The sequence below is a fragment of the Cynocephalus volans genome, chromosome 11 (assembly GCF_027409185.1).
Source record: "Cynocephalus volans isolate mCynVol1 chromosome 11, mCynVol1.pri, whole genome shotgun sequence".
Taxonomy (NCBI): Eukaryota; Metazoa; Chordata; class Mammalia; order Dermoptera; family Cynocephalidae; genus Cynocephalus; species Cynocephalus volans.
In genome coordinates, this window is record NC_084470.1 from 113,280,983 (window position 1) to 113,425,161 (window position 144,179).

Consider the following 144,179-nt stretch of genomic DNA (forward strand, 5'->3'; position numbering starts at 1 on the left):
CTCCTCCTCCCTAGGGGACTCTCCACTTCAATGCCTTCTGAAAAACCTCACCAACCTTTCCCTCAGGCCGGATATTGAGCCCAAACTCCTCACCAAATTCTGTACACAAGATTGGCCTTATTATCCTTTTGATAATCAAAACACATGGCCCCCTGAGGGCACACTAGATCCTAACATTCTATGAGACCTCTTTAACTACTGCCAGTGCCTAAAAAAATGGAAGGAGATCCCCTACATCGAGGCTTTTCGTCTCTTGGCTCAGAACTCTGCCCTCTGCTCCTCCTGTGCTCCCTCTCAAGTCCTTTTAGCCTGTAAACCCTCTTCACAGTCACCCCTCGATTCTTCCACCTTCAACCCTGCTGATGAACCCCCACCCTACCGACCTCCTCCTCCCCCAGTGCCTCCGGCGTCCGCTCCTCCTCCCCCGTCATCCGCGTCACCTTCTGCACCTCCAGCACCATCCACTCCCCTGTCTTTACCCTCACCTACTCCTGACCCACTAAGCCCCCTTTTCACCCGTTCCCAAGGACCTCCCCCCGCCCCTTTAACAATCGCCCCACTACGTGAGGTAGCTGGGGCTGAAGGAGTAGTTAGAGTCCATGTTCCCTTTTCCCTAGCTGACCTTACAGAATTAGAAAAAAGACTAGGCTCTTTCTCTACCGACCCTACCACCTACATTAAAGAATTCCAGTGGATCCTGCAGGCCTACAGCCTCACACATCATGACATCTTCATGCTCCTAGCCACTACCCTCCTCCCCGAGGAACGCTGCAGGGTCTGGGATACAGCCCAAACCCATGCCACTGATACCCATCGTACCAATCCGAATCACCCGCCAGGCCTCCAAGCAGTCCCAGAACAGGAACCTAATTGGGATTATAACACAGCCCATGGAATCCAGGCTCGAGACCGTTTTGCCTCTTGCTTAATAATTGGCCTCAAAAAATTGGCTCGCAAGGTCGTCAATTTCCAAAAAATTCAAGAAATTGTCCAAAAAAAGGAGGAAACTCCCTCCGAGTTCCTCAATAGATTAACTCAGGCCTTTCAACAATACACTAACTTAGACCCCAACTCAGAAGATGGCTGGCATGTCCTTATGACCTATTTCCTGGTCCAATCCTACCCCTACATTAAAACTAAACTTAAAAAATTAGAGCAGGGTCCTGCAACCCCTCAGACTGAAATCCTATCAGTGGCCTTCAAGGTTTTTCATAATTGGGAGGAGGAAAAAGAACGTCGAAAACAAAAGGCCGACCACGCCAACTTCCAGATGTTGGCCCAGCTTATCAAACCCCCTGGGCGCCCTCCCACAGCCTCCACCTCTAAGCCTCCACCTGGAGCCTGCTTTAAATGTGGAAAGGAAGGGCATTGGGCTTGCCCCACCCCCAGGCCACCCACCACTCCTTGTCCAAAATGCAAAAAGAAGGGACATTGGGGATCTGATTGCCCCCTTGCCTGAAGGGGTGAGGGACCAACTGCCCCACAGTTCCCCGAACCGTGGACACCACCTATGGTGGGCCTCGCTGAGGAGGACTGAAGGAGCCTTGGGCCCTTCCTGACCATCTCTATAACAAAGCAAGAGCCCAGGGTATCCATGGTTGTGGACAGCCACCCAATATCTTTCCTCCTGGACACTGGAGCCACCTTTTCGGTCTTAAGGGAATATAAAGGCCTCACTACCTCCAGCAGCTCTCCTCTAGTTGGGGTAGGAGGTAAACAAATCTTTCCCCCAAAAACCCCTCTTTTAACCTGCTGCCTTCAAGGCACTCAATCCGTTTTCTCCCATTCCTTTCTAGTCATGCCACAATGCCCCATCCCCTTGTTGGGTGGGGACATTCTATCATGGCTTCCTACTAATTCCACCCCTCCAAAGAAGTCCTTACCCATGCTAACGCACCCTGTTAACCCCACAGTTTGGGACACTGCCAGCCCCGCTCTGGCCCAGTGTTCCCCTATACACATAAAACTAAAAAACCCCTCCAAATATATTTGTCAGGCTCGGTATCCATTAACCACAACAGCCCTCCTCGTGTTAAGCCCCATCATTCAGGACCTATTAAAAAAGGGGTATCTCCGTCCCACTCGCTCCCCTTTCAATACTCCCATACTCGCTGTAAAAAAAACCTAATGGCGCCTTTTGTCTCTATAATATGAGTAAGGGTCCTCCTGAAGAACCTTTGCTCTCCTCACCTCAGCGCCCTTTTCTCAAGCTTCGATAGGCCCTTCTAACAGCCCCTGCACTTCATCTCCCTGATCTAACTAAACCCTTTTTCCTCTATGTTCATGAAAATACGGGACAAGCTCTGGGCATTCTAGGACAGAATTATGGCTCCTCCTTTGCCCCCGTAGCATGCCTATCAAAACAATTGGACCCCACTGTACAAGGCTGGGCACCCTGTTTAAGAGCCCTGGCAGCGGGGCAGTTACTGCATAAGAAGGCATCCAAATTAACATTTGGGGCACCTCTCACCATTCTCTACCACTCTTCCATCACTGAGGGGCCCCTGTCTCACGCTGATTTCGCATGGTTCACGGATGGGTCCTCATTCAAGGAAGGAAACACTCATTACGCGGGTTATGCCATAGTCTCCCTTGATTCGGTTATAGAAGCCCAACCTTTACCCAAGGGTACTACCAACCAACAGGCTGAACTTATCGCTGCCACGCGAGCCTGCGTTCTAGCTGAAAGAAAAACTCTTAACTTATACACTGACTTCAAATATGTCTTTCATATACTTCTCTCTCATGCCGCCATATGGAAAGAACGCGGTCTGCTTAACACCAAGGGTAACACAATCACCAACTCAGCTTTAATCTCCACATTAATTACCTTGTGAATTAGGAGTCATTCATTGCAGAGCCCACCAGAGGGACGATTCCCCAATCACTCGTGGGAATTGTAAGGCTGACCTCGCCGCACACACTGCGGCAATGCACCCACAGACACAAAACCAACTTCCCATTCTTCCATACGGCTCCCAAGGTTCACAGACACCCTCTCAGCCTCAACTGCCTAATGATGATAAGTCCCCTCTCTTTCGCTTGCTCCATGACCTGTTTCACTCTAGCCCCCAAGCTTTATCCCAGTTTTCACAAGCCTTCTTCTCAATCACCCCATCTGACAAAGCCCTCTTGCAAAAAATTTCCTCCTCATGCACAATCTGCCAGCGTACCAATCCTAACACCCCTCTCAAACCTGGGCCATACCCCTCCCACCAGGCCAGAGGTCTCACACCCACGGCCGACTGGCAACTCGATTTTACACACATGCCTTCCGTCCGGTGCCTCAAATACCTCTTGGTGTTTGTTGATACCTTTTCAGGATGGGTAGAGGCATTCCCAACATCCAATAAAAAGGCCTCCACCGTAGCCCAGACTCTCCTTTCCCAAATCATCCCACGATTTGGGATGCCCACTTCCATTCAATCTGACAATGGACCTGAATTTACCGCCCAGATAATACAAAAACTCTCCCTGTCACTCTCTCTCCCCTGGCAAGAGAACCAACAGAACCTTAAAGGACATACTAACTAAATTGTCTCTGGAATTACACCTTGATTGGGTCCGTCTTCTACCTCTCGCTCTACTCAAGACCAGAGCTCTCCCAAAAAGGCCCTCCAATCTTTCCCCTTTTGAAGTCATGTATGGTAGACCCCTCCTACCCCTGGGGATCACAGCAACTGAAGGACCCATACCACCCACCATGGCCTTACCCTTGCTCTCCCACCTTCACACCAAATTATGGAAGTACCAGGACTGGCTACTTCCAGATCTGTCACTTTCCAAAAATAACCTTTCATTCAGCCCAGGCCAATTAGTATTCTACACTTCCCCGGAACCCAAAACCCCCCTAACCCCTAAGTGGGAAGGCCCATGTCCTGTCATCCTTGGCCTTCTGTTCTTTTCATTTCACCCAGGGAGCTTTCAGGCCCCTCTGCTAGCTCCCCAGGGTCACCCATTTACACCTGGCAACAGATCTCTCATGCGACCACTCCTGGTGGCCGTCCCTTTAAATGCTTCCCTTCCTCAACCATTTATAACCACACCTTCGCCCCACCAGGCTCTTTCTTCTGGTGCAATGGAACCCTCTCTACCTCCATCCTGTCCAATCTTACTGTCCCATGCCTTCTCGTCACCATCGTCCCTCAACTCACTCTGTACTCCAATTCAGAACTGTTCTATCTTCTTCACCCACCCTCAAGACAAAAAAGGGCCGCCTTCCTCCCAATCATGGTCAGTATTTCCCTAACAACATCAGCGGTCGGAGCCCGCCTGTCGGGAGGAGCCTTAGGATGGGCGGTCAAAGACATCAATGCTAAACTTGAAGGGGCTCTGACTTCCACTGCCAAATCTCTTTCCTCTCTACAGAGACAGATCACCTCTTTAGCTCAGGTCACCCTCCAAAACCGTAGAGCACTAGACCTCCTCACCGCAGATAAAGGAGGTACTTGCATCTTCCTTGGGGAAGAATGCTGTTATTATATCAATGAATCCGGTCTAGTAGAAACAAACATCATCAAACTCACCGACTTAGCTTCCAGTCTCCCTTTTCTTCTTTTATCTTAAACCCTATCCTAACTTGTATTTGGCCCATTTTGGGACCTCTAATCATTATCCTCATAACCTGCCTTTTCTTGCCCTGCATCATTAGGTTTCTTCAAACCCAGGTGGGAAAAATCTCTAATCAGGCCTTTAACCAGCTTTTGCTTAGAAACTACCAGCTTCTAGGTACCGATGAACCCCCCGCCTCATCTCGTGAGCACCTCAGCCGATGCTGAAGAGACACCACCTTACAGAGGGAAGGCATTCCTACACGCCCTCGCCACCGACGCCTGGCTGCTCCCTCCAGTCTCCAACTGTGAACAATGGAACCGGTGCATATTCAACTTGTGGCTTCAAGGAACGTTTATGGACTTTTCCCCTTTTGAAATTACTTGTTCCTCCACCCTCCTTTGGGGTTTCATAATGGGTATTTATGTACCTTCCTCCTTTTGCCCTGCCCACAACGCCCCAGTTCAGCAGGAAGTAGCTCGATGACTTCAACGTCCCCTTTCCTAAAACAAGAAAAAGGGAGGAATGTAGGGACCCAAATGCCCCAAGGGATCACACCAAGGAATGTAAGAACCCAAATGCCCCAAGGGATCACACCCTGATCACATAAGTCCTTCTCGGCCACACCCCATCATGGTGCTGGTTGCCCTTCTCTTCCGTACTCTCCTTCCCGACGGCGCGAATCACACACCAATCAGCTCACCCCAAGCCCCATGCGGTATGCTAAGTAGGGATTGTATTTTAAGCCAATCAGCCTTCCCTAAAAGCCCTATATATATGGGTGTGTGTGTGCCGCCTAATAAACGAGCTCTCTCCGGTGGATCATCAACTGGTGTCGACTCATCCTTTCACTGTGAACTGGTATCCTTCATCAGTTCTGGATATTTCTCAGTCATCTTTCCAAATCTTGTCTCTGCTTCATTATTGTCTTCTGGATTTCCCATTCCTTGTAGGGACAGCTTCTCACTGTGTCCTCCACATATTTAACTTTTTCATAGTTTCCATCTTTTTTGTCCTTCTATGCTGCATTTAGGATAATTAATTCTGTTCTATCTTTCAGTTCTCTACTGCTGAATTCATATCTGCTGCTAAATCCATACACTGTTAAATTTAATAATTTTTTCATTTTTAGAAATTCTTTTTGGTTTCTTGTTTCCTGAGGATAGTTGCAAACTTGTTTTCTTTTTTCTTTAAATGTATTATGCATTGCATGCTTGTTCTATGATTTGTCTGATGTTTCTAATGTATGTAAAATTTTGTGGGTTTGTTTCTGCTGTCCTCACTTTGTGATACTTTATTTCTGCTTGGGCTCAGTTGTTTTCGTTTGCGGTGTGCTATTTGTTACCCTTGAAAAAGTATTATTGGGGCTTTCCAGAGGCCTGTGATGCAGTTTCTCAAGAGAAGGTTTGGTTTTGCTTCTGTCAGGCACTTGGATTTATTTCCAGCCTGGATCCCCTTCCACTAAGTTCTGAGCATGATGTTTCTTGGACTGCTTTTGCTTCTTAGCTTGACATTTCTCCTAATTACTCTGGTTGTGAATTAAGGCTGAAATCCCATGCAAGGGTCAGCTAGTGCTTAGAACTTCTCATGGAGGGATTTCCCCCCAGAGCTGTGCTTCATGTGAAGGCAATACTCTCCTTGCAAGGGGGAATATGGTGTGAGTTTAGTTCTGAGGGGTAATCCTTTGCGTCTCAACTTAATACAGAAAAGGTCTTCTTTACACTTGCCACTGTGCACAGGCCTTTGACTTTGACATTTGTATTCCTGGCCTCAAAAGTGATATAATGGATTCTCTAAACCCCTAGGATCAGAAAATGTCCTTGGGGCAAGCTTGGGCTCTGTCTACCTCTCTGGTTCTTGAATTATCTTAGTTTGGGGCCTGATATTTTTTTATTTTCTAATCACTTCATTACTGACAAATTTTTAAAACAGTTTTCCCCAGCATTTTTAGCAGTTTTCACTGGGAGGTTTGTCTGAATGATCTAGTCCACCACAGTCACTTAAGTGCAAGTTCTGTTCAACCCTCTAAAATGTTAACATGATATTGTTTTTTTAACATTGTTTTTTGAGCATAGCCTGTGTGTAGAAAGGACTATTTATAGTTACTTGAATTTCAAGTAAATACTTTCTAAAACTAAAAAATTAAAAATCTTGCCAACCTTTGATTTCCTTTTTATTAAAAAATTTTTTTTGGCAAATAAACTCAGATAAGTTTTCTAAGAACTTATTATGGTCTAAAATTACATGATTTGGTACAAATTGTCTTGAAATTCCCATTTTTATTAACTTCTTATAAGAAAATACAATAAAAACAGCAGTCATAATTTTCAAGGCCATGCATTTGAAGCTATTAAATATTTCACTTTGGGCTTCTAGTTTACAGTACCACCTGGCTACTGAAGAGATCTGAAGGCTGTAGCTATTATAGCATGAGTAACCACAGGGTAGGAATTCTACTTGAGGTAAAGGAGAATTTTTTTAAAAATTGTTTTTGAGTTTCAAGATGGCGGTGGCTGCAGCGGTTGGCGCGGAGTAGCTGAGGTGGAAAAGGCGGCCACTGGGCCTTAGGCAGCCGGGAAACTTGTGGACCTTCCTCTTGCCGTCTCTTAAGGGAGGACCACTGCTGGTGGCCAGTCCTGGGGACTGACCGCCACTTTGCCCTTGGCAGGAGAGGCTGCCTCATTTACAGGCAACAGCTTTGAAGTATGGAGCAGGAAAAGAACTGTTTCTTAGCTGCAAAAGTGAGTCTCTAAACAGGGACCACGGCGCCAGGGCTGCTGTGGATGCACCCAGGATCCCGGAGGCCAGGGCCGTGCTGAAGGTGGCCAGCTGCCCTATTCATGATTCGAGGTTTCAGGCTGGAATAAAAGAAGATTCCTGGGAGTGCCCGAGCCGCGCCACGGGACCAAGCGAGCAGCCCGAGATGGCGGGAGCCAAGAACGGGAAGGCGACAAACCAGAGGCAGAAAGGGAGCGCCCGACCTGGCACAGCCCTGTGAGTGACCCCTGACCAGGCCCTCCTTGGGGGGCTGACAACCGCCCGGCTTCCACCTGCATCACCAGGCCACTCACCGCCCCCAGGGCTGCTTCCATTTTCTCAGGTGGTGGCAGCTCCGGCCCGGCTCGGCTCCTCACTGAGCCTTCCCACTTGCTTGCCCTGGCGCGGGCTTCCCGGGGCCTGCTGGCTGGCCTTCCCTCTCACTCCCTACATGGTTCTCTGGCAGGGCTGGAGGCGTGGGGCGTCCCCGGCCAGCGTCGGGAGGGCAAGGAATTACGGGCAGGGCCAACTGTCACTCCACCGCACCTTGGGCTCCGGCCCCCGGTAAACTTCCTGTTACTGGGAGGCAGATACCTTCTCTGCGGCCACCAGTTCAGAAAAACGCCTAACCAATTTCTGGTTAGGAATAGTGTGGTTGGAGAGTTCCCAAGTCCGCTTGAACCTGCCGGAGAGCTGACTGCGGGTGGGCACCGGACTCAGTCTGCGCCGGGGGGATACAAAGGTGAACCGTGTGCTGCGGGCTCCTCCCCTGAGGAGCTCACACTCTGGTGTGGGAGATAAGACAAGTACACAAATAACCGCGATACCAGGAAGAAGATGATAAGTCCCGAGAAATATCTACACAGTGCTACAAAGGCACCCAGAGTGACCAGTCGTCTGTGCCTAGCAGAAACCTGGTAGACTTCCTGGGTGAGGCGGTGCTGAGCAGGGTCTTGAAGGCCCAGCTGATAGACGAGGGTTGCAGAAGACACGTCCCAACCCAGCCCAGTGCACACAGAGTGGGGAGATGTCCGGCTAGGGAGGCGGAGACTTGACAGAAACCACACACCCTGTGGGGTCACCACTGCATGATCCAACAGCCCGGGCCAGAGCACACAGAACAGGGAGAGGTCCTGCATGGGAAGTGAAAGCTCAGCAGAGATCACACACCCTGTGGTACGTGATCCAGCAGCCCTGCAGAGTCCAAGCTGACCAAAGAGGTGGCTCCCCGGAGAGGCCCAAGACCCGAGGCAACCATACACACAAGGCACTAGAGGCCAACTGAGCAGTCACGGAGGTAGCCATACCAAATTGGCAGCCACAGCAACATCTTAGTTAGTCAATAGTGTCAAACTGGTGGAATGTGAAACCCCCTGCCACAATGAATAAACATCAAAAAAAAGATACCAGAAATACAAAAAATCAAGAAAGTTCACCAACAAAAGTAAATAAATCTCAATCCCTAGATCCTATAGAACAAGAAGCCCTTGAAATGACTGACAAGGAATTTCGAGTGATAATTCTAAGGAAACTGAATGAGATACAAGAAAACTCAGCTAGACATCATGATGAAATGAGGAAAAATATACAGGACCTGAAAGAGGAAATGTACAAGGAAATCAATGTCCTGAAAAAAAATGTAGCAGAACTTGCTGAACTGAAGAAGCTATTCAGCGAAATAAAAAACACAATGGAGAGTTTAACCAGCAGGCCTGCAGAAGTTAAAGAGAGAACCTCTGAACTTGAAGATGGGCTGTTTGAAATAACACAAGCAGACAAAAAGAAAGAAAAAAGAATCAAAGACATTGAAGAAAATCTGAGAGAGATATCAGACAAACTTAAGCGCTCAAATATCCGAGTCATGGGTATTCCAGACGGGGAGGAAAACGGAGATTGCATTGAAAACATATTCAACAAAATAGTGGCAGAAATCTTCCCAGGTATAGGAAAAATCACAGATCTTCAGATCCAGGAAGCTCAACGATCTCCAAATGTATTCTACCCAAAAAGGCCTTCTCCAAGACATGTTATAGTCAAATTGGCAAAACTCAGAGACAAAGAGAGAATCTTAAAAGCTACAAGAGAGAAGCATCAAATCATCTATAAGGGAGCCTCAATCAGGCTAACATCAGACTTTTCATCACAAACCCTAAAATCTAGAAAGGAATGGTATGATATATTCAAAATACTAAAAGACAAAGATTACCAGCCAAGAATACTCTACCCTGCAAGGCTATCCTTCCAAAATGAAGGGCAAATAGTTTATTTCTGAGACAAACAAAAACTGTGGGAGTTCACTACCACACGACCACCCTTACAAGAAATCCTCAAGGGAGTACTAGGTTTGGTTCCTGAAAAATAACTACCACTGCCATAAAAACCCAAGAACAATCAAAACCCACTAGTATAATAAAAATGGCATTCATGAAGAGAAAACAAACAAACAAAAACGCTATCTACAACCTAAGGAACCAACAAACACAGAAACCAAACAGTAAATCAGAAAGCAAGGAACAAAAGATACCTAAGACAACCAAACAACCAATAAAATGCTAGGAATAAATCAACACCTTTCAATAACAACTCTTAATGTAAAAGGCTTAAATTCCCCAATCAAAAGACACAGACTGGCTGACTGGATCAAAAAGGAGGACCCAACTATATGCTGCCTACAAGAGACCCACCTCACCCATAAAGATTCACATAGACTTAGAGTGAAAGGATGGAAAAAGATTTACCATGCAAACAGAAAAGAAAAACGAGCTGGACTAGCTATTCTTATATCTGACAAAATAGACTTTAAACTAAAAACCATAAAAAGAGACAATGAGGGACACTACTTAATGATAAAAGGACTGATGCATCAAGAAGACATAGCAATCATAAATATGTACACACCCAATGTCGGAGCAGCCAGATTTATAAAACAAACTCTATTAGACCTAAAGAAGGAAATAGACACTAATACCATAATAGCAGGGGACCTGAACACTCCACTGTCAATATTAGACAGATCATCTAGGCAAAGAATCAGTAGAGAAACACAAGATCTAAACAATACTCTAGACCAATTGGAATTGGCAGATATCTACAGAACATTCCATCCAACAACCTCAGAATATTCATTCTTCTCATCAGCACATGGATCATTCTCCAGGATAGATCACATATTAGGTCACATATCAAGTCTCAATAAATTCAAAAAAATTGGAATTATCCCACGTATTTTCTCAGACCACAATGGATTAGAACTAGAAATTAATAACAAACGAAACTCTGGAAACTATACAAACACATGGAAATTAAACAGCATTCTACTTAATGACATATGGGTCCAAGAAGAAATCAAACAGGAAATCAAATAATTTATTGAAACTAATGAAAATAATGATACATCATACCAAAACCTGTGGGATACTGCAAAAACAGTATTAAGGGGGAAATTTATTGCATTAAATGCTCACCTCAGAAGAATGGAAAGATGGCAAGTGAACAACCTAACACTTCACCTTAAAGAACTAGAAAAACAAGAACAATCCAAACCTAAAGTTAGCAGACGGAAAGAAATCATTAAGATCAGAGCAGAACTTAATGAAATTGAAACCCAAAAAACAATACAAAAGATCAATGAATCAAAAAGTTGGTTTTTTGAAAAAATAAATAAAATTGACAAACCATTAGTATGGCTAACAAAAAAAAGAAGAGAGAAGATTCAAATAACAAAAATTAGAAATGAAAAAGGCGATATTACAGCTGATTCATCTGAAATACAAGGAATCATTTGAGACTACTATAAACAACTATACTCCAACTAATTTGAAAATCTGGAGGAAATGGATAAATTTCTGGACACACACAAGCTCCCAAAACTGAACCATGAAGACGTAGAAAATTTGAACAGACCAATAACAATAAAGGAGATTGAAGCTGTTATCAGAAGGCTCCCAACAAAGAAAAGCCCAGGACCAGATGGATTCACAGCAGAATTTTACCAAACATTCAAAGAGGAATTGACACCGATTCTTTACAAACTATTCCAAAAGATTGAAACGGACGCAAATCTCCCAAACTCATTCTATGAAGCAAACATCATCCTGATACCAAAACCAGGTAAAGATATAACCAAAAAAGAAAACTACAGGCCGATATCCTTGATGAATATAGATGCAAAAATCCTCACTAAAATACTAGCAAACAGAATACAGCAACACATATGTAAAATTATTCACCACGATCAAGTGGGATTCATCCCAGGGATGCAAGGTTGGTTCAACATATGCAAATCAATAAATGTGATACACCATATTAATTAAGTCAAACACAAGGACCATGTGATCATCTCTATAGATGCTGAAAAAGCATTTGATAAAATTCAGCACTCATTCATGACAAAGACCCTCTATAAGTTAGGTATAGATGGAAAGTATCTCAACATAATTAAAGCCATATATAACAAACCAACTGCAAATATCATCCTGAATGGGGAAAAGCTGAAAGCTTTTCCTTTAAGAACAGGAAGTAGACAAGGATGCCCACTCTCACCACTCCTATTCAACATAGTGTTGGAAGTACTAGCCAGAGCAATCAGAGAAGAGAAGGAAATAAAGGGCATCTAGATTGGAAAAGATGAAGTCAAACTGTCCCTGTTTGCAGATGACATGATCCTATATATCGAACAGCCTAAAACCTCTACAAAAAAACTCTTGGAATTGATAAATGATTTCAGCACAGTAGCAGGATACAAAATCAACACACAAAAATCAGTAGCATTTCTTTTCTCCAATAGTGAACATGCAGAACGAGAAATCAAGGGAGCCCGCCCATTTACAATAGCCACCAAAAAAATAAAATACTTAGGAATTGAGTTAACCAAGGATGTGAAAAATCTCTATAATGAGAACTACAAACCACTGCTGAGAGAAATTAGAGAGGATAGAAGAAGATGGAAAGACATCCCATGCTCTTGGATTGGAAGAATCAACATAGTGAAAATGTCCATACTACCCAAAGTGATATACAAATTCAATGCAATCCCCATCAAAATTACAAAGACATTTTTCTCAGAAATGGAAAGAACTATCCAGACATTTATATGGAATAATAAAAGACCACGCATAGCCAAAGCAATGCTGAGCAACAAAATAAAGCTGGAGGCATAACACTACCTGACTTTAAGCTATACTACAAAGCTATAATAACCAAAACAGTATGGTACTGGCATAAAAACAGACACACTGATCAATGGAATAGAACAGAGAATCCAGAAATCAACCCACACACTTACTGCCATCTGATCTTTGACAAAGGCACCAAGCCTATTCACTGGGGAAGGGACTGCCTCTTCAGCAAATGGTGCTGGGATAACTGGATATCCATATGTAGGAGAATGAAACTAGACCCATACCTCTCACCATATACTAAAATCAACTCAAAATGGATTAAGGATTTAAATATACACCCTGAAACAATAAAACTTCTTAAAGAAAACATAGGAGAAACACTTCAGGAAACAGGACTGGGCACAGACTTCATGAATACGACCCCAAAAGCACAGGCAATCAAAGGAAAAATAAACAAATGGGATTATATCAAACTAAAAAGCTTCTGCACAGCAAAAGAAACAATTAACAGAGTTCAAAGACAACCAACAGAGTGGGAGAAAATATTTGCAAAATATACATCTGACAAACGATTAATATCCAGAATATATAAGGAACTCAAACAACTTCACAAGAAAAAAACAAGCAACCCAATTAAAAAATGGGCAAAAGAGCTAAGTAGGCATTTCTCTAAGGAAGATATACAAAAGGCCAACACACATATGAAAAAATGCTCAACATCACTCAGCATCCGGGAAATGCAAATCAAAACCACACTGAGATACCATCTAACCCCAGTTAGGATGGCTAAAATCCAAAAGACTCTGAACAATAAATGCTGGCGAGGTTGCAGAGAAAAAGGAACTCTCATCCATTGTTGGTGGGACTGCAAAATGGTGCAGCCTCTATGGAAAATGGTATGGAGGTTTCTCAAACAATTGCAGATAGATCTACCATACGACCCATCTATCCCACTGTTGGGAATATACCCAGAGGAATGGAAATCATCAAGTCGAAGGTATACCTGTTCCCCAATGTTCATCGCAGCACTCTTTACAATAGCCAAGAGTTGGAACCAGCCCAAATGTACATCATCGGATGAGTGGATACGGAAAATGTGGTACATCTACACAATGGAATACTACTCAGCTATAAAAACGAATGAAATACTGCCATTTGCAACAACATGGATGGACCTTGAGAGAATTATATTAAGTGAAACAAGTCAGGCACAGAAAGAGAAATACCACATGTTCTCACTTATTGGTGGGAGCTAAAAATTAATATATAAATTGACACACACACACACACACACACACACACACACACACACACACACACACACACACAAACAAACAAAAAAACCGGGGCGGGGGGGAAGAAGATATAACAACCACAATTACTTGAAGTTGACACGACAAGCAAACAGAGGGGACATCGGAGGGGGGAGGGGGGGGCGGGAGGAGGGAGGTAGGTTTTGGTGATGGGCAACAATAATCAGCCACAATGTATATCGAGAAAATAAAATTTAAAAAAATATATTAAAAAAAATAAAGACTGTTTACCTTTGGGGAAAAAAAAAAAAGAAATATAAACCAAGAAAAATAAAGTTACAAGTTGAGTTTAGTTTTACTTTTACTTGTAATAGAACAAATACCTGTGCCTTTTATTCATTCTCCAGAATTTCTCTATTAGATTTATTATAAACTAAGTGATAATTTATTCCCCATTTTGGATGTTTTGATGGCTTTGCATAATTAAAAAGCATCCCTAGAGAATCCCCCCCCCAAAAATAAATAAATAAATAAATAAATAAATATTTCACTTTGGAATTTCTCCCTAGTGTCAGTTTGAAATTATGTGTCATTGTGCACATTCCTTTAAAAAATTTTAAAAATTTATTATTAGCATATTCATTTTTACAAATCATGATATTTCTTTATGCCCCTTGCCCAACCTATCACTTCCCCACCCCCCTCCCTACATCTCCCCATCTCTAGCATCCTTAGGTTTGTTCTCTCCTTCTGAAAGTTCAACATATTGTTGTAGTCTTTTCTTTCTTTCTTTCCTTCATTCCTTCCTTCTTCCCTCCTTCCCTCTGTTTCTCTCCCTTCCTTTCTTCCTAGCAGCCAGTTATGAGTGAGAACACGTGGTATGTCTGTTTTTTGTCTGGCTTATTTCACTTAACACAGTTGTCTCCAGACTCATCCATGTTACTGCAAATGGCAGAATTTCATTCATTTTAGGGCTGAATATTATTACATTGTGTATATATATCACATTTTATTTATCCAGTCATCCATCGATGGACACTTAGGTTGGTTCCATATCTTGGCTATTGTAAATAGAGCTGCAATGAACATGGGGGTGCAGGTATCCCTTCAACATGATGATTTCCATTGCTTTGGATATATGTCCAGTAGTGGGATTGCTGGATCATATGGAAGATCTCTCTGTAGTTGTTTGAGAAACCTCCATCCTGTTTTCCATAATGGCTGTGCTAGTTTACAGTCTCATCAACAGTGTAGAAGAGGTCCCCTTTCCCCGTATCCTTGCCAGCATTTGTTACTCTCGTCTTTTTAATAAAGGCCAGTCTAACTGGGGTGAGATGATATCTTAGCGTGGTTTTGATTTGCATTTCTCTGATGACCAGTGATTCTGAGCATTTTTTTATGTACCTGTTGGCCATTTGTATGTCTTCCTTTAAAAGTGTCTATTCATCTCTTTTACCTATTTTTTAATTGGATTATTTGGTTTTTTTTACTGTATAGTTGTTTGAATACTTTGTATATTCTGGATACTAATCCCTTGTTGGATGTATAGTTTGAAAATATTTCCTCCCATTCCATAGGTTGTCTTTCTGCTCAGTTGATTGTTTCCTTTGCTGTGCAGAAGCTTTTTAGTTTGATATAATCCCATTTATTTTTTTTTCTTTTGTTGCTTGTGCTTTGGGGGTCTTATTCATAAAGTCTTTGCCCAGTCCTACTACATGGAGTGTTTCCCCTATATTTTCCTTCAGTAATTTTATGATTTCAGGTCTTACATGTAAGTGTTTAATCTATTTTGAGTTGATTTTGGTATACAGTGAAAGGTACAGGTTCAGTTTCATTTTTCTGCACATGGATGTCCAATTTTCCCAGCACCATTTATTGAAGAGGCAGTCTTTTCCCCAATATATATGTTCTTGCTGCCTTTGTCAAAGATCAGTTGTCTGGAAGTATGTGGGTTGATTCCCAGGTTTTCTATTCTATTCCATTGATCTGAGTGTCTGTTTTTATGCTAGAACCATGCTATTTTGGTTACAATAGCTTTGTAATATAATTTGAAGTCAGGTAGTGTTATGCCTCTGGCTTTATTTTATTTATTTATTTTTTTGTGACCAGCACTCAGCCAGTGAGTGCACCGGTCATTCCTATATAGGATCCGAACCCGCGGCGGGAGCGTTGCTGCGCTCCCAGCACTCTCCCGAGTGCGCCACGGGCTCGGCCCGGGCTTTATTTTTTTTGCTTAGGATTGCTTTGGGTAATCAGGGTCTTTTGTTATTCCATATGAACATTTGGATTGTTTTTTCTGTTTCTGTGACAAATGTCATTGGTATTTTGATGGGGATTGCATTGAATCTGTAGATTGCTTTGGGTAGAATGGACATTTTCACAATGTTAATTCTTCCCATCGAGGAGCATGGTATGTCTTTCCACCTTTTTGTGTTCTCTTTAATTTCTTTCAGTAGTGTTTTGTAGTTCTCATTGTAGAGATTTTTTACCTGCTTGGTTAAACTGATACCTAGGTATTTTATTTTTTTGGCAACTGTTGTGAATGGGCTTACTTTTTTGATTTCATTTTCTGCTAGTTTGTTATTGGAGTTTAAAAACAGTATTGACTTTTTGGTGTTGATTTGTGTATCCTGCAGCACTACTGAAATTGTTAATCAGCTGTAATAGTTTTTTGGTAGAGTCTATAGGTTTTTCTATGTATAAGATCATGTCATCAGCAAACAAGGACAGTTTGACTTCATCCTGTCCAATCTGGATGCCCTTTATTTCTTTCTCTTGCCTGATTGCTCAGGCTAGTACTTTCTTTTTTTTTTTGTCTTTTTCGTGACCGTCACTCAGCCAGTAAGTGCACCGGCCATTCCCATATAGGGTCCGAACCCGCGGCGGGAGCGTCACCGTGCTCCCAGCGCTGCACTCTCCTGAGTGCGCCACGGGCTCGGCCCTCTGGCTAGTACTTTCAATAGCATGTTTAAATAGAAGTGGTGAGAGTGGCATCCTTGTCTTGTTTGTGTTCTTAAGGGAAAAGCTTTCAGCTTTTCCCCATTCAGGATGATATTGGCAATTGGTGTGTCATAAATGGCTTTTATTGTATTGAGATAATTTTCCAACATATGATTTTTGTTATTCTATTTATAAAAGAGTTATTTTTGTATAAATTAGGAATGCTCACTCTTTTTTTTTTCTGATTTGCATTCATTTAACTTAAACATCCTTAAGTAATCAGTCCATTTACAAACTTAGCTAATACAAGTCCTTTAAATAATGTAAACTTCTCTTAAAAGTTTAACATATCTAATATTTCAGCACTTCGAATGCCTGAAAAGACTAATTTACAGCCCTGACAAGCAAGGTCTTCCTAAATACTTAACAACCCTTGTACCTTTTAAAATTTATGTTCTACCATAGCCAATTTAATGTCTTTTTCTATACTCAAAGTACAATTGTGAATACTGGCTTCTAAGTCAAGCAGGCAACTGATAGTATTTTTTCATTTGTTTGCAGGATAGCAAGAATCACTTGGTTTGTCAGCATAATGGCATCTGTAAACAGAACCAGTGAAGTAATTAAAAAATGTAAAATAAACAAACAACGTCTCCTGGAAGAGATAAATGAGAAGCGTGAATCCAACTGCTTAGTGGAAAGAAGCAATCAAGTCAGTTTACTGAGAGTTCAAAAGAGGCATTTCAGTAGTGCCTATAAGTCCTTTACTGATGCCAAGATCAAAGAATCTGTTCCTGACAGTGGCAGGGGCTCCTGGGTCAAACCGAGTATCCTTGTTCACATGGAGAAAAGGCACTTTCCACCGAAAAGTAAGATGTTGTGGTAGGATTCCTACCCAATTCATTGGAAGGGGTTATAAGTAAACTTAGGAAGAATTTCTGGGGTTGAAAGAGGTTCATGAGTATTGCCCTGGGATAGTTGAAATGCAATGTAGGCCAGTTGGTATAAGATATGCTATAGGCAAGAGACTGATTTTTCTGTGGATACAGAATTCCAGGCCCCATCTGGCTGGCTCATTCAGCAGGCTCTAGTTTTTTCCCTGGAATATGCATTCTCAATGGACTAAGGTGATTCAGGTGCTGATGGCCTGAGAACCACATTTTGAGAAAAGTTATTAGAGATGATTACAATAGGCCACAAAAACTTCAGGGACCTCCTATCTCAACTATTTCTGTTGCCTTTGCAATATTTCATGTGCATAATTGAGGTAAAATAGAAATGATTTTGATGATATACATCACACGAAAAGCCCTGACAAGCAGTAATAAAATGAGTAGGAAGTTTGGGGATGGGCAGTGGTGGTGACATGGTGGTGGTGGCATTATTTTGTAAGAAGAGGCAGAGGAACTGGTGGATGCCTTGATTGTGAATACTTGTTTCTTAGTCAAGGCTGACAGCTGACAGTATTTTTTCATTTATTTGAAAAAAATGAAAGGGTGTGTAATTATATTCAGTACAATGAACAAATGATTAATTTAGGTCAGAAACAAAAGAATCACAGCCCTGGAGATTTAACTGCTTTGATGTGGCTGTGACTTTACATTTATCTGCCCAATGCTCTTTGTAAGTGGTGTGGAGAGGGTGATGCAGTGTGGTGCAGAAGGCTGAGATCCTCCACTGTGTTTTAATCTGTAACAGTCATGTGTTTATTTTACTCCAGTTCTATTTCTAAGAAAATCTGCACAGTCTCTTATTCTGGTTGAATTACTTAGAACTAGGTGAGTTAAGTCACAGCTAGTATGTTAGCTCTCACAAATTTGATGATGGAGAGAAAAATCCACCTCCTTGGACAAACACAGTATACAAAATTACATGAAAATACATATACATGAGTCTAACAAATGTAATTTCCAAAACCAACTTTCATGGCATCAAGGTTATAAGCCAACACTTTTAGAACATTAAAACAGAACTTTCAATATTGTAGAAAAACTCTTTATTCCTTTTAAGTCAACAAACAGAAACTCAACTTTCTGATGACAAGATACAGAATAAGTATAGATCTAATTTAAATGTTATGGTAATTGGTATGTAAATACATGGTCTTTCTTTATTAGTCTAAACTAGTGGTTCTCAAAGTGTGGCCTAAGAACCCTTGGATATTCATGTATTGGGGTCCCTGAGGTCAAAACTATTTTCATAATAATCCTGAGATATTAATTGTCATTTTCACTCTCATGACTCTCACGCTGTCATGAGAGTACAGTGGGTTTCCAGAAGCTGTGTGATGTGCGATGACATCATTACTCTGACCATTAATGGAATGTGAACTTATCTTCTTGAATTTTAAAAACTTATGTTTTAATTTCTGATATGGTAAATATGGAGAAATATAACACATATGAACAAAAGCTTGATAGAGTCAATAATTGTTAAGAGTATAACAATCCTGAGACCAAAAAGTTTGAGAATTGCTGGTCTAAACAAAAGGTAGGTAATTGTTGACCCAGTTTTGTTTGTTCTCAAAGCTTGTTAAAATTTTCCCGTGGTTTTCTCATTCATTTCTACTTAAAAATTATGACCTTTGGTTTAAACTTTAATTCTAATCAAGCTGGAAAAAGAGATATTTGGGTTTTATTTTCTTATTTCCACAAGTGGAAAGTACCTGGGCATAGAAAATGGCGCTGACATTTTTTGAGTGCCTACTTTATTCTGAATACTTGAAGGCTTGAAATCGTCAAAAATAATACCTTTCTGTTCCTAATCTGAATTTAGATCAACTGAGAAATTAAGGTAAAAATGTCGACTTCATTATTGAAAAACAAATCTATAGTGGCACAATGGGCTTAAAAGCAGCCAAATGGCCAACCTACCTGTAAAGAGAATTTACCCCATCCCAAGCCAAAACTTCAGGCCTGCTGCACTAGACTGAGAACAGATAAGAGAGCATCCTCTGCGGAGCGAGCAGAGGCAGAAAAGAGAATTCTTGCTCGTAAAATGAGGAGATGGGACATTACCTCTAAAATTTGATGAACTTATTGGTCTGGTAGGCCCTCAACAGATATGTATTGAATCAAATGATATCATTAAGTATAAATGACATCATTCACTATAAAATAACATCCTCTTTATATAAGACGCCCTCTTCAGTCCTCTGAATGTTGAAGAACACCAAAGCTCAAAACTGGGCCCTCTTATTCTCTAGGTGATCTCAATCGGGACAGCTGGCAAGACTTAACCTGTTACAGGACCTAAAATATCTCTATTCTGATGACTCCCACATTTCTATTTTTGTCCCCGACCTCTCTCCTGAGTTCCGGACATGCGTATCACATTGCATATATCAGATTGCCACCTCTACTTGATGTTATCTCAGATTTACCATTGCCAAAACAGAATTCCTATTCCCCATTCCCAAAACACACACACTCACCAAACCCCAGCCCCGTCACCCCACCGGTATTCCTCATCTCAGAAAATGGCCAAAGGGCCGAGCCCGTGGTGCACTGGGGAGAGTGCGGCGCTGGGAGCGCAGCAATGCTCCCGCCGCGGGTTCGGATCCTATATAGGAATGGCCGGTGCACTCACTGGCTGAGTGCCGGTCACAAAAAAAAAAAAAAAAAAGAAAATGGCCAAAGATCTAAGAGTACCTTTGACCTCTCTTTTTCCCTCACATCCCACATCCAATCTGTCAGCAAGTCCTGTGAAGTCCTCCTTCAAAATCAATCCTGAACTTGACAACTGCTACCACCCTGACCCAATCCATGATCATCTCTCTCCTGAAGTATAACAGGGGCCTCCCAATCATCTCCCAGCTTCTACTCTCACTGTCCCCCACATTTACTTCATCACACTACAGCCTCAGTGGTCTTTTAAAAACATGTATTTGATTTATAAACATACATTGCTCAAAACTCACCTCTGGTTTTACACCACACTGATGATAAAATCCTCACCCCTTACTCTGTGCTTATAGGTCTTCCATGAACAGTCCCTGCTTATCTTTTGAATGTCATCTCCTCTACTCTCCCCGACCTCATCCCATATACCCCCCATAGTTTCCTTTCTGTTCTTGGGATAATACCAAGCTGGTTCCCGCCTCAGGTACTTGGCACATGCTGTCCCCTCTGCCTAGATCACTCTCTCTCCCCACCTGCTGCTTTATTCAGATCTTTGCTCAAAATCAATTCATCAGAAACCGTCCTATCTAAATAGCTCTCCTCAACACTCTACAACCCAGCTTTTCTCCATAATGTTGGTCACTCCCTAACAGAAGCTACACTCCTTGAAAGCAGGGATAACATCTGTTTTTTCACTGCTTTAGCCTCATTCCCTAGAATGGTGCCTGGTACAAATTAGGTACTCAGGAAATGTTTGTAGTCTGGTTGAATAAATATTGGGACATGGAGTATATTTTTCCAGAGGTAGTGGTGGATCTTACCTCATTCCTCTTGAGACCAATACCCCTTGGGCGATGGCTTACAAACTCATTTTCCCATGGCAACCTAAGTTGGTTGCTGTAGAAAAATCTTTAGAAATAGAAGAGGATAGGGCTGGCCAGTGAGCTCAGTCCCTTAGAGTGTGATTTTACAACACCTAAGGCTAAGGGTTCAGATCCCCTTACCGGCCAGGCACTGGAAAAAATAAAAAATAAAAAAAAGGAGGAGGATAATAACAAGGTACGCTTTGCTGGGCATATACAATAAGAATTAGGAGGCACTGTAGTCTTTTCCTTTGCACACCTGTGTGAGAAGAAGAAATGCTCATTCATTCTTCATTCATTCATTCAACAAATACGTATGAGTGCCTACTTTATGTCAGCTACTGTTCTATGTACTTGTCAATACAGCACTGAATAAAACCCCTGCCTCAGAAAGCTTAGATTTTATTGGGTAGATCCAGATAAACAAATTTATATATATATAGTATGTAAATATAAATATATATATAAATGTCAGATGGTTATAAGCAGATAAGTGCATGGAGGAAACAGAACAGAACAGGTGGGGGATAGGATGTTCTGTGTGGGGGATGCATTGCTGCCCACACAGCTGTATGGAATTTAGTACCAGGGCATGAGGGATGACCCAGAACTCCTGGGCTTCTTGAGGTAGCCAATGGAAACAAAAATAAGAGACAGACTGAGATTAGTCCCGATGGTCTAACCTGATGGTAAGACCATGAGTGTGCAGGAGGAGGAGGATAGGGATTTTGCTAAGAGCACCTGGAATTTTGGGGGCTCCTCTTTGCTTCTGTCAATAGTGATGTGAAGACCAGGGAAGGAGTTTTCTTAGCCAGTGATATCCAAGCTCTCTCTTCAGTCTTCCACGTGGAGATGTGGAGGCCAAAAGAAGGGCAGTGTTACTTACATAGCCTTAAAAACAGGAGACTGGGTTTCAAGTTCTGCCCATGCTTTTAGTCATTCATTGTCCCTAGACCTTAGTTTCTGTGTCTGTAAAACAGTATTCACCTTCTCACCCCCTCCAGGGTTATTTTGAAAACTATGAAATATGTTATACAACAAATGCTTTTTTATTTTTTATTTTTCAGGTAATGCCATATTTGGATAAAGTGAATCTCCAGAGACACACATAAATACATTGATCCTTCTTCAATGACTGTCTAAATTATTTACAAATATTAGCTATAAAAGAAGCTAAACAAAATTATTCACTAGGTCATCAAAAACCATTTTTTAAAGTTACATAAAACACACTACATCTTCATTCCATTTCATCATTTAGAATTAGATGTTCTGAAGAGAGGATTCGGAGTTATTAAAGATACTTTAAAGATGAATGACCTAAAAGTTTACTTTACAGTGATCTTGTCTGTTTTTAATTTAAAATGTTTAAATACTATTTTATGTTTGTTTACTCTGTTAGAGCTATGATTGTGGTGATTTGAATAAGTACGTATTTAAGAGGGTAATGTATGGTGCCTATGCATAGAGCTTTCTGTGACATTTCTTTGCCCTTCTCCAAAGTGAGCATAGAATCATCTCATGGCCAAATTCTATTTGGCTACTATCATCCTGTCTCGTTGCTTCCTGGATAGCACACTTTTCAAATTCTAACCCGGCCTGTGTTCCTTTTTGTAGTTAATAGCTTATTCCATATGGCAAGCAGAGCACTGCCTGGCCTGGAACTCAGCCACTTCTTGGCATTTGTCTTTACATCAATAAAATATTCACCTTTTATTTGGCTGCCCTCTGACTCTATAGAAAGCTCAGATTCATAGACAGCCAGAGCATTCTGGTGTTGGAAGGGATATGAAAGTCAGTTGGCCTAAAACCCAACCTCAGCTAGGACTGCTCTTGGACACGGTCAAATTCATCAACTATGAGGGTATGTAAAGAAGCCAGACCTGAAGCTAATTGTTTACTTATTAAAAGGTAAATACCTAGTGTCAAGAACTGTGAAGGGTTAGCCTGACACAGTTTCACTGGCACTGATGGAAGACATGAGATTCCTGGTTCAGAGGCGAAGAAATGTACAGGGCACAGCGAGCAGCACAAGCTTCACGTTTGGGTTGGTTCCCCTTGCCCTCCCTACCCCCTTGAGACCCACGGGGCAATGTGGAGCTGTCCAGGTAGATGCCACATGCACAGAGGCTTTGCCTCACAGCTGAGGAAACCTGAGCTTAAGAAATCCAACCTTTGCCCCAAGGGGGACATTATCTGTATTATACTGGATAGTAAGCAAACCTACCTTCTGCTCTAGAGGAAGACACTATCTCTATGTTCCAAAGAGATAGTCTGGAACAAAGGCTGCCAGTGCCTCTTCCCCCTAGATGGGTAGAAATGTGAGAGATCTATGTAGAGTTATCGCCCAACACTTAACAGGCCAAATAAGGGCTCAAATACAGTGTCATTTATTTGGCTCAATCTAAGATAAATCATAGGAGATAAACACATAGTAGTAAATGAGCGTCAAGTTATAAACAATACAATTAGCAACTTCCCTAACTTCCTTTCTGTATAGCATTATTCTGTCTCCTCCCCCACGTGCCTCTGGTTTTATGAACTACTTGCGTTTCCCTGAATTTGCCTTATTCTCTTCTCCTTCACCTAAATTCAACTCGTGCAGGATTTAATGTATATACCACCTCCTTTTGGAAGCCTTCCCTCACGCCCCTCCCCTACCTTAGTTAGGCATTTCTACTTTGTTGTCCTCTGTCACCCTACAACAGCCTCGAGCTAAAACCAGAAACTCAGAAGTCATGAAACAACATATGTTTTGGACTCTGACCCTGCCCGAAGTGGCAGCAAGTCCAGCCAGCTTGTCCACCCCTTCTGGTATCACCTCCTATCGGCCAGTGCGTGTGTTCCCTCAGTAAGCGCTTGGTGACAGACATTGTCCTCCTCTTCTGTCCTGGCTTCCTGCAATGCTACCTGCAGGTGAGCCCACTAATGCATGGCTTCCTGTGGCACCCTGTTGCTCCAGAAAAGACCAGTGTGGCCCGCCATGGCTGCAATCACGGATATCTACCGCCTCTTCCCTTAGAAGTTCCCTGCAGGCCACAATTGGGGACCCACACCCCTTTCCTGGCACTTCAGTGTGTCCAACGGGACAGGCAGGCAGAGCCAGAGGCCAAGGAGCACCAACCAGGCCACTACCCTGAGAACAAGAAGGGCCTGAGGCAATAGTAGGCCTGGATTGTGACACCCAGAAGGAAGGGTGTGGGTGGGCAGGCTGAAGACATTCAGGTGTAACACTTTTACCCAAATCTGCACTTTTCTGTCCTTTCTACAGTGCTATGGGTGGGTGAAGTGGCTCCGCTTAGAGTGCTGGGGGAGGAGCAGAGACTGGAATGTCTGCACATGTTTCCCTCGGGGGTTTTAGTGAAAAAGCTCTTTTACTTTATGCCCCTCTTTTACTGCAGGCGCCTCTTCCTCATTCTTGAGTCTGGGAGGCTGTTCTAGAGAACAGTCTGAACCACAGATGTCACACTGTGATATAGTGTGTAGTTAGAATCACCCCATCCAAGTGCTTTGTTCTGGGACCAAAATGTTGTGCCTCAATGCTCCTTTGCCTTGAGCACAGGGTGACAGGCTTCCTCTGATTTCCTGTGAAGAACTGACTTCTAGATGATGCACCAGGCAAAGGTGACCTGGGCCATCTCCTTTTCTCCTGTTATCTTCCCCATCAATGAAATAAGCCAAACGGCCCCTGTCCCACCCTGCAGTCACAGAGGCCTTCCTGTTCTTCAACTCTGCCTGGGAGGCTCCTTCCTCGTTCTTCTCAGATCTGGCTCCTTGTCATCCTTCAGGTCTAGAGTGTCGCCTCCTCAGAGTCCTACACTGACCACTGCACCTAAAGCAGACTGAACTTTGCCATGCACATATTTATTAGTATGCAGGCAAAAATAAAAGTTGTGGAATATCTTCTATAAGCTCTTGAAGTCTTCGCTCTTGCCTTGCTACTCAAAGTGTGGTCCCCGGACCAATGGCAGCAGCAGCATCTGGGAACTTTTGGAAATACAGAACCCAAGGTTTTACCCCAGACCTAATGAACCAGAATCTGTCTTTAACAAAATACTTAGATGATGTACATACACATTGGAGTTTGAGAACCATGGCAGTTTAAGGCACACCCACAGACACCTTTCCTGAATGGGTTATTCCCTTTTCTAGTACACCATTCTCAACTCTAGCTGCACCTTTGAAATACCTGATGAGCTTTAAAAAAAAATACATTTCCCTAGGCCCTGATTCCAGTGTTTCTCAATCACTTGGCAGGGTTGGGCCTTAGGCACTGGACTTGTTTAAAGGTTCCCCTGGAGATTCTAATGTGCAGCCTGGGATGAGAACCACTGATCTAGCTGGCATTGAGCTGGGATTCCTCTCTTAAGGAATCCCAGGCCTCAGGCACCATTCTGAAAAGTACAGGCCAGAGGAAAGCAAACTTTTTCTGTAAAAGACTAAAGGGTGAGTACTTCAGTCTTTACAGCTATGTGGTCTCTGTTACAATTTCATTCCGTCACTATAGACTGGAAGCAGACCTATATAAATGTAAATACATGAGCATGGCTATGTCCAGTGAAACTTACAGACACTGAAATCTGAATTTCATATAATTTTCACATATTGTGAAGTATTATTTTTTGATGCTTTCCAGTAATTTAGAAATATATGTCTTGCTCATGCAAGAGAGGTATATCTAGTTAATCCACATATCTGAGCCTCACTCATTCCAACAATGAAAAATCATTATGCTAATGAATTGGTGTTAACTGAACCTGAAGGTTGCCAAGGCACTTGTGATAAACACCTATGGAGCTGGTCCTCTATCAGTCTCTCCAGCACTAACCATGCTAGCTGACCACTGCTGGAATTTATACTTCCTAGGTTAACAACTAGCCTCTCCTAGCATACACAGATGAAAATGAACTAACACAAACATGTCATACTGTTTAACCTACAGTATCTTAAAATAAGTCACATGCAATATAAAACTAGAACAATTCTTGCACAAAGCAGGAGTCAGTCTTTGTTGAATGAATAGGAACTACAGATTGAAATGAAAGCAACTAACTGGGTTCACTCCTTATACCAGCCAGCTGCAAAAAAAAAAAAAAAAAAAAAAAAAGTAACTAACCAATCTGTGCCCCTACCAAAATTCAAATTACTGTATTTACAAAGAGGACCACTCCCGAATGCAGAAGAATCACAGGTCATTTAGTCCCCCTTTGTTTTTTCTTTCTTTGCTTTTTTTGTTTTTTTGGTAGTCCCCCTTTGAAGTGGGCATGCCCTGGGCCTGACCAGGAACTACCGGTGCCCCCAGGTGCATCCTGACTCAGAACCCCATTCCAGCAAGACTCCCTCAGGGAGCTCCAGGGAGAAATGCACAGCTTTCCTCTCTGTCTTTCCAGAGCAATTTTCTCATCAGAACTTTTTTCCCTGGTAAAAAATGAAACCATTTGGCTCATCAATTTTGCAGATCATTAAAAACTCATTTGCTTCCCTGCTCTATTTATTTTGTCATTATTTTTAGGATTAGAATAAACACAACTCCCAGTACATATTTCTAATCTCTTTTGGCTAGAACAGCAAAGATGGGATCATCATTTATCTGTCGTGGTGCGGAAATGTAAATAGGAATCTTTACATAATTATGCTTCAGATTTCTAGATAACCAAGATTTTTCCCTTAGGATAAAATAAGTGTCTCTTTACCAGCAGTTGCTGGAATTGCCTAAAATCTGTTCTTCTGTAGCTTTAGGAAGATATAATTAATCAGATATGTATGATATGGGTAACAAAATACATTGGCTTTTATTGTAAGACTGGCCCGAAAGCGGGAATCTTACTTGTTGGGAAGGCTCATATCGCAAAGTCCAGGAGACAGAGATTGCTGCAATCAAGCAAGAGGTTTTTTATTTCCAGCATGCTGGGGTTGCTCCGTCTTCAGGACAGAAACGGCCCTGAACTCTTAACTCAAGCATCTTTTATACAGTTTGGTAGGCAGACTTTGGTAACAGGATGGGTTGTACGCTGTTTATTGGCCACTTTAAGCAATTTTTAAAACCATTGGGCTTTTAGCTTTTGGCAGGCAAAGGAAGGACTGAGATATTGACCAACGGTCTACTCCTTCCTTCCCTCCTCTTTCCTCCCTTGGTGTCCAAAGATAAGGAACTGGTCATGCTGTTCCTGGAATTGGGTGAACATACTCCCTTCCTGGAACTGGGTGTACTTTGGGTGGTTTGGGAAGTCCCACCCGCAGGGGCTTGTAAAACCTTGTGCAAGCTAATTACAGAAGCAGAAAAGCTAGTCAATTAATATTCAAGGGTGGGGGAAGGGGTTCAGGTCCACATTCCCCCCTTTTTCTTGTGGGTATTTCAATCATGAAATATTGATACTTGTTGGTTTAATTCCTGATATTGTTGCCTTACATAGACTGTGTCCCCAACCTGGAACTGGTGAGAAACTTCAGGGGTCCCAGGTTCACAGGCCGCCGCCAGCTGCATCCAGACTTCCTTCTGCACTGCTTGCAGTCCTTTTAACCTGGCATATAAGTCACTGTTACTGTGGCAAGTGGGTTCAAAGGCATCCCCCAGTAAAGTGAAGGGGGCAGGGGTATCATAGAGAATTTCAAAGGGGGTCAGGTTGAACCGGGAGGGGGTGTTCCTAGCTCTAAACAGGGCCAAGGGAAGGAGCACCACACAGTCCATGCCAGTCTCCGTGGTTAATTTAGTCAGGGTCTCTTTTAGAGTTCTGTTCATCCTTTCTACCTGTCCTGAACTCTGGGGTCTGTAGATACAATGTAATTTCCAATTGACCCCTAGGTATCTGGCCACTCCCTGGCTTACCTTGGCAACGAAGGCGGGCCCATTGTCGGACCCAATTACCTTGGGTACCCCGAAGCGTGGGAAGATTTCTTCCAGGATTTTCTTGACCACGACGGTGGCTGTTTCCTGCTTTGTTGGGAATGCTTCTACCCATCCAGAGAGGGTGTCTACAAAAACTAGGAGATACCTGTAACCATATTTACCTGGCTTGATCTCTCTAAAGTCTACTTCCCAATATACCCCAAGTCTGTCTCCCCTGGGTCTTTTGCCAGGTCCAGTGGTATTCTTAGAAGCATTTACCTTTTGACATGGCACACAATTTTTAACCATCTGCTCTACTAATTGTTTTAGCCATATGATATTTTGTTCTTAGGGCAGTTTGGACCAATTTGTTTACTCCCAGATGAGTCCATTGGTGCATTTGTTTGATCATGGCGCATGCTTGTTCTTGTGGCAAGATAGGCTTGCCTGAAGCTGCATGCCAGCGCCCTTTTTCCTGATTGAAGTGGTTATTAGAGTTCCTTGAGATCTCTGCTACGTCTTCAGCAGAGTACTTAAACTTGGGCCCCTTCAGCTCTGGTATATCAACCAGCAGAAGAGAAATGGACCTGTGGGCTGCCGCCCTTGCCTCAGAATCAGCTAAGTTGTTTCCCTTGGCGATGGGGGAATCCCCTTTCTGGTGGCCCGGGCAGTGTATAATACTCACTTTTAGTGGTCGGTGAAGGGCCTCCAACAGGGCTACGATCTCTCCCTTATTTTTGATTTCTTTTTCTCCAGAGGTCAGCAGACCCCGTTGCTGATAGATAGCGCCATGCACATGGGCAGTGGCAAAGGCATACCTGCTGTCCATATAGATGTTGATTCTTTTGCCCTCTCCTAGATCAAGGGCTTTTGTGAGGGCCATGAGTTCTGCCTTCTGGGTGGACGTTCCTGCAGGTAAGGCCTGTAGCCATATCAGGTTCTGGCCATCTACCATAGCGGGTCCTGCTTTTCGTACCCCTTCCTCCAGGAAACTGCTGCCTTCAATGAACCAGGTGGCTTCGGCGTCCATCAGAGGCTGATCTGACAAGTCTTTCCGCCATCCATGTGCCTCAGCAAGCACTTGTTGGCAGTTATGGATAGGAGGGTCAAGGTCGGGGTCTGGGAGCAACGTGGCTGGATTTAAGCTCGCCCGGGGAGCAAAAGTAACCCGATCTGAGTTCAGTAACAGAGTCTGATAGTGAGTCATGTGAGCATTTGTGAGCCAGCGGTTGGGGGGCTGGCGTACAATACTCTCTAAGGCATGAGGTGCCGAAATTACCAAACTCTGTCCCATAGTCAACTTGTCAGCATCTTTTACCAGAACAGCTACTGCCACTATGATTCTTAGACAAGCTGGCCACCCCGAGGCTACTGGGTCTAGTTTTTTTAGACAGATATGCTACAGGCCTTTTCCAGGGCCCATTTTTTGAGTTAGGACCCCCTTTGCAACCCCCTTATTTTCTGCCACATACAGGAGGAAGGGCTTGGTTGCATCGGGGAGCCCTAGGGCCGGAGCAGACATCAAGGCCGTCTTGATGTTGTTAAAAGCCTGTTGTTCTTCCTTTCCTCACTTGAAGGGCTGACTGTTCTTAGTGAGGGGATATAACGGGGCTGCCATCTCAGCAAAACCAGGTATCCATAGGCGGCAGAACCCGGCAGTACCTAAAAATTCCCTGACTTGTCTTGGATTAGCGAGTGGCAGAATGTGAAACACGGTCTCTTTTCTGGCCTCAGACAACCACCTTTTCCCATCTTTAAGAAGGTACCCCAGGTAACTGACCTGTCGCTTGCAGATCTGAGCCGTTTTTTGGCGGAGACTCGATAGCCCAGTTCTCCCAACTCTGTGAGGAGACGCTTTGTTCCTTCCAGACACAGTTCTTCCTCGGCTGCTGCCAGGAGGAGGTCATCTACATACCGTAACAGAGTCACCTGGGGGTTAGAGGCCCGGAACATAGCCAAGTCTTGGTGGAGGGCCTTGTCAAAGATGGTGGGCGAGTTTTTGAATCCTTGAGGCAGGTGGGTCCATGTGAGTTGCCCTGCTAGGCCAGTCTCCAGATCTTTCCATTCGAAGGCAAAATAATCTTGACTTTTTACAGCCACCGGTAAACAGAAGAAGGCATCTTTGAGGTCCAGTACCAAGTACCAGGTCCTGTCTGGAAGTAAAGAACTTGAAAGATTATAGGGGTTAGGAGCTGTGGAGTGGAGGTCGGCCACCCGCTTGTTTACCTCTCGGAGGTCCTGGACCAGTAGGTAATCATTAGTCCCAGGTTTTCGGACTGGTAGCAAGGGCGTGTTCCAGGCTGATTGGCACTTCCGTAGGATCCCCAGCTGGAGCAAACAGGCAATGTGGGGTCTGATGCCTTCGTGTGCCTCTTGGGACATTGGGTATTGTTGGACAGCTATTGGACTGGCCTGAGCCTTCAGCTCTATGTGGACAGGGGGCCGGTTTTCAGCCTTCCCTATCCCTGCAGTTTCTGCCCACGCCTGGGGGTAGTTTTCTAACCAGCAGTCCATCTGTCCGGTCTCCCGGCCTTGTTTTTTAAACAATTGGTATTCATCTTCCAGCCTGAGAGTTAGTACCTGGAGAGGCTTTCCTTGTTGATTTAGCACCCGAGGTCCCTTGGGGTCAAAATGAATTTGAGCACCCATTTTGGTGAGGAGGTCTCTTCCCAGTAGTGGGTAGGAGCACCCAGGAATTACAATGAACGAGTGGGATACCCAGCCCATGCCTAGGTCCACTGTTGTTCTTCGGGTAGTCCATGAGTACTGTCTGTTCCCTAGTTTCCCTAACTACAGTGGCCAGAATTTTATGAAGATTTCTTTCTTGTTGTTTTTTTCTCTTTATTTTTTTAGCTTCTTGCTCTTTCTGTTTTCTTTTTTCCTTTTCTTCCTCTGACTCTCTATTATGATAAACCTTTTCAGCCTCTTGCACTAATTCCCTCAATGACTTATCTTGTAACCCCTCAAGCTTCTGCAGTTTCTTCCTGATGTCTCTGCTGGACTGGTCAATAAAAGCAACTGTCACTGTAGCCTTGTGCTCCTCACTACTAGGATCATATGGGGTAAACTGACCGAATGCTTCCATGAGTCTCTCCAAAAATGCTGATGTAGACTCATTGGGCCCCTGATCACCTCTCTTACCTTAGTCAAATTGGTGGGGCGTTTTGCTGCCCCTTGGAGACCTGCCATTAGAGCCTGGCGATAGACCTTCAGGTGCTCCCTACCTTCTGCCGAGTTAAAATCCCAGTTAGGTCTGGTCAACGGGAATCCTGCATCTATGACATCAGGGAGGAGGGTAGGTTGCCCATCGGCTCCTGGAACATTCTTTTGAGCCTCCATGAGGATCCGTTGCTTCTCCTCAGTGTTGAACAGGACCTGGAAGAGCTGCTGGCAGTCATCCCAGGTGGGCTGATGAGTATAAAAGACAGACTCCAAGAGAGAAATTAGGCCTTGTGGCTCATTAAAGCACTTGTGGTAAAGGGAACATAGACCGTAAAGGGTTCTTGGGCACTGGGGCCTGGTGTAAGGGCAAAAAAGGGGGGGGGAAGGAGACATGAGCTACGAGGGGTCCGTGTTTGTGAGTCAGGTACAAGGTCTTACTGAGGCCTCATCTGGTTTCTGTTTTCATCTTCGCTGTTATCTCAGGACCCTGCAAGATTTTGATTTGTGCCAGTGTACTTGGCTAGTGCCTAAGGTCAGCTAGCTTCCAGTCGTTTGGACTTGATAATTTCTCAAAATTCTACAAGACTCAAAGAAAGAACTGTTAGCTTTGCAAAGTACTAATTAGCTTCTCAGCCTTGTTTTTTTACTTAGTAAGTGGGATAAGAAAGTCAGGGGATGGGAAGCAAGAGGAGAGAGAAAAAAAACCTGTCCTTTAAAAAATCCTCCCCGCCCCCGTAGCCCAGGCTGCTTTAGGTCCCCAAACGGCTTCAGTCCTGTTCACTCCAACAATTCTCCATTGTCGATAGTTCTTTCCACTTTTATGGAATGGGCCGCCGACTCATCTGACTGCTTCAAGCTATTTTCAGGGTGCAGTAGGGGTTAATGTGGAATGGAACTATTTGACATGATGGAGGACATAGCTCTTGTTACCCAGCTGGGGTGGCACAGAGGATCAAGGGCATTTGTTTATCTATTGTCTTAACAGTTGATTCACAATAGGTGGCTTACTCAGAGTTGGCAAGCTATACATTAATTGGTACATCAAGAATTTTAAGAACTTACATGAATCCTTTGTTTAGGAACAGGATGTCTCATCCAAGTCATGAGTCTCTTCCTTCAAGTTTATGAAACTTTAGAGAACTGCTTGTGTAGACAAGACATCATTTCCCCTTTTTCAATCAAAACATTCCTCATGGAAGCATTGAAGATTAATTTTCTGATTGAAAAGGCTTTACTTTTCTTTGTATGGATGCCTCATTGCTGGGAAGACTTATTCCCAGGTAGACATGTTATTTTATAATTAACCTTTTAAATTGTATATTGTTATATAAAGAGAGCAAATTTTTATTATATTTATTTAAATAACCATATTACCATAAAAATCAGAAGGATACTCACAAATAGTTTTCAAATTTTGGAGGAATCAAAGAGGAAAAAGGCAAACATTTTTATCTTTGTTTTTAAAGTACATTTTACCAAATTGCTGTAAGTTATAGATAGCTTAGAGAAAAAGTTTCCTTAAAACAAAACATTTAAGTAAAGAACAAATAATGAAAGTTACAAAACATTTTTATCAGTTACTTAACTTTGTATACTTAATTTTTGCTTTACTTGATCTTAATTAGTAGTTCTATAAACTCATCAGATTTCTTAATATTAAGTTTAGTCTTTAGAAAAACTTAGCTAATTGCCTTTTAATTATAGTCATTTTAATCACACACAAAATTCTTTCATAAATTCGCTGTTCACAAACCATTATTACCACTTACTCAGACCTTCGATGACATGCTTTAGATTTTTCATTTGTCCTATACTTCCCACTTCCTAAATAACCAGTCATTTTGCTCTAGGACAAAAGTTCACTACACAAGATGCTTTTTCACAATGAAGTATCCCCCCTTTTTTTTTTCAGCCCTCCTAACCACAATTATATCTCTATGTCCACAGCTTTTTTTTATATCGCCTCTTTTCCTGCAGACTGATTTCCTTTTTCACCAACAATACTAAATTAGCCTTATTTATTTAAAAATCCCATGATCAAATATCATTCTGTTTTAGGCTGGGCTTATAACTTTAACTTTAAAACCTCTAGCAAAGACAAATGTAATCCTGTTTGACCAGTAAACCCAAGCAGATAATTCCAAAAACATTTCTCATAGCAGTGTGATTTTCAAAAAACTTTTTTACCCCCCCCTTTTTTTTTCTTCAGTTTTAGTTTAATGTTTACATTTAGCTAGAACTGGCTGAGTTGTATAAGAAAAACAGAATCTCCAAGTGGCCTTAATTCTTCTAACAGGTTTTTCTTTATCTTGGCTGAAATGTCATAGACAGTGAGTTTTTCTTATAACACTTGCAGAACTCTGTGCACAGATAGACAAATTTTGTCCAGAGACTTAGCTAATTACAGTGCTTGGTTTTTCAAGCTTGCCAGGAGAAACTGAGAAAAAATAATTTCTTTCAGTCATCAGGTCTTTAATGACCAAAAGGCACAAACAGACAGACAAATTATTAGCTCTGGACTTCACGTCAGTCCAGTATTTCAGAGTCAGATTTAAAGGGGTAGAGACAGTCTGCCCCATGTCGCCTCAGAAAGTCATCAGTCCCAACACACACGCAACCAGACAAGCAAAAACCAAAACACTGACGCACCCCTGCCAAGGGCGCCACAACTTGATTATCAGAGTGGGAGGGGTCTCCTTCTTAGAGATCTCCCATGGAGCCAAACCTGTTCGTCTCCAACAGAGGAATCTGGAGCGTCCTCCAGGATTCCTGTGGCCCCAACATGCCGGTAAGTCTACCCGCTGCTATGACCACTACAGACCGATGGCTCCTCCTTGGAGCCTCAGAAAATCCGAAACCAGACCAGTGACTCCATCTCAGAGCCTCCGAAAAACCGAAACCAGATTACAGTAGACAACAAAGATGCAAAGACAGACACAGCAGACAGACAGACAACCGCTGTACCTGCTCGAGCGATCCTCTGTTCTCTAGTCTCTGGTCCCAGAGAGAGAGAGCTGCTTCCTGGCCAACGCACCAAAATGTAAGACTGGCGCGAAAGCGGGAATCTTACTTGTTGGGAAGGCTCAACAAAGGCTCTCACAAAGACCAGGAGACAGAGATCGCTGCAATCAAGCAAGAGGTTTTTTATTTCCAGCATGCTGGGGTCGCTCTGTCTTCAGGACAGAAACGGCCCTGAGCTCTTAACTCAAGCATCTTTTATACAGTTTGGTAGGCAGACTTTGGTAACAGGATGGGTTGTACGCCATTTATTGGCCACTTTAAGCAATTTTTAAAACCATTGGGCTTTTAGCTTTTGGCGGGCAAAGGAAGGATTGAGGTATTGACCAACGGTCTACTCCTCCCTTCCCCCCTCTTTCCTCCTTTGGTGTCCAAAGATAAGGAACTGGTCATGCTGTTCCTGGAATTGGGTGAGCATACTCCCTTCCTGGAACTGGGTGTACTTTGGGCGGTTTGGGAAGTCCTACCTGCAGGGGCTTGTAAAACCTTGTGCAAGCTAATTACAGAAGCAGAAAAGCTAGTCAGTTAATATTCAAGGGTGGCGGAAGGGGTTCAGGTCCACATTATAAGGTTTGTTTTGGAGGTCACTGAGAACATTACTCTGTGAAGATTTTTTAGGTTAGGTCAGATATCTCAGAACAGATATAAAAATTTTTATTTTCCTAGAGGCATTGGGATAGATTAGGTGAACTTTAAACAGCCCTTCCAGAAAACTCTACTGAGCAACTTGGGCATAGCTATAAAACATTATTCCATCTTGTACTTATCTTCAGTTTTACATTTAACCTCAAATTCTACTCCTCCTTTCCCCTCAACCCCAAAAGTCCCAATGATTAGCCCTTGTATGAGGTAATATAGAGTTATCATAGGTGGTCAAGGGGTTAGCATTGTGTTAGAACAGCAGCGATTTCTGCAGCTTCCCAGTCAGTGTTAAATATACCACAACCAAGAATTCCTTTAAGTAGTGGCTGTGTTAGAGTTCTCCAGAGACACAGAACCAATAGTGTGTGTGTGCTTGTATGTATAGAACATACATACTGCAGTGCTAGGCTAATGTTGGAATCCTGCCGACATAGCCACTTGTAGAGCTGTTCATGATGCCAATTGTGGAGCTAGGGCTGGGTCTGGAGCTCCCAGACCCCTCAAGCCCATTCACAGACTGGGTCACAAATCCTTCATATGCCAGGCTGGGTCACCAGACTCTTTACATGCAGGTCTATGAACTAGATAACAGGCAAACAGGTCCTTGGAATCCACAGGTTGGAAAGGTATGGCCGCTTGTGCGGAGGCGGCTGCCCTGGGCAGTCTCCAGCAAAGGTGGCAGTGCCGTGCAGGTGCACTAACTCCACCCACACACAACCTGCCCACAAAGAATGCTGCACCACCCCAACCTGCCCCTAGGCAAGGGGGCCTGATTAAATTATTCGATTTTCCCAACACACACACACACAGACACACATGCACACAGATATTTGTTTAAGAAATTGGCTCACACGATCGTGGAGGTGGGTAAGTACCAAATCTGCAGGGTAGGCCAGCAGGCTTAGAAACCCAGAGAAGAGTTGATGTTGCAACTTGAGTCCAAAGGCAGTCTGTTGGCAAAATTCCTTCTTCTTGCTTAGGGAGGTCACTCTTTTTTCTATTAAGGCCTCCAACTGATTGCATGAGGCCCACACACATTATGGAAGGCAATCTGCTTTATTTACAGTCCACTGATTTGAATGTTAATTTCAAACATACCTTCACAGAAACATCTAGAATAATGTTTAACCAAATATCTGGATACCATGGCCTAGCCAAGTTAATGCATAAAATTAACCATCACAGAATCTGTCCTCCAAAATAACCGTTTCCCCACTGGAATTCTCTGGAGGATGCAGGCCAGTGCCCATGATTCCCAGTTTCCCACTCTCTGAATACACTGGAGTGGATCTGGTGGACTTTGGCCTTACACATGCAGTCTAGAACCAAAGAGGAGTAGAGGGGGCCCCACATGAAACCTATTATCCTCAGCTCTAGCAGGTGGCTTGGGAGATCCACAGGAAAGCCTTGACAGGCTATTTCATTAAGAATTTCAGATATTTCAATGATAGTTTTTAGACTCCTTAACTTATATTAATAATAAATGCTTCTAGTTGGGTCCAAGATAAGAAAGAGGAAGCAGATTCATGGTATTTGCATGTGGAGTCCCTCTACAGGAAGCTACTGATTTTAGAAGACCTCTGTTAAAATGGACTTTCCCTGATAATATATAATCATCAGTCCAGTAAATTTCTGTTTTGGTGATATTGCATTGACAAGCTTTGTTATGGTGGTGAGGGTAGCAATGTGAGACATCTCAAGTCCAGACAGGAACCTTGGGAAATGGGATGAATGGAGATCTCTTGTGAACTTTGGGGACCAGGGAAAAAGTCCCCCTAGGACTTGATTTATGTGGATTTTTGGGATACAATTTCATAGACTTGATCCTTTGTCTTATTCCGAAGGGTGTATTCTTTCTGGCCAAATTAATTCCTGACTTTTCTTCTGAGTTCCCAACAAAGGGTTATTTCATAATGAAAGAATTACTAAACATATAATAAATTGTGGCTACTGATGCATTTTAAAACATAACCACCCTCGGGGCTAATGGCCCATGACTATCTCTAGGGTTGAGGTTAGGCAATTCCTAGCAAATTCAATGTTCTTCTTCCCCATCCTGACATTTTAAAATCAGGAAATTAGGTCCAAAATGAACTTCAAGGTGGCAAAAAGGGAAAGAAGTCAGAAAATAAACACGAAAGTGGGAGTTTTTGGATTTGGAGATTGTGGAGTTTTGTGGACTGATTGCCTTCTGTAGCTGTCAGAGTTCTTAGTTTCAAGAAACAGAAACCAACTTTGAGTAATATAAACCGACAGGAATTGATAAAACACATTGGGTGGTTCACACAATCTCGAAGAGGGCCAGAAAACCATGTTTGTGGGCTACAGAGCTAGAAACAGTGCTCCATATCAGGCCACAATGCTGGTCCATGAATACTCACTGCCTTGGGAGACTGGATACCAGTCGATGCCCCTGAAAATAGGTGCAGCCCATTTTCACACCCACACCAGCCTGAAGTCCACACAGTTGGTTTCCTTACATTCCTGGCTTCTGACTTGAAAGCTTGTGTGTGTGTGTGTGTGTGTGTGTGTGTGTGTGTGTGTGTGTGTGTGTGTGTGGAGCGCGTGCGCAACTGATTGGTGCAACTTAAGTCATGTGTTTGTCATAGTTGTAAAGAAAAGCTGGGAAAGCAAGTATTTAGCATTTTCGGTTTCTGGAGTGGAAGATGGGCTGTCTGATAAAGTGAGGGGTTCTTTAAATATAGAAAACATAGACCAAAAAAAAAAAAAAAGAAAAATGTTCCTTACAGTTTACCTTTTGAACTGCCCCCAAATCAACGCATGTCCTTCTTGATGTAAGAATGTCTTTTTAACATGCTTTCACAAGTTTGATTACCATCTGCTATAGACTTCCAATGTCTCATCCTTTAAATTAATTGGAATTTTGCTGCCCAGAGACCTATCCAGACTATACAACCAGTCCCAGATTTCCCTCTGTCTTCCTTTTCCCTGTCATTTCCCTGAGGTCCCCTGATGACAGCTACTTCTCAGATATCAATTTTCTCATCTTTCAGTGTTCTTAAAGATGTAAGCAACAGAAACTAAATTTGGCAAATGTAAGCAGGAAAGGAATTTACTATAGAATACTGGATAGCTCATAAAAATCTCCAGGAGGGAAACAAACTCATGCCACTGAACTAGAACTGTAAAGACTTCACTGCCACAGACACTGGACACAGACTGACCGTGCAGCTAACACTGCCAGCCTCTCTAAGCTGGACTCTGAATACTGCCACTGAAATCACTGCCACACTGCCCACCCTCATCAGCAGGGGGTCAGCTCAGTCCTGGCTCCTTTATCAGTGAGCTGGTTGCAAAAGAGGCTGGAAAGTGATTGCCTGGCATTTTCAACTTCTATAGCAGGAAGCAGATTCTGCTTAATAAGGTGAGGAACTCTCCAAACAAAAAGGGAATTCTTATGTAGAATGGCCAAAAAAGACTGTTTAATATCCATCTATGTGAACTTCAAGACCTCTTCTGTCTCCTATTGCTTCCCTCAGTTACTGTCTCTCCACGCAGAAGCCAGCCCCCAGTTCAGAGTTGTTTATCTGCAATACTCTAAGCAAGGCTTTTGAATGATGTCACTTAAGCTAACGTTGATATCAGATTGGGAGGAATTGTGATATTTGGAAAAGAGTGCTGGAATGGAAGTCAGGAGATTAAAATTCTCAATGTATCACACATTAGCTGTAAGAATTAATACAATCTATTTAAATTACTTGGGCCTCAGAAGTAATTCACAGAAGAGATCTGTACACACATTAGAGTTTCTGCTCTTTCATATTAAACTACTAAACTGGGAAATGAGAAGTTATTTGTACCACTTTTAGTACCTAAAGTATAAAGACTAGTCAGATTGTCCATGAATTATAGGAATGCTCATCAAAGAAGTCATCATTTTAGAGATTTGCTTGTTTTGGAATTAGCTGAAGAGAAGGGGTTTGGGGAGGGCTAACTAGGATGGCTTTGCTTGAAGCCCCATGTTTAAACTTACAAACACTGGTAATTCCTGAATCATCTAAACTCTTTTCATTCTATCTTTTTGACTGATTTGTAATCATTAGCACAGACTTTGTCATAATTTAAAAAGGACAGTGAGGTTTGCCTATGCTTGAAAAACTAAACTCTAACAAGCTTTGAATAGTCTCTGGAAACCCTTTTTAAGATACTCAGATCCTGTAATGAAATGTCAGTTCACAGATGCTGCTTTGAAGTATTCAGTCAAAAGCACAAAAGAACAAGAAAGGGTAAGGGCAAGAAATTAAATTCTGAAGTATGAGTGTAGGTCAACCGTGCCAAAACAGAGCTCTTCTTTAGTTTAGAATGGGGACCCGGAAGGGGGGAAGGAAATGTGCAGCAGGCAAGGAAGCAGGCACTGTGGCAGGACAGCAGGGAGCAAGCAATGGAGTGCCAGCAGCAAGGTGACAAAATGAACTCCTGGCTGCTTAACAGTGAAGGAAAAGAGCTGATTCCAGTTTCTTTTTTTCCTTTAAAGAATGATACAATTTAATCTGATTCTCACTTGAATAAAAAAGACAAGAGCTGGAATAAGAATTATTTCCTTTAGTAAGGAAGGTCACCATATGCTCTGGGGGAGGGAATAAAGCCCTCTTTGCCTTTCAGCGGCAGGGGGAGGGTGTCCCTACAGATTCAAAAAGATTTGTTTTTCCAGGCTAAGAGACTTTGTTCCTATTTTTCAGAATGGTTTAATATTAGGAAGTCTCTGAATGGTGATTAGTACATTTACAGGCTAAAGGAGAAAAATATGTATCTCAAAAAAATGGTGAAAAGGTATATAACATCCAATATCCATTCCAAAGAGCAGAATGGAAGATAAAATATTTGACTTTTCAACCGCAGTCAGTTAGACTTACTGCTTCCATTTATTTATTTTAAAAACATTTGAGAGCGTATGATATTACAGACCTTCTTTCAGGCCATGTGGAAGACAAAACCAGAACATTTGGTTTATTCTTGAAAGACTTGTAATCTCTAAAGGTGAAAAAAACACACACAAGGTAACTACAGTAAAAAGGAATATGTGACAAGAGTCATCAGACTGGGTTACAGTACTTAGTTCTTCATTATTATAGCACTTCTCACATCGTTTTGAAATTATTTGTCCACTTGGATGTTTTATTAAACTGTGAACTAAGAGCAAGGATTGTACCTTATTCCTCTTTGTAACCTATGGACCTAGACTAGTGGGCAACCTACAGGAGGGGCTCAGTAACTGTTTATGGAATAAGTGAAACAGTCAGTGGATGAATCAATGAAGAAAATAGCTAAACAACTTAGCAAGCAGAGATCAGGTCTGCCTGGGTGGCCAGGCAAGGTGAGGTAACTGAAGTTAGACCTTAACAGATTTAGAGGTGAGAGTTTGACAAAGGGAATATAGGCAGCAGAAGGTAGGAAGTAGGGAAAATACCTGTGCAGAGTTGAGAGAGCTCAGCAGTCTAGTTTTAATATAAACTCCTATTAAATGTAGAAATTTCCTTTATAATGATGCTGATGGGTAAATACCTCATAAAGCACCCTATTCTGTTTCTGAGCTAGTCTGGTTTGGACAATATGCTCTAGCACTAGTTTTGATTCCTCTATATATGAGTTGATTTCAAAATATTTATTTGAAGATCTATTACATGAAATCACTTTGATTTGAGGGAAGTTGATTTTTTTCTATGACAGGTATCTTTCCCAGCATTTGCTGTTTATATGATTTAACAAAATTAAATACTCAGGTTTTAGTATGGATCACAACACCTGTTAAACTAATTGGGGTAAAATACACATAACATAAAATTTATCATCTTAACCATTTTTAAGTGCACAGTTCAGTGGCATTAACTGTAGTCTCACTGTTGTGCTGCCATCACCACCACCCATCTACAGAACTGTTTTTACACTTAGGATTTTTAAAACTTAAAAATATAAAATATTACTGTACATACAAAAAAGTCACAAACATTTTTAATGAAGCCATTTACATTTCAAACATGTGACAAGATTCATATTGGAACTTAAAATTGGTTTATTAACTAAACTTTTGGGCTTGGTATTTAATAATGATTGTACAGACAATTGGCCTCAAGTCAAAATCTAAGATCAGTGTGAAAATTTTGTACGTTTTCCCCTTAAAGAGAAATAATTCAAAGTACTAAAAGTTCAATTTTATAAACAGAAAAGAGAATATTTCTGATAGTATAAGCATAAGCAACTAGACACTCTCCTCACTGGTTAAATCCTATGGGAAGTAACACAGGTGGTGAAGGATCAAACTTTAGCCTACTCCATCCTCACCCAGCAGTGCTTGTGTCTTGCCTGCAGGAACCGCCTTTCCCAGGAGCAATGGTTTCATTTCCAATGGTGATTCTATTTAATGGGCAAGGTAAGAAGCAGCAGTGTTTTCCCAATCCCCTGCAGGACTTAGCTAATTGAAAAGCAGTGCAAGGCTAGAATCAGAAGCCAGGGTTTCAGGATCCAAGCCCAATTTTATTTCTAGAAGAAGTATTTCCCTAAAATTATAATCTACACTTCTATAAAATGGCTTCTTCAGTTCAGATTCTTAGTCAGAACTTCTTTTTCTCAAATGCTGCCTCTTGCAGTTGATTTGGTTTTGCGATGGATGGCTTTGAAGCTATTTCTGCAGCAGGTGTTGAAGCTTGGGAAACAGTTTCAATGCATTCTGTGTGGTCACTTCTATAACCTCCTCCACTGAGATCCCTTTCACCTGGGCGATATATTCTGCTGAAATGGAAATGTTCCAGGGCTCATTCCGTACCTGAAACAGAACAAAGCAGACACTAAATCAAACGTGACACTCAAGGGAAGTGCAGATCCTAGGAGACTATAGATAAAACAGAATAAAATGAGTTGATAACAACAACTGATGAGGGCTGGCCGGTTAGCTCACTTGGTTAGAGCGTCGTGCTGATAACACCAAGGTCAAGGCTTTGGATCCCCATGGTGGCCAGCCACCAAAAAAAATTATAAACAACTGATGAGCTCCTTTTTTTTTTTTAATGGGGATATGAGGACTGGGAGGAAGGTATGGCTGCAACATTGATTGTAAGTCTATGCTGCTCCTGAAAAGAACCGCAGGGTATTAATAACTGAGCTCCTGAGCTCCTACTATATGAAGCAGTCTGTAAACAGTGAACCCTTGGTGGCCTGCCTGACTGATGGATTAATTGTTCTTTGGTTTGATGCTTAAGCGGGTGCTTTAATGGTCACTGCAGTTCTGCTTGGCCCCTCACCTCACAGGCTGCATGCCAGTTTGATTCAAGAAACGCCATCATGTGTTGGAAAGACTAAATAGATTACGTACTGGTATCTCACTGCTTCTAAGACGCATTTCCACCCCTATTTTAACATCTCTAAAATTGATACATATATTACTTATATCCAATGGCATGTCATAGTATAATTGGAAGTGTTTTTTCTTCCTTAATGGTCATAAAACTGATTCATCTACGATCAGTAGCATTTAGATTGAAGAAATAAATTGTTATTGTTATTATTGATAAGTATCTACTCAGGATGATAATGTTCAGAGGAATAAAATTACTGTTAGGTTTAAAAAAAAAGAAATCATTAGTAAAGTAAAACAATGAAAAATGTGCACAAAGATTTACATTCAAGGATATTCATCATATTATTTATAATACAATCTAAATGGCCAATATCAAGTTAAATATATTGTGGTGCATTCACACACTGGAATATTATGTAGTTATTAGACATGATGAGGAAAAGTATATTTATTAACATATACAGAAGTTAACCACATAAAAGCAAGTTATGAAAATGATGTGTTCAGGCTAATCCTATTTTTATGAAATATATATGTATGTACAGATATGGATATAAAAAGTATAGAAGAACATCAGAACTGACAATTGTTTACTTCTTTTTGTAGGCAAGGTTTTATTCTAAGCTTTTCATGGAATTTCTCATTTAATCCTCAAAATAACTATATACGAATTCCTTATTATTAGCATCCCTTCTTTATAGATAAGATGGGATCCTGAACAGCTAGTAAGTACCTCGGCTGAAGTTTAAACCCAAGCACTCTGACTTCAGAGTTTATGCTCTCAGCTACCACCCTATAGAGATAACCTTTGGGTGGTAGAAGGTTTTATTTTCTTGTCTATGATTTTCTGTGTTTTCTCACGTTCTAGAACAAACGTATTTTACTTAACAAAAAGCATATCTGGCAAAAAATTCATTTATTCAATAAGTATTTATTGAGTACCACTTTGTACAAGGAACTATGCCAGAAGATTTTTGTCAAATAAACTAAATATGGGCTGAGCCCGTGGTGCACTCGGGAGAGTGTGGTGCTGGGAGTGCAGCGACGCTCCCGCCACGGGTTCGGATCCTATATAGGAATGGCCGGTGCACTCACTGGCTGAGTACCGGTCATGAAACAGACCAAAAAAAAAAAAAAAACTAAATACAAATATAAAACTGAGATTCATTGCTAGGTCCTTTTCCTTCCATTTTCACACGAATCAGGAGGGCAATTCTGTACCATTCTGTCCTACACCCAAATAGAAAATACTGGAGTTGTGATCCTCTACTTTCTCATTCCTTTGTCTTTTACATTCTTAGAAAAGCTGATTTATAAAAATGTATAATTAATTGGATATTCATTAGCAAAATTCACATTGCAATCACAAATAATCATGGTTTGTCAATAATTGCATAATAATTGCTGTGATCTCAAACCTCTGAATCTCAAGTGTCAGTTCTCTGAATTTTGCACGCCTGGAGACACAGACCTGATGGGCAGTCATAGGCACTTATTAAACTACACATTAGAAGGTGATTGTAATAGGCACTGTCTAAAGCAAAGCAAGCAGATACGATGACTTCATTTCTGAAAATAATAATTTAAAATAACAATATTAAAGAGAATGAAATTGAAGAAAATACGATTATTTGTGGCCTACAGTAAAAAATGAGATACTACAGCAAAGATCACATATATAAATCCATGACTATGTCAATACTTGAATTGGAAGAAATAGAACCTCGTTAAAATATGCTAATTAAAAGAAGAAAAATGAACATTTACTTGAGCACCTTATTACATACCAGACACTGTTAGGAACTTTCACATACATTACTTCATGCAATCCTCACCAGAATCTTTTAAAGTATTTTATTATTTTACCCAGATTTTATAAATGAAAAAACAGTTTCAGAGAGATTAAATAGCTTGCCCAAAGTCAGCTAGTGGGTAGTGGAGACAAGATTTGAATCTAAGTCTTTCTAACTCCAGACACTGCTTTTTACTATACTGGTCTGACTTTCATTATTATGTAAATTAGGAGATGCTCCATTTTAAATAATATCTCTAGAGCACAACAGCTATATTTGGAAAAGAGCTGAAATAAAGTTACTATAACCCCTCAACCTAGCACTATAACAGGATTCTATTGCATTTACACTATAATGAGAAGCAGAGCTAAACTGAAAATACCTCAAATGAAAGATAAAATCTAAATTATGTAGAAATGAGCAAATCATTTACCTGCTTTTCTGGTCCTAGTGCAGGTGAATCTGTTTCTAAGCATATTGAAGTTAAAGGCAACTGTTTCACAAGTTTCTGCTTCTTAAAGGAAAGAGAAAGCTAGTAAGTTCGAAACATGAGAAACACAGGAAAGGGTATTAAACCTACATACTAATGCGTCTTATTCTGCAATAGCCTAAAATTCATGCTTTAATCTTCAATTAATAAATGCTACCTGAATTCCTGCTATGTTCTCATCAATCCACTACCAACAGTTATGTTAAAAAACACTCACTACCAAAAATTAGCCACAGTTTTCAGGGAACCAAGGAGTAGTAACCATAGCAAAAATGAGGAATATACAGCAAGAAATCCAAACATCTGAAATCCAAGCACATGCTTACTGAGAGATCCAAGGAGGGGACTTTTGTCATTTCTCCACCATCACCACACTCAGTGCTTCTTTCTACCATTCACTTTAAGTCACTCAAGGCTTTATGTTCGTACATATAAAGTTGTTATGCACATCTAAATTTTAGATTGGGTGGTAGATGGTCTTATTTTCTTGTTTATGATTTCTGTGTGTGTGTACTGTAAGAACTGCAATTAACTCAATACGTTTTATGCCAATAACACAATTCTCTTGCTGCCACTGCACTTAAAATAAAAAAATGGGAAGGGGACAGATATAGTGGAACATTGTTAAAATAATTTATTTAAGATTAATATTTCAAAAGCACAGAATGGGTATTCTTATGCAGTGTTGGTAGATAAAGGTTAAGCTGGTATAAATTTCTTTGAAGAAAATAAGACAACTTATACCAAAAGTTAAAAAATGTATACCCTTTTACTCAGTGATTCCATTTATAGGAGGTCACTGGATAAGTGTGCATATATGTTCGTGGATACACAAAGGCATTCACAGAAACACTGTTTATAACAGTGAAAAACTGGAAACAACCTTTATTTAAGGTAATGCTTAAATAAATTATGGTACATCCATACTGTGAAATACTACAGACTCATTATAAAAGATGGAGGTAAGACCATATTTATAGACAGAAATATATATCCATGAAGCCAAGTCAAAATAAAACAAAAAGAGTAGCATATCCTCTAATTTTATCTGAATCAATGTTAACAATGGTTCTCTCTGAGTAGTAGTATTTGGATTGACTTGAAATTTGTTCTGTTCTTCCTTAAGTGTTTTAATTTTCTACAATGTACTTATATTATCTTTAAAATTAGAAAAAAAAATAGCATTTCAGTTTTGGAAAAGAAACAATACCACAGCTAAAGATTACTGCTAATAAGAAATGTCTCCAGAAATGATAAAAGTAGCAAAATTAAAAATATATCTCGGGCTACCAATTATTTTGAGCTAATTGACATTTATAGGACAGTCTATCCAACAATAGCAAAAAGTAGCAAAATTAAAAATAAATCTTGGGCTACCAACTATTTTGAACTAGTTGACATTTATACAACAGTCTATCCAACAATAGCAAAACACTATCTTGGTTCCATTCACCAAGATAGATCATATTCTGGGCCATTAAACACTCAACTAATTTAAAAGAATTAAAATCATACAATGTATGAGAGTACTTTACAAAGTTCATGGAAGGATCTGTATTATTTTTCAATTCATTTTTCCATGAACTTTTTGAAATACCCTCATATGCACAATGGAATTAAAGTAGAAATCAGTAACAGAAAGATATCTGGAAAATTCTAAGTATTTGGAAATTAAACAGCACAGTTTTAAATAATCCATATGGTCAAAGAAGATGTCATAAGGTAAATTAGAAAATATTTTGAACTGAAAATTCAAGGTAAATTAGAAAATATTTTGAATTGAAAATTGAAAACAGAGCATATCAAAATTTTTTATAATTTTAAAGATAATATTTGTACATTAAGAATATAGCTAAAGCAGTGGTTAGAGGAATATCTACAGCATTAAATGGTTATATCAGAAAACAAGAAAGGTTTTGAATAAATAATATAAAATTTCACCCTGAGAAACTATAAAAAGGATAATATATCACAACCAAGTAGAATTTATCCCAGGAATTCAAGGTTGGTTTAACATGAGAAAATCAATTCATGTAACTCATAATAACAGCAGGCCAAAAAAAGAAAAAACATACAATTCTCTCAGTAGATGCAGAAAAAGCACTTGGCAAAATCTAACATTGATTTTTGATTTTAAAAAAACTCTCAGCAAACTAGAAATAGTAGGAATTTCCTTAATCTAATAAAGGGTATCTACTGCTAATATTATACATAATGGTAAAATAATAAATGCTTTCCACCTAAGATGAGAAAAAAAGCAAGAATGTCTGCTTTTACCACTTCTGCTCAACATTGTACTGGTGACTGTACCCAGTGCAATAAGGCAAGAAAAAGAAATAAAGAGCACACATACTGGAAAGTAAAAGTAAAAGATGATATAATTGTGCACGTAAAAAATCCTGAAGAATCTATAAAACCCTACTAGAACTAAGAAATGAGTCAGTTGATACAAATTCAATATAGAAAAGTCAATTATATTTCTATGTAATAGCAATGAATAATTGGTAACTGGAATTTAAAAAACATGAAATAGGGATAAATCTAACTAAAATATGTGTAAGATTTGTAAGCCAAAAATTTCAAAACGCTGATAGGAGAAATCAAAAATCTAAATAAATAGATATACTGTGTTTATCAACTATTACCAAACTGATCTATAGATTCAGTGCAATCCTAATAAAAATCCCAGCCAGCCAGCTGTTTTTTTCTCTAGAAATCACCAAGCTGATCCTAATATTTAAATGGAAAAGCAAAGGACTTAGAATAGACAGAATGATTTTGAAAATAAAAAATGAATTGGAGGACTGTTACTATCTGATTTCAAAATTTACTATAAATTTAATATCATGACAGTGTGATATTGGCATAAGGACAGACTACAGACCAACGGAACACAATTTAAAAAGCCAGATATAGACCCACATACTGTATAAGGCCAATTTATTTTCAAAAAAAGTATAAAAAATAATTCCAGGGAGAAAGGATGGTCTTTTCCACGAATTATACTGGAACTGATATAGACAAGAAAATTAATCTTGACTCATACCTTATATCATATACAAAATGGATCACAGATCTAAATATAAACTAAAACTTCTAAAAGAAAACATAGGAGAAAATCTTTTTGACTGTGGGTTAGACAGATTTCTTAGATATGACACCAAAAGCACAAACCTTAAAAGAAAAATATTAATAAATTGAAGTACATCAAAATAAAAAAACCCTACTTTTTGAAAGACACTGTTAAAAAAAATGAAAGACTGGGAGAAGATATTTGCCAACTCAATAATAAGAAAACCTAATTTTATTTAATTTATTTTTTAAAGATGACCGGTAAGGAGATCTTAACCCTTGACTTGGTGTTGTCAGCACCATGCTCACCCAGTGAGCCAACCGGCCATCCCAATATGGGATCCGAACCCATGGCCTTGGTGCTATCAGCACCACACTCTCCCGAGTGAGCCACGGGCCGGCCCAAGGAAACCTAATTTTAAAAAGGAAAAAGATTTTAATGGAATTTCACTAAAGAAGAGATATGGATGTACAGATGGTAAATGAGCACACGAAAAGATGTTTTAGTCATTGGGGAAATGCACATGAAAATCTCAATGAGCAATGACTATACATGTATTGGAAAAGCTAAAAAATTTAAAAAGTTTTTTAAAAAAATGACAACCCCTAACCTAGCAAGGATGCAGAAACAACACTTTGACACATTGCTGGTCAGGATTCACAATGGTACAGCCACTTCGGATATCAGTGTGACAGTTGTCTATTAAGATAAACAAACACTGACCTTACAGCTCAGCACTACACCTCCTAGGTATTCACACAAGAGAAATGAAAACGTATGTCCAAACAAAGACCTGTATGTGAATGTTTACAGCAGCTCTATTCATACAAGCCCTCAAATGGAAACAACCCAACTGCTGACCAAACTGGTAAGTGGATAAGCTGTGATATACCCAGGTGCCTATTACTCAGCAATCAAAATTAATGGACTACTTATCCATGCAACAACACGGATAAATCTAAAAGCATTAAGTAAAAGAAAACAGACCCCAAAGCATTCATAAATTATTTTATTTATATGACATATAGAAAAGGCAAAACTATAGGGACAGAAATCAGACCAGTGGTTGCCAGAGACTGGGAGTGGAGGGAGGGAATTGACCAGAAAGATACATGAGGCAACTTTTTGGGATGATGGAAATTTTCTGTAACTTGAATGTGGTGGTAGTTACATGGCAGTATACATTTGTCAAAACTCATAGAATTGCATACCAAAAAAGGGTGAATCACCTGACTAAAACCTGACTTTAAAAACCGCAATTCAAAAAACAACAAAACAGATAAATTATTGCTGATAAAGATACTATACTCTTCTTACCTACATTAGTTTTTGAATACTGATAGACAACTTAACTGTATTTCATAGAATTTAAGGTGCCATTGGTTGTAATGTGCATCACAATTTCACAGATACCAAAATATAAAAAAAGGGTATCTTAAAATTGATTAAATATGGTCAATTACGCAAGATTAGTTTTACAAAATTTTTTGAGCCCTAATTCACAAAATATTTACCCTTTAAAAGTATACAATTCAGTGGTTTATACTATATTCACAAGGTTGTACAATTATCACCACTATCTAATCCTAGAACATTTTCATCATCCCCAAAAGAAATTCCATATGCATTTGCAGTTACTCCCCATCCTACTTTCCTCTGTTCCCTGGAAACCACTAATCTACTTTCTGTCTCAATGGATTTGCCTAGTCTGGACATTTCATATAAATGGAATCATAAAATATTTGGTCTTTTGTGTCTGGCTGATTTCTCTTAGCATAATGTTTTCAGGGTTCATCCATGTTGTAGCATAACTCAGTGCTTCATTCCTTTTTATGACTGATTAATATTCTGCTGTATGGGTATGACACATTTTACTTACCCATTCCTCAGGTGATGGACATTTAGGTTGTTTCTACTTTTTGGCTATTACGAATAATGCTGCTATAAACATTCATGTACAAGTTTTTGTGTGGATATGTGTTTTCATTTCTTTTGGGTATCTAGAGGTGGAATTGTTGAGTCATATGGTAATTCTATGTTTAATTTTTTGAGGAACTACCAAACTGAGTGGGTGTGAAGTGGTCTCTCATTGTGCCTTTGATTTGCATCTCCATAATGGCTAATGATGTTGGCATCTTTTTATGTGCTTATTGGCCATTTGTATGTTTTCTTTAAAGAAATATCTATTTAAATCCTTTGCTCATTTTTTAGTCAGGTTATTTCTCTCTTTCATGTTGAGTTGTAATGGTGCTTTATATATTTCTGGATACTAGACCCTTATCAGATATATGATTTGCAAATACTTTTTCTCTTTCTATGGTCATCTTCTCACTTTCTTGATAGTGTGCTTTAAAGTATAAAAGTTTTAAATTTTACTGTGAAAATTTTAAATTTTGATGATGTCCAATTTACCTATTTTTTCTTTGATTGCTTGTACTCTCAGTGTCATATCTAAGAAACCATTGCCTAATCCATGGTCACAAAATTTAGACTTGTTTTCTTCCAAGAGTTTTATAATTTTAGCTCATACATTTAGGTCTTTGACCCATTTTTGAGTTAATTTTTATATATGTGTGAGGTATAGACCCAAGATTAATTTGTAATGTAACTAGAATAAAATCAAAAGTATGTAATAAAAGCTCATATTTTAAATTGTATTTCACAAAGTGTTAGATGAGTTTTAAGGAATTACCTGTCCACTTCTTATGACAGAAGGAGGAACTGAGAAGAAGTACCCAGCTCTTACTCCTTCCATGGCTACAGATGGCCGACCGTCAAATGCATGTAGCAGTACCTTGTCAGCACCTCTCAAAAATTAAAGATAAAGCAGAGTTCCATTTTATTTCCTTAGAGGCTTTCCCATTAGTCAAACTGAACAACAGAGATCTGAAATTTTAAGTAAATAAAGACGAGGTCCTGTGATTTCTAAAGGGTGAATAAAAATACAGTAAATCATTAGTCTTCAGAATGAAATTATTAAATAAAATTGAAATACTTTTACTTTAAAACAATTATTTAAACTTCCTGCACCATTAGACCTTTCCTAGAAGTCTACAAGCTGTCAAATTATTGTTCCTAATACGAGGTTTTTAGGTAGTCAAATTCCTAAAAAAAAAATGCTAGTGGAAGAAGAAACAGAGAGCTAAATAACCCACAAATCTAATAGCTAAAATTGGTGTCACAAAACCATCTCCAGTTCTTAAAGGACAGCTGCTCTGCCTGCATACAAATCATGCTTTCAGTGATTCCAAAAGGGTTCAGTATTCATCACTGAAAAAAATACAATGCTTTCTAGTTGCAGGCAGTTACGTTTACTTCACTATTTGACAGTGTGTTGTCAAATACTTAGGTATGACCATTAATGGGTTATAACCATAAGTTAGCTATGAAATCAATTTAGTAGGTCATGACTAACCAATGTGTGATTATATGTGCATGTGTGTGTATGCTTACACTTATACATACTTATACACACGTACACATATATGTACTGCTTGTTAAACTTTTCTCAGTTTTCTTAATGTGTATATGTCTCAACATAAAGTCTATCTCCTACTGTGAATGGCACTTTTAAACGTTTTTTAAAAAATGCTGTAAGATATATTTTTACTTTAGGAACAACTAGTGAAGATGACAATGCCTTTTATGAGTGACGGCCACAGTGTGTATAGTACCATTTTCTGAAGCAGCAGCCAGAAAACTTGCAAAACAGTGAGCCAACATGACTGCCTTTCTTTGCCTTGACCTTTCCTCTTCTTTATTAATCAGCTGACTAAGCTGATTAAGAAATTGGAGCTGCTAACTTTTAAATTAAGGAATATAAATTATTTGATTCAATTTTTCACTTGCTCTATCCTGGCGTGATATATCATAGTCGCACTGAAAACCTTGTCAACAATACCCAGGCTTGCAAAATCACCTAAGTTGATTTCCACCTCCACCCTTGCCCCATTTCCTTCCCTTCAAGAAATCAAATTAAAACATGGCTTGCTCTGTGAGAACATGGACTGGAACTGCCAAACTTAAACATCAGGCACATTTCTCTCAGGAACCTGAATTGAATACCTTGCTCACGTAAGAGGCTGATCGTAGGTCTTCCAGCTGAGCGTGAGTGAACATTTCTGTTTAACAACAACAAAATTCTTTTTAGTACTTAAGTCTGAAAGTATTATTTTTGTTCTATTAAAGTAATTGAGAGAAAAAGAAATATAGGGCTCCATTTTGGGAAGACTCTGATCATTATTTAATTTTCTCTATAGGTAGCAACATAGAAGGATGATTAATTAACCTACAAAGGCAAATTTAGTCTTTTGGCTAATTGGGCCTGTCTGATTAGGACTTGTCTTTGCTCTTCCTTCTGTTCATCAGTGCCAGCAAATCTGGGGGAGAAATCTAGTCCAACCTATAACAGAAAAACAAAAGAGAATTACATGATTATCGTTTAATGAACCTCAAAAGAGATACTATGAATCAGAGCCATCCCATAGAAATACGATGTGAATCACATATATAACTTTACATTTTTTAGCAGCCACATTAAAAATAACAAAAAACAAGTGAAATTAATTTTAATAACATACTTTATTTAACCTAATATATCTAAAATATTATTTCAACATGTAATTAATATAAAAAGTTGAGTTATTTTATTTATTTATTTTTTCAAACTCTGAAATCCACTGTGCATTTTACACTTACAGCACATCTCAGTTTGGAGCAGTCACATTTCAAGTGCCCAACAGCCACGTGTGGCTACCGCATTCGACAGCACAGATTATGCATGACTGCTTCCTTTGATACTATTTTGGCATGCATTCTATAATGTATATTCTGAATTTAAGTGTTATTCTTACCTTTTACCTTTAATTAGAAATGGAACTTATTACCAAGTGATAAAAATACTTCACAATTATAAATTATTTAAATAAAAATTTTGCTTAATTATAAACTGTAGCCTATTTATTTTATTTATTTATTTTTTAAAGATGACCAGTAAGGGGATCTTAACCCTTGACTTGGTGTTGTCAGCACCACACTCTCCCAAGTGAGCCATGGCCCGGCCCCTGACTCTAGCCTATTTAAAGTAAGCTTCTAAATTACTTATGAAGAATTATATATACTGTTTTAACTCATCAGAGCAATGACCCATATTTAAGCACAAGAAAAAAAAGCAAAGTATTTAGAAATGCTATCACACAGTTTTCTCTCATTAAGATAAGATGAGGTTATTAGTCAGCTGAATGGGTGAACATAATTATCCAAGTCAGTTATAATTACCAATACTGAACTAAGAATTATTTTCATATATCATATGGAAGTCTGGATTAAAAGCTAGTGAGTGTTTACCTCTCCAATTGCCAACAACCGATCTTTATAATTCTCGATAATGGGCAAAGCTACATCCAAATCCTAGGAGAAAAAAAGTAAAATTGTTAAAATGGAAGAAGAAGAGAACTGATATTTCACGAGCACCTGTTACATGACAGGCACTATGCTATGCTGGTGCTTTACATACATTTAGTCCATTTAACCAAAGAAATAAGAAAATGACTTTTTATGGATTCCCACTTAAACACTCTTTCTGTTTAGGAGACATTTCCTGGCATTTAGGAGGACTAATTTGGATTTCCTGGAATAGCTGAGGAAGAGAGAACTGAGCCACCAGGTGGTCATCCTTCTATGTGAATTTATAGGATTGCATTACGTTATGATTCTCTTCTTAGGGTACTACTGGTTTGTGAGTTTATAATAGTGATAATCCCATACTTTCTCTGCATTGTTTTCATTGATTTCTTTTCTTTTTATAGTCCTGCTCAGCCTATTTGTCCTAAAGGTTCAACAATATAAACAATGACTATTATATATGCTTGTTTGTTACTTATTGAAGTAGCTGTGTACCATTAGTTTCAATATTGTCTTTTCCACTTAGGAGAATTTAACCTGTGAGGGTTCCCTTCTAAGGTAGAGGAAAGATGAATATATGGAAAAAATTGCTTCTAGATATCTTTTAAACCACTTTGCAGATTTTAGTTTCAAAACATATAAAATACAAATTACCACTGAGGATAATCAGAACAAGAGAGAATTAAGAAAAGGGAGGTAAAGCAGACGATAGAGGAATAGGAATAGATTTTACAATTATGCTTCAAGAGAGAGAAAAAAAAAAAGATGAGTGAGAGTAAATCAAGGCCTTAGAAATATATTCTAGTGGACTTGATAAAGAAGAATTAACATTGGCATGAGGAACTAAGAGTAAGTAACCCTAGATATCAGAAAAGCTATCTGAGTAGGTTAAATGGTGTCAGGCAAAGCTCTTTCCACACCAAACATCCAAACTACTCTATGTCTCTCGGACCTCAGAGGGACTACAGAAGTAGAAGAAATCACTAGGAAATGTTTCACATTTAGAAAGTCTGAGTCAGAAAGAAATTGCACATTTGTATAAAGATCAGAGGTAGGAAAAAGCATGTCTCCTAGAATATGTACTACCTATGAAAAAAACAAAGCAAATTTACAGTGAGATCACTAAAACTCCTAATGAAATAGATTTTGAAGCTTTTAGCAAGTCAAGGAGGATAAATAGAAATTAATAGTAGAATACAATTCATATTATTTAATACATGCAAATACATTCTTTAACATTTTATTTTAGTAGATGTAAAAATATAAGGATATTCATAGGTCTGATTTTGACCTCAATTCTATTCATATTTCTCACATAAAGTCTCAAGTTCCTTAACAGCTAATGGCTCTATTATTTTTTGTTGTTGTTGTTGTTATTATTTTTTAAGATCTCTATACCCCTATACTTTATGATTGGGGGCAATACTGGTATGTGATTATTCATGATTTGCAAATGAGGAAATTGAGACTTGGCCAAGTTAAGTAACATGCCACAGATCACAGAAGCCAGTAGGCTAGGTCTCTCTGACTTTAAAACCCATGCTATTTCCACCATGCTGCTGCAAGAAGAAAGGAGCAAGGGAGAAAATAAGAGAAGAAAGGAAGGAGGGCAAAAGGAAGGGAGGGAGGAGAGAAGATTTATTCTGAATTATTTAAAATAATTTCAATACATTTTTTTTTTTTAAAGAAAATGTTTATTCTTCACAACTTTTAGTACAGGGGTCAGGTATTTAACAGAAATAAGTATAGTGGGACAAGTAGGGACAGCAGCCCACTGGAGAGTACATGCCCTGCCTGCAGGGGGCAGCAGAGGCTGCTGTGAACTGTGATTCACCACAGTATCCCTAGTGCTGAAACTGTGCCTGGTAATAATATTTTTTAAATGAATGAGTTAATTAATTATCATTAATGATTTGTGTGATGCTAGACAACTCATTCTATAAACCAAGTCAATTTAATGGATATTTACTACATACCTAGCTTTGTACCACATATTTTGGAAGTTTCTAAAGATGCAACAAGGTATACTTCCTGCTTTAAAGGAGCTTACAATGTAATAAGTATGGGAAAACTAAACTGTGGCATGGAGTACAAGTGCAACTGGAATAAAATAGGGCTAACTCTGCTTACCTCTGGTCTATTCCAGAGGGCTATCCCGAAATTTGAGGGGTTCACATCTGCTTTGAAAATCAAGAATGACCTATATATTGTTGGTATATTAATTACTTTTGTAAGTTGAACAGGCTTATCATCTCTACATTCATGCCAAATATATGCCAGATCCACCCACTTCTCTTTACCTCCACTGCTACCACTCTGGTCCAATCCACCATTGTTTCTCACAAGTACTATGGCAATAGCCTTCTAACTATTCTCCCTTCTTCCATTTTTGCTCTCTTCAAAATCATTCTTCATACCATAGCCAAGGGTATCATTTTAAAACATAAATCACACTTTGTTACCCCTCACTTCAAATCCTCCATTGCATGTAAACGAAAATCCAACAGGGCCCTGCATGAGATCTCTGCCCAATCCCTCTGCCCCACCCGTATCCCTTCCCCCTCCCTCTAGACACATCAGTCTTCTTTCTATTTCTTGACCACATCAAACTTGCTCCTATTTTGGGCCTTTGTACTTTGTTGTTTCCTTTGTCTACAGCACTCTGACCCTCTCTTTGCATGGTCAGTTCCTTTGTAGCATTCAGGTTGCAGCTCAAATGTCACTGTCTCAGAGAAGCCTTCCCTGATGACACAATCTAAAAACCAGCATCCACAGACCCTATCACATAATCTTGTTTTATTGTCTTCAAAGCATTAGTGCTATCTAAAGTTTTCCTGTTCATGTAATCGTTGATCATCTGCCTTTCCTCATCTAGAATCTAGCTTCCATGAGAGGGATCTCACTCGCTGTTGGGTTTATAGCAGTGAGAGCAATGCCTGGCATGCAGGAAGTACTCAGTAAACACTGACTAACTAAATGAATGTCTACTGGTATAAATCTTTACATAAATGAAAGAAGTGCTGCTCTGCTATGATTCCCAGTATTTTGGGAATTGTGACTCTCTGAAAGTTGAGCTAATTTTATCATACTCAACAACTCAGGAGAGCTACGGGATAAGCATTTTTCACTGAAGTGAATTAAAAGTGACTTTGTTTTGAAATAAGCATAGCTACCCAGGGTATCTTAATCTAGGAATAGAAATCTATTATTGTAAAAAACAATTGCCCTATATCTTAATTTATTCATAGGTAACAAATTCATAGGTAACAAAAGTCATTATTCTTTGAAATGGGGCTATCGGCCTTATTATGTAATAAAGTACTTAAGAAACTGCATATGCTCCTGATGCTGAGTTGGGAGACATGTACGAAATGTGAGAAATATTGACTATTATGAGTCATTGGGAACTTGTGGGTAGGATATTTTTAGAGAGGGTACAAAATCAATACAATTTAATAGACCAAGAGCACTCTTGTAGGGATGATTCCTTGTTCAAAGAAGATCCTATTTACTTGAACTCATTTTTTCCCTTACAGTATGGCACCTATGAATTTGTATCTTTCTTCTTCTGGATATTCTATCACTTTTTTCTGAAAGCAATATGACTACAGGACAAAAAATGCAATAAAAGTCATCATAATTCCACCAGATCATCACAGTTACTATCACTTCTGTGTTTTTCTCTCCAGTCTTTTCCTTATAGAATATATTTTTACCTGGATATCTCTCGTAGTGAATAAACTATTTGGCATCCTTCTTTTCTCCCTATATTATACTGTAAACATCTTCCACATGCTACATAAACCTCATAATCCTCATTTTCTATAAATGCAATATATATATATAAAACACTCTGTAAGTTATCTATTGATTCCTTTATTTCTGAACCTCTAGGCTATTTCTACTTTTTTTCTATTACAAATAAAGTTGCAACAAATATCTTTGTGAAAGAAAGTGATGTTTCTTTCTTTTTGATTATTTCTTAGAATATAAATTTGAAAGAGGAGGATTAGGGTCAAAAGGTATTATCATTTTTTACGGTTCTTGTTTTATATGTCTGTTACCTTTAATGTGACACTTCTTTGGTCTTCTGGTAAAAGCCCTTGAACTGGGTGAACACCCAAGCATGGGAAGACAATCCCATGATACCTAAAAATGTAGAACAAATTAAGAAAGCAGGAATAGTAGACTAGTAGACTACAATGTTACTCTACGGAACAAGTAGAAAAGAATCTCTTTTTAGGGTTATGTTAATATGGTTTTTTCCTCCCCATTTTATTTAAAAATGGATCTCTGATATTATAAATCTGATATCATAACCATGTCCAACAGTTATTAGCAATTCTTCAAACTCTTAATTAGAAGCAGCACCTTTCTGAAAGTTGCATAATCTTTTCAAATTCTCCTGAATGTTCAGCAACTGCCACAAGGGCCATAACATTGGCCTGAAACAAAAATGAATAGAATAGTTAGAATTGGAAACAATACACACTTTAATAAAAATTAAATAAAATATTTAAGTTTTCTGTGTGTTTCAGTTATCCTTTTTCACCCACTCTCCATCAATATAATCATAATGGCTACCACTGAGTACTTACCATGTTTCAGGCCTTGGGTTCAGTGATTACAAATATTATCTTATTTAGTCTACACAAACCAATAAGGTAGGCATTGCTGTAATCCACTGTACAGACTACGTGATAATTTTAGATAGAGTCAAATATATCTCCCAAGGTCATTAGGCAATGCTCCTAATTAAGCTGCCACAGTGAAAGTTGGTTGTATGTAAAAATGTACTGGCAACCATTTCCAGCTCTATTACTTTCTGGGAAGGCCACCAACTGCTAACTACAATGAATTTCATAAACCCTTCCACAAATAATTTTTTTCAAACAAATCAAATGTTTCAGAAAACTTTTGTAATATATCCAAAATCTCCAGAATAATGTGAATTTAAGAACTGACAGATGGAACAATCTATTCCATAGTGCTGGGAAGCACGGTGACTGTGGGAAGATGGTGTGAATTCAGACTAACTTGTCTCTCATCACTGTACTAGCATGTTTTTGGACTACCTATTAATCTCTAGGCCTTAGTTTCCTCATCTATGAAATGCAGAATGGTTGGCTATAAAATAGTAACTTCCTCAGAAGGTTGCTGTGAAATATTAAATGAGGTAAAGTTCAGAAAGGGCTTAGCTCAGTTCCTGGCACAAAGTAAACACTTAATAAATGCTACTTATTATTAACTACTGAAGCAACATCGACATAGTATATATAAATTTCAAGCTGTTTTACCTTGAAATCAGTAGGAAAAACAAAAAACAAAACAAATGGCAATACAGATACAGACTTACCTTCTTAGCTTTCTCCAACACATCATCCAGATCCTAAAATAAGAATATGTAATCACAATTATTTCAGATGAATATGTAAATGCTCTTTGGCTGTGGCACCATAAAGAATGACTATGATAGCAAGGAACAGGGTGGTGGAAAGTGAAGAGCCTCCACTGCCCCACATCCTGTTTACTTTTAACTCTCAGTAAAGTCTGGCTTCTGCTCCCACTCCACTAAAACGCAAACCTCTATTGTCAAATATAAAGGAAGCTTCTCTGTTCTCCTCTTACTCTATCCCTCAGAGCATTTGGAACTTCTGACTTGGTTACTATTTACTTCTTGAAGTAAGGCTTCTCCTTACTTACTTAGGTTCTGCAACACCACTCTCACTGGCGGCTACTGTTCAGTCTCCTTGACTGGCTCTCCTTCCTGACTTCAGGACTCTCAGCTCCATATCTCCGCATTTGCCTTAAATGATCTCATCTGTTCCCACAGTTTTAAAAATCATTATGTTGAGTCCCCAGTTTTTATCTCTAGCTTATAAATATCTCCTAAATCCATGATTGATGTTTAGGAATGACTATACAACATCAACACTTGGATGGGATTAGGCTTCCCAGCATGTTCCAAACACAAACCTTTATTTTCTACCCACAAACCTTTTCTTTCTGCTTATCTCCCCACCCCAAACCTTGGCCTTCCCTCATCTCAGTAAATAGTACCACCATCTTCCCTACAGTAGATGCTAAAAATCTGAGCCATCCCTGATTCCGCCCTTTCTTTTGCTCTCCATGCCCAATTCCTCAGCAGGTACCATGGATTCTACATCTAAAATGTATCTTGAGTCCATCCATCTACTTCTCTCAAATTTCTCTGCTGTCATCATAGTACCAACTACCAACTTCTCTTATCTATATACTGCAAAAGCCTCCTAACTGGTCTAGCTTCCACTCCTCTCCTCCTCCCACCTACCACACAGCAGCAAAATGGTCTTAAAACGGATATCAGATCTTGTCACTCTCCCTTTTAAAGGACTCATATTGTTCTTCTAATGCAATTCAAACTTCTTACTGCCCTACCTCACCTGTCCCCTGCAAACCTGTGCAGTCTCCTTTCATGCCTCTCTTTTCTAGCTCCTCAAGCTCCATCCAGCTTTTTGATAACAGGAATGCGCCAACAGATCCCCTGTGTGGGGATCTGCAATCTGCCTGCTTTCTTCACCACCATACACTCACCCCCTTGTTTGTCTAGCTCCTTGTTTTCCCAGCCTTAAGTGTCACCTCCAGAGAGGTTTCCCCCGAGACAGACAGACCCCCGCCCTTCTTTCTGTATTATCAGTCTCTAGTTTCCAATGTAGCGGGTAAAACACTCTGTAACTCTGATTTTGTGTGTGCTTTGTTCTCTCCCTCATTAGAACTGGAGCACGTGGTTTCCGGACCCCTTCCTGGGGAAAGTGGCATCTCAGCCAAGAGCTGAGAGGTGGGTGGAATGAACAGCGGGGCCAAGAAGAGTTAGGCGAAATGACTCCAGGAACCGGGAACAACAAACACAAGCCTTGTGGAGCTAGACAACTTACTGCGATCTAGGATCAGAAAGAAAAATCGGTACGACTGAGGTTATATAGGGAATCAGGGGCAGTTCAAGCAGGGACATAGACACGGGCCTGGGGAGGACTCAGGACTTCATTCTAGGGTAGGAGAGCAAAGATAATCTAATGGGAAAGAACGGAGACCTCCCCGCTCCCCTGGGCCCTGCTTTGTCCTCACATACGCGGTCAAAGTCCGGGGCGGAGAGATGGCAGTGACAGTCCACCAGCCCTACACCCACCGATCCCATCACCGCTGTCACCGCCGCCCTAGAAGCACTAGCAGAGCCGGAACCGGAGCCGGAACTCTGCCGCTGCGCTGCCTCAGTTTCCGGCCGGACGGGTGCTCATTGCACCAGTGGGAACACGCTTTTCCGCTCCCAGAGTCCCTAACCACAGTTCAAACTGGAAAAATGGCGGGGGCTCCTGAGTCGGTGGTCTCCGCCCCTCAGCCGGACGAGAAGGTAGTGGCCGGGACAGACAACCAGGCCTTGGTCCCCGCCACCTCCCGAGACGACTTTCGGGTGCGCTGCACCTCGAAGCGAGCCGTGACGGAAACGCTAGAACTGTGCGGCCGCTTAATGCAAAAGCTCGGGGACGCGCTGCCGGAGGAGATTCGGGAGCCCGCGCTGCGAGATGCGCAGTGGGTACGGGCCCAGTTAGCCACCTCTTTACTTATCTCCCCCGTACCCCACACCCCAGGTGTCAGGGCTCAGGAAGACCCTACGCCAGTCCTCGGCGGAGTTAACCTGCCCCAGGCTGCTGCAGAAGCAGCCTCAGAAGCACGAAGGGAGTATTAAATAGATGCTAATGTCAGCTGGGTATTATTAATTACTTAGACCAGCGCTGTCCAGTTGCGATACGAGGCAAGCTGTATTTTAAATTAAAAGTAAGAAGGAACAGGGTGGAAACAAGATATTTAATCCAGTATATCCAAGATATTTTAACATGTAATATACAAATGGATGAGATATTTTGCGTTCTTTTGTTCGTACTAACCTTTTCAAGTCTGTTGTCTTTTATTTACAGCTCATCTCCTTTCGAACTAGCCGTATATTAAGTGCTCTATAACTACAAAGTGGCCAGTGGGTCGCCTATGGGACAGTGCAGACGTAGGCTCTATGAAGAATTCTCCAGGAAAGTGTAATCCTGGAAGTCAGTCGGTCACTTGGCCAGCTTTTGGTCTTTCCTTTTGTCTGTTTTAGAGTGTCTTATAAATAGAGCAGAAACATTTTCCTTACAAGTCTAAAATAGGTAAAGAAGCCGTTTTGGTTATAAACTTCACTATCTAAGATCACACATTGGCCCTTGTAACACATTCCCCCTTCCTTTCTCAAATATTTTGCAAGGGCCTGAAGATCATAGTTTTTTGGCGAAGGACACGAGAAATTGAGAGCTTGGTGTCTGTCAGAAGGAAACACACTGTCTGTAGGGAAGAAAGCTTAAAAGCTTATAATTAGCACATTTGTGAGTGTGGATGCCTGTAGTGCAAACAGTAAAAATAAAGGTTAAGTGGAAGAAAGTCTGTATTCCAGTTTTGATATGGTGGCTCTTATGTCGTTCCCTCCTTGCGAGGCAAGAATAAAGACATACCTCAGGGCATTTTCAGTAGTTTTTTGCTAGAGGACTGTTCTTGTATGATGATCTTAGAATTTGTCTGATTCTGGGAAGCGCTAAGGTATTTAAAACATTTAACTACCTTACAGAAAAAGAGGAACTTGGCTTAATCTATTATATCCTATTTAATGGGATGATAAAAGTAAATTAGAAGACAGAAGCTTGAAGACTTAGGCTACCAAGGGAATTCACTTGTGTTTTATTTTAAATGAGAGACCAGGTAAAAGGCAGAAGCTTTAATTATTTTGATATATGTTTTTATCTAAAACTGCATAATACTTGTATAGTAGCATATATTATAAGAAAAATAGTATTGGTAGGACTGTGTGATGAATATTACAAAGACAATTTGTATTCTCAGATAATCCTATAATCCTTGGAAGTCTGTACATAAAGTAAGGATTTTACTTTGTAAAATCTTTATAAAGTGTAGGATATGTACTTTAACTCATAATTGTCAGTGATTTGATTTATGCTTTTTTTTTTTTTTTTTTTGTCGCTGGCCAGTAGGGGCATATGAACGCTTGACCTTGGTGTTATGCTTATTTTTAATGATACAAATGATACAAAATACATGCTCATTGTAAAAAGTTCAAACTATAGCATAAAGCAAAAGTTTTTGAATTACCTTTTCTATTCCTCTTCCTTACTGGAGATAACTTACTATTTTGGAGAGTACTTGGTGGGGGCAGTAAACCTACATCCCTTTTAATGACTTTACCTCTCTGTCTGTGTTGTTTTTTTTTACATTGATAGTGTCATGGTGATGAATTGTTATTGACCTGCTACTTTTTTTTAACCAAATATATCTGAGACCATTACTTGTCAGTGTTATGTAGAGATATTCTTCTTTCTTTTTAAGTGCTGCATGGTATGGATATATTGTTTATTTAACTGTTTTCCTGATTTTGAATTGAGATTTTATTTTTTTCCTCAATTTTTCATTAGTTCAAACAGTGCTGAAATGAACACTCTTAGTATATCCTCTTTATGTTTTTATGAGAATAGTCCTTTAGGATACATTGCTAAAAGTGAAATTGTTGGGTAATAGGGAATTTACATTTAAAAATTTAGTGGTACTGCCAAATTCCTTTATTTTTGATGTATTATGAACATTTCAACCCTATAAAAAAATAGATTAGTATAGTGGACACCTGTACTAAATTTTCTATTACCAAATTCAACAATTATCAAAATTTTGTTAAACTTGCTATTTTAAAGCAAATCTTAGAAGTCATGTCATTTCATCCCTACATATTTCAGTGTACATCTACCTTTATAAGGTAGAAATTAATTTTACCTTCTTTTAAGCGGGTGCATTTTCACTCTTGTTGACAATGATACTCATTCAGCAGCATACATACTACTTGTATCCCTGAGATTCAACTGAGCCCAAATTTGTTAGCTTTTAATTTTTTTAAATTAAGAAGTATATTTATTTCATGTTTACAAGAATGTTCTAAAATTTTGCATCTAATTTTCTCTTGGGTAGCACAAGGGCTATGAGAGCTAAAATGTAGATAAGAATCAATTATTGAAATGGAATTTTACTTAGTTGAAAAGAATAAATACACTAATAGGCTAGTCTGCTACTTTTTTTTATACCCTCTGTCACAAATCTGAAATTATTTTGCCAAAATGTTTGATTCAGTATTTAAAATTCATCTTTAGTGACTTGACTACTGTGACTTTATTGCAGATTTTTGAATCAGCTGTGCAAGAGAATGTCAGCATTAATGGGCAAGCATGGCAAGAAGCTTCAGATAATTGTTTTATGGGTATGTGACTTAACTTTTTCCATCTATCATTAATTTTTGAGCTGTTTTTGCAGCCAGTTTTATTTTGAATGGTGTTTTTTAATCATCATTTTCAGTGTCACTTCCTTTTAAGAAAATTTTTTACTAGGGGAATAAGAAGAAAGAACTAATGTAGAAGATAGTTGAAGTATAATTCAAGGCAAACATAGTAGGTACCTTGATACTTCATATATGCTATCTGGCATTTCAAACAGGACTTTCATCTGCTTAATCTTCAAAAGTAGCTTTGTCAATAGTTTATTGAAAAATATTGTAGAACTGTCCCCAGGTGAAGAAACAGGCCCAGAGAATTCCTGTAATTTCTTATAAAGCAAGTTGTATTTTTGCAGGTGATCCTTGGAGTAGATAGTGAAGAACCCTTAGAAGTGTGAAGTTAAACTATACAAGTACCATGTAAAGGATGAGGTCATGTATTTGTAGAGGGCTTTTAAAAGACAATATTTTCTTGGTCCAAAGCAGACTTGATTGTCTAATACCTACCTAATGGTATTGACATATAAAAAAGTAAAAGTTTTAATAGAAAGAATGGTCAGTGTAGGTGGGAAAATATTTAGTAGAATGGGAATGGTCTGTGTGGGAAGAGAGGCAGAATTCCCTAGTGTCCATGCAGCAATGTCCATAGAAGGGCTATCCTGACAAGAGGGCCAGAGTGTCTTGTCCTTCCCCATGGTGATATTATGCAGATCTGACCAGCATAGTTTAATGTCACTGCTTGATGTTCACATTATCCAGTTATACCTTTGAGCTGATTCCAAGCCCACCAAGCAATCCTCTGTGGTTGTAATTTTTCTTCTCAACATTAAGATAATACTTTACCCAGAAGACTTCACTATCCAGTCCTTGGGATTATTATATTTGTCTCTTCAGAGTCACCAAAATTCACTTTTAGGTTTACATATTAAAACAGTAAAAACAATAACATCAGATTTGCCAAATATTATCAGAGTAATTGCTAATTAATAGGAGAGAGGGAATGTATCAGAATCACCTGGGAGTGCTTTCAAACTGCACAGCTCTTCACTGTGCCTTTATCTGACTCTTGTTCTATAAAGACATTTTGGACTTACCTTATTGGGAAGCGTGGCTGTCCTTTGTCCCTTTTCCCCCTTGTGACTGGGAGGGGAGCTAATTGAGAATACTACACTTTTACCTTCTTCCATAAGTACCTGTTAAATGCCAGGCCTTATGCCAAATGCTGGGAAATAGATGAAAAGACATAGTCCTTACCATTTAGGAACTCATTGTTAACGGAAGGAAAGACAAGGAACCACTATGCTCTTTGGAAAGTGGGAGAAGACCTAACAGATTAGGTTTTTGTTAAATGCATTTAGTAAATGAGAATGTTGCCAAACAGAAAGGCTGTAGGAAGGACATTTGAAACAAAGAAAACAGCATGCACAAAGACACAAAAGAGTGATATGTTTGGAAGTGTCAGCATGAATTGGGAAAACTAATGTCAGATATGGGAAGAAAAATAAGTTGAGGACAGATCAAAGAGCCTTGAAGGATATGCTAAGGAATTTGCACTTTATCCTGTAGGCAATGGGGAACCAATGAAGGTTTTTAAAGTAGAATTCTATGAATAGGTTTGTGTTTTAGAAAGTTAACTGCTGGCTCTGTGAGGGACGGTTTGGAGATGGGAGAAATTCAAGGCAATCAGAACATAGGGAGGTTATTGCAGTAGTGCAGCAAAAGATGATGAAACCTGCACTAAGATAGTAGGAAAGGAGAGAAAAAGTGAGGTTCAAGAGATATTTAGAAGATAGAGTTAACAGAATTTGTTTCTGATCTAATACATAAAAGCAATAAGCTTCACAAGAGCGGAGGTTTTTGTATGTTTTATTCACTGAGATTTCCAAGTGTCTCGCACATGAGATCATTGTGTAAATGAGTGACATATATTCAAGTGAAACCAACCTCTTCCTTGCTGTCCCTATAACTACTCTGAAAGTACTTGATCCCAGGAGGCTTGACCAGGCAACTTTAACATTTAAAATCTAAGTTACTTGAGAGCAGGGACTACATATGTTTTTCTCATCACTGTGCTCTCAATTCTTAGCTTGGCACATAGTAGGACCCCTTAAATATTTATTAATTATAAACAATTCTTGGGGCCGGCCCGTGGCTCACTCGGGAGAGTGCGGTGCTGATAACACCAAGGCCCCGGGTTCGGATCCCACATACGGATGGCTGGTTCGCTCACTGGCTGAGTGTGGTGCTGACAACACCAAGTCACGGGTTAAGATCCCCTTACCGGTCATCTTTAAAAAAAAAAAAAAACAATTCTTCCCTGTTCAAATTTGTTTATATATTTCAGTTTTGCAGCTTCATCATTAGGTGGCGCTAAGAAACCATTTTCCTCTCTACATAGGAGGGTACTTCAAAAAAATTTGTGGAAAAATAGAATTAAAAGATAATATGAATCTTTCCATGAACTTTTTTTTTTTTTTTTTTAAAGATGACCGGTAAGGGGATCTTAACCCTTGACTTGGTGTTGTCAGCACCACACTCAGCCAGTGAGCGAACCAGCCATCCGTATATGGGATCCGAACCCGGGGCCTTGGTGTTATCAGCACCGCACTCTCCCGAGTGAGCCACAGGCAGGCCCTTTCCATGAACTTTTTGAAGTACCCTTGCAGAAGATTTAGCTGGGAAACTTTTTTTTTAACTGATTGTGAAATAGTACTTTATAGTCTAGTGGTTTAACTTTTTTAACGGATAAATTAAAATTTAGGGAGGGCTTTTTATTTAAATGCATATTCAAACTAAGAAATGACTCTCTTATAATACCGTCAAAAGAAGTAATTTAATTGGCTTCAATAAACATTTGTTACATGAATGAAAAACCTTACCTGATGTACTTCATTAATCTTTACCTGATATGTATGTATATGCTGATATATATCTGCAATTTCTCAATATGTTTCAAAAAATATATGTAATGTTTCAGACTTTAGACTTTTTGTTAATAAATCTTCTGCTCAGTAAAATAAATAGATTCATTTCTAGCATAGACTTTGACATAGCAGAACATGTATAATATAGACCAGTTAAGCCAATAATGTAGCTCTTTAGTATTTCTAACTGCTAAATATTTTTATTCATTAAAATGATTTTCAAAATAAGGTTGGATGGATCACTGCATTCATTTCATTTGGGATGCTTCATTTCTGGGTCCTATCCCAGACCCACTGAATCAAAATTTATGCACTCTTTGTATGCTCCCTAGGTAATTACTCATTTGATAATTACTATTTTAAAACATAGGAAAGCATGGGATAAAATAATTTCATTTATTTATTTTTTGGCAGCTGGCCGTATAGGGATTAAACTCTGGACCTTGGTGTTATCAGCACCATGCTCCAACCAACTGAGCTAACCAGCCAGCCCCCAGTAAAATAGTTTCAGCTAAATGAAAGAAACTATAAAATCACTGTATCTTTCATTTTTTTCTGCTTTCTATCCAGTTAAGTCCTATTTCAGATCTAGCTACTCCACTCACTGTACTGTCTCAGCTTTGGTTCAGCACATAATAAAGTAAAAACTTGCTAGCAGCTGGCTGGTTAGCTTAGTTGGTTAGACACAGCCTTAACTCCAAGGGTTCAAATCCCCATACCAGCCAGCTGCCCCTCTACTCCCCCCAAAAGCTTGTTAGCATCCCTGATATTAAATACTCTTTATAGTTTAGTTCATATATATTTTGTCACCCTTTTTTCCTTTACTTTATCCTGCAGCCTTTTAGAACTTTTGTTTCCCAAAGACTCTATGATCTTACAAATACTGTTTCTTCTACCTAGAATGGTAAAAAATCATTTTTTAAACCATTTTTTTATCTAGTGAATTTACACTTATATTTCAAGCTCAAGTGTTACTTCTTTAAGGTGTGAAATCCCCCAGGCAGAGTTAGTGTTCTGTTGTTGTGTGTCCTGATAGCATTTTTTTCATACCTCTGCTGCATTTATCAAGTTCCTTTGCAGTTATCTATTTCTTCCAGTGAATTGTAAACTCTTCGAGAATACTGATCATGGTGTATTCATCTTTGTATTTCTCTGGTTTAGGCTTGGCTTTCCATAGGTGCTCAGTAATTGATTGTTCCATAAGTAAATGAATTAGTCACCAAAGTGGGGCCATCCATTAAGTTGCCATATTTGTTTTCCTTAATTATTTTGTATTTTCTAAATTTAGTTTATTTATATCACATTTCCATATAGTACATAAACAATGAGTTTTAAGGAATTTTTTTGGATATTCCTTTTTTTTTTCCTGAAATAGATTCTGACATCAAAGTACTTGAAGATCAGTTTGATGAAATTATAGTAGATATAGCCACAAAACGTAAGCAGTATCCCAGAAAGATCCTTGAATGTGTCATCAAAACTATAAAAGCAAAACAAGAAATTCTGGTAAGATGATTTACCTTTAAAATATTATGTATATTTTATGACAATAAAAAAAGTAAAGTATAAGATCTCCATGGAGACAGATGACATTTTGTTACCTTTGTCTTTCTGCTTCAAGTAGTACTATTTGTTCCTTGTTAAGATTTTTTCCTGTTCTAAGTCATAGTAGATTTTGAACACAGATGATATTAAAATTGAAATTGGAGATGGAAGACTGACAATGAGTTTATGATTCCGATACCAGGAAGAGAAAGGAAATTCATCTTTTAACCCTTTTCTGTTTGTCATTTGTGTTTGGTACATTGCTTGTGTATGTTTGTCACATTATTTATGTATGTTTGTTTATTCTGGAAGACCCTTTAGTTAAAGTGATGGTGAAGACTGTTTGAGAACCTGTGTATTGCATTGAAATTTGCTTTATGAATTGCGTATAATTTGTTTTGCTCCAAAAATCATGACCGTTTGGGTTATGAAATCAGCTCCTTCAGCCCGAGCTTTTTAGACAAGCAGAACCATAGGCTTGCTTCTTTCTTATGGTTACCGTAGATATCAGTGACCAACCATATCACAGCCCCATCTTTTCAGATTTACTGGACTGGAATAATTAAAAAATACACAAGTCCACAAGCAAATTAGACCTAAATCCTCCCTGCGTGCAGGGAGGGGAAGGAGGTTTGCTGGGAATTGCATTGCCCCTAGAGTGAAAAATACGTGATGCTTTTTTTTTATATGCTATACTGTTTGCCTTTAGTTTTTAAAATGAGCAGACTTTTATATACAAATCTTTCAGTTGCCTCCCTTTGGGCATTGTTTTAGGGCACTAAAGGCAAGGCTTAATACTTTGTCTAAAACATTTTAGTCATCATTCTATTAAAATAAATTCATAAGCAGAATTTTTTATTTTCGTTTCCATAGTAGGTAGTCCTCAAGGAAATACTCGACCTCACCCCCATCCCCCACTCTAAAGTTTCTTCAGGAAGAACATTCAAAGTGTCTTTATTTTCCAGTGTCTCCCTCCTACCCCCGCACTACAACCTCCCAAACGAGTAATCAGTATTGCATAAAAGAAAGAAACTTGGTAGGTTAGGTGCGGTACTGCTGTGGTAGTTTAAAAAGTAATGTAAAATGGATGGGGTGAGGATATTAAAGAGCTTTTTTCCCCTTCTTTCCCCCCTCCTTTTTACCCTCTTTTTAACCCTTTGGCTTCTGCTGGTTTTGGACAAGAATAAGGAGGAACGTTTTAGCTTTTTTTTTTTTTTTTTTTTTGCCTCTTTGTTTTTGTCTGAATTGTGGATTCTATGGTAGTAGTTCTGCTGCTATGGTTCTAGTGTGTCACAGGATATATAGACTTTAGTGTGCTGATGGGGTAGCCTAGACACTTTTTAGAACACAGTTTCTGTGGAAATATGAATTTTGAGTTTCTTTTTTTTTTTTTTTGATGGCTGGCTGGTACGGGGCGAATTTTGAGTTTGAAACACTTCTTAAATGAACTTTTGAAACAGTCCATTCATAATTTGGAAACTACCCTGTGCCTTTAATTTGCTTGATTGATTATACTTTCTTATGGTGCTCTTTCTTAGTGTATGCAGTATGCAGCAGTACGATAAAAGGTGCATATAATTCAGACTTAGTTTGACTGGTCTTTTCTTTTCCCCTCCTTTCCCTACAGATTTTAGTATCTAAATTTTTTCTTTTTCCAAAAGAATGGTACTACTGACTATATAGTATATTTGCTTACAATAGCTGAAGGAAATGTTTGTATGAGGCATTAAGTGATTAAGTCTGTTTTATGTTTAGAAGCAGTACCACCCTGTTGTACATCCGATGGACCTAAAACATGACCCAGATTCAGGTGAGTAAATGTTTATTTATGGTAAAAAAATAAAGCAGCATTTTGTAATTTATATAAGTTTCTGATCTTCATCTAAAGGGGTTAGCATCGAAGGTATCTTCCCTTTGATGCTTTAAGTCACTACTAGTAATCCATGTTTAGCTCTTCACTTAGAATTATGAGAACTTTCTCTAAACCTACTGATTCAAAATCTCCAAGGGTGGGGATCCAGAAATGTAAACTTTTATAATGCTCTCTCCTGACATAGACTATTATAACAGCTACACATCTCTAACTTCTATTAAAATACCCTCCCATCTCTAACTGCTATTGTACTGTCCATTCTTTGCATTAAAGCCAAAGTTATGGTACTGAAGCATTTTCTTATAGTGTTACTCCCCACTGCAGTAGCATTCATTGGTATCTCATTGTTTACAAAATAAAATCCAATTAAAAATATAATGTTGAGGAGGCTTTCAGTCAAGATGGCAGAACAGATGGTCCCCAGCGTCACTCTCTCCCACAAATCAGCCAATTTACAACTATTAAAAAGCAACGACAGCCAAGCTGGGGCCACTAGAGATCAGGGGAAGAGGAGGAGAGACCTACGGAGTGCATGAAGGTGGGAGAAACCACAATGAGAGGAAGAAAGAACCACTCTGTTTCAAGCCCCAGCTGCTTCAAGACTGGAGCTGCTGAGTGCATGGAGCAGGAGCTGGCAAAAGCCACAGCTGTGCCCTTCAGATGAAGTTGCTTGGAGGCGACAGGGGACAAGAGGGCCTTGGTGGTCAGAAAGACTACTAACAGGGTTCTTGTGAACCCACATAGGAGTGAAGAGCCCCAACACCTAAAAAAAGGAGCCACTCAGAGGCCAACGAGTCATTGCAAGGGTCCTGCGCATGGTCTATCCCATAGGAAGTGTTTGGAGTGCAGGCAGTAGGGATTACGGGCCCACCAGAGAACACTGGGGTACAGCAAGGACAGCTCATCTTCCCCCCAGTCAGTGCAGGACCACTCAGAGGGGACTGGTCTGGAATACAGAACTTCAGGAGGTGTGGTTTGCTGAAAGTACTCAGGCCCAGACCAGAGTTTCTACACAACCCAGGTGTACTGGATCTCTCGAGAGCTGGAAGTACCTATAAAGTCAACTATTAAAACCTGAGCTGCACAAAAAGCCTTCCCCAGGGAATCAGCAGCAAAGCAGCAATTTAGCTCAACTACAGGGCTCAAGTACTGGTCCCCATAGGAAGTTTCCCCATTTTAAGTAAGCAAAAGACAACAAATTAGTTCCAGTGCAGAGTTTAAGTGGTAGGACCAGCGAATAATCCAACGCAGAACTGAAAGAAAAAATGAAATACCCACAGACCACAAAGTTTGATATTAACTAGTAAACGTCTCACATCACCAAAGAACACGTATAAAACCTAGAAGGACTGGAAGTCCCCTGGACTACTAAGCCAAGGATGGGGGAGGGCTGGGGGCCTCAGTCACGCCCCCTGACCCCCACAACCAGCCCAGTGACAACCACCGAGCCACCACAGGAAGTGCCCCAGGTTCCCGAGCTGGGGCAGTGTGGGGCAAGATATTCAGCCACACACCCCTGACTTCAGCACGCTGCCCAGCAATGACCAATCCACTGCTAGAAGCCCTCTGGTCTACCATGCATGAATGAGTTCTCAACCCCACCCCTCCTCCTTCCTCCTTCTCCCACCCTATTTTTATCCCCCTTTCCTTCCCCCCCCAACTGCTCTGGAACAACATCATAGAATGTAAAAAAAAATAAACTTAAAAGAATAAAAATTAAAAATATAATGTTGAACTTAAGAAGAGATAAGTCCATGCATTATGCCTTTGATCTCAATTCTGTTTCAATTTAGATGCATCCCCTAAAACATAGAGAAATAAAATGGATACAAATTTAAGTAAATCCAGCAACAGAACTGGCATTGCTGAAAATGTGGATCATGTATGAGAGTACTTCAAAATGTTTGTGAAAAAATGAAGTTAAAAGATAATACGAATCTTTCCATGAACTTTTTGGAGACCTTTCATATATTTTTAAATGGTTCTATTCTCATATTTAAAAATTTATAACAATTTTCCTAAGAGAACTTTTGGGATTTGCTTGTGGCACTCAAAAGTGCCATTTGTGGACTATTTTAAAGAACAGTTCAATTCTCTATTTATATGAGATATTTATTTTTACGGCTTTGCGAACCTTACCTTTGTTGAATTCTGAGCTATTTTTTAACATGTCCCCCCACCTTCCCACATCTTCTAAGTCAGTGTAATAAACTGAGGGGGAAGTACAAGCATAAGGCTACTCGGAAGTTGGTTAAAATCACAGCACTCACGTGTGTTTGACATTAAAAACTGACCTAAGACCTAATGCTTAATCAGTTGTCATGGTTCACTAAGAAGGGGTGGTTGCCAAAATGCAGTGGTTGACATATAATTGCTTTTGGTTTTGAGCAACATATAAATAGTACTGTAGGTGAAATATGCAGTATCATAATATACTTAAGTACTACTTTTTAGATACAGTCAATTTTTCTCTAGAGAAACTAGGTAACCTTTTTATCTTAGGAGGGAAAACAAACTTACTTAAATGATACTTTGACGGTATACACAATTTTATGCCCACCATTCTGGTTATGTTAGTATCAGTGGGAAAATCTTCTGTATCATATGATTCTGACTTCAAAAGAAAAAATAAAGAATAATTAGAATCTATCTTTTAGATAACTTTTGAGATTTCGTCATTATATATTTTCATAATGTTTACAAGCTTGGAATAGTATCAATTCCTTAAGGCCAGCAAATTTAATTTACAGTTAACTCTATCCTTGGCCAAGTCACTTGACTTCTTTAAGCCTCAGTTTCTTTATTAATAAAATGGTGAATTCTAGATTTGGAGCCTGATGTTTTAGGTGTGAATTCCAGCTCTGTCACTACAGAATGTCCTGCCTACTTATCTAGGTTGTGGTATAAATCAAATGAGATAAGAGGCTCTATAAACTATAACTAAAACAATACATATCTAGTAGTTTATAAGGAGATACAATAACCTTATTATAAATTTACATTCGTAATAATATACCTTGTAATATTGCATACCTTATACCTAACTGGCAAAATCATGTGAAGCTGTTTAGAATGACTTAGGTGGAAGGTGGAAAGCATAAATTTCTATACCACCTAGAAATCTGAATAGGTTGCATGGGAAAACTTTTGTGGGAACTTCTTTAAAGTTTTTCTTCTTGTTACTGGAATATTAAATGATGTCAAATTTCTTTGAAAGCTGGCACTTTTAAAGAGCGTTGTCTGGTTTTCAAAACGCACTGCTTAGGCAATGTGTATAACATTGATTCAGGGTAGTTATGTTAGGAACTTGGAGGATACAGAGATAAAGCAAACAGGTTCTCCCCATAAAGAGCTCATGTCTGAGTAGGTAAATAAGAGATGAACATAAAACAGGATTCTTGCATGCCCCTAACTGGTTCCTTTCCCAGTTTTCCCCATCTGAGTAAGTAGCACCTTCACCTACATATTGTTTTGGCCAAAGTATAACCCAGATCCTCTAGCTGTGTGAATCCTTTCTGATCAGTTTTAAAACATTTTCATCATCCTAAAAAGAAACCCCACACCTCTTAGCCATTATCCCCCTATCTCCCATCACTCTCCCCTGGCTCTAGGCAACCACTGATCTACTTTCTGTCTCCATAGGCTTGACTATTATAGACATTTCATATAAATGGAATCATGCATCATGTGGTCTTTTGTGACTGGCTTCTGTCAATTAGCATGATGTTTTCAAGATTCATTCATGTTGTAGCATGTATCAGTACTTCATTTCTTTTTATTGCTAGATGACATTCCATTGTGTGGATATGCCATATTTTATGTATCCATCCATCAGTATACAGATATTTTTTAGTTTACACTTTTTGGCTATTATGAATGATGCTGCTATGGACATTCATGTGTAAGTTATTGTGTGGACATGTTTTCAATTCTCTTGAATAATATATACCTATGAAAGGAATTGCTGAGTCATATGCTTAGCTTTTTGAGGAACTGCCAAACTGTTTTGCAAAGTAGCTGTACTACATTCCCATCAGCGATGTATAAGGGTTCCAGTTGTCCACATCCTCACCAGCTCTTGTTATTATCTTTTTCTTTTTATAGCCATCCTAGTGTGTATAAAGTGATATTTCATTGTGAATTTGAATTGCATTTCTCTAATGACTAGTGGCATCTTTTCATGTGCTTATTGCCACTTGTGGATCTTCATTGGAGAAATGTCTGTTTAAATCCTTTGACCATTTTTTATTTGGGATAGTTGTCTTTTTATTATTAAGTTGTAATGGTTCTTTATATATTCTGGATACTAGTCCCTTATTAGATATATGATTTACAAATATTTTCTCTCATTCTCACTTTCTTGATGTTCTTTGAAGCACAAAAGCTCAAAATTTTGACAAAGTCCAGTTTATCTATTTTTTTTCTTTGGTTGCTTGTGCTTTTGGTGTTATATCTCAGAAACTATCATCTGATATAAGGTCATGAAGATTTATGTTTACACTTCTCTTAAGAGTTTTATAGATTTAGCTCTTACATTTAGGTCTTTCATCCATCTTGTTAGTTTTTGTACATGGTATGAGGTCCAACTTAATTAAGTCCAACTTAATTTCTTTGTATGTGTATGTGCAGTTGTTTTAGTAGTATTTGCTGAGAAAGTTATTTTTTCCCCCTTTGAATGGTGTTTGAACCTTTGTCAAACACCATTTGTGAAATGGTGTAATGTGTAGAAATCGATTGTAATGTGTAGCTTTATTTCTGGACTTTCAATTCTATTTCATTGATCTGTATGTCTGTCCTTAGGCCAGTACCACACTGTCTTGATTATTATAGTTTTGTAATAAGTTTTGTAGTCAGAAAGTGTGAGTCCTCTGACTTTATCTTTCTTTTTCAAGATTGTTTTGGCTCTTCTGGGTCCCTTGAACTTTTATAAGAGTTTTAGGATCAGTTTGTCAATTTCTGCGAAGAAGTCACCTGGGATTTTGGTAGGAATTGTGTTGAAATTACAGATCATTTGGGGAGTATTGCTATCTTAATGTTAAGTTTTCTGATCCATGAACAATAGATCTTTCTGTGTATTCAGGTCTTTGATTTCTTTCAACAATGTTTTTTAGTTTTTAGCACTTCTTTTGTTAAATTTAGTCCTAAATATTTGAATCTTTTGATGCTGTTGTAAATGGAATTTTTAAATAATTTTATTTTTGATGTGTTTATTGCTGCTGTATAGGACAACTGATTTTCGTATATTGACCTTGTATCCTTCAACTTTGTTGAACTTATTAGTTCTAATAGTTGTTTAGTGGATTTTTTAGGATTTTCTATATTAAAAAATCATGTTATCTACAAATAGAGATATTTTACTTCTTCCTTCCCAATGTAGATGCCCGACATTCATTGTTGATGAATGTTTCCTGAGAATCTAGTTGCCACACCTTTATAGATATTCTGTTTCTTCTCTTCTGAATTTTCAGATTTTTTTGTATTTTGAATGCTCTGCAGTTTTACCCCAGTATGTCTAGATGTTTGTTTTAATTTAGTATGGTGTTTTGTGTACACTTTTTTCTGATTTTTTTCACACTTTATTGATTTTACTTGATTATATAAATAATATATCCACATTCTAAAAACATTAAAAGTATAAGAAACAAGTTTAAATTACATGAAATTACATACCCCAGAGGTAACCACTATTAACAAGTTTATGATCAGTGACCGGTATTATGATATATTGCCTGATGCCTACACCCTCAATCCACCAGCAGATCCTGCTGCCATTACCTTGAAAACATATTTCAAGTACAGTTGCTTCTCACCAAATCGACCTCTACTGCTCTTATCCATGTCACCATATTCTCCTAGCAGGACTATGCAATAGCTTCCTCACTGGTCTCCATCCTTCCAGTCCTATTTTTTATACAGCATCTGGAGGATTTGTTTTAAAGCATGAGATTATGTCACCCCCTGCTTAAAAGCCTCCAGTGGCTCCACATCATACTTCTCTTGGTCTAAGAGGTCCCAGTGATATGGTCCCAGGCTGCTTATCTGGTCTCCTCTGTGACCCTGGTCTTTTACCACTCTCTCCCTTGCTTACTGTGCTCCAGTCACATTAACATTCTTGCTATCTGATTGATGTACCTTGTGCACACTGGCCCTGTGGCTTTCACACTTACTACTCCTTCTCTCTGAAACACTGTCCTTACCTAAAACTACTTGTCTGGCTCTCTCACTTCATTTGACTCTCTGTTCAGAGTGTTACCTCATCAGAGAGGTCTTGCCTGACAATCTGTGTTAAATTTCCTTATGGCCTTCTTGGTCATACTCTATTCCCTTAGCCTGCTTTATTTTTCTCTACCACTTACTAATATTGTATCATTTCTGTTTATTTTATTATCTCTGCCCCTTTCCTCGCCTCAACCCCATATTGTAAGCTCCCTGTGGGCAAGAATTTTGTTTTCCACTTCTGTATCCCCTAACTCTAAGATCATTACCTGACAACAGCACACTCAACAAATATTTATGCAAAAAGTACACAATCTTATATAAATGGGGCATATTATACATTCTTTTTTTTTTCCCCCTTCAAATCAAGGGTAGCATTCTATTTTTTACTTTTTGTTTTTGGTTTCCTCTCTCTCTTTCCATCTGCTACCCCTTCAGTTATCCAACGTTAACCTAGTGTGAATCCGTTTATCCATTTTTCTCTGCCTGGATAATCATATAGGAATGTTTGCACTAGACATTTTGGGGGCATAATTTATTTTGATTCATGTGTTTAAATTATTTGCAATTTACTCTTCTAACTAGTATATGATAGAAATCCTCCAATTCAACTGCCATATATCTAATCTTATTATTTTAAATTGTGGTTATATTTTAAATTGTTATATTTTAATAATTCATTTTTGTGCTTTTAATAAATGTCATAAATGCAAGTTTAATGTAAAATTTTAAATAATCATATATATTTTTTATTTACACACACACATGCATATATATATGAAAATGAAAATACACCATAACCTCTCCTCCCAAGCCTACCTGACTCCACACATTTTCAAATAGGCAACTACTGTTAACAGTTTAGTATGTCTAATTTTACTTTTATTTTTATTTTTTTTGGTGGCTGGCCAGTACGGGGATCCGAACCCTTGAGAGTATGACTAATTTTAGATCTTTATCCATGCATTTTTACACAGGCAGACAGACACATGGGTTTTTGAGTGTTTATTTATATAAATATTATATAATGCACATAATTCAACCCCATGGTTTTTACTGGTAATTTCTTCTTGCTTATCTATACACACAGGCAATTTTATTTAAATAGGATTATATACATACTGTTTTTGTGGGGGATTTTTCATTTGTTTTGTTTTGCTTGCTTTCTCTTTCTTCCTGTCTTCCATGTATACTTTCAATCTGAGGACTCCTATCTTCTAGAAAGTATTTAACCTAATTTTTCAACTGTGCATCTTTACCATTTCTTCTATTTTTATATTATTCTTGTTTTTATTTTATAATTTATCTTTCTTTTCCAGTGTCTGTTATGAGTTCATTTAGCTATTGGAGGATGCCAAATATTTTAAGGTCATTTTTAGATTGCTCCATTTTACTTTCATCTGCAGTAAGTTCCTTTCCCTGACATTGCTTATCTTGGCTGTCTTTCATGGTTTTAATTCCTTCATGTATTTTAGAATTTTGATTTGCAAGCACTTCTTGACTAGAATTTTTCATATGCTTATTTTCCTATTGCTGCTTTCACCCCTCTCTGTCTAGTAGTTCGCGGTTGCCTTCCATCTGGACCTGAACAATCCCAGACAAGAACCATATCTTAAATTGGCAGTGGAGGGCCCGTCCCACTAGAATATCGGAGATAGTGGATGAAACCACTAAGTCAGCAGGCAGCTTGGTCCAGACCTAGGCTTTGAGGCATTATCTATTTCCTATCATTTCTGGTATAGATTTAGGAAAGCTTTGACTCCTGGAGTGGCTAATGGCCACTAAGTCAGGCTCCTGTTTAAGGTAGGAAAACTCCATCCCAGCCCTTGGTTTCAAAAAGTGAAGCTGACTCTTCCCATTTTCTGCTCCTCTGGAGCACTTTGAGCCCCTTTTATCTTGTAGGAGGCGAATTCCTGGCTGCTTCTGCAAATTCCTGGGTCTGCAGCTTTAGCCTGACGTCCAGCTTTTTCTTTTCTACTTTTTTCTGGTCCATAGAAATGTTTATTTTGTATATACTTTAGGATGTGTCTTTAATTTTCTGTATTTAGCCGATGAATTTTTGGGACAAAGTTAGGGAGTTTTATGAAATTCCAAGATCAGCTTCACTAGAAGTCTAGGATCCTTTTAAAAACACAAATCAGTTTTCACTCCTCTGCTTAAAATCCTAAAATCTTTCAGTTTTCTTTAAAAATTATGTAACAAACTTTAAACTTTTTAGCATTCCCTTACATGATCCGGCTCCTACCCACCTCCCCATTGCCCATCTTTCAGTTCTTTGCAAGTGCCTACTTGAACACCTGCCACCCCCTACCACTTCAAAAGTTGACATCTCTGTTTTTCTTTTTCATTTAAATACTATCACCTCAGAGAGATCTTCCTAACCACCCTAATAGACTCTCCCCAGTTCATCATCATAACATCTGATTATTTCCTTAATAGCACTTGTTACAATAAATATTTGTGTTCATTGCCTTGTTTATGGTCTCTCTCTCACAAAACTGAAAGCTACTTGAGGTTTTTTTTTAACATTATATTTGCATTATATGTAGCCAGCCTATAGCATCGTGCATAATAAATACTTAGTGAGTGACTATTGCTCATCTACCCATTCAGTCATATGCATTGAATCAGAACTGTTCTCTATGTGGAGGATATATAATGGTGAGCAATGAGTGGTGGACCTTGTGTATGGAGCTTACATTCTACTGAGAGAAGAAAAGTGATCAATATGAAAATAAATGAGTGACATTAGTGCTGGGGTAATGTGTGTAGGTGATAGGAAACACTTTTCTAAGGAAGTAATGGGAAGGAATTTATCTTGTGACAATCAAGAGGAAGAGCTCTCTGAGGAGAGGAAAGAGCTAGAACAAAGTTCCTAAGCCAAGAAAGAACTTGAGTATTCATGGAACAAAAGACCACTGAGGCTTTAGTGAGTAAGAGGGAAATAGCATTACAAGATAAAATCAGAGACTTGGCTGAGGCCAGATGGTGCAGCTGGGGGAGGAGTTTGAAAGTATGCCTTAAGAGGTATACACGTATAGCAGGTACTGAAGGAGGTGGTGAGAAACAGATGGGAGTGGGTACAGAGGATTATGTCTGCTGAGCAAGTGCGTTCAACGGATCTCTCTAGTGTAGCAGAAAGTTATCTTCCAGGACATCATAAATCACTGCTTAGTGTTTGGTTTCATTTTCACCAGGGATGCTGCTTTTTACTTCATTGTTCTAATTCATGGCTTTAGTTACCTCTTTGGAAACCAGTACAAGCCAGGCATTGTAGGCTGTGCAAGCATTGTTTTTCATACTCAAAAAATATATTGGAAATAGAAAGGAAACACTCAGTTAATGCTTATTTGCTGAATTTCTGAATTTGTGCAGGCTTTTGGAAGTTCATGTTTCTTATTGACCTGAAAGCAAAACTAGGTTGATTACTCAATCTTTCATTTCCACTTTTTCATTTCCCTGTGTTTTAGAAAGCACAGGGAAGGCAGTGTTCTCAAGGGTGCCTAACTTCCACATTTTTTAAGAGCAAACTTTTTTTTTAATATCCTTGCATCAATATACTGATTAACTGTCTCTCTGTAAGATGTGGTTCTCATTTGTCAGTTATGACTTCTTATAATCCTATTAGTATAACTAATAATTGCTTCCATATTGCTTCTTTTTAAAAAAGTCCTTTGAAATTAATTTAAGAGATTCCCTTTTTTCCTGCCCTTCAGTAAAACATGTAGCAGTGGCAAGGAGCTATTTTTAAGTTTCTGTACAGTGACTTAATGATACTTCCAGTTCTTTTGCTGACCCTCCAAACAGAGGACTTAGAGGCAGTTCCTCTTTTTTCCTAATAATGCTCACTCGCTTAAGCCACTGCCATAACATCTACAGGAAGCCACTTACAAATGTTTATGTTTCAAAAAATTCATATTTAAGTCTGAACTTTGGAATTTGAAATGCATTTTCCCCTGAAAAACATTTATAAATGGTATGATAAGTTCTAAGCTGTCCTTTGAAGGCTTATCTAACCTACAGTGTAGTTGAAATATTATACATTTATGATGAAAAATATTAGGAAAATCACATTTCAGATCCTTATTAGTTCCACTACATGACATTTAAGTAGGCTTTTATGGGAGTAATCTCCATCCCCTAAACACCATTTGTGATAAGAAGCGTAAATAGTAGTGCCATGAAGATGTTCCTTTCAAAGCTACAGAGAGAAGGCATTAAGAACACTTCTGGAGGAAGCCCATCCCATCTCCTGTGTGGCTTGGACCAGCCATCTGCATGCGGGACATTGTTAAGTCATGTTTATGTATCAGGAGTACCTAGATGCATACTAGTTACAAAGCGTGAGAAATTTATTTAGAATACTCGAGTGAGGGAGTGAAGAGCTTTTATATTTTAAAATTTCCTAAACAGATATTAATGTTGGAAAAAACTTTGTTGATGTATTTACTGACAACATACTCACATATTTAACGATTATTTTTAATTGTGTGTGTTTTCTCCCTTTTTTTTTTTAAGAAAAATCTTTGTTTAGTTTTATTACTAAAATTATTGATGCTACTTAGTTTTAAATGCAAAGGATTTAATTCAATTAACTAAAAAAACCACACAAAAAAGGTACAGTAAAATTAATAGTTAAAACATTTATGGCTAGCCACCAAAGAAAAAAACACATTTAACTCTAAAATTGTTCTATTTTTAATTCTTTACCAGGCATATTTTTTTTATTTCAAGAGATTTTCGTTATGTTGGAGCTAATAATATTTGACCATTTGTTAACTTATTTTCTTATGAGGATAGAATAATTCCTGGCAAAGTGATATTTTGTAAAGTTACATATAGAATATATAAAAATAAGTGCTTTGGGTTCTAAGAGATGTGAGTTCTGTTTGATTCTAGATACATTTCTCAGCTTACATTTCTTTATGATGAAAACTGCTAGCCTAACAGGATTCCTAAAATTACATAAGATTGATTGGGAATGTATGTCAGCCCATACCACTATAGGAGTGCAATGTCAGTGGACCAAGTACAGAAAGCTTTCATGCCATTGTTATTTCTCTTCCCTGAACTCTCTTTCCTTTCATAGCTAAATTCCTCAAAAAAAAAAAAAAAAAAAAATCTATAATCACAAACTCCACTTTTAATCTCTCAGTCATTCTTGTAAAAAGTATCAGTGTTTAGTATTTATATTATTATGACTGTATATGCTCTTCTCTCTGAGTCAGGTAATTATTACTTTATTTTCTCCCTTGAACAGCTTTCCTCCCCCCTTTTGGAATGACAATTGCTTTATTTTTCTGTTTGCTTTGTTTTCTGTTGTGTCTATCACTGATTCTTTTCAGAACACTTCAATAAAACTGTTAAATTCTTTTTAATATGGTAAACACTTCAGGTCATCCATCAATTCTATTTTTAAACCGTTTCTCTTGGAGATGTTCCTCTGGGAGCCTTCCATCTTCCTCTTTTCATCTGGACTGGCTGCTCCCTATGCCTGCTGCAAAGCTTTCATCCTGTTCCTTTCATCATCATCCCAGGAATTTCCTTTACTTCTCTCCTGTTTTGGATCATGTTTCCTGGTTCCTGTTTTCTCCTCTTTCTTGATTTATTCCCTTGTTTTGATACAGCACATCCTCCATTACCCATGTCCCATCTTCACTCACCCCCAGCCTGTCTAGCACCAAATCTTCTTTTAAGACAACTCTCATGCCTGTGAAGCTTTTCCTCTACCTTCAGTTCCCCTGTTGGGTTGACCTCACCCTTTTTGTACCTCCCAGCATCCTCTTCTGTAGCCTTGGTCCATCATAACTCTTGAGCACCTACTCCACGTACCAAGCACTGTGTTCAACCCTAGGAATTCTAGGATTCGGAGAATGAGGTTCCTGTTCCCAGGGAAGTTGTGGAAGATAGATAACACCAGGGTTCTCAATGGAGTCAGTACTGCCCCCTAGCGACCCTTTTGAGAAAGAGAGGAAGTTTTTGGTTTACCACAGTAATGGGAAAGTGTAGCTGGCATTTTGTAGGCAAGGGTCAGGGCTACTAGATGTTTTATGTCCAGCATAACTTCAGAATATCCTACCAGATATTCATATATGAAAATCTGTTTATAACCGTTCAAGCCTAGGACCTGACTCTATTTTACACACAAACCCAAACTACTCTTGGCACTTTTTACATTGCTAATGCAACAGGTGGAAAACAGCTATTTTTCAGCAATGTGAGTTTATAGACAAATGTTTTTAAAAAGTAGCATGGGCATGTTGGGAATTTTTTATATTAGTCATTGGTAGCACTTGATCTTTAAGAATCCTAGTGAGAGATTTCACAAATCAGTGAATACAGTTATCAGTGCTGTTAATATAAAAATTAAGCAGAATCCCTTGAGTGACAGATTATTTTGTAAATTATGTAATAACAATGAAGAAGAATATGATTGCCTTACCCTATACATAAAAGTAAGATAACTTTTCCATAGTAAATGTTAAAAAAGATTTTGTTTATTTTTGTGTGTGTATTGTGGTATTACATACAGTGCACAACTTGAATTTATACACACATACACATAACTGCAACCTTAATCTAGATATAACATATTTGCATAGTTGGAACACGTAGGATAAACTTATTTTTAAACAGTATGTTGCTTATATTTTTAAATAATGTGCCCGTTATGTTTTTATCTATACAATAAGTACAATCCAGTGTGTCCGCAAAATCTAGAGGCATTAGAGAAATAGTGTATTTATTGTTTATTATTTTCAGCTTAATGATTGGGCCCATTGCTTTAAATTTGGAAGTATTTTGCCTGAAAAGGTATATTGAAGTTGAAGAAAAAGATAATGAACCTATTATTTGAAAATGTAACTAACACATTTATCCTGTTTCCCAACTTTATGAACACCCTGTATAACATTTCCAATACCCAGAAAGTTTCTTTATACCTCTTTCTGATCAATATTCTGCTTCCACCAGAGGTAACTTCTATTCTGCCTTACGTCATCATGGACTTGTTTTGTCTATTCTCGAATTTTATGTAAATGGAATCATAGAGTATGTGTTCTTGTGTTAACTTCTTCAGCTCAGTGTTATTTCTGTGACAGTCATCCATGTTTTGAGTGTAGCGGAAGTCCTTTTTTATTGTTGTGTAGTATTCCATTGTGTGTCTGTAGACAATTTATATATTCTGTTCTTTTGTTGATTGTTATTTGGATTGTTTCCATACTTTGGCTATATTAATAAGGCTATTATGAACATTTTTATACTGCTCGTACGCTCATTTCTCATGGATACATATTTAGAAATGGAATTTTTGGTCATATGGTAAGCATAAGTGTAGCTACTACTAAAAAGTTTTCCATATCCTTTCCATATTGCTGGTATATTATATAATAAATATTCAGCCAATGATAATTGAAAAATTAACAATTTTTCATGATATATCTTTAATATGTTTGAAATTTTATTTTATTTTTTATTTTTCATTTTTTTGTCTTTTTGTGACTGGCCGTACCGCACTCAGCCAGTGAGCGCACCGGCCATCCTTATATAGGATCTGAACCCGCGGTGGGAGCACTGCTGCACTCCCAGCGCTGCACTCTCCCGAGTGCGCCACGGGTCGGCCCAATATGTTTGAAATTTTAAATGAGGTCTTTCATAAGCTGCAAGAAAATTATATAAATCACATTAAAGGGAATTATAGTATTTATTTATAATCATATAATATTTAAAAGTAAAATTCACTGAGAATTTCAATTTCAACCTAGGATATTAATTCTAATTTCTACTTAGGATATGTTAATTTGAAAACATATTGCTCTCATATTACATTAGTTATCTATTGCTGCCTAACAAATTATCCCAAAGTTTAACAGCTTAAAACAATAAATTTTTGTTATGTCTTACTGTTTCTAAGGGTAGTTATTTTGGTAGCAGCTTAGCTGGGTAGTTCTGGCTTAGGGCTCTCACAAGGTTATAATCAAGCTGTTAGTTGGGGCTGCAGCTCTCTCTCAAGGCTACACTGAGACCAGGAAACCCACTTCCAAGCTCACTCCCATGGTTGCTGGAAGGCTTTGGTTCAGGCCTTGCTGTCTGTTATTCAGAGATTTTAGTTCCTCACAATATGGGCTGTCTTCATCAATTTCTTGTTACATGTCAACTTGCTTCTCCCAGAGTGAGTGATGAGAGAGAGAGAGAGAGAGAGAATGAATATCTCCCCAAATGTTAAAAGAATAGAAATTAAATTAGCATATTATTCTAAGGGTCCTTTGATTACAGGGTAACTATGAACTTGGATAGGAAAAGCTTACATTGTTCTTTTTACTAATTCAAACTGAAGTTTAGCATTTTCTTCAATTTTGAATGTAGATAATGGTGGTAGTATTTTCATTACCTGTATTTTTTTTTTGCTACTGGAAGCTACAGATATTTTCAGTTTCAGTTGTTGCAGATACTTCACATTATTGTTTATATTACTTGTTTTCATATTATGGCAATAATTATTATATCATAAATCTTGTTATTTAAACCATTAATAAAGAAGCACTATTACCTATTACAATTTTCTAATAATCATATTTAAAAATTTTATTTTCAAACATCATTCTGAAATTCTAGAATAAGCAAAGCTAATGTATAGTGATAGAAGTAAGATGAATGATTGCTTCATATAGAGAAAATTTCCTGGGTAAGGACACTAGAGAACTTTCTGAGGTGATGGAAATGTCCTGTGCGTTGGTACACATTCGTCAAAAGTGATCGAATGCTAAATTTAAGATCTATGCATTTCAATGTATATAAATTATACTTCAATTAAAAGCAAATATATTAAAAACTATTCTGAGAAAGGGTTCATAGGCTTCACCAAATTGCCAAAAAAAAATCTCTGGTACCAAAAAAAAAAAATGCTGAGAACCCTTTTACCAAGGCTGCCACACTGCTGTTACCTCTCTCCTGCCGTGAGCGCCTCTCTCCCTCCTAGTCGGTCACTTTTGCTGTTTATTTCCTTTTTTCTAACCATGCTGTCACTGTTTTGAGATGAATCTAAGCGAAGTCAGATAAGCAAAATAGCATGTATGAAAGAAATTCTGTGTCTGGCTTATTTGCCAGTCTCTTGAAGCCGATGAAGCTGCTGCTTCCTAACATGGTGTGTGCTTGCTCCAACTCTGGGAAATCTCTCATGAGAACTTTACTAAAAACTAATTTGTAGATAATTCCATGTGGAATGATCTTTCTTATCTTCAGTTTTATTTGGAGTTTTAGTAAGAGTTTTATCTCTCTGTATCATTGAATATGCATTTTTGTTATAGAGTAGTCATGAACATTCATAACAAAGATTAGAACATAAAATGTATTAGGAATCAGAAAAGCAGCAAGGAAGTAAGGGAAGAGAAATTAATATTACTGACTTTTTCCCCCAGAAATCCCACCTAGGTATGGCCTCAATGCAGTGTGATTATATATTCTAAGTTCAAATATGTTTTACTTCTGTAAAATTCAGAGTAATATAAAAATTAAGTATTAGCCGGTGTTAGTTAAAAATGTGATAATAGTGCTCAAAGATGTTAAACATAGTGGTAGATAATATATAAAACAGACATTGGGCTTTTTTATTAGGGGTACACAGTGACACAGTGTTATGACTACTTATAATAGAATTTTTTCTACCATCTTATGCTTAGTACTTTTAGTTTTACTCTGTTTTGATGTTGTCACGGTCTTTTTTATTTATCTCAATAGATTTAATAGGACACTTGTTTTAATAGAGTGCAAAGTATTCTAAGAAAGATTAAGCTAAGGTGAACAGTCCTAACAGATTCTTGTCCACATAGCATCTGTGTGCCTGTTATGATTTGCTGTTAGATAAAAAACCTAAAATGCTGTTTGGTGGTTTCTTTGCAGCCTCTCGCTTGAAAAATTTGAAATGCAGAGGGGAAACAATAGCTGAGGAGATCAGTGAAGCCATGAAGGTAAAAGCTACATGCTAAAAAATTATAAAATGAACAAAATGTCTGGCTAGATATTTGCTTTCAACATTCATGTATGTTTCAGTGTACTGTAATAGGAATTCTCAGAAGTCTTTCAAATAGATCTTTGATGAGCTTATTAAACAACAGTAACATTCAGAATAATTGCCATTTATCAGACATCTACCTGGCTTCTTTAAAGGTTGGTTGTATTTTTGGATTCTGAGTGTTAACAGTCCATCAAACAATTTCGGATAATCATACTAGCTAACATTTATTGAATACTTGGTATGGGTCAGGCACCATCTAACTGCTTTACATGTGTTACCTCATATAATCCTTACACTAAGCCTGTAAGATAGGTACTGTTATTTCCCCATTTTATTGATGAGGAAACTAAGGCACAGAGAGGCTGAGTAGGTTGCCCAAATAAGTAACTGAGCCAGGACTCAAACCCTGGACGTCTGACTCCAGAATCTGTACTCTTAGCCTCTATATTATATTACATCTCCAACTTGGGAGTCTTAATATTTACTATAATAAAATTTTTATATTCTTGGCATTTATTTTACCCAAACAGGAACACATTTGGATTTCTAGTATATGAAAATCATTTTTAAACTCTTTCAGAATCTCCCCTATTCTGATGTTAATTTTTTGTAATAGTCTTCTGTGGTTTGGATTGATTCCATGATTTTCTGGTGGTCACCCTCTTAAAGCATGTTCTTGATCAGGAGTTCGCAAACTGTGGTGGGTCAGGCTAGGGTTCAGCCTACCAGCTATTTATGTAAATAAAGCCTTATTGGAACACAGCCGTGTCCACTGATTTACTTAATGTCTATGGCTTCTTTCACATTACAACAGCAGAGTTAAGTTCTTATGATAAAGACATAAGACCTTCAGAGCCTAAAATATTTACTGTCTGGTCCTTTATAGGAAAATTGTGCTGATCCCTGTTCTTGATGATTGAGATTTCTAAAATATTCATTATCCTAAAATACGGAATTTCAGCTCTAAAGTTCTATTACCCTCTGTTCTGCCAAAGTTTTATTTTACTACCAGGCATTGTAGGAATAAAACATATCTTTTTAGTCTTAGCTTATACTTAAAATTCCTCAGCTTAAATTGGTATTTTGAAGATAAAGTCAAATATTCATGACCCCCAAAAATTAGGTGTTAGAAAAAGCCTTGACCCAAAGAATTACAATCTAGAGTGCTGTGTCCATCTCTGTGTGTGTGTGTTTCAACCTGAGATTAATGTTGAGTATTTCTGTTGTTTTTTTAAGTCCTTACCTGCATTAATTGAACAAGGAAATGGATTTTCCCAAGTTTTAAAGATGCAGCCTATTATCCAACTCCAGAGGGTCCACCAGGAAGTCTTTTCCAGTTGTCATAGGAAAACAGATGCTAAACCTGAGAGCTTTATGGTACAAATAGAAACCACACCAACAGAGACTGCTTCCAGGAAAACCTCTGACGTGGTACTGAAAAGAAAGCAAACTAAAGACTGTCCCCAGAGAAAATGGTATCCATTGCAGCCAAAGAGAATTAATCTTGATACATAGACTCTTTGTTTATTTGGGGAGTTGAAAATAGGCACTATCAACATTTAGTGTTGATATGCCTAGACAGGACTTCATTTAAAACAACAAATAACTCTTTCACTAGTGATTTATTTATACAAATATAGCAGCTATGTGTTGGGATGTGATGTAATGTATTTCTTTCCTCACCATTTCATTTACTGTAGATGAAAAGCATATTTGAGTGTTGGCACAAAGCCCATCAATGAGCTTTAAGAGTGCAGACTTTTACTGTCCTGAAATGCCATCAACTTTTGGCTGCTTTGCAGCTTTTATGGAATTTCTCGAGTAACATATTCTGTTGGATTTTTATGATGCCCATCTTTCTACAAAAAACAGGGGAGGGAGAGCTGTTTAATGGTTCTTTAAGTGCTGAAAAGTAATCATTAGTTCTGCACTGCAGCAGATGCAGTTTTTGTTAAGGTGCAGTTTGATTTTTTAAATTAATGTCCAGATGACAAGACTACTGGCTTTGACTTTGTTACGCTAAGTTTACTCTAAATTCAGCTAATTTGGATTTGTGGGATTGATTTTAGGATTTTTCTTTTTTTTTTTTGGTGGCTGGCCAGTATGAGGGTCTGAACCCTTGACCCTGGTGTTACAAGGCTGCACTCTTAACTAACTGAGCTAACTCGCCAGCCCTGTTTTGTTTTGTAAGATAAAGACGATGACATTATTTGTGTAGGAATTACTCTTAGAAATAAAAATTGGCTTGTAGCCAATGTTTCCTGTCCACACTTTTGTTTTCTATAGACCTTTTAACATACTTTGACTTGGAACTAATATTTTCTTTTTAGGATTTCTCACTTATATATTTTTATAGATCATTCCAGTTCAAAATATATATCAGATTAATACATTGGCAAATTGTTATGTGGAACAAATTCAATCACACTGAACTGTTTTACATTTGAGGATGTTTATATATCAAATATGTAATCACTGGTAGAAGTCTGAGAAAGCTATATTGCCTATACTTCTAACATTCAACTACAGTTTCTTACAGCTCTTACTGTGTCTCTTACCCACATTACATGCTGTAGGCAGGGCTATCTGACTTACCAACTGTTTTCTTTTGATGACTGTAATACCTTCATCCATTTTCAGAGGGATTTACTAATTTACTGATCATGAGATTGGAAAATCTGTACTTCTCTTGCTCATTATGTCTTAATAATCATAAATGTCTAGATCTGAAGAAGACCTGTCTCAGTGAAGAAAACTTCTAAGGCTACTTTATTGCATTCTGTTTGAATGTTATAATTTGAGATCTGCATATTTGTATGGCAATGTGTTCTTTATTAAAACAATGCAAAAACTGAAATCTTGATACTGTGTATATTTGTGTGTGTGTGTTTTTTGTTTTTGTTTTATTGTGTTGTCTTAGGCATTCTTGAGCTCAGTTTTAGTTGAACGGTAGGTCAGCACTCTGTATTTCAGAACATACTAAACTGCACATTAAAATTTTTGAAGCTATGGGGTGTTGCTCTTTGCTATGATTTGAATGTTTCCCCAAAATTCATGTGTGGGAAACTTAATCCCCAGTGCAACAGTGTTGAGAGATGGGACCTTTAAGAGATGATTAGATAGTGAGGGCTCTGTCCTCATGTTTGGTGTTATTCTGGGAGTGGATTAGTTATTGCAGGAGTGAGTACCTGATAAAAAGGATGAGTTCAGCCGTCTTTCCCTCCGTCTGCCTCCCCTCCATACACTCACACATGCTCTCTTGCCCTTCTGCCATGGGGTGACGTGGTAAGACCCTCACCAGATGTGGGCCCCTCAACCTTGGACTTCTCAGTCTCCAAAACTGAGAAATAACTCTTTGTTCTTTATTGATTACCCAGTCTCAGGTATTTTGTTATAGCTGTACAAAATGGAGTGATACACTATTCTTGCAGGGCTAACTTTTTTGTAGTATTAAAATTGTGTATGATTTGTTTCACTTCAAAGGTCCCCAAGCAAAATAATTATTGTTAATTTGTTAGATTATATATAAGATAACTGCATTTTGATTATATAATAAAATGCCTTCCCCCCCTCTTTTTAGGAGATTCATATTGAAATACGTAGAGTTAAATGACATGATATCTTGGATTTGCTCTGAAATATTTCAACAAGGAAAAAAAGAAAAGGAATAGATTAAGCAAATGTGCCAAAATTTTTTATAGTATTGAGTATGTGATGGATATATTATTTCTACTTTTATGTCTGGGAGTTTTTCTAATTAAAAGAAAAGTTTGTGGGCCGACCCCGTGGCTCACTCGGGTGAGTGCGGCGCTGGGAGCGCAGCAGCGCTCCCTCCGCGGGTTCGGATCCTACATAGAGATGGCCGGTTCGCTCACTGGCTGAGCGCGGTCACAAAAAAAAAGAAAAGTTTGTGTTATTTCAAAGTCCTCAGACAGATACCTGTGACTCGAAATTCCCTTAAGAGCCCAAAGTTTTACTCCACAATTATAGCAGAGCTTAAAATATGAATACCATTGGGAAAGACAATATATTAGCATTATTAACTAAAATAAACATGACTGATATCAGTAATAACATTGAATAAGTAGACACCGTGAGAGGAGAAATTGCATTTCTGCATAGTCCAAGAACTAGCAGGCTAAGAGCATTAAAAGTAAGAAAGTCTAGAGAATGTTGGGAACGTTGAAGAAAAATTGAAAATCAAATTTTGATCTCCCTGTGATAAAAAGAAGGCTGGAGTGGATAGAGTTTTAAAATTCTTTCAGCGAAAAATAAACACAGAAAGGTCAAATCTAGTCTCAAGGGAGAAAGAATGCTCTCAAAGCTGGTTTCTGAAATTAGTGAATGAAAATGTGTGTTTTCTAAACTGCAGCCATTAGAACTGTCTTAGCTTGGGCTACTATAATAAAATTCCGCAGGCTAGGTGGCTTAAACAACAGACATTTAACTTCTCACTAGTGTCTCTTAAGGATGCCAATTCTATCAGATCAGGGCCATACCCTTATGACTTTGTTTAACCTCAGTTACTTCCTTAGAGGCCCCATCTCCAAGTGCAGCCACAGCCACACCATGAGTTAGGGCTTCAACGTGTGAATTTGCAGAGGACACAGACACTCAGTCTGTAACTTTAGCCCACAGAAATCTTTCCCTAGACTCCTTTCCCTTGGGCCTTTATGGCTTGGGCCATGTAGAGAACAAAGTCAATGAAATAAAAACATTTTCTATTCGCTTCAAAAAGGTATGATTTCATTCTGAAAAATGTACTTAAAGCCATCCCTTGGTATCCGCAGGGTATTGGTTACAGGATCCTCCATGGACACCAAGATACACAGATGCTCAAGTCCCTCATACTTCCATAAAATAGTGTAGTATTTGCATATAACCTATGCATCCTCCTGTATATTTTAAATCATCTCTAGATTACTTATATGTAATAATACAGTGTAAATGCTATGTAAATAGTTGTGTGGGTTTTTTATTTGTATTATTATTATTTTTTAAACATATTCAGTTTGCCATTGGTTGAATCTGCAGATGTGGAACTGCAAATACGAAGGGCCAACTGTATTTCTAAGACTGAGTTTGAGTTCTGTTGGAGGCCTTGGCTTTTCTTTATCCATCTTTATTCATTTTCTCATCTATTCAACAAATACATGTTGGGCATCTACTCAGATCAAAAGTCAGAAATATTAAGAGCATAGCCTCTGAGCCAGATCACCTGGGTTCAGATTTCAGCTCTACGATTATTAGTTAAACAGCACTGGGCAAGTTACTTGACCCATGTGTGCTGCAGTTCTCACATGTGCAAGATGGGGCAGTGATAGTGCTTACTCATAGTGTTAGTATGAGAAGTGAAGGAGTTCATAATATAAAGTCCCTAGACTAATGCTTGGCACATAGTGAGTATTCCATGAACACTATTGTTATTACTTGTTTTGAAAAGGAAAATGAAAATACTCATAGGACAACTGTTGCCTTCAGGAAGCTTGTAGGCTAGTGAAAAGGATGAGCGTGCAAACAATGATAACGCATTGCAACAAATGCTGTAATAGATACATGCATGGGGAATAGAGAGGAGAAGTCATGGAAATCTTTGTAGAAGAGGCAACATTGAGCATCTTGAAGGTTTTAGGCAAATAATTAGGGAAGAAGATTCCCAGAGTGTGGAGAGAATTTACTAAGGCAAGTACTTGTGAGAGAGCATGGCGTACTGGAAGATTTTCCGGTTGGCCTATACATACATGGGTTTTGTCTAAAGAGACTTGCTAAAGGTAAACCCGAAGAAGTAGACAGAATCACCTCTTAAGAATTTTGTACTTAGAGTTGGTGATGAGAAGCCATTAACTTAAACAAAGGGGAAGGGAGGTGGACCTCTACTGAAGCAATTCACCTGTTTGTGTAGCATTTACCCCAAAATAGTGAGAGCAAAAAAGAGACACAAGCTGATCTTTTGATGAAACAGGTTTGTTGCCCCAAACCATAGCATATGAAGAAGGAAAGTGCGTGGAGGAAAGGCTAATGAAATAGCAGCTCAGGGGCTGGCCCATTAGCTCACATGGTTAGAGCATGGTGCTGGTAACACCAAGGTCAAGGGTTCAGGTCCCCATACCGGCCAGCAGCCAAAAACGAACAACAACAAAAAAGAAGTAGCAGATCAGAGGAAGATCAAATCTAAGTGCCTACACAGAGAGATAGTGATAAAAGAAATCTGGAATCTCTGGACAACTGAAGAATGGGGGACATCACCAAGGGCTGAGATGAGGTAGAGGAGCCTGAAAATGAAGAGATTGTGTCCCCATTCCTCCACTGACTGTCAGTAATTGCTTCCACCAACGGAGCTTATTTTCTGGAGAAATTGAAATAAAGAGGCCCTAGAGGGTATGGGGGAACTCAGAACTGAAAATGGGTGTGGGGTGAGAAGAGGGTGCACAAAATGAAATCCTGCATTGCAATGGTAAGAGTCCCAGTTTCAGAATACTGGCAGCCTGGCTCACACGTCTCAAATGATCCTTGTCTGGAGAAACTGAACCCCAGATAAAAGGCTACAGATAGTGATATTTGGGGTCCCCAAACCATATATCCAGCTGACCAATCCAGTCATCTTACCCTGGAGTCATTTGGTCTCTAAGCTCCACTCACACAGAGCTTCCAGCAGCATTTTTGTATTTCACTCTTAAAAATGAATGGACATAATAAAAAAGCAACCCAAATGTCCATCAAAAGTAGAATGAAAAAATAAATTGAGGCATATACACATATAATGAAATACTTCACAGGAATAAAAAAGAACAAATTACTGATACAACAACAGGTAAGAATATTAAAGGTATACTGAATGAAAGAAGCTAGGTACAAAAGTGTACACACTGTATGAAATCATAGAACGGGCAAAACTAATCTGATGGTTACCACTGGGGAGAGGGGAGATGTTAACTGAGAATGGGCACAGGGAAATTTTGGGGTGAAGAAAATGTTTATATCTTGATTTGAGTGGTGCTTACATGGCTATATACAGATGTAAAGTTTTGCTGAACTGTACAGTTAAAATTTCTGCATTTTACTTTATATATTTTATCTAACAAAAAAAATGCACCAACCAATTCAGCAGACAATTGAGAAAAGCCTCCAGCATCAATGACTGAAATCAAAAGAATGCGGCATCCCACAAAGGCAGGGATCTTTGTTCTGTCCACCTAGATTAGTGACTGGCACATGATGGGCCCTCAGTGCATAGTGGTTAACTGAATGAATGAAAACAAAACAAAAACCGAAGAGAAAGTAGGATTTCAAAGAAAATCAAGATAAATGCAAAAAAAGTCTCAGAATAATTACTGTCCCCCCAGTGATAAAAGAAGATACTGCATCCATTGTTTAAAAAAAAAAAACAAAAAAAACCCCCCAAAACAGAATGCTATTGAAGAACCTTTAGCAAACAAACAAAATTCTTGAAAATTAAAAATGCAAATGTCAAAATAAAAAATTCAGTGGGAAGGCTGAAAGATAATATGAAATTTTCCCAAAAGTAAAACAAAAAGATTAAGAGATGGCAAATTAGGAAAGTAAGAATAAAGAGAACAAATTCATACAGTTCAATATCTAACTGATACCCATTCCAGAGATAGCATGCAGAGAAAACAACAGACAAAACTATGAAAAATATAATTCAGCTATCGTATGACACAGCAATTTCCCTCCAAGGTCTAAACCTAAGAGAATTGAAAACGTGTCCACACAATGCCTTATGCATAAATGTTTGCAGCAGCCACAACTGATGAATGGATAAATGAATGTGGTATATCTAATCGATGGGATATTATTTGGCAATAAGAAGGTGGGAAGTACTGGTACATGCTACAATGTGGATGAACCTTGAAAACATGCTAAGCGCAAGAAGCCACTCACAAAAGACCAGTCTTTTGTACTACTCCATTTATATAAAATGTCCAGAATAAGCAAATCTACAGAAACAGAAAATATGTTAGTGGTTGCCTAGGGCTGGAGGGAGGGAGAAAGTGGGAGGAATCAGGAGTAACTGCCAGTGTGTACGGGGCTTCTTTCGGTATGATGAAAATGCTCTAAAGTTGATAGTGGTGGGCGTTGCTTGGTGAATATACTCAAAACCACTGAGTACGCTACACTTTAAAAGGGTGGATAGAATGGTATGTGAAGTATGTCTCAATTTAAAAAGTGAATAAAGAAATAGAAATAATACAAGAAACACTCCCAGAACTGAAGAATACCAAGATGGAAAAGCCCACTGAGTACTCAGTGCAAGGAACAAAAAAAGACAAAAAGCAAACAAAAAATCACCCCCACCAAGGTGCACCACCGAGAAATGTTGGAACACCAGGGATAAAGAGAAGCTTCTAAAAGCTTCCATTGGGGAGAAAAGATCATAGAAGAAGAGGGATTGGAATGGCACCAAACTACTAAACAACAATGCTAGATCTAGAATCCTCTGGAGCCATACAATCTGGAAATTCTCAGCATAAATGATTTGCAACTCAGGATTCTATACCCAGCCAGGCTAATATTCAAGTGTGAGGTTAGCCATTCTCAGATATGCAAAATCTCAAAAGAAAAAAAATTACCTCCAAAACATCCTGTTTGGGGACACTTCCAGGGATATGCCCCACTATAAAGGGTAAACCAAAAAAGAAGCAACCATGGGATCTGGGAAATGGAGTCTCCAAAAAAAGAGAGCAGCACAGTCATGTCCGCAGGGCGCTAACAGTGTGAGCAGATTTGGAGAACACTCCAATCAGACAAGTTGGAATAAGAATACGTAGGACTCTAAAAGAAATATTTGCTGGAGGAGGAAATATAACTGACAACAGAAGTGATAGTTTTAACTCCCTGGAAAATTGTATAAAGGAGATGTTTCATAGTATTATTCAGCTGTTCAAAGAAATCAATCAAATAAAAAAATCAGGCAATTATTCACTATAGTAAGAGCAGAAAGTTGTACAAGAAAAGAAATGTAATCCTGGTTACGAATTGGTTCCACAGTGAACAATATTTTTATATAGACACAATAATAAAAACCCTAAATCTGAATTCAATAAAAAATTGGGGCAGTTACACAGGGAAGCTGAGAAGATGGGAATTAGCGATCAGTACAGCACAGGCTCTGAACAATCAAACAGGCATTGGTCAAAGCACTGGAGCAGGTTCTGGAGGCTCCTATTGCTGCTGGGTCCTTGGCAGGTCTGGGGTGTCCCGGGACAGGGGCTGGAACAGCCGGGTGGCAGGGATAGAGGCACTGAGAAGGCTTTTGTACCACCAGTGCAGAGTTCACATTTCAATATTAAACAGTTCACAAAGTGGTAACAGTGTGAATATATGGATGCAATGTTGGGGAATGTTGGGGAGTGAAATCTTCATCCACCACAACTGACAGCCAGTGGATAATCTCTATAGTAGCTGACTCAAGAGATCACACAATATGGATATTACTCAGTAAATACCAGAACAAAGAGCTAAAAGAGTGGAAAGTGTTAATTATGTGGATGAACTTGGGTGGGAGACTTGGGCCAGGGACTGACTTTTTTGGTATAAACTTTACAGGTTTGATTTTTTAAATTATGTGCATATAATACTTGGGTAAAAATAAATTTAATTTTAAAGTGATTTTAAACTGTATCGCACATACACGTGAACATGAATTATCTTCTTCTACACTACTTCCACTCTTCACATCATTGAGAATTAAGAAACAAATTATTCCCCAGAGGGTTTCTTAGGGTTTCAGTTGCATTATCTCAGTATGTTTCGGATAAGATTTGTATTCTCTGTTTTTCGCTGAGAGTTTTAGTTTTGGTTTCTTTTCTTTTTTTTTTTTTCTCCCCTCTGACCATTTGCTTCACAAATAGATTTTATTATCAAGCTCGTGTGTGCAAAAGATGAAGAAAGATATATCCTTCTACAGAACCACCGAAGGGTTCTTGGGGATTTTATTTGAAGGGGTTTGAGGAAGTTAATAAGATATTTATTTGAAGCTTCAGGGATGAACAACCCTCCCATAATTTATTGTTGTATCTCTACATCGCTTGTACGCTTGGGCCCTCGAATAATAATAGTTGAATGAACGAATGATTTCATTTTGCAAATTTCTAAATGGTCAGTTCCCCTACATCACAATCTCAGGCATTAATGACTTGTGGCATTCATATTCACTATAACTGAGCTTAGAAGATGGGCTTATTATTGCAAGGGTGGGGACTTGTGGCATTCATATTCACCATAACTGAGCTTAGAAGATGGGCTTATTATTGCAAGGGTGGGGAGAAGATGGGGGAGGGGAGTTTAAATGACTGAGGGCAAATAACTCACTAGCCTTAATTAGGTCTCCAGAGTCTCTTGGCTACTAGAGCTGAAGTCTAGTCGCCATATCCCTGCAGGACACCAGAGCCAAGGATGGCATTCACACCCCTCAGATTGGCCCTGTGGCTCTAGCACGTACACTTGTCTTCTGGTCCTTTTTTCCTTTGGTTATATTCTCTTGACTTCTGAGTGGCCTGGAGTAGCAAGATGAGAAAACCTGACTCCTCGTCTGGGTGCTCTGCTCCAGCTGACTCCTGTGCCCGTGAAGGATCCTCACCTTGGCTAGCCTCACACAGAGACTGGCTCCAATGCCTTTGGGCTCACACCTAGTCACAGATTTTAAGACCTCCCTTGCAGCCCACTCATGTGGCTCCATGGCGCACATCTTCTGCCATGATGGCACTGGGGTTCTCTGTGCATTTTTGCCCTTGATGCCTCCTTGATGGAAGGAGTTGATGGGAATCTCCTCCCTGCACCTCGTCACCAGTCCTAAATGTCTGAGACATGAGCATTTCATTCTAGTCGTTCCTTCAAAACTCTCCTGGAGGTTTAGTTCCTGCATCAGGCAGCCTGTGGTTGCCTCCCTCTCCGGGTCCTTGCTGTCTGGATCACACCACCAGCCCCTTAGCCTTCCTGTCTCTGCCCTTTGCAGCACCTGCTGAGTCTTGCTTTTTACCATCTTATAGCTCCCTTGTTCCTTTGTTCCTACATATGAAGCTCCTTATCTTTTGAGTCATTTTACATCTGAGTTTCTCCACCAGAAGAGTAGGTGGGTAAGAGAAGAGGAGAGGCTTTGATCTTGGTATCTTGATTCATTTCCTTCCCTGATAAAAATGTGATGGGGAAAAGGTAGTGCAGGTGTGAATGCTCTGATTTGTCATATTCTAAATATGCCCCGTCTGCCTGCCTCTGATCTCGTGAGGGTGTAGAAATCAGGTGATGACTTCAATAAAAACTGCTGCTGCTTCAGTTGGGCTGGCCAGTTAGCTTAGTTGGTTAGAGCACAACCTTATAACACCAAGGTCACAGGTTCAGATCCCTGTACTGGCCAGCTGCCAAAACCAAAAAACCACAAAACTGCTGCTGCTTCAAAAAAAAAAAAAAAGTGTTGGGAGATGCTTGCACAGAGGAATCCAAGACCAACGTTGGTATTACAGCTCTTTATTAGTTCACAGCTTTTTGGTGTTACAACTCTTTTTGATGTTACAGCACTTTGTTGCTTGTAAGCAAGGAAAGCTTGAGCATCAGGCTAGTGTCACCCTCCCAATGAAGGAAAGGGGAGCCTTATATAGCCAAAAACTTCCTGCCCAAGTTCTCATTTAGGTCCTCTTATGCAAATGAGGGATGCAAGTCTGTTAATTTGGATTGGTTGGCTATGAGACATAGCTCATTGGTTAGTTCTGGAGCCAAATTTGCATTTGGTCCTTAGGGCCGCGCAAAACCGCTGGTACCTTTCATTAGCGCACGGGTGCAGGAAGCAAGCTAGGTTATGGAAGCTAAAGTTCTCAATTAAGACAGCCAAGCATAAAATTTCTAAAACAGTTTCTCCAGCGGAAGGGGGCAGGTTTAACAATCAGAAAATGCTCAGGGTTCCCTGCTTCAAAAGAAAGAAAGAAAAAGTAATCAGGGGATGACAGTGGCAGAATAATAAAATTTGGCCAAGTTGTAGGACACCTCTGCTCCAGGTCCCACATATCCCAGCTCCAGAGCCTCATGCTATTTCCCAACCACATTCCAAACAATATTTTAAAATCATTTTTTATAATCATGCCTTATTTTATTCCACAAAAACTCCATGAATCCAAATAGTATGTGGCTGTACACATGTAGACCAAGGCACAGACCCTGTCCACAGGCAATTTGGCATCAGTCACAGGAGACGTCAGTGGCAGCTGAGGACCCATCAGGGGGCAAAGCAGGGGCCGAGGGAGGGGCTCAGAAACTGGAGCAAACCTGCACTTTTGCTCCTAGAGGGAACATGAGAGTGAAACTCATGGGTTTGGAGACTTCTGTGGAATTAACTGCTTGCAAGAAGTGGTTTCGTAAATTGTGATGGAGTGCTAAGAAATTCCTGTAATTAAGGGGCAAATTGTAACACTTACTGCAATTCCTTTTTGTTTCACGCCCAACCCAAGAATTCTTATTTTAAAAAGACTTTTCAGATTTGACAAATAATGATTGCTTCTTTAGAACTACTCCTCCCTAAAATTACCGCTCATTTCCTTTGTCTTTCACCCTGAGGGGAACAAAAGTTCAAGCATGTAAATAAACACGACTCTCTGCTGGGTGATGGACTCTGTGACCCTCTCCCACCCCCAGCACTCCCACTCCCAGGCTTGCCCTCCCTGAGACACTGGACTTGATTTGCTGGGGGCTGTGTTCTGGTGGGTAGGGGTGGCCCTGAGCTGCTTTCTAAGTCTGAATGTGAGGGAACACAGGGAAAAGCTGAGATGTGGCAACAAAGGGGACCATGATCAAGTTTACCTCCACCATGTTGTCTGTGAACATGACATCAGATAGTATATGTAATGCACAGATACACCTGTGGCTTCCTTCACTATTTAATATATCAGATCGGAGTCTCAGAATTCTCAGAAGCCATTTGTTTTTTGTTTCTTTTTTTAAAAAAATAACTTATTTTCTCTTTCATATCTCCCTATAAATCTGACTTGAAAAAATTCTTTAAACAAACCCACAACGTCAAATTTGTTCTAGATACATGAGGTCACAGTTCATTCTCCACTTGGTAGTTGAAGATCAAAGATTACCCAAAGACAAGAAAGACATCAAGTAAAGCCACACTGCAGCAGTGCAGCAAGACCAGGTGAAAGGTCATGAAAAAAGAGTGTGAATTACAGAACCGTTGAAAGCAGCACACTTTTAAAACAGCATAGAAAGTATCCACTGTTCTAAAACTTCATAATGATGAAATTAACAGTGAGTGTATTCTTTTGTGCCTGGCCTTTTTTGCTCAACATGTTTTTGAGATACAATAATGTTGTACATATCATGGGTTCTTTTTTATTGTTATGAATTCCATGGTATAAATTACAATATATTTAGCTGTTCTCCTCTTGATGCTTCCAGTTTGAGGCTGATAAGACAAAACATAAACATTACGGTGCAAGTATTTCTGTGGACATGATGATTTGTAAAGAGGCACTAGAAACCCTGATGGTGTGATGAAAACTGTGTGTATACTCGTGTGTGTGTGTTTGTACACTCATGGGTGGTGGTTATATTGGTGCAAACATTTGGAAAAAAACTCACCTAACTGTCCATTAAATTCTTTTTTTTTTTTCTTTTTTGTGACCGGTAAGAGGATCGCAACCCTTAGCTTGGTGTCACCTGCACCACGCTCAGCCAGTGAGTGCACCGGCCACCCCCATATAGGATCCGAACCCACGGCGGGAGCGAGTGAGCCATGGCGTCGGCCCTGTCCATTAAATTCTAAACAATAAAAAAAACAAACAAAAAAAAAAAACAACTATCCACTATACTCGTACATGCAGACTTGTACAAAAATACTTTTTATAAATGTTTAAGTATAATCTTATCAATTTATTTGCTGAAGGTAATTGCCATAAACTACTAGTCGTTATTATGTGTTGAGGGCTCACTGTGAGTCAGAAACGTGCTAAAAGCTCGTCTAAATGCATCATCTCTTTTCATCCTCAGAACAACACAGGCAGCAGGGATGTTCTTGCCTCTATTCTCGGGAGGGGGAGATGGAGACGAGAGAGGGTAAGCTCCTGCCACCGTCCTGTCCCTGCCATCTGTAGATACTCAGAGCAGAGAGGCCTCCTGACTCCACACCTCCGGTTTCTCCTTGTGGTTCACAGCAAAGGCCTTCTCCAGAGTCTCCGATGCCCCTCTCCATCACACACAGCTACCTTGTTGGTTCTTTTTCTTTTTTCCCAATGACATATAGCAACGTATGGTAACAATAGACATTTCTAAATTTTCCAGGAGTTAATGAATAGCTAATATTCCCAGGTAATGGCAGTACCTAAGAAAGTACCCAAAGTTGTTTAAAGCAATGGGTTATCTTAATGAGGTTAAATATGTACTTTTGCTGTTAATTGCTTGGGAAATATAAATCATCACAGCCAATTGTTCCTTCCTTATGGGGAGCTAACAGTCCCAACTGTTCAGGATTTTAGTTATAAGAAAATCTGAACTGGTGTTCCATGAATTACTGAAGTTTCAAAGCAGCTTCCAGACGACCGAGTCATAAAGTTTTTGGAGAAGTATGTGCCGCACATTTAATTCATTGTCCTTTCTCATTGGTTAGTATTTATATTACTAACCTGAATTATAAAAGAAATTACTTTAGTTGACTGCTGCTTGAAATTGTATCAGTTTTCTAAATTCACGTAGTGTCTGTTACAAGGCAGTGAAGTGTTTGTTTTGAAAGCATTAAACTGATATATTCATTTCCGCAGTTTAAACCTTGTTCCCTCCTGACCTTCCTTCCAGGTGCTGCATGCCGAGGCTCACTGCCCCTCAGTCCCCTGGAAGGGGAACGTAAATCCTGCCAGGAACAAAGGGTTGTGGGGCAGCTACGAGTCTCAAGGCAAGTCTTGAAAGCCATACATTGTTTATGGAGAAAGGGACTTTGTACACTCCATCAGTCCCCATTTAACATTTTAAGAGCCAGGTTAGGTGGAATAGCTCTAGGGACAGCCTACGAGAGAAGGGGGACATGGAACCTTTGTCCTTTCCACCCCTGGTGACTGTGGGAAAATGAAGAGAATGAAGCTAATAAATCCAGAGCCTGACCTCCCCTCTCTGGGCAGCGATCTCAGAAATTAGAGTAGACTGGAGAGGACACAGCCAGGAAGCATACTGTCCCTATGCCCCTTACCCGCCATGATAAGACAGAACAGTCAAATCCATGCTTTGCTGGTGTTCATCACAGGGAGAGACACCATGTAGCCCTCAGAACCTACCTTAGCTCTGTTGTTGCACAGAAGGCATTTGGAGCGTCCCATGCCACATGAAGGATTGTGGGAGGAGCTGACTGAAGTGGCGGGCAGCTCGTCAGGGGGTCATCAAGGAAAGTGACAGAATTACCCTGCATTTGAGGGCTGCAGAGTGGACATCAGTCTGGACATTGAAGGAAAGTCACAGCCATCCTAGAGGGTAATGCAGTGCCACTAGGAGCGAGGTGAGCTGAGTGGTTGAGGAGGGCCACAAGCTGGACCAAACCCAGTAAACCAGCCACAGACTTCATCATCAGATGTGCCCAGAGACCTGGGGACAAGGGCCTCACCATGGACACCATAGGGGCCAGAGAGTGTACAAGGACCTACACTGATGGCTCCAGCACCCCTTCTTCTCCCTGTGCACATGCCACCTGGGTGAAGAACAGGGAAATCTCTAAAATACCAAGTTAGCCAAAAGAGCCAGTTACCTCCCCAAACTGTTTAAGTCATTGGATTGATCTAGATTTTCTGAACTGGACTAATGCTAGTGCTTTGTGTTTTTTTCTCCCACTACCCAGTAGAATAATAGTTTATGGGGGATATCTGATCCCTTCATTTTCTTCCAGATGGCTAACCACCTGTCCTGATACCATCTATTAAATAGTACCTCTTTTCTCCCATTGATTTGAGATGTCACATTTTTCATCTAATAAAATCTAATATACATTTGGGTCTGTTCCTAGTTTGTTCTTTTCATATGCCCATACATACTGCTTTAATTTTTATAGCATCGTGATATATTTATTTTCTATTGACTATTTTCCTTTACTTACTATTATTTTTCCATAAAATTCCTGGCTACTTTTTCTTGTTTATTTCCCCACGTTGGCTTTAATATCAGCTTGCCTGAGATGCCAAGAAAAAGAAAAAGAAAAATCTGTTGCTAATTTTTTGAGATTGCATTAATTTTATGGCTTACTTTTAGGAAGATGGACATGTTAATTCTCATACGAGAACATGATATGGGCCAGGTTTTTTTTTTTTTTTTTTTAGGCCTATTGCTACCATGACTCTGCTTTATTTTAAATTTCTAAGCATTTGGTCTATCAAAGTATCTTGAAGCTGCTTTGGAAGATCATATATTTCTCACCTGTCTTTAGGAATGATGAATTATTTTGGTTATCAACTGCTATGTAATAAACCACCCAAAATAATGCCTTAAAACAACGACCAAATGGTTATTTGCTCACAGTTTTGCAATCTGAGTTGGGCTCAGCTGGATGGTTCTTCTGCTGGTCTTGCTGGTGGTCACTCATGTGGCTGCACTCAGTTGGTTGACTGGAGACTGGGTTCTGCTGGGACACTGGGATAACTGAGATTCTCTCCCTTTCCCTGTAGCTTAAGGGCCTTTCCTTTTCCAAGTAGGTTTTCCACATGATTTCCCCAGAAGAGCAGCTGGGCTTTGTATGTGGCAGCTCAGGGATCTCAAACTGCAAAAGCAAAAACTTCCAGACTTTCTTGGTCTTAAGCCTGGAATTGGCACAGCATCACTTTATGATATTTCTATTCATTAAAGCAGATCACAGGCCAGCTCAGATTCAAGAAGGGTTGAAGTAGGGGACTACACAAGGGCATGAATACTTAGAGAACTGGTCCACTGTGGGCCACCAAATTGATGGTCCACCACGATAGTCTTAAAAACTTTCAGTGGGACTACATCCCTAGTACTTAACAGAGTGCATGGCTCAAAGTAGGCTCTCAGTAAAAATTTATTGAATGAATACTACAGAAGCATCTGGCTAATGCTGATGTATAAGCAGCACCACTGTAAATGTAAATGTTCGGGTTCTGAAGACAAATTCTGAGTAACCACTTGCAAAGTCACACCTAGAGCAACCACCTTTGTTTGCTGTTCTGATGTGTTGGGGTCATTTGCACATCAAATTAAGGACCATCCTACTTCTCAGAAGGTGTCACCTATAATTATATCATTCCTGAGATTCTATTCAAAAGACACTTAAATAAATTGCAGGATTTATGTGCTGTGAAAACCAAGGGAAAGTTCTCTGAGCAGGTTAGTGTGGAGGGAGGTCAGGAGGTTTCATTGTTCCAGTTAGTCAGAGAAGACTTCCCAGAAGAGGTGGTTTCAGGAACTCTTTGAATGCTGGGAAAAGACAGAGAAGGATTGTGGGTATTCTGGACAAGTGATACAAGCTTAAAAAAAAAAAGTTGGAGACACAGGAGCAAGATGAATAAAAGGGGAGTGGTGAATGACTGTTTGCAAAGAATGGAGGGCCAATTTGGGAAGATGTTTGACAAGCATTTCCTGCAAGAGTTGGGCAGTGCCTCGAATGCCTCTGCAAAGGTTGAGTATTTGATGAGTTTGAGATTTCAAAAGGAGATCACTTTGGCACCGTCACTCTACTGCTAGGGCTCCCTCCCCCTCTGGTTCTCAGTTACTTCTATAGAGTCAGTGTGAGGCACAGAGTGAACATGGCTGTACTTTTTAGGTTCACAAGTACCAGGGCACAGCAATACAGTCTCAATGCCACCATGTTTAAAAGTGGCTTCCTTGGAAAGAAACAAGAGTTGGCCAGTTAGCCCAGTTGGTTACAGCATGGTACTGATAACACGAATATCTGGGGTTAAATCTCTGTACCAGCCAGGAAAAAAAAAAGTAAGAAAAAAGGATGTTGAGAAGTTAATTTAAAAACAAAAAACAAGGGCTGGCCCCGTGGCTCACTCGGAAGAGTACAGCGCTGGTAGCGCCGAGGCCATGGGTTCGGATCCTATATAGGGATGGCTGGTGTGCTCACTGGCTGAGTGTGGTGTAGACCACACCGTGCCGAGGGTTGCAATCCCCTTACCGGTAAAAAAACAAAAAAACAAGGAGGAGGCAACTTGGGCAAGACCCAACTACCTGGAGCTCCATTCCAAGTCAAGTAAAAGCAGCCCTCATGACGCCCAAGCTCCTTGAAGAACATAATCACCAGGGAACACATCGCTAGGGCCTCCCTCGTACTTTGCGACCATCCCTTTCGAAATGGATGTGGGGAGAAGTGGCTGGGAAATGGGCAGGAAGACTGCATTATTCTCCCTGCTGAGCAACCTGCAAATTCTTGGAACTGCCTTTTCTCTTTTTTGTGGCTCTCAGTAAGAACCACACTCCTGAGTCATACAACCAGAAGACCTACTAAATATTTGCCATGTGCAGAAATCTAAACCAGGCCCTGAAAGGGGGCATGTAAAGACAGAACTGAAAGGAAGCCCTGAAAGTCACATGATCCAGCTCCCTGCTTTCAGGAAGGTGAATGTCAAATAACTAAGTAAACTGATTGTTAGAAGAAATGTGCCTCACCCTTGGCCTCTTAGAAGGCCCAAGGTATGCCTCAAAGTGATAAAACAATTGGAACATTAGACTCGGATGCCAAGGATAGAGACACCTGATTCATTTACCCCTGAGAAGAGCAGATTAAGTTGCAGTGGTTCAGTTTTGTGGAAGAGTCTCAGGCAGAGGAAAGGGGCCAGCACTTCTCTGCCTCTGCTGGGGAGAGAATAAGAGGAAATGGGTTTGAAGAAGAGCATGTAGAAACAAAAATAAACACAAAGAATTGCTGACCATCAGCAATATTACATCCTAGAATACTGAAGGCGGTACAGACTCTTCATTAAAAAATCCCCCAAAACTATCAGGTATAGTCTCGCCTCAATACAAACCAGAAAACATCTAGAACAATCTTTCCAAGCTCTTTCTATGTTATCAGCAGTTGTCTCTGGGCATAGGGATTATGGATCGTAACAATAATTAAATTATTTTAACAATTTATTAATTGAATATATAATAACTTATTATCTATAATTATTATTGTTGATAGTTTCTGTATTTTCTATAATGAATGTGTTTCATTTTTATAACAAGAATCTTCATTTTAAAAAATCTCTTCTAGTCTTCTGTGACAAAGATTTATAGTTCCATTTTTAATAAAGTCTGGAATTACCTGGTACGTAAAATTGCACCCATGTTTGATATAAAAATCCACAGCTACTTTTATATAGATATGTTATATGGAACTTGCCTGGAATCTCTTACTTTAAAAATGACATAAGGTGTTATCTAGACTTATCCTTTTAAAATTCTTTTTATATTATGCAGTCCTCAAAAACTATCAACTAATGATAATTATTCACAAATCTGTGATCAACTAACTAGCTTGAAACAATTTAGATTTAAAAAATACATATTTTCAGTTGTTCTGCTTTTGAGAGAATAGTTCATCCCCCACATACGGAAGATGTACAAGTATATGGAAATTGCTTCCTAGTATGTTTATCAGTATCTGAATACAGATGCTCCTTGTCTTATGATGGGATTACAGCCCCATAAACCCACAGTAAGTTGAAAATATTGTGAATTGAAATACATCGGATCACATCCTGATAAACCCATCGTAAAGTAACCAGAGTAAGTTGGGAACATCTGTAATTCATTCTTCCAGTCTGTTGTATTGGCGATACTTCTGCTCAACAAATTGGCAGTTTGCCTAATATGACGCTTTTGGTGAATAAAGTCTTTCGAGATGGAATTTTAACAATGTTCATTATGTGAGCTAGAATATTAATAAAGGAGAGGCACTCAGCCTACAAGCCAAAAAAACAGATGTAAAGAAACAAGGCAATCCTGTCTGAATCACTGAGGTGAGGCCACCCAGTAGGTTCTCAGATGAGCGCATTATAAGCCATGTAGCCATCGTATGGTGGATGTTCTATCATTGCAGAGGAAAGGGGCAGTCACTTCCAGTTGGAATGATCAAAAAAGTTTCCATAGAGGGAGCATTTGAGCCAGATTTAAAGCATAAGTAGGATTTTGGTTGACCAAGAACGTTCTAGGCAGAGGGATGGTGTGTCCAAAAGTGTGGAGGCAGGAACCAGCTTAGCTAGGGAATAGCGAGGCATTGGCAGAGGTGGATTAGGTAAGTCGGAAGTACATTATATTGGCCTTAAAAGTCAGGCTAAAGTTTAGGATTATATATGTCAGAAAATGGGAAGTAATTGAAAGTTTTTGACCTACGTATGTGTCTATTTATTTGTGGCATGGTGCCCGGTGGCGGTACACAAGAAGAATTACCCAGACATATTCCTGATTTCTCTATTCAGATGCTTGCTGCATATTTAAAACACAAGAACAAAAACCAAAAAAGAAAAAAAAAACCATAAATGGGCAAAAAAAGGCAATAGATTTGAGTAATCAGTAAAGTATCAAGTACATGTTTTTAAAAGTGCAATTAGGGAGGAAGGAAGACATTTAACTCGATGATCAATCTCACTAGAACTAAGGGAAATTAGACAGGTTAAAAATTAAGGTATCTGACAATAATTGATAGAACAACTAGACAAAAAATCAGCAAGGACGTAGAACTCAACAACACCATCAACCAACAGGATCAAATCTATGTTTATAGAAGACACTACCTAACAACAGAAGAAGGTCCATTCATTTCAAGTGCACGTGGAAAATATACCAAGATAGATATATCCTGGGCCATAAAACAAACCTCAACAAATTAAAAAGAATTAGATTATACTGAGTGTATTCTTTGACCCCAATGGAATCCAACAGGAAAATTTCCAAACACTTAGACTAAAAACTTATAATAATCCATGGGTCAAATAGGAAATCTCAAGAGATATTTTAAAAAAAATACTTTGAACCAAATGGAAACACAATATATCAAAATTTGCATGACACAGTTAAAGCAGTGCCAAGAGGGAAATTTACAGCACTAAATGTCTCAATACTTTCACCTCAAGAACCTAGAAAAAGAAGAACAAAAGAAGCTCAAAGTGACCAGAAAGAAGGAAATAATAAAGAGCAGAAATCAGTGAAATATGAAACAGAAAAACAATAAAGAAAACCACTGAAACAAAGAGATGAGTTTTTTAAAAGACCAATAAAATTGACAAATCTCTAGCAAGACTGATAAGTAGAAAAAGAGAGAAGACATAGATCACTAATATAAGGAATGAAACATGGAATATCACTAGAGAATTTTCGGATATCAAAAGGATAATAAAATAATACTGTGAAGAATTGTATGCACATAGATTTGAAAAGTTTGATGAAATGGACCGATTCTGTGAAAAACACAAACTATCACCACTCACCCAATATGAAATAGGTAATTTTAATAGCCCTATAACTACCAAGGGAATTGACTTCATAATTTCAAAACTTTCAAACAGAAATCTCCAGGCCCGATGATTTCATTGGAGAATTCTACCAAATGTTTAAAAAAGAATTAACCAACTCTATAGAATCTCTTCTAAAAAATAGAAGGAGCACTTACCAATTCATTTTATGAAGCTAATAATCTTTCGATACCAAAACTAGACAAAGTCAGTACCAAAAAAGAGAAATACAGACCCATTTCCTCATGAATGTAGATGAGAATCTTAATAAAATATTAGAAAAGAGAATTCAGCTATATATAAAAAGAATTGTTCACCATGAACAGTGTTTATTCCAGGGATGCAAGGCTGGTTTAATATTTGAAAATCAATTAATGTAATCCACCATATTAACAAGTTAAAGAAGATAAATCACGCAATCCTGTTTACTGATGCAGAAAAAGCATTCGACAAAATTCACAATGATTCATGATAAAAATTCCCAGAAAAGTAAGTATAGAGGGAACTTCATCAATTTAACAGAGCATCTACAAAATCCCTACAGCTAATGTTATACTTGATGGTAAAAGACTAAGTGCTTTTCCCTCTAAGAGCTGGAGCAAGGCAAGAATGTCTGCTTTCACAAGTTTTATTTAACATAGTCCTGGAAATTTTAGTCAGTGCATAAGTCAAGAAAACAAAGTGAAAAGTGTACAGATCAGAAAGGAAGAAATGAAACTGTCCTATTTATAGAAGACATGATTGTCCACGTAGAAAATCCCAAGGAATCTACAAAAAACTCCTAAAACTAATAAATGAGTTCAGCAAGGTCACAGGATACAAGATAAACCTACAAAAATCAACTGTATCTCTATATACTAGCAATGAACATATAGCCACTGAAATTCAAATTACCATTTGCTGCCTATTAGCTCAGTCAGTTGGAGCATGGGGCTGATAACACCAAGGTCTGGGGTTTGATTCCTGTCCTGGCCAGCTGCCAAAAAAAAAAAACAACCACCCAAAAAACCCCACTTGCAATCACCCCCCAAAAATGACTAGGTGTAAATCTAACAAAATATGCAGAGGACTTGTATGCTAAAAGCTACAAAATGCTGAAAGAAAATTAAAGGAGATATAAATAAATGGAGAGATATACTGTGTTTATGGATTGGAAGACTCAACCTGGTCAATGCTTCCCAGAATTATATACATGTTTAATGCAATTCCTATCAAAATCTTAGTAAAATTTTTTTGTAGATATACGCAAGATTGTTCTAAAATGTATATGGAAAGGCAAGGAATTGGAATAGCTATAACAAACCTGAAAAAGAAGAAAGTGGAAGGAATCAGTCTATCCAATTTCAAGACTTACTTAGCTTTAGTAATCAAGAGTGTGTGGTATTGGCAGAGAGATAGACACACAGATCAATAGAACAGAGTAGAGAACCCAGAAATAGACTCATGCAAATATGCCCAGCTGATTTCTGAGAGTTGTGCAAAAACAACTCTTTCCTCAATGGAGGAAAGATAGACTTTTCAACAAACGGTGCTGGAGTGATTGGACATCCACAGGTAAAAGAAACAAACGTCATCCTAAGTCTCACGCCTTATAGGAAAATTAACTTAATTGGATCATACACTTAAATATAAAATATAAAACTGTAAAGTATTTAGAGAAAATAGCAGAAAATCTTCAGGATCTAGGGCTAGGCAAAAAAGTTCTTAAACTTTACACCAAAAGCAAGATCCATAAAAAGAAAAATTGATAAGTTGTACTTCATCAAAATTAAAATTTTTGCTCTGTGAAAGATATTAGAAGGATGAAAAAACAAGCTACAGAGTGGGAGAGAATATTTGCAAACCACATATCTGACAACAGGCTAGTATCTAGAACATATAAAGAACTGTCAAAACTCAACAGCAAAATAACAAACAACCCAGTTCCAAAATGCACAAAAGACATGAAGAAACATTTCATGGAAGAGTGTATGTGGATGGCAAATACACACATGGAAAGATGTTTAACATCATTAGCTCTTAGGGAAATGCAAATTAAAACCATAATGACATATCACTACACACCTATCAGAATGACTAAAATAAAAAATAGCGGTAACACTAAATGGTGGAGTGCATGCAGAGAAATGGTATCACTCATATATTGTTGGTGGGATTTGAAAATATACAGTCATTCTGGAGAACACATTGGCAGTTTCTTAAAAAACTAAACACTGAGCTACCATATGACCCAGCAATTGCACGGCTGGGTATTTATCCCAGACTCGTAGCAGTTTTATTTGTAATAGCCACAAACTGGGAAACAACTCAGATGTCCTTAAAGATGGTTTAACAAACTGTGATCCATCCATGCCAGGGAACACTGCTCAGAAACAAAAAGGAAGAAACTATTGATATAGGCAACAACCTAGATGAATCCTCAGGAAATTATGCTGAGTGAAAAAAAATACAAAACCAATCTCAAAAAGTTATATAACTGTATGATTACATTTACATAATATTCTTGAAATGACAAAATTATAGAAATGGAAAACAGATTGGTGGTTGCCAGGGGTTAAGGAGGGGGTGGGCCAAGCATGGACCAGAAGTGATTGTGACTGCAAAAGGGCCACACAGGTGATTCTTGTGGTGACAGAAATGTTCTTTATCTTGACTATATCAGTGTCAATATCGTTCTTGGCTGTGATATCATACTACAGTTTTGCAAGATTTTACCACTGGGGAAAACTGGGTTAAGGGTACATGGGATCTCACTGCAAGAGAATTCATAAATATTTGAAAATAAAAAAGTTTAATTTTAAAAAAGCAACAAGATGATAAACAAAATTTAGGATGTTAGGGTGGGGGAGAAGGGAGATAGAGAAGGGAAGAGCACAGAGGTAAATAAAAAGGATTGTCAGTGTTCTGGTTCTTGGATGAGGTGGTGGGTTTGGAGATGTTTGTTACATTATGCTGTAGGCAAAATGTTTCCCCCAAACTCAGTGAAGCTTGATCCCCATTGTAACAGTGTTAAGAGGTTGGGAAATGAGACTATGGCAATGTTGAAAAGTGGGGGACTTTAAGAGGTGATTAGATTATGATGACTATGCCCTTGTGAATGGATTAATCCATTCGTGGAGTAATGGGCTGGCTAATGGTTTAGTGGGTTGTCATGGGAGTGGCACTCATGCTTTTATCAGGTGAGCAAACGAGAATGTTAATGTTAGAGCACTCCTGCCATTCTTGCCATGTGATTGCCTGGGTCACCATGGGACCCTGTAGAGAGTTCCCATCCAGCAAAAGGCCCTCAGCAGATGTGTCCCTGGAACTTTGGACTTCCCAGCTTCTGAAATTGTGAGAAATAAATCTTTTTTCTTTATGCATTATCCAGCTTCAGGTAATCTGTTATAAGCAATAGAAAACAGGCTAATGCTGTTCTTAATAAGTAAATAAGTAGTACTTATATAAGAGAGATCCATTCATGAAACACTGATGACAGACTATGGAACCAAGGATGAAGGTTAATCTCATTTTGTGTAAGGGTCTGTTCAAGGGAAATAACAAACTGACTCAGTTCTCTTTGAAAAGCAGCCTTTGTACTGCTTTCTTACAGGAACCTAATGCTCTTTCCACCCTAAACAAGCAAAGAGCACAAGCAATCGTTACGAGAGAAAAGAGGTTTCTTGAAACAGTCCCAGGCACTCCCCCCCATCCCTGAATGTTAAGGGGAATATCAAAGCTGTCTGATAAAATCCACTGTGTTGCCAGTGGAAGCCATTTATATTCATTCAGCATATGTGTGACCGGGGTTGTCATCCCAGCTCTGTGCTATACAACAAGAAGTTGGAGATGCCTCCAAGGAAATTACAAATTAGTTGTAGGTGGTAAGACTTACAGGAAATGAGTGAAACTGTTTTTAAGAGTCACAAATGACAAATGTCTTATTCATTGTTTAAAAGAGAATAATGAGCCATATCCTCAGATACTAGGCTACTATAATTCCCATGACATGCTATAATTTAGGGCTGCACTAGAAGCCAGCACCGCACAGCTAGGTAGAATACTATTTTGCTAGATGCCACTCCCTAGGAAACAAAACTGGGGGGGGGGAGTAAGAAACGTTGATTTCTTTTTTTTAATATGAAGTATGATATAATGATGTTTGTAGAAGTCATTCGACAATCTCACATCTATTCTGATAGTAGTATATATTGGACCTCTTTTGGGGGGTAGCTCTTCTATCTAATCCAAATGTTACTTGCTGCATCATGACTATTTATTAATTACTAATTGATTAAACATTTATTAAGTACATGCTATGCCTGAGTTTGAATCCCAACCACTTCTCTGGGTAACCTGGGCAAGTTCCTAAACTCTCTATGCTTTCAGTGCTCTCATATCTAGTGCTGGGTAACACTACAGCTAGCACTGGGTTGGGGTTGGGGCCAGAACGGTGAAGACATTACCTTTGGCCTCATGGGGTTTACAGTCTAGTAGTAAGAGACAGATGTGTAAGTGAGGAGTAGGGCACCGTACATACAATCTGGAGAGACACACACCAAACTAACAAGTAGAATTGGAAGGGATGATCAGTCTCAATTTATTTGCAATTGTTGAATACCCCTTCTTATACATTCATATATTCCTTATTAATTAAAAACAAAATTTTTAAAACTTCATAAAGAAGTAGAGTAGTATAGTTCCTTCTACTTGACTGTCAAGGAGAGTCTTTCTGGAGGGACAGGTGCTTAAGCTACTTCTTAAAAGAGGAGTAGATGTTCATGAAGCAGAATGAGTTAGGGATGGGCAGGGGATACGTGTCGAGAAAAGAAGAGAGAGAGAGAAAGAAAAAATCCATATAGAGCAGAGACATCTCAGCCTGGTCTGGAGGACCTCAAGCCATCCTTGTACTGCAGGGGCATGAGGGGAGAAGGTCAGAGAGGCAGAGAAAGCCTTGGAGGTCAAACAAGCTGCCCTGCTATATCCTGTGGGCAAACAGGAGCCATGGGAGCCATGGGAAGGTTTTCAATACAGGAGTCACATCACCAGTTTGCATTTTTGGATGAGCTGGAGGCCCTTGAAAGCAGGAGAAGAATGGCCTATCACAGAGCCGTAGCTATGGTCTAGATGAAAGAGGATGCAGGGGGAGGGGCGGGAGAGGAGGGAGGGGTCCCATCGATGTGATGAAGATGAAGGTCAAGGCAGATGTACTCTGAAGCTAGCAAAGTTTAAGCTCCAGGCCATTCATTACTAAACCCCTTCCAAGGCCCTGGGAGGGTCATGGCATTTTGTTCACATGGTCAAATTTTTTGTAAAATTTGCAAAAGAAAGATATTTTAACTAATCGGTTAAGACTATTGTCTCTTTCCACTCCAATTTTCCCTCTGACATATTTGCTCTCAGACAGAGAGACAGAGAGAGAGCCAGTCATTTAAACTTCCTGGACTCTATTCCAGAACTTCCTTTGGCCCAGATAGAGTTGGGTGGCACAGGGGTGGCATGGGCATTTTTGAAAGAGAGTGAAGGGGTTATACGTTGAGTTTGGAGTAGAGCTGGTGTTGCTGGAATACTGGTATAGGAATGGCTTCCAGGATACTCCTAACACATGACAGGCCCACTCGCCTGGTGTGGCAATGTGAAGGTGCAGGGCCAGAGATTATTGGGTGTGAATGTGTCCTACGGTGCCAGCACCAGAGATAAGCAGGGATGGGAGGTTCGGTTCTCATGAAAGTCTAATCAAAAAGGAAGTTCTCTCCTGTTGGGAATACACTCGACAATGCAGCTGACACAATGCACATACTTTTTGATGGGAATCTTAAAAAATAGAATTGATCAGAATTCCTGTACTAGAGGGTGTGAGCAGAAAATATATCTCTGTTGTAGAATCACATGATTTATGTATCCCAACGATCAAAAATTAAAAAATTCAATCACAAGAAAAGATTGAATTATCTTTCTATTCTCTCTATAAAAATAACTTCCAAAAGCATTGTTATATGAAGAGGTGATCAAAAAGTATGCAGCCAAACATACAGGAAATAAAAGCACATGGAGTGTGTCAGCCATCAATGGAAAAAAAGTACACTATTTTCTGGATATTTGTCATATTTGTAGTATTTTAAGATTTATTATCTCATTCTAATTAAATTCTAACTTTAAAATCTAAATTTGAATGATTTTTCTTAAAGAGGGTACCCCCAGTGGTACCAGTTTTAGGCCTCACAAAACCTGGATTAGCCCCAGCATAGGAGGTGTAGCTGTGGAGACGGACTGGGTGTGGGGTCCTCGGAAAATGCTGGCTTCACCCTTCCCCTGGGTGGCTGGGCGGCTGTTGGTACCCGTCCCTGGGGCAGAGCATGCAGGAGAAGGTGTTTGGGTCAATGATAAACTTAGTGCTGCTCATGCTGAGTCTGAGGTGTCGGGGGATATCCTAGGGGAGACCCAGAAGAGAGGTCTCAGGTGGAGAAAGACTAGATGAAAGTCTCAGAAAGAGAGGAGCAGGCAAAGGCTGGTGGATGGAGCTCAGTGCAGCAAAGATGAGGAGGCAGGTGGAGCTGCCGACATGAGAGAGACAGAGAGAGAGAGAGAGAAAACCTGGGTAGAGAAGCAGTTACTTAAACTCCCCAGGCTTCATTCCAGAACATTCTTTGACCCAGATAGTCACTTGCTGGCATCTCACCATGAATACTCTCTTCTTTTTCTGTCTCCCTCCCACCCCACCCCCTTTGTTCTCCTGTAGCCTTTTTCTTTTTTCCTCTATCCTTTTTCAGGGCAAATTCAATGGATAGGGAACAGGAGGATGATAACATAACTTAATGTCATTAAGCATTCTCCCCCAAATCGCCCCCCCCCCACCTCAGAGCCATAGGATCTTAAATCCCACCATTTGGTATATGTCCTTTGGGGTAAATGCACCATCTGTACTTTTTCCTTTTAAAATGTGAATACCTTTAGAGAAGGTGATGTGAACGCCCTGGTTTGACTTGCTTTCTTCGTAGTCTTTCCTTTTAGAGAACTGGGGGAGAAAAAAGCCTGCTGAATGGGAAGTTTGGGTGGATGAAATGTGGTGATGTATTTTGGATTAGACTGCAGAGCCCAGAGAGTCAGCCTGGGTTCCAGGGACACAGCTTCAGACAGTCCATGCAGAAGGGGCTATGGAAGGGAATTGGCTAAAAACAGCCTCAACAATTTTGTTTTGGGAAGGTCCCATTTAATTTCTCTGTTCCTGTTTTCTTCTCCTTTGTAAGGAGCCCAACAGCAACCTGAGAAACAAGCTTAGTTCATTTGACCCTGAAATGTAGCCCACCCCAAAATGTTACCTAATTAGCTGGTAGGATTTTTCACACACTGCTGGCAGGACTATTAATTCCAAGGCCATTCAGCAATACGTATTGAATACCTTGAAAATGCACATATTCCTTTTCATCAGCAATTCCATTCCTAGGAATTAAACGTACTGCCATAATCAGACAAGTGCGGAAATATGTGGGTACAATGATATTTATAACAATATATATGTTTCATCATATGGAAAAATGGAAAACAACAGAAAAATAGGGACTTGTTTAGATCAGCTATGGTACATCTCTGCAATGGAAACTGCATATTTAAAGTATTGACACAGATGTATATTTATTGTTATAAAAAGATGTTCTTGATGTTCTTGAGTGAAAAATCAGGCTAGAGGATGTTTTCATGCACGTAAATACATATACACATATATACTTGCATACAAAAATGTGGAAAAGCAACAAATGCCAAAATATTAGCAGTTATCTCTGTGTGTGTGGTTGGAATGTGTGGAGTTTTTTCTTCTATATGCTTTTCAGTGGACTGCAGATTTTATTATCATGCATTAACAAATATCATAAAAATATCAAAAGTTATAAAGTTAACTAGTTGACTATTAGATGCTAGTTCCCTGCCAAACTCTACCACAGTGTCACTGACTGGAATTAGGAAAGAAATTTTCTCATTCTAAAAAAAAAAGTACAGCTAATTACAAATTCAAAAAGTTCACAAATACCAGAACATCAGAAATTCAAGAAAAATACTGTATTTTTATTAACTTGGCGCACACCTCTATAATACTTTCTTCTTATACTTTTGAGCTGCATGTTCTCTGTTCTCCTCTTCATAACACAATGATTCCTTAAAACCATTTTCTATAGAGAGACTAAAAAGCTATTTCAGTCCTTCCATGTGATGGGTGGAAATTCGATTTTAAAAAATATTCAGATAAATTTTTTTAGCTTCATAGCACATTACTCATTGGTAATGTCATGTAATTTTTAGGATTATCAGATTCAGAAAAACCTCTGTGAATTTTTTTTACGTATGAGTTGTAATGTTTCAGGACATTTCATGTTTTCTGTTCCAGTGATTCATGTTAAATATTCTTTGAACTGATGCCTCTCAGTAACCGACTTGTCATTGATGTCCTCATTGTACGTCCTACATATTATGAGTTTGGTATTCTCTTTATCGATGATGATATTTTGGCCGAGAACAGCAAGAATTGTAAATGTTTTGCATTGTGCTTATATGATCCCCTCTACCTCAGTACTGGATCATCAAACAATCCAAGAAAAAGCCTGTTCACTGCTTCCATTTGACAGTGATCTTTTTCTCTGATTGAACCATTGCTTCTAACATACTCTGAAACTTGTTACAATTTGTTGATTGATGTGAGAAAAATTTCTATAGATTTTAATTGCTTATCTTTATCTCTTTTTTCCATTTCACTAATTATATATATTATTCCTTTCAGGTCTTTCATACATAAAGAAATTTAGAGATGACAAAGGATGGTGATCTTCATATATGAACAAATCAGGAATCAGTCTGTAATTCCTAACTAGTTTATTGAAATGTTCCATGACATATTTCCAAATAGCAGTTGAAATGTCATAGTCAAGCTTTCTCAAATATGCTGCTTCTGTTAACAAATGAAAACACTCCTATGGTACATTTATGCTTGTATAAGCTATATTGTTCAATTCATTCCCGGCAGGAGGGAATTCTGTTTTGACTGGACATAAACAAGAACTAAATCCTCTGCTTACAACTTTGCATGTGAGACGACATGAAGGATTTTCACAGGCTAGCTTCTGGGCTGTACATTTCAGACCTTGCTTCTCTGCCACCACCCACATGCGTCTGGTATCTCAGTAGAATGTATGTCATTGGGTGAGTTAGCACGGTGGGTAGCGGAAACATTCCTGGAGGCCACACAACTAGCAAAAATGTGACTCTGTGCAGAACTAACTGCAAACCACTTACATATATTCAAATACATAAATATATCTGATCAAACCTTCCTTCCCAGGGTCCCCCAAATGCCCACAGCCATTTCAACACCATCACACCCGAGGGGACTGAGGGAATGTTGGGGTGAAAAGAGACAGTGGTCTCAACCATTTATAGTTTAAATATCCCATTTTTGCAAATTTTATTAAAACGTGTCACCACATGAACACACTACTAGGGCACCCTCTGGTCCATCTTGGGCTTGTGTAAATGAGACGCCCTAAAGCTTAAGCTCATTCGCTTCCTGGCAAATTCGCATTGGCCACCACCATTCCCAACATCTTCCAGGCTCTGGTCCCAGCCCTCCTGGAATATTGCCATCACCTCCTGTTTCTTCCTCACCCCTTTCAGCCTACTCTTAACAAAGTGGCCAAAGTGACCCTGTAAAAACTTAAGTCAGATCATGTCATAGCTCTGTCCAGAAGCCTCCCGTGTTTTCCCATCTCAGAGTAAAAGCCAAGCAGCCCAGAAGGCCCTGCAGGACCAGGCTCTTACGTCTTTCTGACCTCATCTCTTGGTGTCCACCCCTACCTCACTCCAGCCACACGAGCCTCCTGCAGTTTCTGGAATGGTCAGGCACACTGTTTCTCTCACCAGTTCAGAGAAGCCTTGCTTGTCTTTGCCAGACATCCCTATTTAAAAACGCACTCCCCCCACCCATTGTATTTCTTCATAAAATGTACCACCATCTAACGCAGTACACTTGGTTGTCTGTCTTGCTCCTCTAGAACGTGAGTCCCATGAGGTGTGGTTCTTTTGCTGTATCCTAGTGCCTTGAACAGTGCCTGACACATGGTGGCCAACTTCTGGTAAACACCGTGGTCCCTGCCTTCAACTTCCCATTCTCTAGCCCCACCAGAAGCCTGCAGGAACACCTTCTGAGAAAGCAGTGAGAGTACGATTACTAAAAGGCCAGTTTCCCTAAAAGAGAAGAGCAAAGGTGAACTAGTGACAGGGTTTTCTAGTATTTAGCAACTTGTTTTTGTGAAGAACTGTCTTCTTGTGAAGTGAATCACCAGAGGATCTGATCACTGAGCTATAAACCGCCTACACCTCCTTGCCCATCCCTAAAGATGTAATCCAGGGTCATTGTGGTATTAATAGGAAATTGGCAAATCATATAATTTCTCTTTCTGGTTCAAGGGAGAAAATACAAATAAAAAGAAAAGACAGAAGAAAAAGGGACATTTGTTCTTGCTTATCTTTTCTTCTTCTTCACTTGCCTTTCTCCTAACTTTAGGAGTATAAAATAAACCAGAAAATATTACAGAAAAGCAAGAAAACCCACTTGTTATGACTAAGCATCCCACTTAGAGAAGGGTTGGCATTCTGGTATGGCAAATGAGCTTAGCGCCAGGGAAGAGAATAATATAAATATATTGATATTAGTCATAAATGTGAAATATTTAAGACACTAACATAATAAAACAATTTTTCAAAAAGTTTAAAAAGACAGGTAAAAGAAATTATTTATAATTCCACAACCACGAGAGAAAAGCTGCTATCTCGGTGTACTTTCTTCCGATCTTTTCTCATATGCATACATTTTTATATCCAAGCTATACACGTTCTTTTTGTATCCTATTTTCTCATATTATGCCATATCAACTAAATCTCCCATGTGGCAAACTTGTCTGCATGATTTTTTTTTAAAGATATATAATATTCTATCCTGTGGCAATAACTTATTTCCGTTAGCCATTCAACTATAATTGGACATTTATGTTGCTTACAATTTTTCACTTTTAAAATGTTATTATGAACTTTTAGTGCATATGGTATTTTTCTCCCTAGTGTTTTTACTGATCTTCCTAAGACGATCTTCTATAAGTGGGAAAACAGTCAAAAGTGATGACTCTTTTATGATTCTTGAAAGTTACAATAAATTGCTTTCCAACAGGTTTATACCAATTTACAATGATGCCAGTGAATATTTGCTAATTTACAGTACGTATTTTGCTTATTTATTATTTTAAAAGGATTATTTAAATGTGTATTTTTCTTATATCTATTTTCCTTGATTATTTCTTCTGTTGGGAAATGCCAGTACATGTCACTTGTGCAATTTACCTTTGGAGGATTGTCTCAATATTTTTCTTATTCTGTTTACAGGCTGTATATATAACAGAGATTTTAACCCTTGCTCATATGCAGTGCATTTTCCCAATCCGTATCAAATTTCTGGTTATACTGTCACCTAAAATAATTGAGCACTTTTATATAGTTCGAATCTTACCAATGTCATTCCTTCTATCACATGTAGTCTTAGAACATCCTCTCCTTGTCTTATACCCAGGGCTTTAAGAAGAATTTAATTCTGCTTTATCTCCCTGATTTTTATTTCCGTATCTATTTAATTCATTCATTTTGATGTATGATATGTGGGTCAAATCGATCTCTTCCCTAAATGCTAACTAGTTAACCAAGGCTCCTCTTTTAAATATATTTGAGGAAAGCCTCGCACAGCACTAGACAGCAGACTATGCCTGTATGAAGAGTGTTGGCGGTTGGAGCACTACCCCAGGTTCTTGGGGGGAGACAAAGAAGGTACAGTCCCAGAGGACTGAGAGTGTGGTGTGGCTTAGTGAGAACAGAAAAGCGGCAATAACCAGAATGAAGCGTCGGAGTGCACCTAAATGTCCGTGCGGTGTTTTAACCTTGCCCATTCCAGTCATAAACAACACTGGGGAATGAGATCATTTCTGAAAATTATGACCACTTGACCCACAGGCTTTCTTATCCTGTTAGACTCCTTTTAATTTTTCAAGAAAGAGGACTCTGAGCTGACCTGCTGCAATAAATTTACCGAACACCTGTGGTGCGTAGAGTGCTGTGCAAGGCACTTCGTGTGTACCTGTGTGGGATACAGAATTAATAGCCCCGGGGCAACCACCAGTGATGCTGACAGATGAAATAAAAGATCTAGGCAGATAACCCAACACAGAGATGGCTGTGCTGTGCAGCCTCGCTGGTGGGGTGTGTGGCACTGTGACTACGACGGGCTGTGTCCACCCTCTGTCCTCAGCTTCCTTCTCCCCTCCTCTTAGTTGGCCGAAGTCCCCGCTCACACGGACAAGAATCTCCACTCGCTTTTCTGCCAGCAGCCAGGTGGCCAAGTTCACACCAAGCTGCTATCCAAGCTTTTGCAAGGGTGGGTCTTAAATCCTGGCGGAGAGCCACGTGCACTGGACTCAGAGTCAGAACTGCCTGCCCCCCATCCGCACTGCTGCCCACGAACGCGAAGGCCTAAGCGACCCCTGGAAGGAAAGCACTTCTGACCTTCTGGTCTGGTTCCCACTCGCCCACCCAGATTAGCGGTTCTCTTTCCGGGTGCTCACAGCACGCAGACCACAAGCCTGTAACCGCCGCTAGTTTGTGATTTGCTGGGACCATGCACAATTATCTTGACTGCACATCTTTTAACCGGCAGACAGGTGGAGGGGTACATGCTGTACCTCTACCCGGTCCCCAGTTTGGCAGAAGCGTGGCAGCAACCACACATCTTAACCCGTAGGCAGGGCCACTGCCGATTTAATGTTGAAAATAAAAAGGATCTGGGCCACTTAACCTCAGCATAATGAGCCCAGATCCCCAAACCTGTCACTAGTGAGGTCGGACGTGGCAGATTCGCTGTCAGGAAAGCCCGTCACGGTTTCCATCCAGGACAAACTCCCCCTGCCCACCCTCCACCCTGGAATTTACCCTCGGGGCAGCCCCGCCTCGCTCCTTCCCATAGCCCGGGGGATGCTCCCCGCAGAAAGGCCCCGGGGCGCCCGGGACTCTCGGGTGCGCGGTGGGACTCGGCGAAGTCGGCTGTCCCCTCCCGGCCTGCGCCTTCCCGGGCGCTCAAGGAGTGAGAGTGGCGCGCAGACGACTGAGGCCGCAGAGAAAGTCCCCCGAGACTGTGACCCCCGCGAAGGGGGCGGCAGGGAGGCGTGGCCGGTGCGCAGGAAGACGCCGTGATGGGACCGGGGAAAATCTCCGACCCCAAACCGCCCACGTGTGTGTCTCACCCCGAGCTCCCCGACAGCGGCAGAAGGACCTCGAAGTCTGCGCCGCGCCTCCCGACCCCCGCCCACCCCGGCGTCGCCCCCTGCGTCGGAGCTTCGCGTTCCCGCGGGGGCTCAGAGCCACCACGTGACTTCCACGGCGCGCGGAGCCCCAGCGGAAAGCCGCGACAGGGGTGGGATTTGGGACCCTGGGGTGCGGCGAGAGGGCGGGGAGAGGAGGAAACGAGGCGGGGGTGGGAGAAGAGGGGGCGGGGCAGACGTGGGGACGGGAAGGCCCGCGGGCTGGGACGGGGGTGGGGACACCGGTGGCCGCGCGGCGCCCGGAGCAGCGGGGCGAGCGGGAAGCGCGCGGGGGCGGGGCGGAGGCCGACGGCCGGCAGGTGCGGGCGCCGAGATGCCCGCGGCGGGACAGCGCGCGTAGGCAGCGACCCGCGTGCAGGGCGCGGGCGCCGGCGGCCGCTCCTCCGCGAGGCTGCGCGGCGGGGCGGGCCGGCCGGAGCAGCTCCCGGCATGTCGCAAGGGCTCCCGGCCGCCGGCGGCGTCCTGCAGAAGAGCGTGGCGGGGCCCGGGAACCAGCCGCCGCCGCCGCAGGTAGTGGGCCAGAGGCTCGGGGGCGGGGTGGGGGCGCGGGGACGCGAGGAGGCAGGTGCTGGGGTTCCGGGGCGGTGGCGCTGCCGCAGCACGGGACGCGCGGCAGTGGGGGCGGAGGGCGGTCCGGAGGCCCCGCGTGCGCTTCTGCCGGGTCGGCCCCGGCACACGTCCAGTGTCCCCGGCGCGGGCGGTGGTTTCTGCGTCCCGGGCGTGGAGAGACCGGCGGGCGCCGATGCCTGGCTGGGCCGGTATGTAGGGCACCGATGCCACCCCACCGTCCCGGCGCGGGGCCCTTCCGGGCTGCTCCGGGAGGGGGCCAGAGCGCCGAGAAGAGGAATTCAGCCCGAAGGGGCGGCTCGGCCCCAGCCACTCCCAATATCCACCCTCCTCTGGCTGCCGGCGGAATGGGGAACGTGGGACCGGTCCTCGGAGTGTGGGGTGGTGGCCCACAGTGGGCAGACTCCACCCCCGGCGCTGGTGGAAACCCCTCGCCCCCATCCCGTCAGTCCTGTGCGACATTTGGAAACTTCGAACCCAGTGGCTTTAGGGTGTAGATTGGGTCTTTTCATTCTTATGCACCTCTTCCCCCTCCCAATTCAGTGCTGGCCGCATAGTATCATTGGGTAACATTAGAGTCACCCAATGTAATAACTTCAACCTCAGGATTTTTGTGAGGACTACATAAGATATGGTTAATAATGTACGAGTATCTCAAAACCTTGCTCACGTCTTTGTTTTGATTAAAGGTTTCTGCTGGGGTGGTGGGTGAGACCATGTATGATAGGTGATAAGTCCAGTTTAAAGTGTCAGCACCCAAAGGGCAGGCTCCAGGCTGCTTGCTTGTGTCCTGTGACTTTTGATTATGGGGAATAAAGGCGTGATTTAGTGACAAGAACTATGTGGGATTCAATTAAAAAAAATTTCAACAAAAGCTAATAACTAACTTCTTGAGGGCATACTGTGTGCTGGGAGCTTTAGTTAGGACATAATCTCACTGCATGTTATCCTACCCCTAAGCATTAAGCTGTTAGCAGGAAGGCTGCAGAGGTTGTATCCACAGTGCCTAGGACAGTGCCTGGCACATGGTAGGTGCTCAGTTAATACATATTGAAAGAATGAATCATACTTAGAATAAATGAAGAAATGGAAAATTCAGAGAATTTAAGCCATTTACTGAAGACCATATGAACAGGAAGAAACAAAACTAGAATCTGTGTGATTCTAATGCTAAAGCTCTGTCATCTACACATGTCCCCCCTGTGATGTTCTGCTTATGTTTATCAAGACTTCTTTGCCTCTGCCTCTGGAAGACTACCTTGTCTCTGTTCCCCTACGCATTTTCTCCAGCCAACTTCTGTTTGTTCTGTATGTTACTTACTCTTCTCCTCTAATACCCTTATACTCTTGCACATGCTGGAAATTCTTACCTCCAGTGACTTGGGGAGATGATATATGTCTTTCTTACTGGAGTACAAGACCAGATAAAATGATAACTGAAAATATTTATTATTTTGTGTTAATATCTGTTTTCATTAATATTAATCATGGAGTAGCTTTCCTGTGTTTGTACCCCACTAACCTCTTGACTTTTAAATTTTTTAAGGGTAGCGTTTTTTCCCCTTGGGGTCCTCTCAAAGGGTTCTGGAAAGCAAATACTGCTCTACTTTTCCATGTTTTCTATAACTGAATGAAGTGATTTTCCCATGGTAGGTACACTTTTCTGCCTGCCTGTTTCATGATAACTCTTAAGGATTTGACTAAGTTTGGCTAAATCTCATATATAGCTAAAGGCTTTTAAGACACATCATAATTTGCTTTCTGATTCACTCTGACCTCTGGAACAAAATGTAGTCAAGCATTGCTCAGATAAGCACATCGTCAGTGGTGTGTTAGTAGAGTTTTGTGGTTGCACACAGTATTGAAACTACCTGTTTGTGTGTGGTGCTGCAAGGACTGGCTTACGGCAAGTTCCAGATAGCAGACACCTCCTGGCTTTCCCAGTCTCAGATGTCACCACAACTCATCCAGGCACACGCCCTGTGGGGTAGAGGTTTGTGAACGTTGGTGTGGAGACCAGCAGACCTGAGTTCCACTTCCCACTTACTTGCTTACTAGCTGTGATACCTGGAGCAAGTTCCTTAACCTCTCCGAGTTCCTTATTCCTCATCCTTTAAATGGCAGTCACACCACACGTTTCTCAGGGGGGTCATGGGAATTAATGGCTAAGCAGAGCCCGACACAAGGGCTGTCGTTAGCCCGCCGAGGTAGCCACAAGTGCACCGATGACTGCAAGTCCAATGTGGAGCTCAGTGAGCAACGCTGAGTGGAGAGCGAGCACAGAGCAGGGCAGGGCCAGGGACCTTGACACCACATCTCACCAGATGTTTCCCCCAGAGCCCTGAGGATGATGACAGGAAGGTCCGAAGGAGAGAGAAAAACCGAGTTGCTGCTCAGAGAAGTCGGAAGAAGCAGACACAGAAGGCTGACAAGCTCCATGAGGTGAGCCTGTGGCTGGGGCAGAGCCACGTTAGAGCCATGGGTAGGAGCCATCCTCCCCTGCCTGTCTATGCCCTGGGGTGGGTTGGTGTTGTCACTGTCCTTGGCCCAGGGTTCTGATCCTTTGCTCAGGGACATAGTCATTTCTCCCTCCTCCACTGGGTGCTTCTCATACTCAAGTTTCTTTCATTATAGAACAAAACAAAACAAAAGAAAACAAAACAAAACAAAACAAAGCCTATTCTTGATCCTGTTCCCCTTTCAAGTTCTTGCCCCATTTCTTTCTTTCCCGTACTTCCTCGCTTCTTAAAAAGCGTAGCTTACACCTGCTGTCTCTGCGTCCTCAGCTCACGTTCACTCCCTAATCCTTCATGGTTTCACTGCTGCTCCCTCTTCCCACCCAACGCACACACGTTTGTGCACACACCCAGCACACTGCGCACGCACACACACCTAACACAAGCCCCCCAACACATACCCACACACCCCCAACGCATGCACACAACCAACACACATGTCCATGCACACACCCCCTGTAAAGCTGCTCTCACCAAGGCTACTGGGCCCTGAAACTGCCCCATCCAGGGCCCTCTTTCTGGTCTCATCGTCCTTGACCTTGCTGCAACACTTGACACTCTTGGCCCATCCCTTCTCGAAACCTTCCCCTCTTTCACTTTTAAAAGACCACATTTCCTAGTTCTCCTGACCCTCTTCACCCCTTTTTTTTCTCGGTTTCTTTGTTAGGTTTCTACCTCTATTTTCTGAAATGATGATGTTGACCAGTGTTCCAGATTCTGCCCTTTTTTCTTCTCACCCTGGGAGATTTCACCTATTAGTCTGTTCTCTCAACATCAGCTTTCAATACTGATTACTCCAGGCTGGCCCTCTGTCCTGGGCCCTAGACCCCATAACTTCATTGTCTGCTTGGACGTCTCTAAAGGGTCTGCTGCAGGCTCTTTGGATGCACCATAACAGGACTTTATTGTTTACCCGGGACTTTCTCTTCTCACTGTCTTTAGATTGTGGTTAATGGAGCTCACCGTCTTTCTCATAACTCAAACAGGAGCCTGGGGTCATCATAAACTATTCTGTTTTGCTCACCCTTATGCATACACCCAAATAATCCCATAGCCAGGACATGGGAACTGCTCCATCTCAGGAATTGGCCTTGAAAGCATCCAAGAATCTACCCAAGGAATGGGTGACAGTTCCACGCTCTCATCTTTGCACAGGGTCGGTGTACTACACGATTAAAGATTTTAGTTTAGGTCTCTGCTGCCATGCTTCCTTGCAAGGCCAGTCTGGGGCAGTGACAGCACAGAGACTCAGGGGTGTTGTGGGGAGAGGAGAAGGGCAATCTGTGAAAACTTTAGCGATGAACAGAGAACAAATTTAGAATGCACACACTCTGGGAAGAGGTGACCCTCTGATATAAATCCACATGGTGGTATAAATGATAAATGTCAGATTCCTTCCTAGAGGAAGGAGGGCTGGACCCTAGAAAGAGACTAGGGTCTCCTGACTAGCTTCAGGGAAGGTTCTTCCCTGCCATTATTAGTTCTTCAAAATTTCTACAGAAGAATTGTGACATCCTTTGCCTCTTTTCTTCCTTCCCTCTTGCTCCTGAAGCAACTGTAGTTCTAGCTCCACAAGACCAAATGACCCCTACAGGAGACTCATGGCTCACAGTGCACGGCCCCATGTTCAGACCACCTGTGCCAGCTGGACAGCCAGGGCCGTACTCCTCAAGAAGATTCTAGTCCAAGCCATGTACATTTGTATTTTGTTTAATATAAACAAAAACAAAGCACTTGGTTGTTTTGTTTTGTTTATTATCGGTTGTTAAGTCTTGAGTGATTATGTGCACAGAGGTGACTAAGGGTCTTGGGCAAGATTTTTCATGGAGCAAGGGGGAGTAGATCCATTCCACAAATATTAATTAAGCACTCCTGTGGGCAAGGCATTGTCACAAGAGAGGAGAGTCACAAAGAGAGGAGGAAGGTCTCATTCTTGTCCTTAGGAAGCAAAGAATTTCTGAAGAAAAGTATATTGGTTTTCACTTGCTGCTGTAACAAATTCCCACAAATTTGGTGGCTTAAGACAACACAAATTTACTATCTTATAGTTTTGGCAGTCAGGCATCTGAAATGGGTCTTACTGGGCTAAAATCAAGGTGTGGGCAGGGCTGCATTCCTTCTGGAGGCTTGAAAAAGATTCATTTGCTTGTTTTTTCTAGCTTCTGGAAGATTCTATGTTCCTTGACTTGTGGTCCCCTTCCATCTTCAAAGCCAGCAATGGCCAGTTTAGTCTTTCTCATGCTGCATTACTCGGACACCGTTTCCATCTTCACATCTCTTTGGCTGACTCTCCTGATTCCCTCCTTCACTTGTAAGGACTCTTGTGATTACGTTGGGCCTGCCTGGATAATCCAGGCTAATCTCTCCCTTTTACTCTTCTTAACCACAACTGCAAAATCCCTTTTTCTCTGTAAGGTAACATATCCACAGGTTCCAGAGAGTAGAATGGAAGAGGGTACTTCAAAAAGTTCGTGGAAAAATAGAATTAAAAGATAATTTGACTCTTTCCATGAACTTTTTGAAGTACCCTCATAGACATCTTTGAGGGGCCATTATGCTGCCTACTGCAGAAGGTAGCATAAATACTCACATAACTTTACTACGGTGTCAAAAAAGACCGCCAGATGAAGCCTCTCTCAATTTCTGCCATTATTGGACTTGATAACCAAGTACATCAGGTGCCTGGAAACTTAGGGGTGGTGCTACATTTACTCCGCCTGATCCCTCTTAGAAGCAGGGGTGGAGAGCCCTTCCATGGGGTCCCTAGCCTGTCCTCCTCCCCGTAGACTGTGTTGCATGACGGTTATGCCAGCTGCCCTACCCGGCAATGGGCAGGATGTTCTGAAAGCCAGTCTTTCCACAGAAGAGCACTGCCTCCTCTTCTTCCTCTAAGGGGCTAGAGGGGTGGGTCAGGACAATGCACCACTGGTGAGCACCTCAGCAAGCCCAGCTTCGTGGAGAAACAGTGTCAAGGAGGTCAGGACAGTCGTGCCATCTGTTTACAGACCCCAAAGCTGTAGCCCTCACATTACCCTCACTAGCTACATGTCACTAGGCACAGAGGGTGTGAGGGAGCTGGCGACCGGCTCAGGAAAGTGGAAGTATGTTCCAAACCTGCAGAGTAAGAGGAACATCACCTCTGGACCAAAGGACACCACAAGAATAATCCCTTTCCTGTTAATTCCCATCCTCCATCCAGGAGGACACTGTAATTATGGGGACCTGTGTTCTGCATGGCCAACAGTTAAATCTACATATTGGAGGTGGGAAGTTGGGTTAAAAAATGGGATAAAGAATACTTTTCCTGTGCTCCAGGGAGCTGAGCACAGAGCAGCCGGCACACTGCTGTGGGTCATGCAGAAAGCCCCTTGAGATCCTGGGGGCTCCTGGGCCACAGCTGGGATGGGGAAGGTGAAAACCGCCACCTGAAGCCATGCCTGCCTACCACTCCCTGGGGACAGCAGCCACCAAAGGGCTTTTCTCAGTGCTTCCTGGGTCCCGTACAGTGGGGTAGCCGGCCTCAGTGTCTGAAAGTAACCCAAGCTCTACTTGCCTTCCTTGAACACCACAAAGGCGAATATTTAGAGCAACACTTGTTTAAAATTTCCACCTTCCTCTCCTGCTCCCCTCCCTCACACACCCCTTGGTCACCTCTGATGCCCCGAAAAGCCTCCTCCAGCTCCCGCGGGCAGAGCCTGAGCAGGCCGGGCGGGGGTCTCTCTTCCCTCAGTTTCCCCTCAGGGTGGTGTTGCCGGCAGTTGGACTGCGGTGATGAGAAGCAGTTCCTAATGTGTCTGCGGACCTCAGCGGGTTTTCGTCACCCCCTCAGCGGCTCACCCTGTCATGGGGATTGCGGCCTCCATTCGTCCCGGAACGTCAGGGGCACACTAGGGCCACATTCATAGATGGTGGCCACGGTGAGCAGTCAGGGTCTGTGAGGCAGGCCGAAGGGTGGCTCAGAAGTGGGTCACACTAATTCGACTGGGCACCTAAAGGTGTAAGACTGAAAAAGAAGTTTGAGTCAGAAAAGGAAAGCAGCAGTGCCATCCTCAAGAGCCCCAAATGTCACAAACTGATGCATTACTTGGGCAATATGGTTGTGGTATGTGTTGCCATGGTTTTTTCAGATATTGCATATTCTAAGAGAATGCTTCGTGTCAGTACCCGCTTGGTTTAGAAACTGATTATGACACCAGTTTGTACAGCCCTTGCTGGTGACACAGTTCTTCTTCTGGGAAGTCCATCAGCTCAAGGCTTGGGAATAGACTCACTGTAAAATCCTGAGAGCTTACAGCCTGTTACTTCTGGTAACCACCATGGGGAAATTTGGGCCCAGGCACCACCAACAGAAAGCAGAATTGTTGATGCTGCGTGAGGATTGCCGTTGACCTTCAAAGTCTTTATGACCTTGGAAGAGTCACCGTACCTCTCAGAGCTGCAGTTTCCTATCTTGTGAAGTGGGGTCTGTTTGTGGCTGTGTCCTGCTGCTGGCCTCTTTCTACCTCTCCTTTCTTTCTCTTTTCTGTTCTCTTCTCTGGTCCCTGGGACCCCCGTGAACTTCTTTACCAGCCTTGATCCTGTCTTCTACCTCAGAGGCTCCCTAACCCTGCATGCACCCAGACAGTCCCTCACCCTCAGATACTCAGAACAGTTGTTTCCCACCCTCAGCACTGTTGACATGTGGGGCTTGTGGTGGGGGTTGTGGTGGGGTTGACATGTGGGGCTTGTGGTGGGGGTTGTCCTGTGCACTGTAGGACACTGAGCAGCACCCTGGCCTCTGTCCTCTGGGTGCAGTAGCACCCCCACCCCCAGCTGTGATAACCACAACCGTCTCCAGCCACAGCCGAATGTCCCCTGGGGGCTGCCAAAATGACCCATTTGAGAGCCACTTCTTTGGCAGCGTAATTTCTGAGGGAGAACTGGAAGTCGCAGAGATTTTACCACCTCTAATTTTTATGTCTGTGCTTTGAAACCATGTCCTGGCAAATACTTCCAACCCTCCTGTGGCAAAGGACTTAAAACTTGGCAGGATTGAGCCGGACTGATCAGCTCTTTAGAAATCCAGAGGAGTTAATGTTTCTGTTTATTTTTTGTTCAGGTGGAGTCCAGTATTCTCTGTCGGTGTGCAGTGGCTTTCACTTTACCCTTTGTTCCCATTTGGTGTTCTCTGGCCGCTTCTTCCTCCCCTCCTAGCAATTCTTTTTGTTTTTGTGGAACTGGTATCACGTGAGGAGTCTGACTGTTTTTCTCCATTTTATTCCCTCAGCTCAATAAAAGTCCTTCAGCAGATTTATGAGTAAAACTTAAATCCCAAAAGAGAATGTCCCTGCAGAGAAGGCAGATGAGGGGCCTGCTTGGTGGCCCATGATGGCAGCTCTGAAGACTTTTTGAGCAGGAGGTTGGGGAAGCAGAGGCATCTCAGGAAGGCATGAGGCCTCAGGGCTCCTCATGGCTTCCAGAGACAAAGCTCTGCAACTCAGAGCGTCTTGTCAGAAACCAGAGGAGAGTGGGAGGCGTTGGGGGTGGTCGACCAGGAGGCAGCCGAAGGCAGAATAGGACAATGTGCTGGCGAAGCCGAAATGACCCAGGGAAACCTGCCGGGGAAGCCTGAGGCCTGCAGCCCTGGGGAGTGTTGCAGATGCCCCGGGAGCTGCCTGCAGTGGGCAGGAGGCAAAGGAGCGGCTCTGATGGGCTCTGCATGCAGCCCCTCCGGGCCCTTGGTCCTGAAGGAGAGGAACATGCCTAGAAGGGAAGGGAGGGAAGGAAGGGGTAAGAGAAGAAGCCAGAGGATGATGGCCGAGGGCTCACAGAGCACATAGATGCTGGCGCTCGGTCCCATTAGGCTGGGGCACACGAGAGGGCAGCAGAAGCTCCCAGGTGCTACACTTTATTTACTGTAAGTGAGACTGAACGTGATCTAACACTGAATAGAACACCTAATAAAAGATGTGATTGCTATAGGTGCAGTGATCAGGGAGGCCTTCATGGAGGTGATGGGCTTGAGCTGGGCCCACACAGAAAAGGAGAAGGGCGGTCCAGCTGGGGAGAACTGCATACTCAAAGAGGCAGAGTGCAGAATTTGCGTGTGGCTTCAGTGACTGTAAGAAGTAAGGCTTCTTTAGTGGTATTTCTTAAAAATTAATAGTAAGAGAGAAGGTGTGGTGGGTAATAAGATGGAGTCCCCAGATCAAGGAATGCCTGGTATTCATGGGACAACAAAGCCTGCCTGGATGAAGCAAGCTAGAAATGAATGAAAATAACATTTCAGCAAGATTTTACTAAGATTGTCAGCCTAGAGGGGGTCTCTACTGGCATTCCGTAGGGTTCTGCAACTGGCTATGTGCTGTAAAACTCATTAATGACTTGGACGAAGGAAAGGCAGACCTGCTTATCAAGTTAGTGGATAGCTTAAAGCTGTGTGGTGTCACACAACCATGAGATGACACAACTGAGATTTAAAAGATTTTGCCAGGCTCTAAGATGCCCAAATGAACAGAGTGAAATTCAGTGGAGACAGATGTAAAGCCCTACCCTTAAGCTCCAAAACATCAATCATTGTCTGAGTACAGACAGAGAAGCAGCCGTGCGAACAGAGATTGCACTTCTCTGCAAGCTCAGGGAGAATCCCCAGCTGCTTGGTCCAGCACAGGGAGGCCTCTGCCATGCATTGCCCTTTACATGGTACCCAGCATCATGCACTGCATTCTAGGAGCAACATTTTCTCAGAGATTCTGGCAAATTGGAGTGCATGTAGGGGATGGCTTCCAGGAGGGTAGGTGGGTTGGAAGTCCTGACACAGGAGCTCAGAAGGCCTGAGACAATTGAGCTCAGAGAATACCTAAGGGGAAGTGGTACAGGGCTGTCTCCTAACATTTCAAGAACTGTGATGTTGAAAAAAGTAGTGGAGTTACTCTATGTGGTTCTGTGAGGTGGAACCAAGCCCAAAAGGTGGGTTTGAAGGAGAGAGAGATGTCGGATCAGTACAAAGAGGAGCTTTCTAATAGAACAGCTCAGAAAAGACAAGACTCCTTTGAAGGTGGGAGGGCCCAGCACAAGTTGGATGGCTGGGCTAGAATTATACGTGGAAGGTTTCTACATGGCGTGGTTTGGGCTAAGTGGTCCCTCTGGTGCTGTCCAGTTCTAAGCCTCTGTAAACCCTGATATGGTAGAAACTTAACAGATGAATGCTGGAGCAAAGCCAAGGCAAGCGATGCTTTCATTCATTTATTTGTGCAACCGACAAGCATTTGTTAGGTCCCAGGTACTGTTCTCGGTGCTGGAGGTATAACCATGAACCCAACAGAGACTCTCAGAAAGCAGATCAGCAGTTGGGGGGACTGATTGCAAAGGGGTGCAAGGGAATTTTTTGGAGTGATGGAAATGTTCTATATATTGATCAACACAGGTGTATACATTTGTCAAAACTTATCGGACTATACATTTAAAACAGATGCACTTTATTTTATGTAAATTATACCTCAATAAAGTTGATTCAGAAAAGAAAGCCCTGCCCTCATGACTCTTTCATTCCAGCGGGAGGAGAGAGAGATCAAGCAGATAAGCAAATCTGAGTGGTAGAGGCCCTGGGTGATGATGAGGCTTTGGTGGGCAGGAGGTGCGCATCGTGGTGAGGGTTTGAGCTGCTGAGATGACAGAGGAAAGGAATACGGTTTCAGAAACGATGTTGTCCATTCTGTGTCTTCTGCAGGAACATGAGTGCCTGGAGCAAGAAAACACAATGCTGCGGAGAGAGATCGGGAAGCTGACGGAGGAGATAAAGCACCTGAGTGCGGTGCTGAAGGAGCACGAGAAGACGTGCCCACTGCTGCTCTGTCCCGTGAACTTTGTGCCACTGCCCCGGCCGGATCCTGTGGCTGGCTGCCTGCCCCGATGAGGCCCCAGGACACTCCTCTGCCCAGCGAGGAGCCTCAGTTGTTTTTGCACCTGGGAGGAAGTGCTTCGCTCCGGAGCTGCACATGGGAGGACCTGTGGTCAGGTCCCCTCCTGGGCCGCCGTGTCCTCCCTCAGCAGACACGACACCTGCAGGCCCTGCCTCTCAGCCCAGAGCAGATACGGTGTGAGGGCCGCCTCAGGAGGCACTTCTCATACCTTTGGCAGCTAGTAGTTTCTGCTGTTATGCAGAATCGCATCCTCTAGAACTTGGATAATAAAAGTGATTCTCTCCTTTCTCAAGTTGTTGGAATTTAGAGGTACAGTACATTTCCTCTTCCTGGACGGTTGTCCTCTGTCTGCTCAGGTTGTTTTGTGGCTCATGGGTCTTGCTGCCCATCCTGTTTATCTCCCCCACAGCCACCTCCATGGTAGAGGGGGGGCACCTTTGGTGGGGCTCAGTGGAGCAGAGGCCAGTGGGTCTTCCCTGCCACTCATGGGCTTTGGGAAGTCTTTGACCCAGCTGGGTCACGAGGGGGCGTGCCAGGTGTTTGAGGCTTTGTGTAGCCCTCCATCTCGGTCAACTCTCACACCCCTGCTGGGCTGTCATGGCAGATTTTCCATTCCAGGTTGGTTTCCTCAGCTGCCCTGTCCACTCCCAGGTCACCTTCCCATTGCATAAGAAGGTTTTGGATCAGAGGACAAATTCATATCAGTCTGAGTCATGATTGAGTGGGGAAATCTGTCCCCTTGGTGAAACAAATATTCAAGTAGATGAAAAGAGTAATTTCTCTATGAAGGTCCTATTTGACTCTATTCTTTCTGGACAAGCAGGGTCAACCCAAGTTGAAGTTGGCCCCAGCGAGGAAAGCAAATTAGGAAGATACTTCCCATCCTCCTCCAAATCTCTTTTTCCCTGGAACAAGAAGGGGTTGCAAAGGGTGGAGCCATCCCATCATAAAGGGAACAAGAAATGGGAACAGAAAGGAAAATGCTTTGTTGTAAATATAGATAGTTAAAAAAGAAAGAAAGGAAGAAAATAGACTGCAGCCGTCCCAGAGGTGAAGAACTTGCTGACTCCCATTCAACATTAATATGGGCTACTCCCCACAAGCTCCCTCTTCCTGGGGAGGCTTCCTCCTTTACTACTGGACGTCTGCCTGTTCTCCTCTAACTTGCACAGGCTGAAGGCTGCAAGAATGTCTCTTGTCAAGGCACTGGAAGGCTGGTGATGGAGAACAGTGCTAACGCCTGCTGGAGTACCAGCCAAAGCTTCCCTAATGTAGCTGTTTCAGGAGAATGGTACAGTTTTTTAGTACAAGACACATTAAAATCATCCAGTCTGACCTCTTCCCTTTGCAGATGAAGTTCAGGTGCAGTGAGGAGAAGGGACTTGCTCAAGGTCAGCCATAGGTGAGCAGAAGATCCAGGCTGAAACGACAGGTGGTCTGACTCCTGGTCCACTGTTGAGTTCATAGAACCAGGCTGAAGCCAAGTGAGCTGGCTCCTACTCAGCTGGTGTCTAAATATGGCATGTCCTTCTGTCAGCATAGGCTGGCCGAGACTGCATAGTCCAGGTGAGCAGCCTGTCTGTGAAGAATGGACTCAGGGCCAGGGTCCCAGAGGCCAACGTGGCTGTGAGTCTGAGCATATAAAGGGTGTGTCTTGTATATGCTGATATTTTCCTGCTGTTGTCTTTCAACGCCAGCACTTTCTGGCCCTGCAGGGTCTCAACCTGACCCTGAAGAACTTCCATGTTCTCCAGGCTTGTGGACCCCTCTTGCTGACTGACTTCCAAAATCCAGCTGCTCCGACTGCTGACCTGCTCTGACCCCTAGTGTCACTGCTGTTCTGCTGGCTGCTCCTCCACTCCACAGCTGACTCCAAGTGTCCGTGCCTGCTGGCCTGACTTTCTTAAGCCCTGTCCAGCTTGACTTCATATAGTCCCCCTGGCTCCACATAATAATCCAGGGACCGATCTCCTTCCATTTGCTCTGTGTCCCCAAGGCCTTGGAGTCGCCCCAGCTTCTCTACTCTGACTGGGAGGCTGGGGAGGGGAGGGTCTGTGGAGGATGGGGCAAGGGGCTATGTCCTGGGGGTGACTGTGTGTCATTCCTCCCACCCCCAGTCCATTAACCAGAACTCAGTCACATGGCCTCACCAGCAACAAGGGAGATGAAATTTAGCCAGGTGCTTGGGCGGTGGAGGGACTGGGTTTGGTGAGTGCTGTCAGACTCTGCTCCTACCACCTCCCTGAAACCGCCCATTGGAGGTTACCTGTAAGCTCTATTGCTGAATCTAATGGGCACATCTCAGGCTCTACTTTCTTTACTTCCCAGCAGCCTGTGACACTGGCTTCTACGTCTCTTCCTCTCAGTCACCATCTATCCCTATAATGATAGCATCCACATTTGTGCCCAGAACCCAACTCTCTCCCAAGAGCAGACCTGAATATCCATTCGGCTGCCTGTTAGTTGTCCCTGAGAGGACATTTCACAAGCCTATCCTACTCAATGTGTTCCAAGCTGTACTCGTGATCACACTGTCTTTCTTTCAAACACACTTCTCAGTCTGTTTTTACGTGTTCAATAAAGGGCTCCATCATCTACCTGGTCAGAAACCTATGGGTCATATATGATTCCTCTGTGTTCCCAGGCTAATCCACCAACTCCTGTCAATTGTGTCTCCTAAATATCCCTCACAACCAGCCACTTTGCCCCAATATGCTAATTGCTTCCTGTGCTATCAAGAACTTACTTCAAATTAGCTGCTGAGCTGGGGCGGGGGGTTCCTATCTAGAGGCTGTGTATTTATTGAGATTGATCTACAATTTAGGGAGACTGTCTCTACTTTTGATGTTAAACCAGTAAATTTGGAGGCAGGGAACCAAAACTAGGGTAGTCCGGGATAGCCCAGGGTGCTGGGGGTCAAGTCCCTCATTGGAGATCAGACAAAAATTCCAAAAACCAAATGTTCAGTGAGCTACTACTACTCTGAAAAAGTAAAACTCCTGTATAAGCTTGAGAAACTATTATATTTTTCCAGGAGGGACGTGGGGTGTGGACCAGTTGCTGAGGACTAGTTGTGCTTGCTTGTATTCACACTTCTGCTATGTGCCAGGCCTTGTGCTGGGCATTTGCATGAAGTCTACAAGTGGCTGGCTGCTGGGCTGGGGGGTAGGGAGGCAGGCTGAGAAAGGTCCCCCAGGCATAGAAAGTGTCAGAGGGAGGAAGCCCTTCCTTCCCACCATGCAGACTCACCACTTCCTGTCCACAATCCCGCCCTAGATTGCACCAGCCCAGCCTTGAAGCTTGGGGTTTCCATCACTGAATCAGGCCCCAATTTTGGCCCCAAATCTTGGTTAAGAATGATAACTCTTAACGGACAGGAAATGAGAGACCCAAAAGCCCCTCTCTTCTTTCCCAGCAGTGCTAGAGTATCTGCAACCTGGGTGTGTTTACTGACACTGGGCTGTGGGCATTGCCCCGGTGAGAGTTGCAAGAGAAGGGGCGGCCCCAGCTCTCACTGACTTGCCTTCCCTCCCTGACACCCAGGAGATCCTGGCAGGATCGTCTGTGCCACAGGAAGAAGGCTCGGAAGAGAGAGCCAGGGATCAAAAAGAAAGAAGGAAGAACAGAAAGGAAAAAGGAGAGAGGAAGAAAGGGAAGGAAAGAGGGAAAAGGGAAGGTAATGAAGATTCCTGTACTCTGAACATAAACATCCCTTCTCCTGGGGAAGTCGTGCTGAATCCACAGGAGGGTTTGCTGGTGGAAGTCTCCCCCCCACCCCCAAATTAGGCCAAATGACTTGAGAAGTGAGGGCGGGGCCAGCTAAGGCCGGAATCTCTGGAAACTTTCCTATGCTTGGAGTCATGGGAACTTGTCTGACTTTCCATTTGGAAATTGATCACCTCAATGAATAGTCCCACCCTATCTATTTGGGACAAAGGAGATTGCTGTGGTCACCACAGCCACCGCAGACATTGTCATCATTAGCATGACCCACACCAAAGGGCAGTGCACTTGGCTCGGAATGCAGCTAGGGCTTGCTCCCTAAGTCCAGGGCTGTGTTAGGTCAGGCTCAGCCCCTTGAGACAGCTCACCTGCTCTTTTGGGTGTTCTAGCATGACCTTTTCTGGCACAATATTCTTAAGAAAACCAGAAATGTCATCACAGAGCAGACCAAAGACTACCAGCCCAGAATTCTGACCACAGCCCTCAGGAAAAGTGCGAGGGAGAGTCCAGTGTTTATATCCTACAACACCATTCCGAAAGGCTAAAAATGCACTTGGAACGTCCCTAATTTCCCTTAATAATCTGCTACTTATCTATCCATCCGCTAATCAAGACTCTTCTGGAACTCGTTTTTCAGCTGCTCTGTGCAGGGTGTTAAGTTTCTGCTCTGCTCTGAATTTGTCCCCGTGCGGTCTGAATTTGGGTGACGGGTCCTTGCACAATGCAGGTGCTGTTGCCCAGAAACCTGGGCCATTATCTGAGGATCCCCAGCTTTCATGGAGTTTCCTTATAGTCTCTCCTCTAGATCAGCAGCAGGGCCAAAAAGTACCTTCCAGAATGTCACAAACCCACAGAAGACTCAATCCAACAGGCAGTACTTTTTGAAATTGAGAAAACAAGAAAGATTGAGAACCACCAGTGGTGGCCAGCATCCTGAGGTTAGAGAGGAAAGGACGGATGAATGTATCTCACGGCAGTTCCTTAATTGTTGCAGCAAATTTGCACATTAACTAGTAGTTAATTGTTACTAATCTTCATTAGTAATTATTTATTCTAATGACTGATTTATTACAATAAACGAATAATTTTTTATTAAAATTAATACTGAAATACTATTTATAAAAATAAAATAATCATTCTTAATAATTTATGAATTAACTATTTTTAAAACAATTATTGGTTAAGTACCTATTGTGTGTGAGGGGAGCAAGACCGGCAAGGAAAAGACACACACACACACACACACACACACACACACACACACACACACACACACCCCTTACCGGGCCTCCTTATCATATGACTTCTGAAATCTTATCTCTAGACCTGTCTCAGTTTGAGCAGAGGATGAATATCTAATGATTTCCTACATCTGGTCTGAACGGGGAACACCCCTACTTAGACTGTAAGCAACAATAGGGCAGGGATCGGGTTTTACTCACCCACGTATCCCTGGTTGCTTAACACAGTGCCTACCTAGCACGTGACAACACTAAAAAAAAATTATTTGAAGGACTGATTGATTGAATGGCTACTTCCTCCCTCGTCTTCATCCCAATTAAGCCCACTTAGTATTTGTGATGTGAATTTCTCATTGTCGTTTCTCCATTTAAGAGCATGGACCTAACCTACTTCTTTTGTTCCTGTCATTCTTGGTCAGTTTGCCTGTTGTAAATTAGAAATTTCCATAAATCAGCAGTGAAGTTGCCTAAGAAAGGCCTTGTAATAACTGTGATGAAAGTGACAATAGGTTGATGATAATGAAGGTGGAGACCTGGGACAGAAATACACACAGGACACAAATCCCTTCAGTTGTTATCTTCGATTTCATCTAAATATTGTAAAATAGTTATCACATTTTTATTTGTTCTACAATCATTACCGCTGAAGTCCTTAATATTTGCTTATGGTTACTTAATTTATCATGTGTGTACAGAGGAGTTGGATACACAAATCACCAGTTGTCCTGGCCAAGGGAGAAAAAAAAAGAATTTGACATGTTGGCCTTGCAGAGAAAACGTTCAAGGGAAAACTCTGCGTTGTCTAGAGGTCACCCCTCAGGTTATCTGATTACCGTCTTTCAGTGTCTTTGAGTGATATGACAACTCTGTCAATTGTAGCTGATTGATAATAATGCAGAATCTTATCTAGAGACATACAAATGATTTCTGCCCATGGACTATCAACTTACTTTCCTCCCATCTTCTCCCCCCAAAACCTCCATTTGCACATTTATTTCAATATTCCAAATCTATAAATATGCTCGTTCTTTGCATTCTCTCTTGAACTGGTCATAACTGCTGGGCTCCCTCATTGACAAATGATCTGTAATAAATAAAAATTCTAACACGTGTGCATTTTATATCTCAATAAGAACCATGATTTTGCCTTTTAAAAAATTTATTTTCAAGCAGTGTCAAATGATCCCAGTGTTGCTGGAAGATATTTATTTACTCTCCACGTGCACAGAAGCACCAAGAAAGCCAGGCAGTGCATTGACACCACATGTCATTTCCAGGGAGCAGAGAGGCTCTGGGGCCACCTGGCCTGTTCTCTGTCCCAGGCTGTGTTATCCCGAATCAGATCTTCACAGCTTCTGTTCCTGCCCCTCATTTTCTCTCCATCTCCTAAGCATCCTTTGGGTCCCAGGCTAGACATGGCTTTCCCTAGAAGCCTCCTGGGATCCCAGACAAATTTGATCAGACGCTCTTCCATGCACTTCCCATGCATGAGTCAGGGCTTGTATCTTGTCACTGCTCATTTAAATAAATGAGTAAACAAGTGACTGGGTCCTGATGGGAGAGATCCCCTAGCACCTTTCATCCACCTGTTCCGGTGTCTGACCTCAGTGAGGAAATTTCTTGGGCATGAACAAGATTTTATGTGCAGTCATTTCCCTTTCTTCTTTTGTGGACTCATCACCTTTTCTCTTTGTCATACATTTTCACATGCTTGGAAACCCTTCCTAACACCTTTTCTACCTTGTCTTCTTTTATTTTTCTCTTCGTCTTTCTTGTTTCCCTTCTCTATCGTATCCTCTTTAACAAACTACAGGACATACAACTGAACCCGTATTCATGAACAAACACTTTGAAGGCACCAAGATCCCAACCTCAGACTGGTCTTCCAGTGGCCAGGGACACTTCATGGGCACAGCAAAGGAGCAAGCAACTCCCTGATGCCAACCTGTGAGTGGCCCTAAGGCCAATGAGCATGGATCTTCCCACCTCCAAATGAAAACGATGACATCAGCCTCTCTGAGTCATCTGACACTCCCCGCCCCTTCCCGCCTCCCTCCAAACTAACAAAGTAAAAGCGTGAGAGATGTTCTGGGGCCCAGAGCAGAATGAGCAAATCTGTGCACTTACCTGGACCAATTCTTTAATTGATAAGGAGAAAGATGACACATTTCAGAAATACAGGGACCCCCTTTCCAACCCGGATGTCAGAAAGGCTCTGCGGTGCACCTTCATTTCACCCTGGGGCTGTGCAAATGTGGTTGGTGGTCACTGAAGCTTCTTTGCCTCTACCTTATTGGGTGAGAAAACATGGAATCCTGTGTCTTTAAGAACCGAAACCGTGTAGAAACAGGATTTGATACCCTGTAGGAGACAGGAGACTTCCCTTTTGCTGTTCAAGTTTCATCTTCAGTTATCAGGAACTGAGCAGGGGCACCAGGACTTGGAGCTGCAGCAACGCAGGTCTGCGGAGCTGCTGTTCTCTGGAGATGAATATACTCTTCTTTCTTTTTGAATGTACCTCACCACAGTGAAAAGTACGTTTAAGAAAGTCCCTGGTTGACTTTGCACGTCCCCTGGGTTCGCTGGAAGAGAGGAGCAGCAGGTCGAGTCCCAGTGCTGGCCAGTTCCAGGATTCCCTGGCATCCCCCTTGTCCAGCCCACCCCTTTCGGCTTGGGTAGTGCCCCAGTCTGTGTGGGTGAGAGGGCAAGCCGACTTACAGCACAGCCAAGGGACTCTGCCCTGTGGAGTCTTCAAAGGTCACATGGTCCAGCCTACCCATTGTACAGCTGAAGCAGTCAAGGCCCAGGATGCCAGGGGTGTGCCCCTCAGGACGGTCAGTGTGTGGCAGGGTCCGGGATCTAAGTATCTTGATTTCCTGTGCTATGGTTTCTCTGCCATTCCACAGAGTTACCCAGGCCACTGCCTTACACAGGCCGTGTTCCAGATGTGACTGTGCCGGCCTGTCTCGCTTGCCCCACACACCTGATCCACTCTCCACCCTTCTCTGCCCACGCTCCCCGGATGGCTGGCTGCCAGTCAGCATGAGCCAATGGGAGGCAGCTGTAGGAGACTGGAGGGTGGAAGGAGAGGGTTGTTGGCGGGGTGTTTCTTGCCTGCCCCTCCCTGATGTGGAGCTTTGGTTCTGGCAGTGGCTGCCGTCCTCCGGGACTACAGCTTCTCCTGGAGTGGCAGCCCTTCCTCCAGAGCCTCCCCTTCCCGTTTTCACTGGGCCCCAGTAATACCATCCTCTCCCTCTGCCCTTCAGTCCTAGTTGTGCTAACAGCTCCCCCCTCGTGCCTCAGCACCTCTTGGTTCCCTAACCTGGCCCACATCCCCGTAAATCATCCCTTTATTAAATTCTCTTTTGTAGGATGACCTCAGTGAGATTCAGGAACGTAGTTGATACTGGTCAAATTTGTTCCAGCATCCTAAACTGTGGGGCAGTTGGCTAGGGGATAGCAAAGTTCATGCTAAACGCCACCACCACCACCAACAAAACCGTGGAGAAAATCGCTTTACATTAGCACAGAGCTTTAAGACTTAGCTTCTATCCAACTAATTAATGCCCAGAGAACACCTTCCTCACATGCGGGGTCTGCCCCATGGAGGCAAAAGCTAAAGGGCAGGCTGCAGAGCCCGTCTCTAGCTCTCTGCCCTGCTAGGCCCACCCAGTGGGAATGAACTCCTGAACTCTCTGTGGGATGTGTAGACATAATTCTTCCCTCAACCTTGCTTTCATCCCCATTTCTGTATATAAACGTGCTCTGCTTTCCATTTCCCAAATCCTGGGAAATGAAACCATTATCTACCCAGTCTCTCAAGCTGGAAACTACACAGTGAATTGGATTTCCTCCACCAAGTCCAGTTGATCTCCAAATTCATCCTTTTCCCTCTCTATTTCATCTCCTTTCTCAATTCCATAGGCATCACCCTATTTGGACCAGTAGCTCTCAACCAGCATCAACTAGGGAATTTTTTTTCCCCCCCAAATTCAGATGCTTTAACTCTCCTTCCTCCTGCTGCCTAAGGGGATATAAAATTTGGGGGCTAAGGTAGGATGTATTTGCTACGACCTCCGTGTTCAATGAGTACCACGGTTTGACCTTCACGATCTCTTATTTGGAATACCTTCTTCCCTGCTTTGCCAGCTTCTAGTCTTTCCACACACCACCAGAATTATCATCTAAAAGCCCAGTCTGCTTATTTCTTTCTCCTGCTTGAAAATCTTCAATGGCTGCAATGATAAAAACCAACCTGCCTGGCCAAACGAGGCCCTTCACAATCTGGTTCGAATCTAACCTGTCCTTCCAGCTGCATGACTAGCAGCGGAGAGAGAATAAAGCAGATAGTAAAAGGAGGCGAGAGAGGATGGACACAGACAGAGGTGGACATTAAAGACTTAGGGTCTCTGACTGCTAGGGCCAGGAGAGGAGCCCTGTATCCAGAACTGCTCCCCAGCCTAGCATCCATGAGGTCCCACCAGGGGCTTCCATGAGACTTTATCTCCCGAACAGTTCCACACGCAACCCCCCTTATCTGACTAAATGACATGACTTTTATTTCCTTATGATCAGCAAAACCTGAATAAACAATGCCCTTCATGAACATCTTTCCTTGGTAAGTACTTAGTCATCTTCTAACTCCCAGTTCAAATGTTGAGCTCACAATGGAGTTATGACTTGATAAACCCATCATAAGTTGAAAATATCTTAAGTCAAAAATGCATTTAATACACCTAACCTACTGAACATCATAGCTTAGCCTAGCCTACCTTAAACATGCTCAGAACACTTACATTACCCTACAGTTGAGCAAAATCATCTAACACAAAGCCTATTTTATAACAAAGTATTGAATATGTCTATACACATCTATTGAATGCTGTACGTTATGTTGAAGTTGTGATGGTTTTGCACCATCATAAAGTCAAAAAATCATTAAGTCCAAGCATTATAAGTTGGGGACTGTCTGCATATTTACCTCAGATCCTTTAACCTGTTAAATTCACTTATTAATTTTAGTAGGGTTTGGGTTTTGTTTTTAGATTCTGTAGGATTTTCTATGTAGACAATCATGTTGCCTGTGAATAGAGACAGTTTTCCTTTTTCCTTTCCAAACTTTAGGGCTTTTATTTCTTCTTCTTTTCTTATACATTACTAGGGGCACCAGCATAATATTTAGTAGATATTAAGAGCAGTTATCCTTTCACTGTTCCCTATCTCAAGGTAAGGCATTCAGTCTTTCATAATTAAGTAGGTTGTTTATAGTTTTTTCAGAATTGTCCTTTGTCGAGTTGAAGTAGTTCCCATCTATTCTTACTTTGCTGAGAGTTTTTATCCTGAAGAAATACAGAATTTTGTCAAATGCTTTTTCTGCATCTACTGAGATGAATATTTGATTTGTATCCTTTATTAATGTGGTGAATTACATTGATTGATTTTTGAGTGCTGAATCAATCTTTCATTCCTAGGATAAACTCTGTTTAGTCATGCATTATTCTTTTTATATATTGCTGAATTCAATTTGCCAACATTTTGCCAAGAATTTTTGCGTGTACATTCATGAGGGATATTGGTCTGTAATGTTGTTGTCTTTTTTTTTTTTTTTTTTTTGAGCTACTTTTGTCAGATTTTGGTAAAAATTGTTTATTTTTTAAATTAAAATTTAATTTTTAATCAAACATATAATTTTAAAAATCAATAGTGCTCAAAGGCTTACAGACCAATTAGAATCAGTTTCAGCTACAAGTAACAGAAAAACCCAAAATATTTGTGCTGTACATAACTTTTTCATGTGAAATCAGTCTGAGTGGGAGAGAGTCAAGCTGGTAGGGCAGCTTCATTGTGTCATTAGATAACGAGGCTCATTTTTCATTTTCTGTTTATCCTTAAGGTCACTTAATATTCCAACATGGCTGCTGGAGCTCCATCCATCAGGTCCACATTCCAGGCTAACAGCAAGAGAAAGGAGAAGCAAAGGAAAAGGGTGCCTGCCCTTCACTTTTGCAGAGCCTTTTCCAGAAGTCCCACATGACCCTTCTACTTATGTTTTATTGGGCATCATTTTGTCATATGGTCATATCTAGTTGCAAGGAAGGCTGGGAATTGTAATCTTTGAGCTAGGAATAATGCCCAAGATTTGGTTACTGAGGAAGAAGTGGAGGATGGATATAAACAGTACGATGAGCAAAAGAACACAGGATACAAAAACAGTACATACTGTGTGATTCTAATTTGTGGTGACAGAAAACATATAATTGATTGTGGGCCGGGATTGAATGGGATGGGGGTACTAAGAAACGTTTGGGGATAATGAATATGTTTTGTGTCTTGATTGTGGTGATGGTTACATGGGTGTGTAAATTTGTCAAAATTCTTCCAAATGAATACTTAAAATGGAGGCATTTTTGTTAAATAAACTATACCTTAATAAAGATTTTTAAAGATATAGAAAATCTGAACAGTTTAACAAAACCATTTTTAAATTTTGTTCATTTCCTTCAAGTCTTCTTTCATTTGTTTATCTTTACATAGCTGAAATTAGAATGCACATACTGACTTTATTCTTGCTTTCTTCACTTTACATCATAAAAGTTTACCATGTTGCATTAATCTTCATAATCATCTAATCATGTTTTTTTGGTTATGAATATTCATGGGGTACAAAGCTGACCATCACCACTCATGCCTAAGATGTGATAGCCAGATCATAGTGGCAGCATGCCCGTTACCACAAATTGCGATTATACCCCATGTCCCCCACCCAGTTAATTCCTGACCTCCCTTCCTGCTCTCTCCCTCTGCAAGTCCAATGCACCACTGTAGTCTTTCTTTCGTTCCTTCTTTCTCTCTTAGCTCCCACTTATGAGTGAGATCATATAGTATTTTTCCCTTTGAGCTTTGTTTATTTCATTCAACGTAAGTTTCTCCAAGCTCATCCATGTTGTTGCCAATGGCAGAATTTCATTCTATTTTATGGCAGAGTAGTATTTCATGGTGTATATGTACCACAGTTTCCTTATCCAATCATGTGTTGATGGACATTTAGATTGGTTCCATATTTTGTCTGTGATGAACATGGGAGTGCAGGTATCTCTTTGACGTGATGATTTCCATTCCTCTGTGTTATACCCAGAAGTGGGATTGCTGGATCATATGGCTGTTCTATCTGTAGTTGTTTGAGAAATCTTCATACTGTTTTCCATAGTGGTTGTACTAACTTACAGTCACACCAACAGTGCAGGAGTGTTCCCTTCTGTCCACGTCCTTGCCAGCATTTGTTATTCTCAGTCTTTTTGATTATAGCCAGTCTAACTGGGGTGAGGTGATACCTCAATGCGGTTTTAATTTGCATTTCCCTGATGATTAGTGATGTTGAGCATTTTTTCATGTACCTGTTGGCCATTTGTCTGCCTTCCTTTGAAAAATGTCTATTCATCTCATTTGTCCATTTTTTGATTGGGTTATTTGGTTTTTTTACTGTATAGTTGCTTGAGTTCCTTGTACATTCTGGATATTAATCCCTTGTTGGATGTATAGCTTGCAAACATTTTCTCCCACTCTCTAGGTTGTTGCTTCACTCTGTTGATTGTTTCCTTTGCTGTGCAGAAATTCTGAAAGAAATTAAAGAAGACACAAGAAGATGGAAAGACATTCCATGCTCTTGGATTAGAAGAATTAACATTGTGAACA

The 144,179-nt window shown here is 40.6% G+C and overlaps 4 protein-coding genes across 6 annotated transcripts; 3 read left to right on the top strand and 1 right to left on the bottom strand.

Annotated features, from left to right (window-relative positions):
- The first annotated feature begins 17,213 nt into the window (after positions 1–17,213).
- SPATA45 (spermatogenesis associated 45) lies at positions 17,214–22,191 on the top strand. The gene is made up of 2 exons (XM_063113638.1): positions 17,214–17,490; positions 22,172–22,191. Exons 1-2 carry the CDS (start codon positions 17,214–17,216, stop codon positions 22,189–22,191), a joined length of 297 nt encoding a protein of 98 aa, XP_062969708.1.
- Positions 22,192–41,223: 19,032 nt separating this feature from the next.
- TATDN3 (TatD DNase domain containing 3) lies at positions 41,224–60,028 on the bottom strand. Of its 2 annotated transcripts, none has more exons than XM_063114545.1 (10): positions 59,932–60,028; positions 58,180–58,212; positions 57,195–57,268; positions 56,888–56,972; positions 52,767–52,829; positions 51,713–51,822; positions 51,486–51,541; positions 50,113–50,225; positions 44,291–44,368; positions 41,224–41,533 (listed from the first exon to the last, which is right to left on the bottom strand). In XM_063114545.1, the coding sequence occupies exons 1-10, from the start codon at positions 59,995–59,997 to the stop codon at positions 41,390–41,392; spliced, it is 822 nt and encodes a 273-aa protein (XP_062970615.1). In that variant the 5' UTR covers positions 59,998–60,028; the 3' UTR covers positions 41,224–41,389. The 2 variants fall into 2 exon arrangements, with proteins under 2 accessions (XP_062970615.1, XP_062970614.1); XM_063114544.1 differs by having other exon boundaries at positions 44,291–44,371.
- Positions 60,029–60,131: 103 nt separating this feature from the next.
- On the top strand, positions 60,132–88,549 carry NSL1 (NSL1 component of MIS12 kinetochore complex). Of its 2 annotated transcripts, none has more exons than XM_063114913.1 (6): positions 60,132–60,393; positions 63,063–63,141; positions 67,453–67,583; positions 69,378–69,432; positions 85,609–85,676; positions 86,960–88,549. In XM_063114913.1, the coding sequence occupies exons 1-6, from the start codon at positions 60,160–60,162 to the stop codon at positions 87,236–87,238; spliced, it is 846 nt and encodes a 281-aa protein (XP_062970983.1). In that variant the 5' UTR covers positions 60,132–60,159; the 3' UTR covers positions 87,239–88,549. The 2 variants fall into 2 exon arrangements, with proteins under 2 accessions (XP_062970983.1, XP_062970984.1); XM_063114914.1 differs by having other exon boundaries at positions 69,381–69,432.
- Positions 88,550–120,968: 32,419 nt separating this feature from the next.
- Positions 120,969–131,516, top strand: BATF3 (basic leucine zipper ATF-like transcription factor 3). The gene is made up of 3 exons (XM_063113524.1): positions 120,969–121,045; positions 123,431–123,548; positions 131,331–131,516. Exons 1-3 carry the CDS (start codon positions 120,969–120,971, stop codon positions 131,514–131,516), a joined length of 381 nt encoding a protein of 126 aa, XP_062969594.1.
- Positions 131,517–144,179: the final 12,663 nt, after the last annotated feature.

Excerpts from the sequence above, each read along its gene's own strand:
- SPATA45 (XM_063113638.1), top strand. The coding sequence starts at position 17,214 with ATGGCATCTGTAAACAGAACCAGTGAAGTAATTAAAAAATGTAAAATA. Across the intron at positions 17,491-22,171 it reads AAGGCACTTTCCACCGAAAA|GTAATGCCATATTTGGATAA; the intron begins GTAAGATGTTGT and ends TTTATTTTTCAG.
- TATDN3 (XM_063114544.1), bottom strand. The coding sequence starts at position 59,997 with ATGGGATCGGTGGGTGTAGGGCTGGTGGACTGTCACTGCCATCTCTCC. Across the intron at positions 52,830-56,887 it reads AAAGAAGTGTCACATTAAAG|GATTTGGATGTAGCTTTGCC; the intron begins GTAACAGACATA and ends TTTTTCTCCTAG. Across the intron at positions 44,372-50,112 it reads CTGTCATAAGAAGTGGACAG|AAGCAGAAACTTGTGAAACA; the intron begins GTAATTCCTTAA and ends CTTTCCTTTAAG.
- NSL1 (XM_063114913.1), top strand. The coding sequence starts at position 60,160 with ATGGCGGGGGCTCCTGAGTCGGTGGTCTCCGCCCCTCAGCCGGACGAG. Across the intron at positions 67,584-69,377 it reads AAGCAAAACAAGAAATTCTG|AAGCAGTACCACCCTGTTGT; the intron begins GTAAGATGATTT and ends TTTTATGTTTAG. Across the intron at positions 85,677-86,959 it reads AGATCAGTGAAGCCATGAAG|TCCTTACCTGCATTAATTGA; the intron begins GTAAAAGCTACA and ends TGTTTTTTTAAG.
- BATF3 (XM_063113524.1), top strand. The coding sequence starts at position 120,969 with ATGTCGCAAGGGCTCCCGGCCGCCGGCGGCGTCCTGCAGAAGAGCGTG. Across the intron at positions 121,046-123,430 it reads GGGAACCAGCCGCCGCCGCC|ATGTTTCCCCCAGAGCCCTG; the intron begins GCAGGTAGTGGG and ends ACATCTCACCAG. Across the intron at positions 123,549-131,330 it reads AGGCTGACAAGCTCCATGAG|GAACATGAGTGCCTGGAGCA; the intron begins GTGAGCCTGTGG and ends TGTCTTCTGCAG.